The following is a 144,179-nucleotide window of genomic DNA, read 5'->3' on the forward strand; positions in this document are numbered from 1 at the left end:
GCCTAGCGCGTGTATGTAAGCGCGGGGTTGTGACATAGAGAGATGACGCTATCTCTCTCTCTCTCTCTCTCTCTCTCTCTCTCGCACCGTGCCACGGCAATAGGGACTAGACACGCACCACGTGGTGGATACACTGGGTGCGACCTTGTTGTTGTCGAATAACAGTGCTTTTGAATGGTGGCGGTGTTATGAAAACATTTCATGCCCAGCGCGTATATGTAGGCGGGGGGGGGGGGGGGGGTGTCTGACGCCATGGCCGCCATCATGGATAACGGTACTTTGGAATGGTACCGGCAATGGAATGGGACCGGCCCTGTTCCAATACTTACCACTACTACTACTACTACTGCAGTGGATGATCGCTATCTGTGGATTATGGCTCAGAGGAACCCTAACAGCAACGCCACCATGTTGAATAATGCTTTTCGTGCAGTGACAGGACGTGGTGTTACGACTCCAACTGTGCACAATAGGATGCATGATGCGCAACTTCAATTTCATCGTCCATGGCGAGGTCCATCTTTGCAACCACGACTCCATGCAGTGAGGTGCAGATGGGCCCAGCAACATGCCGAATGGACTCCTCAGGATTGGTATCACATACTCTTCATCAATGAGTGTCGCATATGCCTTCAACTTGACAATCGACAGAGACGTGTTTGGAGGCAACCTGGTCAGGCTGAACTGCTTAGACACACCGTCTAGCGAGTGCAGCAAGGTGGAGGTTCCCTGCTCTTTTGGAGTGGCATTATGTGGGGCCGACGTATGCCGCTGGTGGTCATGGAAGACGTCATAAGAGCTGTACGATATGTGAATGCCATACTCCAACCAATAGTGCAACCGTATCGGCAGCATATAGGCGAGGCATTCGATTTCATGGACGACAATTCGCACCCCCATCATGCACATTTTGTGAATTACTTCCTTCAGGATAATGACATCGCAGAGTGGCCAGCGTGTTCTCCAGACATGAACCATATCGAACATTCTTGGGATAGATTGAAAAGGGCTGTTTATGGACGACGTGACCCACCAGCCACTCTGAGGGATCTACACCGAATCGCCATTGAGTGGTGGGAAATTCTGGACAAACAGGGCCTTGATGAACTTCTGGATAGCATGCCATGACGAATACAGGCATGCATCAATGCAATAGGACGCTACTTGGTGTTAGAGGCACTGGTGTGTACAGCGATCTGGACCACCACCTCTGAAGGTCTCGCTGTATGGTGGTACAACATGCAATGTGTGGTTCTTATGATCAATAAAAAGGGCGGAAATGATGTTTATGTTGATCTCTATTCCAATTTTCTGTACAGGTTCCAGAACTCTAGGAACCAAGATGATGCAAAACTTTTTTTGATGTGTGTATTATATGACACATAGTTAAGGACATATGAGGAAAGGGAGATGTACAGTGAAGGGTGGGAGAGTAGGAGCTGGACAGAGAATAAGGAGAGCAAGTGATGGCTAGGGAGAGGGGAAGAGGAAATGGATGTAGAAACGAAAGAGGGGGGGGGGGATGGACAGAGGGTGGGGAGGGGTGGAGAAGATGGAGAGAGAGAGAAGAGGAGAAGGAGGTGGATGGAGAGGGGGCAGAGGAGAGAGACAGAAGAAGGAAAGAGAAGGAGAGGCACAGAGGGGGTTCAGAGAAGGTGGACAGAGATAGGGGGAAGGAGGAGATCGACTAATGAGCTTGAAATGAGTACATATTAGGGCAGCAGCAGGTATTCATGTAGTATTTAAGTAAATTACATTATAGTCATACTTTCAGCATTACCTAGTTTATTGTTTTTTTTTCATTGAGTTCTCGGAATCATTGTTTCCATGTTATTGTACACTAATGGTCAATTTACATTGGCCATCGCATCATGTCACAGCATGTCACGTGATGGCACCATCTTGTCAAAGAGTATTCACAGTGTCTGTCATGGCACATTAATTCACTTAGCCCAGTGCCAAACTGTGAATGCATGCCACCAGTTACCATCTGTATTCAATGTTAAAGTTTATTAATGGCCAAAGCAAACTTCATGATGTACATTCTTGATCAGTTTTGTGTGGTAAAGTGCTTTGATGTGAAACACCATTTATTTAGTAACTAAAATGTATACATACTGTATAAACACATCAAATAATATTTATAAGGTAATAAATAGGGTCTGTTACCTTATCAGTTACATTTTTTCTTACATAACTAATAATGCAATAAAGAGCTACATTCTTCTTCATTGGAGCTGACATTTTCACTCATAATGATGTTTAATGAAAATTGCTTTACCAAGTTATGTTCTTATTTACAGAGTATAGTAGAGTAGTGTTCCGTTGGTCCTGCTAGTCATATTGTACACAAATGGCACATTCTTATGTAGGACAAGTCAATGTAGAACAAAATATAATGAGAAGCAATTTACATGTACATTACCTTCATTATTTACACATTAAACAATCATTGAGTTACAATATACAGTGCAAATTTTGTACAAAAATAAAGGGAAGATATTACAAAGCAGAATGAGAATAATCTATACTGGCAAATTTATATTTGTATTACAGTAAAATTTATATGTTAAATCCTCAAGGCTCTCATAGCACTTCCTGAAGGAACTCGTGGAGGCTATAGAAATAGTGATCAGTCAGATATGACTTAGCAGCTGCCTTGAAATATGCCATGACATTTATTGTTTTAGTTTCTGGGGAAAGTTTATTATAAATAACTTCATCATAGTATAGTGGAGGTTTATTATAAATAACTTTCCCATAATACAGGGCTTCCTTTTTATTTAGGGTGGTATTGGTGGACTTTATATGAACGTTTCCTTTCTGCTTAGTGTTATGGAAGTGGATATCTTAAATTTTTTCGAAGCAAGTGGGATTTTTCCATTGAATATTTTACCACAAAAACAATTATCTTATACACATATATACATGGAAGTTAGAGGATTTCTAGCTTTTTAAAGAGTGGTCTGCAGGGTTTGTTCCATTTTACACTTTCCATTGTTATTATAATTCTTGTTTTTAGCCTAAAGAGCTTTTGGCTAAGAGAAGAATTACCACAGAAAATAATTCCTTATTTTAAGTTGTGAGTTTATATAGAAATAGTATACAGTTTTGAGACAATCTTTGTTGCAGCATCCTTCTAATATTCTCATTAAGAATTTCTTACAGATTTTTTCAATATGCAACCCTCCATCTAATATTATCTTTGAGCCCTCAACCAAGAACTTAATGTTGTCTACACTCTGAAGATCCTTGTCAAATATCTGAATCTGCACAGTTTGTTCATCCTTCTTCATATTGCAGAAATTTAGTGCCACTGTCTTACTTGCATTTATTGCCAATTTGTTGTGACTGAACAAGTTTTTAATATTGTTCAGTGTCTCTGTTGTAGACTTCTGAAACATTTTCATTTCTCTCCCACTCACTAGTACACATGTATCATCAGCAAACTGGATGGTTTTCTGGCAGAATTTGTTTAGGTCATTCACATACAACAGAAATACAAAATGTCCTAGCACTGCACCTTGTGGCACTCTATATTTAATGGCTCCATAATATGAATTGTGTTGGGTCCATTTGCTGAAACTTTGATTTAGTACTAGAACCACTTGTTTTCGATCGCTTAGGTGTGATTTTATCCAATTGTTAAATGTTCTCTTTAACACCCATGTTGTCAAGCTTAGGCAAAAGTTTTGTGTGATCTATGACAACAATACTTCTGGTCAGGTGACTACAGGGTTATAAATACAAAATCAAATAGGGGTAATGCAGTAGTTGGTTTAATAATGAATAAAAATAGGAATATGGATAATATACTATGAACAGCATAGTGAACACATTATTGTAGCCAAGATAGACACAAAGCCCTCGCCTACCACAGTAGTACAAGTTTGTATGTCAACTAGCTCCGCAGATGACGAGGAGATTGAAGAAATATATAATGAGATTAAAGAAAGTATTCAGATACTGAAAGGAGATGAAAATGTAATAGTTACAGGGGACTGGAATTCGATAGTAGGAAAAGGAAAAGTAGTAGGTGAATATGGAATGGGGGTAAGGAATGAAAGAGGAAGCTGCCTGCTAGAATTATGCACAGAACAAAACTTAATCATAGCTAACACTTGGTTCAAGAATCATGAAAGAATGTTGTACACATGGATAAGGCCTGGAGATACTGGAAGGTTTCAGACAGATTATATAATGGTAAGACAGAGATTTTGGAACTAGGTTTTAAATTGCAAGGCGTTTCCAAGGGCAGATGTTGACTCTGACCACAATCTATTGGTTATGAACTGTAGATTAAAACTGAAGAAACTGCAAAAAGTTGGGAATTTAAGGAGATGGGGCCTGGATAAACCAAAAGAATCAGAGGTTGCATAGAGTTTCATGGAGAGCTTTAGGGAAGGATTGACAAGAACAGGGGAAAGAAATACAGTAGAAGAAGAATGAGTAGCTTTGAGAGATGAAAAAGTGAAGGCTGCAGAGGATCAAGTAGGTAAAAAGGCGAGTCCTAGAAGGAATTCTTGGGTAACAGAAGAGATATTGAATTTAATTGATGAAAGGAGAAAATATAAAAATGCAGTAAATGAAGCAGGTGAAAAGGAATACAAACATCTCAAAAATGACATCGACAGGAAGTGCAAAATGTTAAAGGAGACATGGCTAGAGGACAGGTGCATGGATGAAGAGGCATATATCACTAGAAGTAAACACATACTGCCTACAGGAAAACTGAAGAGACCTTTAAGAAAAGAGAACCACCTGTATGAATATCAAGAGCTCAGATCGAAAACCAGTCCTAAGCAAAGAAGGAGAAAAAGAAAGGCGGAAGGAATATATAGAGGGTCTATACAGGGGCGATGTACATGAGGGCAATATTGTGGAAATAGAAGAGGGCGTAGATGAAGATGAAATGGGAGATATGATACTGGGTGGAGAATTTGACAGAGCACTGAAAGACCTAAGTCGAAACAAGGCCCCAAGAATAGACAACATTCCATTAGAACTTCTGACAGCCTTGGGAGAGCCAGCCATGACAAAACTCTACCATCTGGCGAGAGAGCTACATGAGACAGGTGAAATACCCTCAGACTTCAAGAAGATTGTAATAATTCCAATCCCAAAGAAAGCAGGTGTTACTGAACTATCAGCTTAATAAGCCACAGCTGCAAAATACTAACGCGAATTCTTTACAGACAAATGGAAAAATTGGTAGAAGCTGACCTTGGGGAAGATTCGATTAGATTCCATAGAAATGTTGGAACACATGAGGCAATACTGATCCTATGACTTATCTTAGAGGATAGGTTAAGGAAAGGCAAACCTAGGTTTCCAGCATTTGTAGACTTAGAAAAAGCTTTTGACAATGTTGACTGGATTACTCTCTTTGAAATTCTGAAGTTGGCAAGTTTAAAATACAGAGAGCAAAAGGCTATTTACAATTTGTACAGAAACCAGATGGCAGTTATAAGAGTTGAGGGGCATGAAGGGGAAGCAGTGGTTGGGAAGGAGGTGAGACAGGGTTGTGGCGTATCCCTGATGTTATTCAATCTGTATATTGAGCAAGCAGTAAAGGAAGCAAAAGAAAAATTCGGAGTAGAAATTAATATCCATGGAGAAGAAATAAAAACTTTGAGGTTCGCCGATGACATTGCAATTCTGTCAGAGACAGCAAAGGACTTGGAAGAGCAGTTGAATGGAATGGACAGTGTCTTGAAAGGAGGATATAAGATGAACATCAACAAGAGGAAAACGAGGATAACAAAATGTAGTCGAATTAAATCAAATGATGTTGAGGGACTTCGATTAGGAAATGAGACAATTAAAGTAGTTGATGAGTTTTGCTATTTGGTCAGCAAAATAACTGATGATGGTCGAAGTAGAGAGGATATAAAATGTAGACTGGCAATGGCAAGGAAAGAGTTTCTGAAGAAGAGAAATTTGTTAACATCGAGTGTAGATTTAAGTGTCAGGAAGTCCTTTTGAAAGTACATGAATGGAGTGTAGCAATGTATGGAAGTGTAAGGTGGACGATAAATAAGAAGAGAATAGAAGCTTTCAAAATGTGGTACTGTAGAAGAATGCTGAAGATTAGATGGGTAGATCACGTGACCGATGAGGAGGTGGTGAATAGAATTGGGGAGAAGAGGAATTTGTGGCGCAACTTGACTAGAAGAATTGATTGGTTGCAACTTGACTAGAAGAATTGATCGGTTGGTAGGACACATTCTGAGGTATCAAGGGATCACCAGTTTGTACTGGAGAGAAGCATGGAGGGTGAAAATCGTAGAGGGAGACCAAGAGATGAATATACTAAGCAAATTCAGAAGGATGTAGGCTGCAGTAGGTACTGGGAAATGAAGAAGTTTGAACAGGATAGAGTAGCATGGAGAGCTGCATCCAACCAGTCTCTCGACTGGTGACCACAACAACATCACAAAAACAACAAAGCCTTAGAGAGATCTAAAGATATTCCAATGACATTATCGCCATTGTCTAGTTTCTTAAGTACTTCACTTAATAGTTCAAAAATTGCTACATCAGTTTGTTGTTGATAGTATTTGGTGCTCTTCCAGGAAAGCTACTACTCTTCTTTGAAAATTTGTTCTATGATTTTTTAGTATACAGATAGTAGAGTGATGCACCTGTTGATAGCCACTTCATCCTTTTTACCTTTTTTGAATATTAGTTTGAGCTTAGCTCTTTTTAGGCACAATGGTAAAATTCAAGGTGAGCAAATGGTTGTGCAATGAAATCTCCACATTTTTAATAAAACTGTTGCGAATGCCATCTATACCAATGGAACAGTTCATTTTTAAACTATTGATAACTGACAGGACGTTTTTCTGAGTTCTTGCAGAAAGACTAACTGCTCACCTATATTGCTAAAATAAATATTGAACACATTTGCTGTTTCTTTAGGGTCATTAACTTCTCTGCCATTACAATTCAGTTTAATATTGGAACTTGGGGAGAAACATTAGCAGTTTGCTGTTTCACTATATCCCATACAATTTTCATTTTGTTGTTAGAGTTATTTATACAGCAGTCATCTGCCATTGCTTTAGTGTCCTTGATCACTTTTTTAAGTATCATTTTATATTTCTGACATATGTAAGGAATTCATTAGATACTTTGGAGATGTTGGGGAATCGCATATAATCTTTGCTTTTCAACTTTTTTACACATGTTATCAACAAGCAAGTTTTTGTTAATTTGTTGATTTTCTGATTTCTAACGAAATGACATGTTGAAACAATGTGTAAGGATATCTGTAAATATGTTGAACTTCTCATGTTTGTTTTTGTATCTGTACATGTCAGACCATGTTTCCTTGCTTAGTAAATTCCTAAAGTATTAAATGTTTTGATGGCTGAAGGGAATTTATAATTTAAAGCAGATTGTATGTTGCAAATATAGCCATAAGATCGTCTCTATCTTTCTGAACTTTGTTGAAGTCTATGTTAAACTCTTCTCAGATTATAACTGTTTTGTTCGGGAACTTGGTGCTGTCAAGACTACCTTAAAATTGGTTAAAGAATACTTTTAGTGTTTGGGTTTGGACATCTGTATAGCCTAATGATGATTGTTTTTATGAAGTTACTTATACAGTAGAAATTTCAAAATCACTTTCTTTTCCGAACTTTTACAGATATTTTAAGCACCAATAGCTGATACTTTCTCTGGCAAACAAACATGTTCCTCCTCTTGTAGATATTTTTCTACAGAAATGAGATGTCATAACGTAGCCCTGTATGCTTGTGATTGTTAACACCTCACCAGTTAGTCAATGTTTAATAAAACACATGACAGATACATCTTTTAATGGACCTGACAATGATACTTCTAGCTCAGTAATTTGCAATGCCTGCACATTTTTATGGACAACTATAAACGTGGTGTTTCTGCTTGGCATATTTGATTCATTACTTACCATTATTATTTTCGCTTTCATCTGAAGAGCACTTCTGGGATGAACTATGGAAGCGCTGTCTTCCAGTGTGGCTAGTTAAAATCCGCAGTGTAGGTGTCTGGTCTCTTCTGTTGTTGTAAAATCTGAATAATTTTTAGCTTTCCGATATTTGGTTCCACTTGACTAAGAACACTCAATGAAAAAAGTAACCAAGCCACCATAAAAACTTGCTATTTCTTGTAATAAAATACAAATTAATATCTAAAAACACAAAATCCAATACTATAACATTTGTGAGGGCGGCGAAAATAGGTTAAGTTCCGATGTCAGCAGACGACGTCACCGTCAAAGCTTTCTTCCCGAAAAACCTTGATGTGACGTGACGTGATATGATGGTCCGCTGATGGCTTGTGTGAATGGTAAATGGCACTATTTGAATTGCATTGTGGAATACTTTGATGTCAGTAAAAGGAGGCAATATGTAACCATTAACAAGTTACACAGGTCAGAAATTAGAAGCATTAGCTATGGTGTGCTTCAAGGATCTGTAATGGGATCTTTCCTCTTAAAATTATTTGTATATAATGAATGAATGAATGAATGAAAATGAAAATAAGATATTGTGTGCAAATGATAAGACTTTACTAAATGTTTCCAACAATTCTGAAGCACTTGTCAGTGTACAATACAGCTCAACGGACCAAGGAAAATGAGTTAATTATTTATCTGAAAATAAAACTATGTGCATTGTTTCCAACAGTAAACAAAAAGAGGAACACACAAATGTTTTTCAGAAAAAAAACGAGTGGAAGATTTAGCTTGAGTTAAATTTTTATGTATGATAATAGACAGTCAGCGAAATTGGAAGCAGCATGTAAGCGCTGTTATAATAACTTAAGTTCCGTGATGTTTGTAATGAAATAACTGGCTCATTATGTACAACAAGACCTCTTGTGGACTGTCTATGATGGACATTTTGAATCGTATATGCAAATGGAATCACAGTATGTGAGAACTCAACCATTACAATAATGGGAAGAATATTCACACTACAGGAGAAAGATGCCCGAATTACTGAAAACGAAGCAAAAAGAATCTTGTAGAAACTGTTTGAAAGATCTTAAAACTTTTGATGTTTCCATCATCATGCTGGAAATACACTCCTGGAAATTGAAATAAGAACACCGTGAATTCATTGTCCCAGGAAGGGGAAACTTTATTGACACATTCCTGGGGTCAGATACATCACATGATCACACTGACAGAACCACAGGCACATAGACACAGGCAACAGAGCATGCACAATGTCGGCACTAGTACAGTGTATATCCACCTTTCGCAGCAATGCAGGCTGCTATTCTCCCATGGAGACGATCGTAGAGATGCTGGATGTAGTCCTGTGGAACGGCTTGCCATGCCATTTCCACCTGGCGCCTCAGTTGGACCAGCGTTCGTGCTGGACGTGCAGACCGCGTGAGACGACGCTTCATCCAGTCCCAAACATGCTCAATGGGGGACAGATCCGGAGATCTTGCTGGCCAGGGTAGTTGACTTACACCTTCTAGAGCACGTTGGGTGGCACGGGATACATGCGGACGTGCATTGTCCTGTTGGAACAGCAAGTTCCCTTGCCGGTCTAGGAATGGTAGAACGATGGGTTCGATGACGGCTTGGATGTACCGTGCACTATTCAGTGTCCCCTCGACGATCACCAGTGGTGTACGGCCAGTGTAGGAGATCGCTCCCCACACCATGATGCCGGGTGTTGGCCCTGTGTGCCTCGGTCGTATGCAGTCCTGATTGTGGCGCTCACCTGCACGGCGCCAAACACGCATACGACCATCATTGGCACCAAGGCAGAAGCGACTCTCATCGCTGAAGACGACACGTCTCCATTCGTCCCTCCATTCACGCCTGTCGCGACACCACTGGAGGCGGGCTGCACGATGTTGGGGCGTGAGCGGAAGACGGCCTAACGGTGTGCGGGACCGTAGCCCAGCTTCATGGAGACGGTTGCGAATGGTCCTCGCCGATACCCCAGGAGCAACAGTGTCCCTAATTTGCTGGGAAGTGGCGGTGCGGTCCCCTACGGCACTGCGTAGGATCCTACGGTCTTGGCGTGCATCCGTGCGTCGCTGTGGTCCGGTCCCAGGTCGACGGGCACGTGCACCTTCCGCCGACCACTGGCGACAACATCGATGTACTGTGGAGACCTCACGCCCCACGTGTTGAGCAATTCGGCGGTACGTCCACCCGGCCTCCCGCATGCCCACTATACGCCCTCGCTCAAAGTCCGTCAACTGCACATACGGTTCACGTCCACGCTGTCGCGGCATGCTACCAGTGTTAAAGACTGCGATGGAGCTCCATATGCCACGGCAAACTGGCTGACACTGACGGCGGCGGTGCACAAATGCTGCGCAGCTAGCGCCATTCGACGGCCAACACTGCGGTTCCTGGTGTGTCCGCTGTGCCGTGCGTGTGATCATTGCTTGTACAGCCCTCTCGCAGTGTCCGGAGCAAGTATGGTGGGTCTGACACACCGGTGTCAATGTGTTCTTTTTTCCATTTCCAGGAGTGTATATTGGATCTAATGGCAACAAATAGACCTGACTTCTTTGAGGATGTCCACATCGGAACTGGTATCAGTGACCATGATGCGCGTATGCCAACAATGATTACTGAAGTACAAAGGACAAATAAAACAAACAGAAAGATATATATGTTCAGTACACTAGACAAAAAATCAGTAGTGTCACATCTCAATGAGGAACTTGAAAATTTCAGCACAGGGCCAGAGCATGTGGAGAAACTGTGGCTCAAGTTTAAAGGAATGGTTGGCCATGCACTGGATAGTTGTGTGCTCAGTAGAACAGTTCAGAATGGGAGGGAGCCTCCTTGGCATACGGTCACTGTAAAGGAACTTCTAAAGAAACAGAAATTACTCGATAATATGTGTAAAACAAAGCGTAGGTCTACAGATAGAGAGATACTGAATGAAACGCATTTGCCTGTCAAGACAGCAACGTGTGACGCCTTCAATGAGTAACTGGTCATATGTAAAGGCTGTTAGTGGCACCAAAGTTAGCGTCCAGTCCCTAGTGAATGAGACAGGAAATGAAACTGAGGGCTGCAAACCAAAACCTGAAATGTTCCTTTTCAAAGGAATATCCGGAAGAAGTACCCCAGTTTAATCCTTATACCGCTGAAAAGATGAATAAAATACATGTTAGTGTCAGTGGAGTTGAGCAACAACTGAAATCGTTAAAATTGAACAAACCTTCAGGCTCTGATGGAATCGCTGTCACATTCTACTGAATTTGTGGCATGTTAACTCGGATGGAGAATCTGATGTAGTAGTAACTTTGGGTGTGCTCCAGAGAAGTGTGTTGGGACTCTTGCTGTTTATGTTGTATATTAATGAGCTTCCAGACAATATTAATAGTAAAATGATGCAGTTATCTATAATAAAGTACTATCTGAGGGAATCTGAATAAACATTCAGTCAGACTTTGATAAGATTTCAAAGTGGTGCAGAGATTGGCAAGTTGCTGTAAATGTTGCGAAATGTAAAATTTTGCCCTTCACAAAACGAAAGAGTGTAGTATCCTATTACTATAATATCAGTGAGTCACTATTGGAATCAGCCCACTCAGACAGATACCTGTAGTACTTTGCAGGGATATGAAATGGAATGAACACATATGTTAAGTTGTTGGTAAAGCAGGTGATAGCCTTTGGTTTATTGGTAGAGTATTGGGAAGTGCAATCAGTCTACAAAGGAGATTGCTTAGAACAGGGCCGGCCAGAAATTCTGCACGCGTGCGGTGCTCCTGCACATGTGCAATTTCCGGGTCACAGCGTGCACGCCGCAGCCGTCAGCGTTCATGTAGTGCATGTTTCTACGCACAGATGTCGCTTTATCCACTTGCTGGGAGACTCTGTACCGACACATTCTAGTGCTCTTTCCACAGCTTGCAAGCCAACCATGGTAAGGTATTTCGCGTATTAAACATTTAAAATACTGTCACAGTCTACTCATTGAGGCGTCTACTTTTATGTTAACAGTTTAACCCAGTAAGACAAGTAATACAGTTAACAACCGTGGGTTTTTATTAAGGCAGCTTGACTGACAGCACGTAAATACGCGTAATGTTTTTGATCTAGTATTTAAGAAAGAAAGCACTTAGCGACTTCCAACGAACCTTATTATGATTTCAAATAACATTAAACTAATGCAAGGTTTACTATAACTAATTCTCGGTGCCCTCAGTTACACTCACATAATTTCTGTCTCACTGACCTCTGAACAGAATGATAACCGCAGACCTCTCGATGATTACCTGTTATTTCAATACGATTATTGCTACATCTTTCATCAGTTCCGTCTGAAATCTGCATAGTAACCGACAATTAGATGAATGTTACGTTTTATCGACTTCAGCTGAGCCTAGCCCTTCACACATAAAAAAAACCCTAAATGTAAATATACATTGGAACAATCGGTTTAATGACCAACTTTCCTGATAATAATGTAACATGGAGCAGAATGAGGCAATAATGCAGTTAGTAAACAATAATTTTTAATTATGAAAGGAATAAATCCAAAAATGTTTATCACTGGTCATGAGAAATGATAATCGAGTTGATGTGTCTCATCCATTTTCTTACGGACATTTAATTTTGCTTGCCGTTCTTCACTGTTGAGTACACTACATTCGTCTTTGTGATATGTATTGTAGTGTCTTTCAATTGAAAACTTACGCTGGCCGCCTATTATTCGGCGGCATAGCAAACACTGTGAGTTTTCACCAACGGCTACAAAAAAGAATTGCAGTTCCCAGTCATTTTTAAACGACTGAGAACATAGATCTCCCGTCCTTTGCTTTTTCACAGTATCTGCCATTTCGCAGCACTTCTCTGTTAAGGTTACGGTTACCAGGGGTAAACGAGACTGGGTATGTTGCGCTCTTGCTTGTACCACATAAACAGGGAAGTGGAGTCGCCGCCGTTCATTTAGGACACATGTCTAATAACAGATGTCGCTGTCGCACACGTGCGCACATGTGCAGCACTTCCGCACGTCTGCACACTGTGCAGCGTTTGGCCGGCCCTGGCTTAGAATCACTGGTGCACCAGTTCTAGAATATTGCTCAAGTCTATGGCACCCTTACCAGATAAGATTAGCAGGCGTTATTGAATGTATACAGAGAATCGCATCATGAATGGTCACACATTTGTTTCATCTGTGGGAGTGTGTCGCAGAGATACTGAAGGAACTGAACTGGAAGACTCGTGAAGATAGATTAAAACTATCCCGAGAAAGTCTAGTAAAAAAAATTCAAAAACTAGCTTTCAATGATAACTCTCCCACCCCCTATGTATCACTCACATAGGGATCATGAGAGTAAGATTACAATAATTACTGTATGCACAGAGGCATACAAGTAAGATTACAATAATTACTGTATGCACAGAGGCATTCAAACAATCATTCTTACCATGCTCAATAAGTGAGAGTAGCAGGGAGAAATCCTAATAAGAGCTAAAAGGGAATGTACCCTCTGCCACACACTTTGCAGTGGTTTGCAAAGTATAGATGTAGATGTAGATTGTATATATTCGAGACCATTGTGACTGCATTACAGGACCCCACAAAAATAGAGACCAATGAGGCTGTTCATCACCATAACGCAAGGAACAAATAACACTTGCGATGCATCTCTCACTGACTTCATGTTTTCGAAAAGGACCTAACTACACCTGATGAGCATGATTAGGACCATGTTAGTTTATCAGTGTGTGGGTGTTGTCCTTATTTTTTCATAGAGTTTAGGGAGTACGTTACAACGTTCTTAGTAGAGATGAGATTTGGTATTCATCGAGATAGATGATGGTACTCGCTTTATGGGCTTCAACTTCTACAATCTAGTGGTCTTACATTTTATTTTTTTCCATACCCCCGTTCCCTCTCGTGACACAAATTGCGTTGTCTTAGTATTTATATGGTTTAGCATCTATAGACAGGTCGTAGTGGGTATTGCCTTATACTCCCAGAGACACTGTATGAAGTGGTTGGCTGTGAGCTTAGAGGACTCACCTTGCTTAAGTAGGTTAGGACTTTCTTGTTTATTCGTTTCTCTGTGGTAATGCCGACATGTTGAGTGATATAAAGGAAACCAATCATATCTTTTATTCCGATTAACTGTACAACCTAGGCGACAAGACAGTTGTGAATATTCTTAGTGTTTGCTATGCAATGTTATTTTCTCTTAATATGTCGACTGTCATTGGGTTTTGCGTCAAGTTATTTTTGATGCTGTGACAACTAGTTGTCTTACCCTCCGTGATATTGCCTAGGCTGTAAATATGCATATTATCGTAATTAACACCTTACTTTGTGATATTTTACTTTATATGAAGATTGGTACTCGTATACAGTAAGCGTTTCCTCATTTAAATGATTTTTATAGGATTTTGTTATTTTAAAAAAGGGCTATGTTTCTATGGCGCTCTTGGTTGTACACTATCTAGTGCTGATCTTTTTAATGAATTTACATGTTCCCTTGTAAGTAAATCTATGATGTAAAATAGTTTTATGACTAACAAATATGTACACGTGTTTTAGTCTATTGTGCTGGATGTACAGAGAGGTTTAGTTTAATGCTGCTTAAAACTATATACACATTTTAGTCTATTGTGCCGGATGTACAATAGATTTGATTTAACACTAATACTTCTATCGTTTTTAAATTTAAGTGGAATTGTGATTACATGTCACTTGTAAACTCTATTTTTACACCCTTGTATTACTACATATATATTCCTTTATGATGCAGGGACCTGAAGATGGCAAAATGAATTGCCGAAACTGGTTGTGTTCGAAATAAAATAAATGAACCTAAAGTGTATGGCTATTGGTAAAGTTTATTGAATTGAAAAGTACATACCAACTGAGGTCCCCTGGCCATAATGGACCGACAAAGACTAAATACTGTGGACCAAATTAATACAAGCATTGCCAAGAGATTTACAAAACTTCAAAATTGAGGTGTTCCCTGCAACCCTAGAAAAGTTTCTCATAGAAGAAGGATTCTATAGAGTGGCTGAGTATATGTGCACAACCTGAGTGGCAAATTGTATGCACAACAGTTAAAGAAAAATTAGCATAGAACGTAGTGCTAGAAAGTAAACTGGAATTAGAACCACTCATGCCCAATGTAAGATAATACCATGTCACAAAATTATATATTTTTAAACTTCAGCACATGTATTTTGAATCATTCTGCATTATGTAATTTTATGTATGTAGTGTGGAAACTGTCGTATATATTTACTGTGTAACCAATTATCTGTATATATTGTCTAGATTGTAAGCATAATGACGTGTCTATGTTATAAGTTCATAGCTGTACAAAAGGTAATTTATAGGACCAATAACAATCACAATCACGTGATCTGGTGCGACGTGACTTGAAATGATTTGACGTGACAAGACGGCAAATGTGAAATGACCATAACCAGTGTTTTATTTTATTACTTAGTTCCATGTATGTTTTGTATGTGACCCTGTGAGAGCTGGTATAAGGTATTATTTACTTTGCCTCAGTTTGTCATCTACAATTTTAGTTCATTAAAGTTGCAATGAAAATCTGAACTCATTACTGTCGTCTTTCGTAGGACATCCGTTTCCTGGTTTCCATATTCGGAAGTCATTTTGTTGCTGACTGTGATTATTCCAACAGAGTATCAAATGCACTAGAAACAAAATCCGTTTCATATTGCATACCAGGTGCAAACTATTAAAATCGGAATGACGAATTTCCTATCAATGACAGTATGCATGCTGCGCTGAAACATTACTTGGGTCACAAACTGGTGTTATGAAGAAGTTTGCAGTAGCTAAGGTAAGAAAAAAAGTTGGGAAGTATTATTAATTTTTACGAGAATTTTGATTATCGTGCCTGTATCTTGGGCAAATTTGGCGATATAAGCTTTTACTATTGGCCTATGTTTCAGGACACAAATTGCAACTATATTTTTCCATTATCCAAAGGAAAGTTGTTTTACCATAAACATACAATAACTAAAGCACAAGTGCAGCACACGGGAGACTACTGTACTATTGCCACAGGAAAGCACTGCTTATGTTATAGACTGTGCTACGAACTGCAAATGCAAGGCCAGTCGAGCGCAACCGATCGGCTCACACGATCGGCTGTTCATAGGCACAAGTCCTTCTTTGACGTAACCTCCGGGGCTGTCGCTAACGTTTCCTCTTCTTTGGCGTCACATAGATAAACCTAATTGGGTGTCACTTTTTCATTTGTCATGTTTACATTGATATTTACTTTAATTGAGCAATGTTTTGAATGAATATTTTTCTATTATTGACCTTGCTTAACGTAATAAAGATCAAAATTTGTCTACAATAGATTCCAATTCACACTAATCAAGTACCCCAATTAAATAAACACGCTTTTGGGGTGACAAAATCACCTTGGTATCTTGATACCCATAAACCAAACACGAAAGCAGCGTACCCAACAGTCACGTTAATTTACGAGTTTTGAGAGTTCTGTTTAATATGACATGCCCTGGAAAACTTTCATATAAAATACGTGAATTACGACAAATGTGTCTGTTCCAACCGGATGCATGTGATGTGTGTAACAGTCAGAAGGAAAAAATTGAAGTCATGTGTTTGTGTGATTGTGATACTTCTAATTTTCAGACTGATTGCTAGATATGTCCTCTCGAAGAATATCGGAGAACTTTCAGACCTAGGAAAGTGCCCTGCATGTTACGGGGTTGATTTGTGCCCGATTTTGTTGGGAGATGGCATTAAATTAATCAATTTTGATAGTCTAGCGTCGGTGATTAATATTATAGGATATAAGAACGTATGGTTTGGAACGTATAAAAACGCAAAGATTGTGGTTAAGAAGTTGGGTAGCGATTGGGAACTAGAACAACTTGATAATAAACTTTGTGGGAACGAGGGGCGTAATTGCAACGTCACTAGTTCCGTTTCTCATGTCACAAATTTATCAGTGATTGAAAATTATATGAAGAGTCTCACAAGTCGTGAGGGTTCAGTGAATGACGTTCTGTCAGGTGATTTTTATGTATGTCCAACAACATCTGGGGTTAACAGGCTGTTACAGCATGTAAAATTAAGGAATGAAGCTATAGATACAAAGACATTTCTACAAAATGTATGGACAATTATGCATATAAACCCAGAACCTCTCATCCTTCAGGTACGGTTGGCATTGCAAGTACCTATTGTTACTAAGTAAACAGATAGTACGTTATACACTCAGTGCAAGAGGTGTTTTGCTGAATATAAACATAAATCTATGATATGAATATACTTTTTATGAGTCATTTTCCTAGAACATATGGTTTGTTGTGTTTGCATGGCAGTGCGAGTTAAGAGTTGTATGGAAAAGTTACAAGGATACATACAATCAGACTTAGCTAAGTCTGCCTCCAGCAACACTGGAGTATTAATGTAGGTACACTTATGAGATTACTATACATAATGACCTATCATAGAAAGTAACCACCGAGATCAATGACTTGCAATGTAGGGCCAATTTAGAGATAAGCTTGTACAATATTGTAATTTTTGACACATCCTGGCAACTAAGATGATTTAGTTTCTTGGCCAGAAATGTATCTTGTGAATTGAGTATACCTAGAGCTTTTGTTTTTTAAGTGATGCTGGGAATAAGCATTATAAAATTATCTTTCATGATGAAGGACACTACTCGCTAGTTGGCAGACTCCACATAGTAACAAGATTTGCCTAGTATTGATGTAAACTGAGTCTGGTAATTTATGAACAGTTATCTTCCCATCTCACAGCAAGCAGCTTATCAAAGTAGTTTGTTGCGAACTTAATGTTGTCTCCAAATCAATTCTGAAAAAAAAATTATGCATGATTAATTTTGGAGCACACACAAATCTTTGAAGCCATGTTTCTCTTTCAGCAGAATAAGTTTTTCCATGATGTCTGCTAATGATTGTCAGTTACCCAAGCTTGACTTTCTAATTGTTTTATTTTAATGTATTAGCTGAAAGCCCTAGCTATTGCTACAATTGTCAGTTACCGTAACAGAAGAAACTGCATGTCAAAATATATTTATGGATCATGTAAGTTTCTTTCTGTGTCTGTTGTTTTTTTGTATGTTATTTTCATAGGTTGAAAATGAAAACCCAGACTGTCACATGCCAGATAAATTTGGAAATCATGTACAGTCACATAAAACCACACACCGACCGAATGTTGTTAATGTGGGATCAACAGAAGCATCCGATTCCACTTGTCTGCATTGACACATGATGTAATGGTGTGGTATGTGACGTCATTATGACAGGGAGTTTTTGAGTTGGTTTTGTTTGTAGATGCTGTGTTGTATTTTATGGTGCCCTCTGATGGTGGATGTGGACATGCTGAGTAACATTTTTGATATTGGCTTCACTTGTGTTTTGGTTGTCATTGTCCTAACATGGTTTTGAGTTTAGGTAGTTGATGCGGTAACGTGGGTTGTGGAAGTGTTTTCAGTGCGTGATTAAGGTTCTTATTTGTTTATGTGTTTGCTGTTCTTGTTAGGTTTGATTAGTTTGGTGTTTGTTGTGCGGAAAGTAGTCAAATTTTTATTTTATTTTTGTTAGTTACGGATATAACAGTGAAGTTCACGAGTGTATCATTACATACGTGGTGATGGTATGATGTCTGTCATACAGTTTCTGTATATTTTCGGTCTAATAAATAAAGATGGAGGGCCTTGTCTGATTACTCTCTGTCTCCCTCTCTCTCTTTCTTTGCGTATACTGCCAGCTGGGGGGGGGGGGGGCAGACAGGTGTGTGTGGGGATAAGGGGGGGAGACAGTAAAGCTAGCTGGTTTTCTTCCTTTTTTCTGGTTGCCTATTGGTGATGTTTTGTGAGTGGTCCTTTGCTCATAAAATAGCTGTCATGTAATCTCTGATTTTGTGTAATATGTATGTTTATAATATCCCAGGGTTAGATAATTAGTCAAGGCCATCAGTCTTCATTCCTTTTTTGTAGTGCTAGTCCCATGACGGGAGAATGTCTGTATAGTTATATGTCTGATTCATTTCAGAGATGTTCCTGTAATAAGTAATGATTCTAATGTAAATATTTGATTTTGTGCTTCATAAACACACCAAGTGGAGTGGCCCAATGGTTAGCATACGCGACTCTCATGACTGTTCAAGCCTGCGTGCGGCCATCTCAATTTAGGTTTTTCCTTGACTTCCCTAAATTGCTTCAGATAAATGCTGTGATGGTTCCTTTGAAAGAGCATGGCTGATTTCCTTCCCTAATTTGAGCTTGTGCTCTGTCTCTAGTGACCTCATGGTCGACAGGATGTTAAACATCATCTCTTCCTCCCTCCTCTGCTTCATAAACATATGTGAAAACATGTAGCAGAGTAATCGGCCAAGGCCCTCTGCCTCTGTTCCATCGCAGTGGTGTTATTCCCTTGGTCCCAGATCCTCAGAATACAGATCTTCAGTATATACAAGGGCTATTCAGAAAGTAGGGAACGTTTTGATATTTTAAAAAAATGAAGTACTAGAAATACATTTGTTATATGCATCTGAAAGAGTGACTGACATACTACTTTTCCACATAGTCACCAAACACATTGAGGCACTTATCACAGCGGCGGACAAGATTTGAAATACCTTCGTCGTAAAATTCTGCCGCCTGAGACTTCAACCAGTGAGTCATGCCCGCCTGGAGTTGTGCGTCGTCATCAAAGCGCTGCGTTGCAAGCCAGTTCTTCATCTTGGGTAACAAGTGGAAGTCACTTGGTGCAAGATCGGGGCTGTAGGGCGGATGAGGGAGAAATTCCCAATTTGAATGAATTAAGGAGTTCTTTAGTGCAGTTTTCCATATGAGGTTGGGCGTTGTTGCACGAAAACAAAATTTTGGACATCAGCTTTCCTCGGCGTTTGTTTCAAACTGCTCTTCTAAGGCTGTGCAAAGTTTGACAGTGGTTGCTTCACGTTCGAGAAAATCAATAAGAAGCACACCTTGCCTATCCCAAAACACTATCGCCATCAGCTTCCTTGCTGAAAAGGTTTGCAAACATTTTCTTGGTTTTTGGGGGGACCTTGTGTGCCCCCATTCCTTGGGCTGTAATTTTGTCTTGCAAGTGATGTGTTTCACCCAAGTCTCGTCACTGGTTACGATTCGATCCAGTAAACCCAAGTCTCATCACCGGTTACGATTCGATCCAGTAATGAATCACCGTGTTTGTGGTAGGCCTCGATAAATGTCAATGTTGCCTCCATTTGCTGTTCTTTATGGTGCTCTATAAGCATTTTGGGCTCCCATCGTGCACGAAATTTGTGGTAGCCTAGCTTTTGAAGGACAGTTTCAAACAACAAATTCCATGAAACTTGTGGAAAAGAAAGCAAAAGCTCCGTTATTGTGAAGCGATGGTTTTAATGAATCGTTTCATCAACTTTAGAGACAAGATTGTCAGTAACAATGCTTGGGTTTCCACTCTTCTCTTCATCATGAATGTTGGTTCGGCCATTTTTAAACCGAATGCACCATTTCTGGACGAAACAATCCCTCATTACGTTGTTTCCATACACTTCACACAGTTCATGATAAATTTCTATAGGTTTTAGGTTCTTTGCCAACAAAAGCTGTATCACAGACCGCACTTCACAACTGATGGGATTTTCAATTGCAGCGCACATTTCAAATTTGAATATCGAAAAAACCAGACGTGCAGAGACTTTCCCGCTGTCACGAATGGATGCCGACTGAGCTGCCGAGCATGCACATACCAAAATACATGCGATCAGCGTGTGCCTAGTGGCGTCAGATGGTAACGTTCCCTACTTTCTGAATAGCCCTCATAGGGGGGAACAGAGTGGCACTTGAATAGTATAGTTACTTCATTAGTTACATGCTCCACAGATCATTTGAAATATTGTTTTATTGGCACAGTTTGGAATGATTCAGTTTACATAATATATGTATATGATTATTGTTAACATCAATGAACATATTGTATTATTTTTAGTCCTATTAATGCGAGTTCACTTAAAAAGGGTGAGCTGACTGTGCATGAAAACTAAGAAACCCACTTTCAGTTTAGAGCGAATGAGAACAAATTAACTGTACAGAGTGAATTGAGAACAAACAAACCACACAATAAAAGATATAAGTGTGAAATACACTGCTGGCCAAAAAATCCAATGCAATGTACAAATGCCAGTGTACTACATGCTTTAGATGTGTAAGGGCAGTATTTCAGTGCAACTGCATGAAGTAGGGAGGAGTAACATTGTGTACAAGGCATAGTGCCCTGCTCTTCTCATTCACAAATCACATTTGAATATTTGTTGCTTTTGAGAAGATCATGTGATTCTCATGCAAGAAGGAGAAATGCTTATTATCAAGTGTCCGAATTTGGAGTGAGGCAGCATTGTAGCCTATTTATACTGTGGTTTATCGTTACACAGTATTACTGCTCATATTGGCTAGGATCTCTTGACTATCATGCAAATATGGAATCAGTGGGTTCAGCATCAAGCAGGACCTCAGTGGCTCTGTGTGCCTAGCACCTGGGAGGACAGGCAGTTTGGATTGCAGTATCATACTTGAGTTTGCAACTGAGGTTCTTTTTAGCATGACAGATATACACACAGACCATGCGATGACATCTGAAGCACCATTAAATCTCAGTGTGGCGATCATTGTTGTGGTTTCCCTTGTCATGGTAGGAGAGAGACATGCCAACAATGCTGTGCTCACTGATAATGCTGGATACAGAAGTGGCACCATGTCATCTTTCCAGCCAAGTCACATTTCTGCATACAGTATCACAATTGTTGCATCTATGTACGGAGACTCTGAAGAGAATGAATGTTGATGGATTGCATTCATCATTGTCGTAAGGGCCCTGCATATGGTGTGATGGTACGGGCTGTCATTGGATACACAACGTGATCAGTTCTGGTCCACACAGCCATTGATTTGGGCAGTAGACATTACATTTATGATATGTTAAGGCCAGGTGCTGTACCCTATTTCAATATCTCCATGATGTTATCTTTCAAAAAGGTAACGCAAGACTGCTTGTTGCCCTTGCCGTCTGTCCCACATTTATACAGAGAGAGTCTCCAAATTTTTCACCCAGTGAAAACATCTGGTCATGGTTTACCAAGATATTGGCTTGCCACCACTTGGCAGACACTGTGATTGATAAACTGTGGCACAGAGTGGAATCAGCATGGAATGACAGTTCAACTCATGATCCACCATATTAGAACCACTGTTGATGCCAGAATTGGCAGCTCTTTGTACCAAATTTCGCATTTAAAAATGTATTCTTCGTACTATACTGTACGTGTACAATTAGGGAAGTACTGTTTTTTACTATTCTTGTGTATATAAATGAAGAGGTGTAAGGAATCTGTACAAATATGAGATAGAATTTGCAATGCAGACGAAGTACCAGCCGTGAAGTAGAGATTCAGATATAGGTGCTTACTTACAACACTATCATTTAATGTATACTCCCAAGAAGTTAATCAAGTAAGAAATAATTGTGACATTTGGGTGGAATGAAAATAATGGGAGATAGTGTATGCATACCACATATTGTGGAGACCATGGCATTTATCGCTGATAGGTAAAGAGATCTAACAAATATCTGGTGGGAAATGAGTCTATCCTTAATGTGGAGTATTGTCTTGAAGTAAATAAGGAAGATGTCAAGATATCTGTAATGACTTGAATGAGACAAGTGCTGATACAGTTGCAGATAGGGAATAGCTGCTCAATATGGATAATTCCAGATATCTTGAAAGCGATGTATGAGCAAAAGGGTACAGCCTGATACATGTGGCATGCAGAACAAATCATGTTAAGACAGCTACAAACAAAAAGTAATAGTCCTCTCGCCTCAAACATGTTCATCATGGGTATAAGGAAACAGTTTATTGAGATTTTTACATGGAGTCTGTTTTCTTTTATAAATGTGCACAACTGGAGCAGAGGGAAAGAGAAGAATCAGTGCTTTCAAGATGCAGTATTTTTGCCAGGTGCTTAGCATACAACATGGGCATGACCCGACTTATTGATGAACAGCCTTTAGAAAACCAGTAAGGCAAGCTTACCTTTTGGGTGGATAGTATCCTTCAGCATGGGAGTCTATTACTGACCATATTAGAATGTTCTCTAGATGGCCAGTATACAAGTTGAAGACTGAAAATGATGTTTGGGGTGTTTCTATAAGGACTTTGAAATGTTTAAAATTCTTACAAACTTGTTCTTATTACTTACAGGATTACTCGTGATATAATAGGAAAATAGATTCAGTTTTGGCTCTTAATAAGCTAGTAAATAAAGCACTAGTAACAGTTGAAGCAGAGATGGCTGCCTTTACTGGTCCCACACTTGCTTGCTGCATGTTTGGTTTGATGAATCATAGTTTGTAAAAACTGTGTGACATAATTTTCATATTAAGTATGGTAGAGATCTTCCCAGTAAGCCTACCATTTATGAATGGCAGAAATGTGTCATTGAGATCAGCTGCTTGGTAAGCCATAAAATTACTTATATCAATCAAATGTGTCTGATGACATTGTAGTACAAGTAAGGCAAAGCTTTATTAACAGTCCTACAAAATAGACCTAGAGTGCTGTCCGTGAGCTAGGCATTGCATGTGTGACTGTTTGGCATGAGCTACAAAGACCTTTGTATCTCATACCATACAAATTAACAATAGTGCAAGAACTAAAGACACTTATAGGATAGGTCATAAGGATTTTTTGGATAGGTCATAAGGATTTTTCTGGGGAAATGTTACATCATTTGGATAAAGACAAAAATTTCATTGGAAACATTATCCTTAGTTTTGAGTTGACATTTAACTTAAGTGGTAAGTTAATAAACAAAACTGTAGGCCTTGAGGAGTGAAAATCCACAACAAACCATGGAAAATATTTGTGACAGCCAAAAATTTAGTGTCTTTTGTGCATTGAGCAAGAGCAAAGTCTATGGCCCTTTCTTTTCCAAGGAAAAACAGTCAACAGAATAGTGTACTTAGATATGGTGGAAAACTTTTTAAGTGTGCTGACTGATGAGGCCAAGAACACCGTGTACACTTCTTGCAAGATAAGGCACTGCTGCAATATCTCAATGTCATCTGGGACTTTCTCATTAATTGCTTTCCAAATAAATTGACTGTTTGAGGTGCACTGATTCCTTGGCCTCACGTTCACCAGACCTGACACCTCTTGTTCTTTTTTTTCTTGTGGGAATTCATCAAAGATACTGTACTTGTACCACCCTTACCAGCTTGTGTAATAGATCTTGGGACAAGAATCTATGCTGCAACAAAACAAGTTATGCCTGACATGCTGCAGCAAATTTGGGAAGAAATTGACTACAGGTAGGATATGTGCCATATAATCAATGGAAGTGTCATTCAGTCTGTTTAGCAACAAGTTAAAAAAAACTTAAATCATTGAAATATTACTTTTAAACCAGGAGATGTCCTTTATTAAACAGTGGGTGTCGAATGAGATGATGATGATTGTGATACGTATATTACAAACTGGAAAATTTATGAACTTCCTAAAATAAGATAAACGATATAACTCACAATGTATATTTATAACAAATACTAACAAACAGATAGAGGGGCTGGCCAGTACTTACCTCAGCTCAGTATAGCCTATAGATACACAGAACAGAACACAAAATTTACGTTCCTAGCTTATGGAACTTTGTTCCTTCATCAGGGAGGAGAGAGGGGAAAGAAAGGGAAGAAGGGAAAGTGGCTTCAGTTACACCCCAGGTAATGAAGCAACAGGGAAAGGAAAACAGGGAGGGTAGCAAGGATGGAAGCATGGTTGTCAGAGGGAAGCGAAAGATATTCTACTGTAAGTACTGTGCCAGCTTCAAACCAAAGAGGATGCATACAGAAGTAAAGAGGTATATAGTATAAAGATAAACACAACTATGTAGGATGAAAAGATGCGTGAATGGCTAAAGAGGAAAGGGAAAGAGGAGAAGACTGAAGAGTAAATGGGAGTGAAGTTGTTTAACGTAGGTTCAGTCCAGGGGGATGGCGGGATGAAAGGATGTGTTGGAGTGCAAGTTCCCATCTCCGCAGTTCCGAGGGACTGGTGTTGGGTGGGAGAAGCCAAATGGCACATACGGTGTAGCAGGTTCCTAGGTCCCTAGAATTATGCTGGAGGGCATGCTCTGCTACTGGGTGTTGGACATCTCCTAGGCGGACAGTTTGTCTGTGTCCGTTCATGCGCTCAGCCAGTTTAGTTGTTGTCATACTGATGTAAAAGGCTGTGCAGTGCAGGGATGTCAGCTAATAAATGACATGCTTTGTTTCACATGTGGCCCTGGCTTGAATTGTGTATGTTTTACGAGTAGTGGGGCTGGAGTAGAGACATCTGTTCTATCAAAAGGCTTAACCTTTAGCCCCACGCCTAAATTCAACCACACTGCCCTGGTTAAAGATCTCCTCTCATGCACCCGGAGCCTCAACTGGAAATATCACTTCACTACCCAAACACAGCCCCCAAATACTAGAGCCAGTGTTGAACCCTGTCTAGAACAGTTCCGACCGCCTTCTCAAAGGGATCCTCCTCCCCTCCCCCAAAACCATCCCTTGCAGACATTTCAGGAATTCCTCACATCCAGTGTTGCCTCCCAGTCCTTCTAGAAGAACATCCCGACAACCCCCAACATCACCCCATCTGAATCCCGTGCCATTAAGGAGCTGAACAGACCGCTCTATTGTCATCCTCCTGGCGGATAAAGGATCCACAACTGTGGTACTTGACCGTGTGGAGTATGTGGCAGAAGGACTGCGTCAACTCTCCGACACCTCAATCTACAAAGCTGTTACCCAGGATCCCATTCCCTCCATCCAGACTGAGCTGCAGAAAATCCTAAAAATCCAAGGTCCCTCACAAGGCCTCACAATGGCTTCCATAGACCTACTCACTCCACCTGAGCCATGTACCCCTACCTTCTACCTATTACTCAAAATCCACAAAGAGAACCATCCTGGCCGTCCCATTGTAGCAGGCTTCAAAGCCCCAACAGAACGTATCTCAGCTCTGGTAGACCAACACCTCCGACCTATCACCCGCAGACTCCCATCCTATATCAAAGACACAAACCACTTCCTAGAATGCCTCAAATCCATTCCCACTCCTCTCCCACTTGAAACCTTTCTTGTCACAATAGATGCTACATCCCTTTACACAAACATCCCACATACCCATGGTCTCTCTGCCCTTGAGCACTACCTCTCCCACCGCCCACCCGAAGATCATCCAAAAACCTCTTTCCTTATCACACTTACCAACTTCATCCTCACCCATAATTACTTCACTTTTGAAGGCCAGACCTACAAGCAAATCAGGGGAACGGCCATGGGAACCAGGGTGGCTCTGTCCTATGCCAACCTCTTCATGGGCCGCATGGAGGAGGCTTTCCTGAAGACCCAACAGCTGCTTCCCCTGTCCTGGTATAGGTTTATAGATGACATCTTTGTGGTCTGGACTCATGGTGAAGAACCACTCCTTAATTTCCTCCATAACCTCAACTCCTTTTTGAATCTGAATTTCACCTGGTCCTTCTCCAAAACCCAAGCCACCTTCCTGGATGTTGACCTTCATCTTGTTGAAGCTCACATCCACACCTCTGTCCATATGAAACCCACAAACAACAGTACCTTCACTTTGATAGCTGCCATCCATTCCACATCAAACGCTCCCTTCCCTACAGCTTAGGCATTCGTGGCAAACGTATCTGCTCCAGTGACAAATCCCTCAACAATTACACCAATAACCTGACCAGTGCTTTCCTCTCCCACAACTATCCTGCAGACCTTGTCCACAAACAGATCTCCCGAGCAATACATTCCTCCCCATCCAACAACAATGTTCCTACCCACAGACCACGCAGAAGCATCCCCCTTGTCACCCAATATTATCCTGGCCTCGAATACATCAATAAATTACTCCACCAGGGATATGTCTTTCTCAAGTCACCCCTGAAATGAGATCATCCCTTGACAAGATTCTCCCCACACCACCCAGAGTTGCCTTTCGTCGCACCCCTAACCTCCGTAACATCCTTGTCAAACCCTACAATATTCCCTGACCACCTTCTCTACCCAGCGGTTCCTACCCCTGTAACCGACCCCACTGCAAAACCTGCCCCATGCATCCCCCCACAACCACCTACTCCAGCCCCGCTACTGGTAAAACAAACACAATTCAAGCCAGGGCCACAAGTGAAACAAAGCATGTCATTTATCAGCTGACATGCCTGCACTGCACAGCCTTTTACATCGGTATGACAACAACTAAACTGGCTGAGCACATGAACGGACACAGACAAACTGTCCGCCTAGGAGATGTCCAATACCCAGTAGCAGAGCATGCCCTCCAGCATACTTCTAGGGACCTAGGAACCTGCTACACCGTATGTGCCATTTGGCTTCTCCCACCCAACACCAGTCCCTCGGAACTGCGGAGATGGGAACTTGCACTCCAACACATCCTTTCATCCCACCATCCCCCTGGACTGAACCTACGTTAAACAACCCCACTCCCGTTTACTCTTCAGTCTTCTCCTCTTTCCCTTTCCTCTTTAGCCATTCACGCATCTTTTCATCCTACATAGTTGTGTTTATCTTTATACTACATACCTCTTTACTTCTGTATGCATCCTCTTTGGTTTGAAGCTGGCACAGTACTTACAGTAGGATATCTTTCGCTTCCCTCTGACAACCATGCCTCCATCCTTGCTACCCTCCCTGTTTTCCTTTCCCTGTTGCTTCATAACCTGGGGTGTGAGTAACTGAATCCACTTTCCCTTCTTCCCTTTCTTTCCCCTCTCTCCTCCCTGATGAAGGAACAAAGTTCTGAAAGCTAGGAACGTAAATTTTCTGTTCTGTTCTGTGTATCTATCGGGTGTACTGAGCTGAGGTAAGTACAGGCCAGCCCCTCTATTTCTTTGTTAGTATTTGTTTCACATCTTTATAAGAGATTTTCCATTAATCATTTTACTGTGTATTTAAACACACATTTATTAAAATTGGAACAGTGATTTTGTGTTTATTTGAGTCTCCTCAAATATTACTAACCGGAAAAATCGTTTTGGGACATTATTTTAATTTTCAGAGAGGCAAGAACTGGCATCTCTTAGCTTTTCTGCATTTGTTCATAGATCCCATGGGCTAGGGATACTTGTTTTTGTCTACAGTTTGGAACTGACCAGCTGATCTTGTTAAATACACATAAAGTAGGTTTTCAGGAAGATTCACAATGTATGCTGAATGTTGATGCCAAAAGTCTACCAATCTTGTGTAAGTATTAGAGACTTCCTGGTGATGTGAAGTATTCCCCAGAAATATGAAATGAGAAATAATCTACATCTGTTGGTTCTCTAAACTTTCTCAATAGTCTTCCCCACATGTAGCATATCCATAGTACTTGTGTGTTGTTTGAACATACTGGTAAGAAATCTAGCAGCACACCTCGGAACTGCTTCATTGTCTTCCTTTAATCTGGCCTGGTGGAGATCCCCAACATTTGAGCAGTAATCAAGAATAGGTGGCTTGAGTGTTCCGTATGTGGTCTCCTTTATAGATAAGCTACCGTTTCACAGAATTCTTCCAGTTATCTGATGTCAATCGTTTTCCCTCCAGCTGACTGTAAGTGCTCGTTCCATTTCATGTCACCTTCCTACATTATGCTTAGATAATAATCAACATGACTGTGTAGAACTACACACCACTAATACTGTATTTGGACATAGTAAGCTTGTTTTCTCCATTCAGCTGAATTTATTTTGATTTTCCAACAAGCTGTCATTCACAACACCAAATCGAAATCCTGTCAGTGTCATCCTGTATTCTCCCACAGCCATTTAAAGACAACATTATCCTGTACACTACCTCATTACCAGCAAACAGCTGCAGACTGATGTGATAATGCGAAAAGTGCTGCCAGGAGCCAATATTTATCACAGAAGAGCTGTGAGTGAGAAGAAGGGGAGGACCCAAGAGAATACCCATGTTTGAGTTAAAGGCCAGTCTTACTGCAGGGCTGATTCTCTAAAAAGCCTCTTTAAGCAGTTTTGAGAGTTGCATGGAACTCACAAAAACTGGCAGTTAATTGGGTAATCCTCCATGGTATTGGATATAGTAACATGTTTCTGTACTCTGAAGTTATTCTTCCACATTAATCAATGAAGTTATTCTTCCAGTACACACACACACACACACACACACACACACACACACACACACAAAACACCTTAGAGATTCAGAAGGGTACTCCCTGCTGGGGTTCTTGTAAAATAAATCCCTTTTTAGTAGATGAATGTTGCAGCTTATTAGTATGCATAGTGATTAGTCAATAAAATATTTGTATTAGACTGTGGAACTATCAGTTAGCTTCAGGATCTGTTACTGGGAGGGACAAACTTGGTAACACAGTTTGGGTAAGTGAACTACTATACAATGAGATGACAAAAGTCATGGGATAGCAATATGCACTTACACTATGTGATCAAAGGTATCTGGACAGTTGGCTGAAAATGACTCACAAGTTCGTGGTGCCCTCCATCAGTAATTCTGGAATTCAGTATGGTGTTGGCTCACCCTTAGCTTTGATGACAGCTTCCACTCTCATAGGGATATGTTCAATCAGGTACTGGAAGGTTTCTTGGGGAATTGTAGCCCATTCTTCACAGACTGATGCACTGTGGAGAGGTATCAATGTCAGTCGGCGAGGCCTGACATGAAGTTGGCATTCCAAAACATCCCAAAGGTGATCTATAGAATTCAGGCCAGGACTCTGTGCAGGCCAGTACATTACAGTGATGTTATTGTCATGTAACCACTCCGCCACAAGCTGTGCATTATGAACAGGTGCTCGATCATGTTGAAAGATGCAATCGCCATCCCCGAATTGCCCTTCAACAGTGGGAAGCAAGAAGGTGCTTAAAACATCAATGTAGGCCTGTGCTGCGATAGTGCCATGCAAAACAACAAGGGGTGCTAGCCCCCTCCGTGGAAAACATGATCACACCATAACACCACCGCCTCTGAATTTTTACTGTTGGCACTACACACGCTGGCAGATGATGTTCACTGGGCTTTTGCCATACCCACACCCTGCCATTGGATCTTCACATTGTGTAACGTGATTTGTCACTCCACACGAAGTTTTTCCACTGTTCAATCATCCAATGTTTACGCTCCTTACACCAAGTGAGGCATCGTTTGGCATTTACCAGCATGATGTGCGGCTTATGAGCAGCTACTCGATTACGAAATCCAAGTTTTCTCACCTCCCGCCTAACTGTCATAGTACTTGCAGTGGATCCTGATGGAGTTCGGAATTCCTGTGTGATGGTCTGGATAGATGTCTGCCTATTACAAATTACGACACTCTTCAACTGTCGGTGGTCTCTGTCAGTCAACAGATGAGGTTGGCCTGTACGCTTTTGTGCTGTACATGCCCCTCATGTTTTCACTTTACTATCACATTGGAAACAGTGGACCTAGGGATGCTCCATACAGATGTATGACACAAGTGAAACGCAATCACCTGACCACGTTCGAAGTCCGTGAGTTTCGCGGAGCACTACAATCTGCTCTCTCATGTTGTCTAATGACTACTGAGGTCGCTGACATGGTGTACGTGGCAGTAGGTGGCAGTACAATGCAGCTAATATAAAAAAAAGATATGTTTTTAGGGGTATCCAGATACTTTTGATCACATAGTGTATATAGGTGGGGGTAGTATCGTGGCACATAAGGTATAAAAGGGCAGTGCATTGGCAGAGCTGTCATTTGTACTCAGGTGATTCATATGAAAATGTTTTTGACATGATTATGGCCGCATTACAGGAATTAACAGACTTTGAATGTGGAATGGTAGATTGAGCTAGACGCATGGGACGTTCCATTTTGGAAATCATTAGGGAAATCAATATTCTGATGTGCACAGTGTCAAGAATGTGCCAAGAATACTAAATGTCAGGCATTACCTGCACCGTGGCAACACAGTGGCTGATGGCCTTCACTTAATGACCAGGAGCATCAGTGTTTGTGTAGAGTTTCCAGTGCTAACAGACAAGCAACACCGTGTGAAATAACTACATGAATCAATGTGGAACATATGACAAATGTATCAGTTAGGACTGTGCAGTGAAATTTGGTGTTAATGGGCTAGGCAGCTAACGACCGATGTGAGTACCTTTGCCAACTGTACGACATTGCCTCCAGTGCCTCTCCTGGGCTCATGACTAATATTGGTTGGACCCTTGATGACGGGAAAACCATGGCCTGGTCAGATGAGTCCTTATTTCATTTGGTAAGGGCTGATGGTAAGGCTTAAGTGTGGCAAAGACCCCACAAAGGCATGGACCCAAGCACTGTGCAAGCTGGTGGTGGCTCCATAATGGTGCGGGCTGTGTTTACCTAGAAATAACTGGGTCCTTTGGTCCAACTGAACTGATTATTGACTGGAAATGTTTAAGTTCAGCTGCTTGGAGACCATTTGTAGCCATTAAAGGACATCATGGAATTTTTATTTATGACAATGTGCCATATCACCGTGCCACAATTGCTTGTGATTGATTTGAAGAACTTTCTGAACAATTTGAGTGAATGATTTGGCCATCCAGATTGCCTGACACGAATTCCATCACATGCTTAAGGGATATAATTGAGAGTTCAGTTTGTGCACAAAATGCTGCACTGGCAACACTTGCAATTACGGATGGCTATAGAGGCAGAGTCATGCTGCCTCTAGACTCAATATTTCTGCAGAGGACTTCCAAAGACTTGTTGTGTCCATGCCACATCAAGTTGCTGCACTATGCCAGACAAAAGGAGGTCCCATTACTTTTGTCACCTTAGTTTATTACTTAGTTCTAAGTAGACTGTTTTACATCCAAGCTTTGAAAACAAACAAAATGCTCATCATTCCACTAATATTTGCTTATTACAAACCATTTTTTGTCTTATTGTGCTATCATCAACTAGTGTCTACAAAAGATACTAGTATGCAGGGAACCACATCTTGGAAACTAAAGATATCACCAAAACACAGAATATTTTTTCATGTTGTTAGCTATAAAATGTCAAATGGAGTGGTCAGTGCTCATAATGGATATTATGAAATACTGGGTGATCAAAAAGTCAGTATAAATTTGAAAACTGAATAAATCACAGAATAATGTAGATAGAGAGGTACAAATTGACACACATGCTTGGAATGACATGGGGTTTTATTAGAACCAAAAAAATACAAAAGTTCAAAAAATGTCCAACAGATGGCGCTCCATCTGATCAGAATAGCAATAATTAGCATAACAAAGTAAGACAAAGCAAAGATGATGTTCTTTACAGGATATCCTCAATATGTCCACCATCATTCCTCAACAATAGCTGTAGTCGAGGAATAATGTTGTGAACAGCACTGTAAAGCATGTCCGGAGTTATGGTGAGGCATTGGCGTCGGATGTTGTCTTTCAGCATCCCTAGAGATGTCGGTTGATCACGATACACTTGCGACTTCTGGTAACCCCAAAGCCAATAATCGAACGGACTGAGGTCTGGGGACATGGGAGGCCAAGCATGACGAAAGTGGTGGCTGAGCACACGATCATCACCAAACGACGCGCGCAAGAGATCTTTCACGCATATAGCAATATGGGATGGAGCGCCATCCTGCTTAAACATTGTACGTTCCAGCACGTGTTTATCAGCCAGGCTGGGGATGATGCAATTCTGTAACATACCGGCGTACCTCTCACCCGTCATGGTAGCAGTCACTGACGTTTTGCTGTCCAGCACCATCTGTCGGACATTTTGTGAACTTTCTTTTCTTAAGTTTTCAAATTTATACTGACTTTTTGATCACCTGGTATGTTATGATAGTTAGTGGGTTAGTGTGGTACAGCACCAATATAAATAGTTGTCAAAGTATCTGTAACACATTTCAGTACAAATATCACAAGGGCTCTAATTGCTAATATTACATACACAAGAATTATTATTGTTCTTTTATCATCATCCTGTGTAATATATACCGATCTATATCTTCCCAGTGTAAAACAACACTGGTCCAGTCTGAAAAATCAGTGTCACTGGATATTCCCTCTATATGCAGAACATTTATACACAGAGCCACCCCACCCCCTCCCCATGCAGGTCCAGGGATAAGAATAGGCCCGAGGTATTCCTGCCTGTCATAAGAGGCGACTAAAAGGAGTCTCACATGTTTCGGCCTTTATGCGATGGTCCCCTGTAGGGTTTGACCTCCATTCTTCAAAATTTTTCCGAAGAGCAAGCCAATTGGGGAAGGGTGCCTTACATGGCGTATCATGTCCATCATGCCTTGAGATCTGTAGCCCACTTTCTCGTCGTTGCATTGCAGTCCCGCTCATTCTCCATCTCTTGGGCGAGGACACCTTCCTGGGTGCGTTTTGTACCATGCACTATGCAGTGTCGCTTTCTGTGCCGACGATGACCATGGACTTGTTTGCACCTCATATCCAGCACGGTAGCCAGTCCATTGTGGTCAGGCCGCTATGTACCCTGTTGGTTGTAGCCCCCTGACAACACAGGGATTGCTCTGCTGATGACTGTGCCGTTAACTCACCATGTATGCCAAGGAATAGGTGCCTGTCACCCTGGGGCATTGGGACTCCTGGCAATGTCCATCCTGCCAGGCGGCCTTTGATGTGGTTTGGTGGTGCCCGTGGGGAGGGCCCATGGTCAGTGTGGGTGACATCAGGGAAGATGACGTGCAATAAAGCATACCATGTCATCACTTGCTGGTGATCAAACACCAGCAGTCCTAAGTGTTCTAAGTCTTAGTACAATGCAAGGAAGTACGGTCCTAAATCATTCCCCTCCCTGGCCACACCATGGGAGGAACGCCAGGCTAAGGATGACAGCAAATCTTACTCACTCCGGTACCTCGTATGTACGAGAACTGATGGGGACTCCTTTGTTTCGATGAAGCCACAGTTTTTTGTAGACCATTTAGAGGACAAGTTTGGGGAGGTGGACGGCTTGTCCAAAATGCGGTCACGGTCACTCTTGATAAAAACAATGTCCTCTGCCCAGTCACAGGCATTACTTGCTTGTGACAATCTGGGGGATGTTTCCGTAACCATCACACCCCATAAGAGCTTAAATATGGTCCAGGGTATTATATTCCGCAGGGACCTTCTTTTGCACTCTGATGACGAGCTGCACGCCAGCTTAGAGCGACGAGGCACTCATTTTGTCCGGCGCATCCATCGGGGTCTGAGGAACAATCAGGTTGCCACTGGTGTCTTCATCTTGGCCTTCGAGGCTGACACATTGCCCAAGAAGGTCAAGGTGATGGTCTACCGCTGTGATGTAAAGCCATATATCCCTCCCCCTATGCGGTGCTTTAAGTGCTGGAAGTTCGGTCACATGTCTTCCCGCTGTACTTCCAGCATTACATGTCGAGATTGTGGACATCTGTGTGAACTGCGGAGAACATCATAACCCTGCTCACCAGACTGCAGGATCTTACAGCGCGAAAGGAAAATCATGGAATACAAGACCCTGGACCGACTGACCTACACTGAGGCTAAGAGGAAATATGAGCGTCTACATCCTGTGGCTATGACCTCCTCTTACGCCGCCACTACAAGAACAGTTGTAGCCCCATCTGTTCTGTGAATTCCAGTCGGCTCTCCAAGCTGGAAGACTACACCTGCTCCCTTGATGGTGGGGGGCACTTCCCTCCCTGTTGCTCCTGCACCACCTACCTTGGGAGCACTGTCCACCCAACCATCGGGGACACCAGTCCCCACTTCTCAGCCAGAGAAGCATAAGTCTTCTTCGGCTTCTCTCGCTAGGCAGGGGTCCCTTTGGTCACTCTCTTCCCAGGTTTCTGCTGGTGGGAAAGATGACTCTTGCCAGTGGCTGAAGTGGCCAAAAGTAGCAGGTCGTAAGGCTTCACGATCATCTTTAGTCTCGCAGTCTCGGAGACTGAATCAGTTAAGCCCTCCCAGCCAGAGTAACCCAAGGAGCACCGAGAGAAATCCAAAAAGAAGACCCCAAAACCAAGGGACTTGCGGTGGCACCCACACCACCGCTACCTACAAGCTTTGCTTCTGAGGATGAGGTGCAGATTCTGGCATCTGCTGAGGATCTAGATCTTGCCGGACCCTCAGACACCATGGATACAGACTGCTCAGGACATAAATTGGTGGTAGTAGGTGACCATGAGGTGTAAACTGCCTCATTGGATGTTCCCTGCCTTCCCAGCCTCACGATCACGTCATCCTCCAGTGGAATTGCAGCGGTTTTTTCCACCACCTGGATGAGCTACAGCAACTTTGAGCTTTACACCTGCTTTCTGTATTGTCCTCCAGGAAACCTGGTTCCCGCCAATGCGGAACCCTGCTCTCCGTGGCTATAAGGCATATTACAGGAACCGTAGCGACTATAATCGAGTGCCAGGTGGAGTTTGTGTCTATGTCCTGAACTCAGTATGCAGTGAACATGTGCCACTTAAACTCCTCTTGAAGCTGTGGCTGTCAGGGGAAGGATGACACAGGAAATAACTATCTGCAACGTATATCTTCCTCCAGATGGTGCAGTACCCCTGAACGCATTGACTGCACTGTTTGACCATTCCCTAAACCTTTCCTACTTTTGGGAGATTTTAATGCCCATAACCCCTTATGGGGTGGCATCGTGCTTACTGGCCGAGGCAGAGATGTCGAAAATTTACTGTCACAACTTGACCTCTGCCTCTTAAATACAGGTGCCCCCACACATTTCAGTGTGGCACATGGCACATATTTGGCCAGTGATCTCTCAGTTTGCAGTCCTGGCCTTCTCCCATCTATCCACTGGAGAGCACATGGCGATCTGTGTGGTAGTGATCACTTCCCCTTCTTCCTGTCACTGCCCTGGCATCAGGCGCATGGACGCCTCCCCAGATGGGCTTTAACCAGGGCAGACTGGGAAACCTTCACCTCTGCTGTCACCGTTGAATCTCCCCCACACGGTAACATTGATGTGATGGTTGAGCAGGTGACTACAACTACTGTTTCTGTGGCAGAAAACGCAATCCCTCACTCGTTAGGGTGCCCGCGGTGAAAGGCAGTCCCTTGGTGGTCGCTGGAAGTCGCTGAAGCAATTACGGAGTGTCAGCAAGCACTACAGTGGCACCCTTCCCTGGAGCACCTCGTTGCCTTTAAGCGGCTCTGTGCCCGCATTTGCCATCTTGTCAAACGATGGAAGCAGGAGTGTTGGGAGAGATACGTCTTGACCATTGGGTGCCATACGTCACCTTCCCAAGTCTGGGCAAAGATCAAATGTGTTTTTGGGTACCAGATCCCAACAGGTGTCCCTGGTGTTAACATAAATGGCGTGTTACCTACCGACGAAAAAGGGATTGCTGAGCACTATGCTCGAGCCTCTGCATTGGAGAATTACTCCCCAGCCTTTCGCACTCTCAAACGGCGGCTGAAGGGAAAGTGATTTCGTTCACTACAGGCCACAGCGAATCCTATAATGCCTCATTTACAGAGTGGGAGCTCCTCAGTGCCCTGGCACATTGCCTCGACACAGCTCCTGGGCCACATCGGATCCACAGTCAGATGATTAAACATCTCGCATCTGACCACAAGTGACATCTCCTCGTCACCTTCAACGGGATCTGGTGCGACGGTGTCTTTCCATTGCAATGGTGGGAGAGCACCATCATTCTGGGGCTCAAACCTGATAAAAACACGCTTGATATGGATAGCTATTGGCCCATTAGCCTCACCAACGTTCTTTGTAAGCTGCTGGAACGTATGGTGTTTCGGCAGTTGGGTTGGCTCCTGGAGTCACTTGGCCTACTGGCTCCATGCCAGGGTGGCTTCCGCCAGGGTCGTTCTACCACTGATAATCTTGTGTCCCTCGAGTCTGCCATCCACACAGCCTTTTCCAGATGCCAACACCTGGTTGCTGTCTTTTAAGATTTAGGAAAAGCGTATGATACGACCTGGGGACATCATATCCTTGCCACATTATACAAGTGGGGTCATGAGGCCTGCTCCCAATTTTTATCCAAAATTTCCTTTTGCTTCATACTTTCTGTGTCCAAGTTGGTGCCTCCCATAGTTCCATCCATATCCAGGAGAATGGAGTCCCGCAGGGCTCCGTATTGAGTGTCTCTCTCTATTTTTACTGGCCATTAATGGTCTAGCGGCAGCTGTAGGGCCATCTGTCTCGCCTTCTCTGTATACAGATGACTTCTGCATTTCTTACTGCTCCTCCAGTACTGGTGTTGCTGAGCAGTACCTACAGGGAACCATTCGCAAGGTGGAGTCATGGGCTCTATCCCACGGCTTCCAGTTTTCAGCCGTGAAGTCGTGTGTCATGCACTTCTGTCAGCAACGTACTGTTCATTCGGAACCAGAACTTTATCTTACTGGCGATCCACTCACTGTAGTGGAGGCATATTGATTCTTAGGATTGGTTTCTGATTCCTGATTGACTTGGCTACCTCATCTTCGTCAGCTTAAGCGGAAATGCTGACAGCACCTCAATGTCCTCTGCTGCCTGAGCAACACCAACCGGGGTGCAGATCACTCTATGTTACTGCAGCTCTACAGAGCCCTTGTTCAATCCCGCCTTGGCTATGGGAGTGTGGTTTATGGTTTGGCGACACCCTCAGCATTGCGTTTACTTGACCCAGTGCACCAGTGTGGCATTCGCCTAGCAACAGGTTCTCCTAGAATGAGCCTGGTGACCAGTGTCCTGGTGTAGGCTGGAGTCCCTCCATTGAAGGTTAGGCATGCACAACTGCTTGCCAGGTCCATTGCACATGTTCATAGTTCTCTTTTCCCTAACTGCGGCAGCCCATCTCCCGCATCAGCGGCCCAGGTCAGGACTAACGATTGCGGTTCGTGTGCGATCCCTTCTGTCTGAACTGGAGTGCTTCCCTTTACCACCTATACTTGAGGTCCATTCATGTACACCTCCATGGTGTACACCTAGGTCACGACTTCACCTGGACCTTTCACATGGCCCTCAGTTAACCCTGCGACTCTCTGTTGTCACTTCCTTTCGATTCTCGACATGTACTGGGGCCATGAAGTGGTTTACACTGATGGTTCGAAGGTGTGATGCTCACATTGGCTTTGCCTATGTTCATGGAGGACATATAGAACAGCACTCCTTGCCTGATGGCTGCAGTGTTTTCACTGCAGATCTGGTGACCATATTTCATGTTCGTGAGCACATCTGCCCTTGCCCAGGCGAGTCATTTCTCCTGTGTACTGACTCTTTGAGCAGCCTACAAGCTATCGGTCAATGCTACCCTCATCATCCTTTGGTAGCAACCATCCAGGAGTTCATCTATGCCCTGGAATGGTCCAGTCATTCACTCGTGTTTGTCTGGACCCCAGGTCACGGAATCCCAGGTAACCAACTTGCCGACAGGCTGGCCAAACAGGCGACATGGAAACCGCTTCTGGAGATGGGCATCTCTGGACCTAGCCTGTGTTCCGACTTATTCTGCAGGGTTTTTCGGCTTTGGGAGACGGAATGGCATAACAGTACGCACAACAAACTGTGTGTCATGAAGGAGATTACGAATGTGTGGAAGTCTTCCATGCAGGCCTCTCGCAGGGAATTAGTTGTCCTCTGCTGGCTCCGCATTGGCCATGCTTGGGCAACCCACAGTTACCTCCTGCACCTTGAAGACCCACGTTAGTGTCAGTGTGGCGCCCGGTTGACAGTGGCCCATCTTCTGGTGCGCTGTCCCACTTTGACTGCCCAGTGATGGAATCTTGGGTTACCGGACTTGTTAAATTTATCTGACAATGCCTTATTGGCTGATTTAGTTTTACATTTTATTCATGAGGGTGCGGTTTTATCATTTGATCTAAGTTTTAGCGCATGTCCTTTATCCCCTCTGTGTCCTCCACCCTAGTGCTTTTAGGGTGGAGGTCTTAATGTGTTGCAGAGTGGCTGGCTTCTCCTTTTTTTCTCATAGTCAGCCAGCACCAGTCATCTGCTTTGTTGTTTTACTCTCTTCATCCCATTTCTTGTGTTTCTGTGGTTTTCTTGTCCCCCTTTTGTCCATTTACACGTTTGAATTTTTTTTCTTGGGTGAATTTGCATGATGCCACTCCATTGATTGCCTCTTCACCTGTGGTGAAAAGTGATGGAGTCATGTTTTATCACCTGTCACAATTCTATCAAGAAATTCATCTCCACAATTCTCATACTGTTGCAAAAGTTCGCTGCATACCATTTTTCTTGTTTCTTTGTGAGCCACTGTCAACATCCTGGGAACCCACCTGGCACAAACCTTTTGTAATGCCAACACTTAAACAGTATTCTGCAAACACTTCCTTCCCCTATCCCAATGTAGCATGACAATTCGTTCACTGTGATGCATCTGCTAGCTGTCACCAATTCGTTAACTCTCAGCACATTGTCTGGAGTGTGTGCAGTACGATGCCTGCTGCTGCGAGGACAATCCTCAATACTGCCATGCCTGCTTTCATCACGTAACGTACTGGCCCACTGACTAACTGTACTGCAATCAACAGCAGCATCTCCATACATCTTTGTCAACCTCTTGTGGATGTTTCCCACTGTCTCGTTTTCACAGCACAGGACTTCTATGACAGCACGTTGCTTCTGAGGAACATCAAGTGTAGCAGCCATCTTGAAGAGATGCTGTGATGCCGCCACTCATGGGAACAGGTTGAACTAAGTTTGAAAACAAGCGGGAAGGATGTATCTACACACTGTAAAACTTTCACACATGCAGAATGAAAACTGTATTTTTACAAAAATAGTGCGCATTTTTTTTGGAGTGACCCTTGTAGTAAGCACAAAAACAGAGTTTTGTGTGAGAACCATTGCTTACCATAGCAACTGCATCAGATGCATATAAATCTAGAGGTTAAGCAGTCATGAAGAATAATGCCTGTGATTAATCATCCAACCACATAATGTTTTTATACATATATAATTAATACCTAAACAAAGGTAACATGATAACTGCTACTTAGCACAGTTTTCTTCTCATCTAAATTTCATGTGTAGTACAGTATAAAAACATGCTGCAGTTGTTTAATCAGCCAAGACACATCACCCCTAGTTTTTGGTAGTGGTCATATTGGGAGAACTGTTACTGATAAGTTTTCAACGTGTGAGAGGGCATTGATATTTATGTAGGAGGTCAGGATGCTTATGTGGATTCCATAAGGTCAAGGCCACTGCTAAAAAAAATCAGTATATCTAAGTTTGTGTCTGTTCCTGGCAAAAATTTTCAGTTCCGATTTCAGAAGCAAAAAGATACAGTTACTGTGTTAATTAATGATAATTATGTAAATGTTTGATTCTGTGTGGTGTAAGTGGGTACTATGAGACCTCATAATTAATATTTTTTCTTTGAATATTTTGAGAGTCATTTTTGTACCCCATATACAACTTTCTGTTTCGATGCCAAACTGCTCTTCAGTTTGTGCAACTTGTTTGTTAAGGTTTTTGAAGCCAGTGCTACAAGGGAAAAATCAGAATACTGTGCTGATGAACAATAGGATATAAAGGCAATTGCAATTAAACTTTCGCTACTTGAGGGACTGCCGCCCTGTGTGGTCCCCCCCCCCCCCCTCATGAAAAACAAGCAAGTTACCTTGGGACAATGAAACTTTGTATAAACATTTTTCAAGACATGCAAAAGAGAAATAATGAAAAGATCATTAAAAGAAACTCATTTTAATATCCATATTTGTTAACGACGTACCTTGTTTACGTACCAGTCTACAAATGTTGTTCATTGTGATGACCATCTGCATGACAGCTTGGAACTTCTCTAGAGATTGCTCTACTGCTGCCGGAAACATCTCGGGTGGGATGTTGGCTACCACCTTCAACATGTTAATCTTCAACCTCCAATGTGTGTTAGTGCCATTTTGGTAAAACCTGTCCTTCAGGTAAAGCCATAACCATTAAATCACACAGGTTCAAATCAGGTGATCTTGGTGTCTACACAGTTCGGAATGATCAGCCAGTGATTCAGCTTTCTCGACCTCATGTTTTATGGAGTAATTGAGTGACCTCACGAGCAATGTGGGGTGGAGCACCATTGTGCATCAAAACAGCTGAGTTCAAAACACCTCTCTCCATATAGCAGAGATAACATGTTGGTGAAGCAAATCACAGTAACATGTACAATTCACACTGCTTGCCCTTGGTCCACGTTCCTCCTATGACACTGTACTATACTGGTGCCTAACAGCAAGTCATGATACTAACACTACTAATGATGCAAATCCTACAGCACACATTCTGAACATAATTCCAAAAAGTTGGGTACCCATACAGTAAACAGTTTTCCATCTACATTGGTTCCATTAGTGAAAGTTTAGTTATAACCACACTGTTTTTAGTTCCATTTAAGCATTCGTGTTATAGTTTCATAGCATATATACAAAATTAATTTATTTACATAAGACTGCTAGCAATACAAATTATTGATATAAAAAATGTTCTGCATCTGTTAAATATTTTGGTATCTCCCAGAAATCCATGAGCAAGAAAAGTTTGTTCAAAATTTGTGCAGAGAACTTCTGCTTTAAAGCATCATGTATACTGAGAACAACATTAATTGTTCACTTTATTTCTATCTACAGTTAGTTTCATTGCATCCTTGAAGATGTAGCTTTGCTGATTTAAAGTTACAAGTTAAAGAACATTGTATGAATTCCTTATTCCATTTACAAATGGAAGATAGAAAGAATATAAACTTTTTGATTCATGTGTAGGCCTGTAAGAGGTAGTGAATTGTTACAAGTTTAGTCTGTGGAATACTGCATCACAATCTTAACTTCTCGCTAAAAAATTAATTTTTAAAATTTTTATTTTTATAGACGGTCAGTGTCTTGCTTTGAACACGTATAAATTGAGATCTTTTGACATTTCTGTAATTCATTTTTTTGAGCCAGGCTGGCCTTTTTTGTATGATCTTCAGATTTGTTCCAATTAATGGTTTTTCATTGCCTGTCTCTCTCACACTTTCTGTTTCAGATTCTACCAAAGGAAGATGGTTGGCCAGTTCCATTTTATTATGGTGCCTGTGGCAGGCTCATAATAGAAGAATATGCTGGAGAAACATTAACAACATATTACACAAAACCGTGGTTAGAAAGGGCAAAACTTGCTGAAAAGCTTCTTGTTGCTGCCAAGAAGTTAACAAATGACCACCCAGGTTTCAGATTTTATCTGACAGATGTCTCACCTGACAACATTGCAGTAGACGCCAGTGGTAGTGTATACTTCATTGACTTGGAAGATGTAATCATTGTGGACAGGAATATTCCAGACCATGGTACGTACAGTACTGAACATTTCTTCTAGTGAATATTATGATGCCACAGGTTAAATAATGTTACAATATTATGACAAGGGTAGATTACTACTGCTGTATAGAGGAGATGTTGAGTTGCTGATGGACACAACAGAAAGACTGTTGTGCTTGTCTGTGACTCAACATCTCCTCTATATGGCATGTATAAATCTGCCCTTGTTATAATATTGTCATTAGTCCATCCGGGATTTTCCCTTGTTTAAGTAAAGTGAATAATTTAGAAGCAAGAGAGACCACCCATCCATTAGCAGAAGTGTTGAATTGTCAGCAGGTACACACAAAAGGGAAAGAAAGCTCAGTAGCTTTCTGATTAAATTCTCTGATGAATTCCACCCCCTCCCCCTCCCCCCCCCCCCCCCACACACACACAAAACACACATTTGACAAAATGATTTTTTTTAATGGCGTCTATCTGGCCAAAGATAAGCCCAAAAATTTCACTGTTAAAAGAATAATAATCTTCACTTCAAGCATTAGGCCATTTTTTTGTCATTTGCATGTTACGGTACTCATCGCTTCCTTGGTCTTCCTTGACATCTTGACAACCAGCTTAAATGTTACTATCTGGAGTGGTAATCTTTCTCCACTCATTCTATTGAGATGTTCGTTCCAATTTCTTCTACAGACATCAAAAAAAGTTTTGCATCACCTAGGTTCTGAGAGTTCCAGAACTTGTACAGAAAATTGTAATAGAGATCAACATAAACCTCATTTCCGCCCTTTTTATTGCTCATGAAAACCACACATTGCATGTTGTACCACCATGCAGTGAGACCTTCAGAGGTGGTGGTCCAGATTGCTGTACACACTGGTACTTCTAATATGCACGGCACGTCCTCTTCCATTGATGCATGCATGTATTTGTCATGGCATACTATTCACAAGTTCATCAAGGCACAGTTGGTTCAGATTTTCCCACTCCTCAATGGCAATTCAGCGTAGATCCCTCAGAGTGGTTTGTGGGTCACGTCATCCATAAACATCCCTTTTCAATCTATCCCAGGCATGATTGATAGGGTTCATGTCTGGAGAAGATGCTGGCCATTTTAGTCGAGTGATGTCATTATCCTGAAGGTAGTCATTCACAAGATATGCATGATGGAGGCGCAAGTTGTTGTCCATGAAGACGGATGCCTCGCCATTATGCTGCTGATATGGTTGCACTATCAATCGGAGGATGGCATTAGTGTATTGTACAGCCATTACAGTGACTTCCATGACCGCCAGCGGCATTCGCTGGCCCCACATAATGCCACCCCAAAACAGCAGGGAACTTCTACCTTGCTCCACTGTCTAAGGCATTCAGCCTGCCCCGGTTGCTTCCAAACATGTCTCTTCCGATTGTCTGGTTGAAGGCATATGCAACACTCATTGGTGAAGAGAATGTGATGCCAATCCTGAGCGGTCCATTCAGCATGTTGTTGGGCCCATCTGTACAGCACTGCATGGTGTCATGGTTGCAAAGATGGACGTCGGGAGTGAAGTTGCGCATCATACGTGGTGGCGTTGCTGTCAGGGTTCCTCCAAGCCATAATGCTTAGGTAGCAGTCATCCACTGCAGTAGTGGACCTTGGGCAACTTGAGCGAGGCATGTCATCGACAGTTCCTGTCTCTCTCTGTATCTCCTCCATGTACAAACAACATCGCTTTGGTGCACTCCGAGACACCTGGACACTTTCCTTGTTGAGAGCCTTTCTAGGCACAAAGTAACAATGTAGATGCAATCAAACTGCGGTACTGACCGTCTAGGCATGGTTGAACTACAGACAACACGAGCTGTGTACCTCCTTCCTGGTGGAATGACTGGAACTGATCGACTGTCGGACCCCCTCCGTCTAATAGGCGCTGCTCATGCATGGTTGTTTACATCTTTGGGTGGGGTTACTGACATCTCTGAACAGTCAAAGGGACTCTCTCTGTGATACAGTGTCCACAGTCAATGTCTGTCTTCAGGAGTTCTGGGAACCGGGATGATGCAAAACGTTTTTTGATGTGTGTATTTAGTTGGGGATCTTAAATATAGTCAGCTCTTCCATAATTTCCAAATTTCTAAAACTGTCAGCTCTTGTGCATCCCTTTACTGCTCCTAGAAACTTCATCTCTGTTGCCTGTATGCAACTTTCTTGACGTTTACTTATAATCCATGATTCACTTTCATAAAAAGCATTGGAACTGCAATTGTCTTATAAAATTTCAGTCTTCTTTCTTTCCTAATTTTATTTGTTAGAAATCTGTTTCTTGTTTCACATACATTCCCCTACTTTGCTAATTTCTTCCGTATGTCTTCATCATACTTATAAGTGATGTCACAACACAAATAATTAAAATGTTTGACCTATTCTATTGTTCTACTGTTGATCACAATTTTTATCTGTACAGGATATTTCCCTTTGAAAGCCATTTACTTTGTCTTCTGTTCTGAAAGCATCAAATGATATTCACAAACCTTACCTAATAAAAGTATTCCATTTGTGAGCCACCTTCATAATGTACCAGCAGTGTGGCATTGTTTTCTTATAAAAGACAATTCAAGTGGGAATTGCTATTAATCTTAATTCCCCTGTTAAAAATCTCCTTCCATTTCCAAATTGCATCATCTATTTAGATGTTAAAAAGTGTCAGTGAAAGGCTGCACTCTCATCTTACTACTTTGTTAGTTGCTAGAGACTGTGCTTGAGTGACATTTATATCTAAAATTACAGTCAAATGTTTGTACAGGCTTTTTAAAATGTTTATTATGTGTTGAAGATATCTTCTTTTCCACATAATTCTCCACAGTTTCTGTTTATCAACATTATTGAATGCCTTAATAAAATCAATGAACACTAAACAGGTTTTTGAGTATTCATTTTATTATAAACACTGCATCTGTTGTCGATCTGCCTCACTGAAATCCCTTCATTCTTCACCTAACAAACTCTCAGCTATAATCTTTAACCTATTGTTCACTATTCTTGCATAAACTTTGCATGCAGTGTCAAATAATCTGATTCCTCTATAGTTCTTACAGCTATTGCAGCTCCTTTTTTAAATAGTGGTATCACCTTTGCTTGTGACCAAGCTTTTGGAAAAACTCTCTTTCTCCAGCACATATTAAATAAATGTAGTAATCTCTTTTGTAGTAAGATGCCTCCATATTTTAGTAATTCAGCATTTATACCGTCCATACCAGTAGCTTTTCTGTGTGCGTTTTTTTGAGTTGAGGGCTTCTATTAATTCATTCATACATAAGTCGTTTACATGTCCTATTTCAAATTCATCTTCTATGTTCCCTGTGGAGTAATTTTCTTCATATCACAAGTTCTTGTAATATTCTATCCGTTTTGCTTGTTGGATGTTACTTATTCGAGCAACTTCTTTTTCTGTTTGATGTAGGATTTTCATTGTTTTATAACCTGTAATAGAGCTATAATAAGCTGTAATAGAACTAGATAATAACTGATTTTAAGAATCAACCACAATTTGACAATTAAAGGAAATGATATTGGTTAATAAACTAATCTTAAGCAACTGGGTTCAGGGGCCCATTGAAAATAGTGTAGAATGTGTACAACCATGACAGTACAACAAATGACTCTGCAAGTTACATAGATGGCAACAAGGTTCAATTCTGTATGGTGATTATAACATATTACATAAAACCATAACTCTGGTCATTTGAAAAATAAAAAGTATTAGGCTTCATCAAACAACAATTACAGTCACTATGAACCATGGACCTTGCCGTTGGTGGGGAGGCTTGCGTGCCTCAGCGATACAGATAGTCGTACCATAGGTGCAACCACAACGGAGGGGTATCTGTTGAGAGGCCAGACAAACGTGTGGTTCCTGAAGAGGGGCTGCAGCCTTTTCACCCAGTTGCAGGGGCAACAGTCTGGATGATTGACTGATCTGGCCTTGTAACACTAACCAAAACAGCCTTGCTGTGCTGGTACTGCGAACGGTTGAAAGCAAGGGGAAACTACAGCCGTAATTTTTCCCGAGAGCATGCAGCTTTACTGTATGGTTAATGATGATGGCGTCCTCTTCGGTAAAATATTCCGGAGGTAAAATAGTCCCCCATTCGGATCTCCGGGTGGGGACTACTCAAGAGGACATCGTTATCAGGAGAAAGAAAACTGGCGTTCTACAGATCGGAGCATGGAATGTCAGATCCCTTAATCGGGCAGGTAGGTTAGAAAATTTGAAAAGGGAAATGGATAGGTTAAAGTTAGATATAGTGGGAATTAGTGAAGTTCGGTGGCAGGAGGAACAAGACTTTTGGTCAGGCGAATACAGGGTTATAAATACAAAGTCAAATAGGGGTAATGCAGGAGTAGGTTTAATAATGAATAAAAAATAGGAATGCGGGTAAGCTACTACAAACAGCATAGTGAATGCATTATTGTGGCCAAGATAGACACGAAGCCCACGCCTACTACAGTAATACAAGTTTATATGCCAACTAGCTCTGCAGATGATGAAGAAATTGAAGAAATGTATGACAAAATAAAAGAAATTATTCAGATAGTGAAGGGAGACGAAAATTTAATAGTCATGGGTGACTGAAATTCGGTAGTATGAAAAGGGAGAGAAGGAAACATAGTAGGTGAATATGGATTGGCGGTAAGAAATGAAAGAGGAAGCCGCCTGGTAGAATTTTGCACAGAGCACAACTTAATCGTAGCTAACACTTGGTTCGAGAATCATAAAAGAAGGTTGTATACCTGGAAGAAGCCTGGAGATACTGACAGATTTCAGATAGATTATATAATGGTAAGACAGAGATTTAGGAACCAGGTTTTAAATGGTAAGACATTTCCAGGGGCAGATGTGGACTCTGACCACAATCTATTGGTTATAAAATGTAAATTAAAACTGAAGAATCTGCAAAAAGGTGGGAATTTAAGGAGATGGGACCCAGATAAACTGACTAAATCAGAGGTTGTACAGAGTTTCAGGGAGAGCGCAAGGGCACAAATGGCAGGAATGGGGGAAAGAAATACAGTAGAAGAAGAATGGATAGCTTTGAGGGAGGAAGTAGTGGAGGCAGCAAAGGATCAAGTAGGTAAAAAGACGAGGGCTAGTAGAAATCCTTGGGTAACAGAAGAAATATAGAATTTAATTGATGAAAGGAGAAAATATAAAAATGGAGTAAATGAAGCAGGCAAAAAGAAATACAAACATCTCAAAAATGAGATTGACAGGAAGTGCAAAATAGCTAAGCAGGGACGGCTAGAGGATAAATGTAAGGATGTAGAGGCTTATCTCACTAGGGGTAAGGTAGATACTGTCTACAGGAAAATTAAAGAGACCTTTGGAGAAAGGAGAACCACCTGTATGGATATTAAGAGCCCAGATGGAAACCCAGTTCTAAGCAAGGAAGGGAAAGTAGAAAGGTGGAAGGAGTATATAGAGGGTCTATACAAGGGCGATGTACTTGAGGACAATATTATGGAAATGGAAGAGGATGTAGATGAAGATGAAATAGGAGATATGATGCTGCGTGAAGAGTTTGACAGAGCACTGAAACACCTGAGTCGAAACAAGGCCCCGGGAGTAGACAACATTCCATTAGAACTACTGACAGCCTTGGGAGAGCCAGTCCTGACAAAACTCTACCATCTGGTGAGCAAGATGTATGAGACAGGCTAAATACCCTCAGACTTCAAGAAGAATATAATAATTCCAATCCCAAAGAAAGCAGGTGTTGACAGATGTGAAAATTACCGAACTATCAGTTTAATAAGTCACGGCTGCAAAATACTAACATGAATTCTTTACAGTCGAATGGAAAAACTAGTAGAAGCCGACCTCGGGGAAGATCAATTTGGATTCCATAGAAATGTTGGAACACGTGAGGCAATACTGACCCTACGACTTATCTTAGAAGCTAGATTAAGGAAAGGCAAACCTATGTTTCTGGCATTTGTAGACTTAGAGAAAGCTTTTGACAATGTTGACTGGAATACTCTCTTTCAAATTCTGAAGGTGGCAGTGGTAAAATACAGGGAGCGAAAGGCTATTTACAATTTGTATAGAAACCAAATGGCAGTTATAAGAGTTGAGGGGCATGAAAGGGAAGCAGTGGTTGGGAAGGGAGTGAGACAGGGTTGTAGCCTCTCCCCGATGTTATTCAATCTGTATATTGAGCAAGCAGTGAAGGAAACAAAAGAAAAATTTGGAGCAGGTATTAAAATCCATGGAGAAGAAATAAAAACTTTGAGGTTTGCCGATGACATTGTAATTCTGTCAGAGACAGCAAAGGACTTGGAAGAGCAGTTGAATGAAATGTATAGTGTCTTGAAAGGAGGATATAAGATGAACATCAACAAAAGCAAAATGAGGATAATGGAATGTAGTCGAATTAAGTCGGGTGATGGTGAGGGAATTAGATTAGGAAGTGAGACACTTGAAGTAGTAAAGGAGTTTTGCTATTTGGGGAGTAAAATAACTGATGATGGTCGAAGTAGAGAGGATATAAAATGTAGACTGGCAATGGGAAGGAAAGCATTTCTGAAGAAGAGAAATGAGGAGGTGTTGAAGAGGATTGGGGAGAAGAGAAGTTTGTGGCACAACTTGACTAGAAGAAGGGATTGGTTGGTAGGACATGTTCTGAGGCATCAAGGGATCACCAATTTAGTATTGGAGGGCAGCGTGGAGGGTAAAAATCGTAGAGGGAGACCAAGAGATGAATACACCAAGCAGACTCAGAAGGATGTACGTTGCAGTAGGTACTGGGAGATGAAGAAGCTTGCACAGGATAGAGTAGCATGGAGAGCTGCATCAAACCAGTCTCTGAACTGAAGACCACAACAACAACACTGTACCAATTTGGACCAGTGCCTATTACAAGAACATGCTGAAAAGTAATGTCTCTGAATTTTTTTATTCTATTCTCAATATTAGCTGAGGTATTACATGTCAAGCATATTACTTAGTAGACTTTCCCGCTTTGCTGACGCAAGTTGCAACCCTCTGCCTATAGAGGGCTCTAAATTGTAGCGTGTAATGTGGTGGTGTATAACATAACTATGTTGGTGCATGAGAGACCCTCAAGAAACTGTAATCACGAACTCAAAGAGTTCACCCACATATGGAGCACCCTCTCCTTTAGCATGAAAATGCCAGACCACACACGAGCTCTGCAACAATCCGAAAACTTGGCTTCACAGTCATTGGTCATCCTCCATAAAGTCACAACTTGGCTCAGTCCAATTTTTTGTCTGTTTCCAAAACTTAAAGAACACCTTTGAGGACTTCACTTTGATAATGATGAAGTGGTGCAACCAGCAGTGAGGTTGTGACTCTGTAAATGAAGTCAGACATCTTACAGTGATCGTATCAACAAACTGGTTTCTTTTTGGAAGAAATGTGTTTGTTTCCAAGGTAAACTATGTTGAGAAATAAATATGTAGACATGAAGAATAGAGATGTGGAATGTTGATAAAGTTTGTTTTATTTAAAAAACTTTAAAAGTTTTAACATAAAAAATTTGAAGGCCTTACTTACCAGCACACTCTTGTATATTGTGTCTGAGCATGCCACAACGCTAGCTATACTAAACTAGTGACACTTAAAAAACTTTTCAGACTGCAACAAGAAAATTTCCAATGAGTACCTCAGAATTATCATTATGTACAATAGCTGTATACCAACCCACACTGGGAAGATTAAAATTTTAGTAACCCACAGAAAGCTAAATAATTTTAAATTGTACCCCATAAAGTTAGTGATGAACAGAATTCCACTTATTTTCTAACCTATCTTGAATAGCCAATAAAAGAGAACAATATTCGAAACAGTAACAATATCAACACTCCTTAAAAAAGACCTGGTGTTTCAAAATGAATATCGAGGTTTTAAGGCTATTTAGTATTTATTGCATTCAACTTAAAATTATAAATAATACATTAATTGAAAGAGCAACTCGAACAGTTTTTTTTGTATACCTGTGTTCACGCACATGAACTGTTTCCCATGTTTTCCATGCCAACTTTGCAATAGTGATGTTGCTGCATGATAATGAGGATTATCTGGACCTTGTCAGCTTCAGTGATGAACTGACATTTTACGTAAATGGAAATGTGAATTCACATAATGTGCACGTCAGGAGTCAGCAAATTTCCATGAGAAGGTATAGTTGCAACCAGACTCCCTAAATTGAAGGTGTTTGTGCCATATCCTGGTAGGAAGTTCATGCGCCTTCCTTTTTCAGTGAAGCAACTGTAACTGGTGTTTCTTATCTTTATGTACTAGAACATGGCTATTTCCTCAGATGGAAGAAACTTAACCTCAGAACTTTATTTGCCAGCAAGGTGGTGTGCCACCTCACTGACATAACTCAGTACACTATTGATTAAACAACATTGTACCCAACCACAACAATGGTCGCAAGGGGCTGGGTGACAGCAAGTTTTGCATGGCCTCCATGTTCACCTTATCTGATGACACATGATTTTTACCTTTGTTGATTCATAAAGTACCATGTGCTTGTGCCTCCACTGCCGGCTTATCTACCCGACTTAAGTAGCAGAATTGAAGCAGTTGTTACAACAATTACTCCATACATGCTAATAAAGTTTTGGGAAGAACTCACCTTGACTTGATGTGAGTCGTGTAATGACTAGTCCTCACACTGAAAATTCGTAAGAAAAATTGTGAGTTGCTCTTTCATTTGATGTATTACTTATATTTGTAATTTGAATGTAATAAATGCTACTAAGCCTCAAAACTCTAATATTCATTTTGAAATGCCAGGTTCAATCATCAGTAAAAACATTAAATATCATAGTTAAACTTATGTAGGTTAAAGACTTATTAGGCTTGGTGACTTGCACATTAAGACCAACTACACACACTGATAAGATGTTCATAAATACAAGTCAGACTGTCTAACTAATTACATGAGTAACTATCAATGAGAAAATGAAGATGTTGCCTGTATGCTCTGTATCAATAACATTTTTAAATGAGTAATAGAATTCTCCAAGTAAATTCAAATGCAGTTACTGAAGTAATGAACTGGAGACAGTTACTGAAGTCGTGAACTGGAGAAGACAGCACTCCAGTACTGCTTAGTTAAGTCAAGCACTTTAAGTCTCAGAAGAATCATAGCAATAAATTTAATGTTTCTTGTACTGCCATAGCTTCATAAGGAAACATATCCTCTCCTGGATGTGCTGATGTAATCTACGATGGTATTGTATCCTTGTCAGTCAATGCTGGCTGGCAGTAGGGACTCATATCAGTGCTGCTGAACAACCAAGTCCTGGAACAGTATGCAGGTTGGAACACAACTAGGACACACTTCTTGTAGCCACCTCAGCTAACCCAGGATCACATTACAAGTGCTTGTAGAACCATGCTGCTCCCTGGCTCACAACATACTGCCTTCTCCCTACCTGCTGCTGACATCGCTTGTTCAGTGGCCTACAGGTGGCATCACAGCCATGAACCAAAGATCCTCATTGTAATTTGAGTGTGCCTACAGTTGGTACATACATCCCCCCCCCCTCCCCCTCCCAATCCTAGAGCTCTGGAGCAGTTGTTATGGAAGCTCCCTTTTTTCAGTCTTAAGTCTTCTGCCATGATTGCCATATGCCAACCTTTTTATCTCAGAGTAGAACTACAACCTACATCGTCAATTATCTTCTGGTTGTATTCCAGTCTTTGTCTTCCTTTACAGTTTTAATCCTCTACAGCTCCCTCTAGGAGCTAGATAGTAAAAAAAGAAACTTATACTAATTAAAAAGTCTGTCACTCACTGGTTTTCACTTGGGAAAGGTGAAATCTCACAGTACACTTCCATTCAGAATCAAATAATAGTAAGCTGACAGGGGTCAGGAAAGCTACTACCTACTGCATTAAAACAGGGTAAAAGCTTCTTAATGGTTTTGTCAACAGTTTTATTTGTGACCCCCAGTGTATCTCCAACTTGATAAGGACTGGGCTGTTGGCCCCTGTTACATCTTGTATTTCATACCTATGAGCTTTCCTAGTATTATTTTTCACTTTTTTCCCTCTGGGCAACCAATTACTGTGACAATATCAATTCAGGCAACACGTTCTTCATGGAAACCATAAGTTACGCATTGGAGTCAGAACATTAGAATCAAAGAAGAGCTCTTTTCCTGTCAACAAAGGAAAATTAAAGGGAAAATATCTTGTAGTTACAAATTTTTTCATACTGCTATGAGGGAGTATCCTTAACAACAAACTAAAACTCCTAACTGGTGGAGTGTGAGCATTGGCATAGTGGTGGTGGTGGTGGTGGTGGTGGTGAGGGGGGGGGGGGGGGGGGGGAGCGACATTCATTTGAAGAACAATTTTTTGTGCCTTTCTCAAATAACTTGAAAACCATGGCTCCTAGTGAAGATATTTTGCAAAGTACAAAATTAAACTACATTAAATTTTCTATTTCTTCTGGAAGACCAATAATTTATACATTGCAGGAGATGGAAAACTCAAAGATTATGAAAAATATTGTTTTAATGGTATAAAATTAATGTTTATCTTTAAATGAAGTGGGTTAAAAATCAATATTAACTGTGTATATCATGTAAAAATGCAGTAAAGCCATATTAAGGGATAAATTGTGTTCTGCAGGTGTAACAGGGTGAAGTGGGGGATTGTAGAGTAGAAGCACATGGTAAGGTAGGTCGTCAGATTGTATTCACACACTTCCCTCCTTCATAGGTCTGAAAACTGAAGATTGAACAGATGATTCCCCACTTTATTTACCCCTTTCTGTCACAAGAAGCAACTACAGGGTGTTTCACAGAGTTATACCAACCCTCCACTGCGTGCCATATGAAGCACTGGAAATGCAGTGTGCCTGGACATGGTTAATTCCCACAAAATGCATTAACACTACATGTAAGATACATATACAAGGTATGTCCTCAAAGTAAGTTCTGTTTGATTATATGAAACAAACGTGTACAAATACAGAAAAAATATTTATTGTACACAAATCTACAACTGTTAAACTACTTTTCTACATAGATCCCGAAATTTTGTAGGCACTTGTCATAGCATGGCACAAGTTTTTGTATGCCTTCTTCATAGAAGGTTGCCACCTGTGTATTCAACCATGTGGTAACATGTTCTTTCAGCTCGTCATTATCATTGAAGTGTTGACCATCAAGGACAGATTTTAGATGTAAGAAGAGATGAAAGTTGCTAGGAGCAAGGTCCCTGCTGTACAGAGGATGATCAAACAAGTCCCAGTGAAATTCCCATAAGAGTTGTTTGATCACATTCGTTGTGTGAGGTTAGGCATTGTCGTGGAAAAAAACAACACCTTTTGACACTAATCCTCAGCACTTCTTCTGTATTGCGTGGTACAATTTCTTAATGGTCTCGCAGTAACCATGTGTATTGATTGTTTGGCCTTGTGGTAAGAAATCAATCAGCAAAATGCCTTTTCTGTCCCAAAAAACAGTGTACATGACTTTTCAAAGTGTCAAGATTTGCTTAGGCTTAACCTTCGTTGGGGATGAAGTGTGCCTCCATTCCTTTGTTTGCCGTTTTGTTTCAGGGGTGTCGTACGATACCCAAGTTTCATCCCCTGTGACTATCCGAGAAAGAAAACCATCACCTTCTTCATTGTAGCATGTCAAAAACTGAAGTGCACTGCCCATCTGTTATTTTTTGTGTTGTTCAGTAAGAATTCTGGGTACCCAAAATGAGCAAATTTTTCAAAATTTCAGTTTTTCAGTAACAATTTCATGAATTAGTGATCGTGAGATTCTCAGAACTTCCATAGCAAGGGCACTAAGTGTAAACGTATGGTTGTGCTTAATCTTCTCTTCAGTTGTGTGAACCAGTTCATCAGTAACCACAGACGGGCGTCCACTTCGTTCTTCATCGTGCACTTGATCATGTCCTTCATTGAACAGTCTGACACATCTCCTAACTGTTGAATCACTCATAGCATTTTGTCTGTAAACCTCGCAAATTTGTTGATGAATTTCCTTTGGTTTAACTTTCTTTGCATTTAGGAAACGAATCACAGACCTGATTTCACACGCAGCGGCATTTTCAATTACGGCTGACATTATAAAGAAGCACTACAAAGCACATAGCAGCAGCGATCTGAAAATAGTGTACATGTCTTCTCTAATGCTGCCATGAACACAAATAGAAATGGAACTTACTTTGCAGACGACCCTCGTATACTAATAATGCTAATACAGGTAACGCATATGGATGGAATCTGCATAAATCTCTGCACACAATTCTACCCCACCGGAGGGGAAATTTATTCTTAGTCATTCTGTATGACAGATATAGGAAACTCAACACCATCCACTTTGAGTGCTGCTAGATTTTCAGTTTACAAGCAGACTACGCCTTCCTGGCATTTGCTTTCCAGTTCTCTTGTGTGAGTGGACAAAATAACTTCACTGTGCTTGTGTTTATATAGTGGAGTTATTTTCAGTTTATTGCATGAGTAATTTTTACAGATGTTAAGTGAGATATTATGTAAACTATGTTCCCCTAAACAATAGCTGAGGAATGTTTAGTTTGGAAGTGTGATGCTGGTAGCAAGGATGCTGCTGCCCGGGGAGGGGGGTTCCCCTAACTCTCAGACAAAGGAAAAAATAAAGTTTAGTCAGCTGTTTTTTCTCTCAAGAAAATTATTTAAAAGTTGGTGGTATATAGGTTTTTAACTGGATCATAACTGGAATTTTTTGATGGCTACTTACAAGTTGCAATTCGTCTTCCAAAATATTAAAAATACTCCATACCTCCATGTCTACATCCCCCCCCCCCCCCCCCTTACATACTATCATATGGGTGCCCTTTGTTGTCAGTGACTTATTTTGTGTTGGTGGGAAATTTACTGGAATGGTAAATGTGACATGTGACACCTTGCAGCTGTCTATCATTGACAGTGTATTGTGAAGCCATGCAATTGCACAGTAGTCACTTGGTAGTGAATTAATGAGTCATATAAAGTTACTGAACTTCTCTTGCCATTAACTGTGTCATTGATAGGTTGCATAAATCTTTTCCATTCAGGAATTGCTGGCACTTGTAGAGTGTGATGCACTGAGTGGAGCCACTCACCACACATCCTCAGTATATCTTCCAAGATGTGTGTGAACAAACCCGATGGAATGTTCAAGTCTAGAACATTAATTTGCTGCCTCACTTATGTTGAAATATCTAAAGATCTATATAAACACCTACTTGTCCTACCTCTGTTGGAGAGGCTTGCAATTTAGGCTGCTGGGTCTCTTTAGATGTTGGGAGAGTTAAGGCTGGGATAATGCTTTTGATACCCCTCATGCTGTGAAAAGTATTCCGAACAGTCATTGTGGAGACAATGAAATCGGCATTGTTAAATACATTTGACAGCTTGTTACACTTGGGACAGGCTCTTCTGTGTGGTTTACAGCTGACTCTTCCAGCTGTTGAGCTTTTTTACGTAATAGCTTACTTAATAACAGCAGATAAGTACTCACTTAATAAACTGAAAGGAACTCAACTATATGACCATAAATTCAGTGAAATTATTTTGTCTATTCACATAAGAGAAATGGACAGGAAATTCTGGGAAGTATAGTCTGTCTCCAAAACAAAAAGCAAGCAGCACTCGAGGGGGAGGAATTTTCCATTCCTGGAAGAATGCTACAGAAGCCTTACAGTGTAGAGCAGGATGCAGAGATTTATGAGATTCTGTGCACATGCATTTCTTGTGTTAGTGTTATTAATAACTCGTGCGTGTGTTCCATATAGTGCTAATGCATTTTGTGGAAAATCCCATAAGCATGTCTGCACACTGTGTCATGAGTGATTAATAAGGTGTGCCATGGGGACACCTTATAGTTGTTTCTTGTGATGTAGTGGGATAAATAAAATGGTGAATCACCTGCTTGAACTTCAGTCTGCAGACCAATGCAGGAGGTAAGTGGACGAACACAATCCGGAACTGTACTTCACATTGTGTTTCTAACTCACACATGCCCCCTTTCACCCTGTAACATCTGTGGCACACAATTTATCCATCAATATGGCTCTGCTGCACTTAGATGTGGTACACACCTTTCATATTTGCTTTTAACCCTCTTCATTTAAAGATGAAAATTAATTTTATATCATTAAAACAATATTTGTAATAATTTGCAATTTTTCTGTCCCTTGCAAGATGAAAACTATTAGTCCCAGAGAAAAAAATAAATAGGATCTTTTTTGTAGGAAATTTAATGTACTTTTAATTTTGTATTCGACAAATTCCTGTTGGGAGCAGCGGTTTTTGAGTTATTTGGAAAAAAAGAAAACAAAAATAAAAAGTGATCTTTAAACACTCCCTACCCTCTAACACTCACACCCCACAAGTCTGGATTTGTATATGTTCTTCAGGACACCCTCTCATAGTACTGTGCAAAAAATTTGCAACTACATGATCCCCCCCCATCAACATCTTTAGGTCTTCGTTGAGTGGACTATGCAGCAGACATGAATTGGTGACTTTCATGTCTTGCTGTGTTGTAGGCTAAAATTGTTATAACGTCAAGTTTAACACATATATTTCAGAACGACGCAACACATATAAGTCACAGAGTAAGTTGACAAGCAAGACATGTGTACACGTTAGCATTCGAATGAGCACTGAGTCCCAGTCTAGCGGCCGCTGCTCGGCTGGCCGCTTAGGTGGCGCAGCTGCTGCATGGCTGGCAGACAGCGCCGCACGTAGAGGACGCGTGTAATTGCGCGGCGGCGCTTTGAATGATCGGCGAGTCACAACAAAAATCAACCATGTTTACTAGACTTTTTTGCTTTGAATGGTCATTCCTTTCATATGCATGGCTATTGACTATTCCTCCTGGAACATCCTATTGAAACCCTTACTAGGTCTTAACAGCATTATTTGAGGGGAGGCTAAGTTTTATCCCTTTTGTGATACGTAAACAACCTCTAATTACAACATCCTAGTCAGGTACCATACCCACCAATCATCAAAGTCAGTTAAGTGACACAGAAATTGCTGCTTGCAAGGCTTAAGGTTATATGTGTTTCCCAACATAGTTAGAAATGTGACCCTGGTCAACTTCATATAATCTGAGTACCAACAACTAAATACAACAGGTGAGCTACTTTAACCAATGTAAGTTATATAGGGCCCTCTGCCCACTACAATTCAGAACTGTCTTAAGACCCTGAAACATGAATTACAAATAACAATGACTGACAGGCTACAAGGGAAAAACAATCACAGCAACAGTAACAATACAGCAGTTGTCATCTCCAGCTGGATACCCCAGTGGCTGCCCTATTGAACAACTTCAAAAGCCAGTGTCCCGCCAGGTAAACCGAATCTGGAGACCCACTTAAGCACAAACAATTGCTCAAAATTCGCGATAAAACAAAAAATATGAGCACCAACACCTAGCAATGTATTACAAAACATTGGTGAACCAGGCCCACTCAGTTTCAGATGTGCTGCAATATAACCAAAAGCAACTTCACCCTATTACTATCCAATACTTGATTCAAATTGTCCCAATGTTCCTCCATAGTCTCACTATACACAACCAGGTCATCAAGTCAGAGTCCTAGAATTCTTAAGTAAGGGGGTCTGATAATAATCTTGTTCAAGTCAATTACTGTTAACACCACAGCACCCTTGAGCCAAGCAAAACACAAATGGAGATCAGAAACTGGAACAGGTCCAAGAATTAACTTCCTGTAATCTACAACAGGTGTTGAGTCTGTTTCTGGCTTGTTGTTGTTGCTGTTGTTGTGGTCTTCAGTCCTGAGACTGGTTTGATGCAGCTCTCCATGCTACTCTATCCTGTGCAAGCTTCTTCATCTCCCAGTACCTACTGCAGCCTACATCCTTCTGAATCTGCTTAGTGTATTCATCTCTTGGTATCCCTCTACGATTTTTACCCTCCACGCTGCCCTCCAATACTAAGTTGGTGATCCCTCGATGTCTCGGAACATGTCCTACCAACTGATCCCTTCTTCTAGTCAAGTTGTGCCACAAGCTCCTCTTCTCCCCAATTCTATTCAATACCTCCTCATTAGTTATGTGATCTACCCATCTAATCTACAGCATTCTTCTGTAGCACCACATTTCGAAAGCTTCTGTTCTCTTCTTGTCTAAGCTATTTATCGTCCACGTTTCACTTCCATACATGGCTACGCTCCGTACAAATACTTTCAGAAACGACTTCCTGACATTTAAATCTATACTCACTGTTAACAAATTTTTATTCTTCAGAAACGCTTTCCTTGCCATTGCCAGTCTACATTTTATATCCTCTCTACTTTGACCATCATCAGTTATTTTGCTCCCCAAATAGCAAAACTCCTTTACTACTTTAAGTGTCTCATTTCCTAATCTAATTCCCTCACCATCACCCGACTTAGTTCACTACATTCCATTATCCTCATTTTGCTTTTGTTGATGTTCATCTTATACCCTCCTTTCAAGACACTATACATTCCGTTCAACTGCTCTTCCAAGTCCTTTGTTGTCTCTGACAGAATTACAATGTCATCGGTGAAACTCAAAATTTTTATTTCTTCTCTGAACTTTTCTTTTGTTTCTTTTATTGCTTCCTCAATATACAGATTGAATAACACCGGGGAGAGGCTACAACCCTGTCTCACTCCCTTCCCAACCACTGCCTCCCTTTCATACTCCTCGACTCTAATAACTGCTATCTGCTTTCCGTACAAATTGTAAATAGCCTTTTGCTCTCTGTATTTTACCCCTGCCACCTTCAGAATTTGAAAGAGAGTTTTCCAACCAACAGTGTCAAAAGCTTTCTCTAAGTCTACAAATGCTAGAAACGTAGGTTTGTCTTTCCTTAATCTAGCTTCTAAGATAAGTCGTAGGGTCAGTATTGCCTCACGTGTTCCAACATTTCTATGGAATCCAAATTGATCTTCCCCGAGGTCGGCTTCTACTAGTTTTTCCATTCGACTGTAAAGAATTCATGTTAGTATTTTGCAGCCGTGACTTATTAAACTGATAGTTCGGTAATTTTCACATCTGTTAACACCTGCTTTCTTTGGGATTGGGATTATTATATTCTTCTTGAAGTCTGAGGGTATTTAGCCTGTCTCATACATCTTGCTCACCAGATGGTAGAGTTTTGTCAGGACTGGTTCTCCCAAGGCTGTCAGTAGTTCTAATGGAATGTTGTCTACTCCGGGGGCCTTGTTTCGATTCAGGTCTTTCAGTGGTCTGTCAAACTCTTCACGCATTATCATATCTCCCATTTCATCTCCATCTACATCCTCTTCCATTTCCATAATATTGTTCTCAAGTACATCACCCTTGTATAGACCCTCTATATACTCCTTCCACCTTTCTGCTTTCCCTTCTTTGCTTAGAACTGGGTTTCCATCAAAGCTCTTGATATTCATGCAAGTGGTTCTCCTTTCTCCAAAGGTCTCTTTAATTTTCCTGTAGGCAGTATCTATCTTACCCCTAGTGAGATAAGCCTCTACATCCTTACATTTGTCCTCTAGCCATCCCTGCTTACCCATTTTGCACTTCCTGTCGATATCATTTTTTAGATGTTTGTATTTCTTTTTGCCTGCTTTATTTACTCCATTTTTATATTTTCTCCTTTCATCAATTAAATTCAATATTTATTCTGTTACCCAAGGGTTTCTACTAGCCCTCATCTTTTTACCTATTTGATCCTCTGCTGCCTTCACTATTTCATCCCTCAAAGCTACCCATTCTTCTTCTACTGTATTTCTTTCCCCCATTCCTGTCAATTGTTCCCTTATGCTCTCTCTGAAACTCTCTACAACCTCTGGTTTAGTCAGTTTATCCAGGTCCCATCTCCTTAAATTCCCACCTTTTTGCAGTTTCTTCAGTTTTAATCTACAGTTCATAACCAATAGATTGTGGTCAGAATCCACATCTACCCCTGGAAATGTCTTACAATTTAAAACCTGGTTCCTAAATCTCTGTCTTACCATTATATAATCTATCTGATACCTTTTAGTATCTCCAGGGTTCTTCCATGTATACAACCTTCTTTCATGATTCGTAAACCAAGTGTTAGCTATGATTAAGTTATGCTCTGCACAATATTCTACCAGGCAGCTTCCTCTTCTGGCTTAGGGGCTAAAAATATCGGTGCTGTTGACGTTTATTTTGACATTGTATGATATTCTGTTATAACATCTTACCACTGTGTTACAGAAGAATGCTGAAGATTACAGAAGAATGCTGAAGATAAGGTGGGTAGATCACGTAACTAATGAGGAGGTATTGATTAGGATTGGGGAGAAGAGAAGTTTGTGGCACAACTTGACTAGAAGAAGGGATCGGTTGGTAGGAGATGTTTTGAGGCATCAAGGGATCACAAATTTAGCATTGGAGGCCAGTGTGGAGGGGAAAAATCGTAGAGGGAGACCAAGAGATCAATACACTAAGCAGATTCAGAAGGATGTAGGTTGCAGTAGGTACTGGGAGATGAAGAAGCTTGCACAAGATAGAGTAGCATGGAGAGCTGCATCAAACCAGTCTCAGGACTGAAGACCACAACAACAACAACAACCACTGTGCACCTATTAAAGTCATTTACTCTGGGTGGTGATAATCAATACAAGGCAATCCTAACAGAAACTTTATCTGTAAGCTCTATTTTATATATCAAAAGCAAAGTGATTCTTATTCTGCGGTCAAGACATCACTAAAGTGTATGCACAGTTTAAGAATTTGGAGCCTCTGCTGATTACTCAGATGCTCCAAGTCCTTCAGTGACAAATCACTTATTGACGTTGGCCCCATCCACCTCTGGAATATTTCCTTTCATCGGCTTATTTTCACCACCATCGTGTTCACACAGTGGAAACCTGAGATTCTGAGCAAACCTGAAATAATTACTACTGTCTGCCCAGTAACAGCTAGCCTGATCTTCCTTATAACATCCAAACCAATAATAAAGGGAGTTGACAAATTAGTTATTACCCTACTTTAAACTTCCATGAAAAGTGTTGTATTCTCAAACAGACAAGCAACACCCATCTGATTTCAATCTGTGTGTCGTTAGGTGCTTCTTTGTACATTGATTCATGTTTGCTTTTTTTCCATTTCCAACTACTACTGTTTCTGCTAATCCACCCCTGATCCAACATCTTCACAATGCTGCCAGAATCCACCTACCCACATATTGGCTCAGTTGAAGCTATTTAAGCTGCCTCCACTTCATGGTTGTAATTGACCCAGTTCTAGGCACAAGACTCTCTCACTCTGGTTAGCTCTGTCTGTTAGAAGATAAATTGCTCTTGAAGACCTTGCTCATATCCATAATGCAAATGGATGAGCTCCTGCATGGTTGTATGTGGTATGGGCCCCTTGCATATCCTCTTATGAAGATTGTGCAGTGTTTCACCTTGGATAATGGCATTTTGCTCCTTTCCCAGCAAGCCACCATTTACCTTCGTGTTTACTTGTTGTTACAACACTTCTTGTATAATGTTTAAGGCTGCATCCTTGTCTTCCAGTTTATCCAAAAAGTATAGAAACTTAACTGCCTTTGGAATGGATCTTACTGAAAACTCACCCACTACCTGTAAAGAGGCTTGAAGCAGGTCAGATAACTTACTGAAGTGACCAGTCCCAGTACTCCAAACTGTTTTTTCTTCTGAAACCTCCTTATCTAATTTAGAAGTAGCAAACCACAAGAACTACGTAAAACACTTCTCTTGCACTTCCACCAACTGTGATCTAATAGATGTAGTAGCACTAGTCACTAACAACAAATCCTTAATTTGGTTCATACAATGTTCCAGCTTGACATGCAGATGGGGCACTATTAACCAAAAGATTCTTTCAAATATAAAACTCTTCTATCGCCTTATCTATGATAGGAAGTGCAGATTTGATCTCTTTTTCCTTCTTGGTCAAAGTTAGCAGTAGCTTTGATCTGACTTCCTTCACGTGCTCCAACTCTGAGAAAGTTCCCTGGTGGGGCTTCACCACTTTAATCCTCTAATCCTCCTGATGGAGATAACTAGGGCACCAAAGAATCTTGGTCATATATCTTGTAAATCTGACTGACTTGATGCATTATACAAAGCTATTCAATTGTAGCATCAAGGCATAACACCGATAACCTAGTAAGCACACTCTGCTTTGTAACACTTGAAACCCCTGCTTGGTCCTATGAGCAATACTTGAGTGAAAGGTTGTGATACTTAAACAACCTCTAGTTACAACATCCAAGTCAGGTACTATAGCCAACAACCATTTAAGGCATTTAAGCGACACACCAATTTCTGCTTGCAAGGCTTAATCTTATATGTGTTTCCCATCATACTCAGAAATGTAACCCTGGTCAACCTCATATAAGCTGAGGACCAACTAAATATAACGAGAGAGCTGCTTCAACCATTGTGCATTATATTGGGCCTTAGCTCCACTACAATTCAGAAATGCCTAAGGCCCCTAAACATGAACTGCAAATAACAACCACTGACAGGTTAAAAGAGAGAAACAATCACAGTAACTCTAATACTACAACAGACTTCATCTCCAGCTGGATACCCCAGTGGCTGTCATACTTAACAACTTCAAAAGCCAGTGACCCCCAGATAAACCTAATCTGGAGACACACTGAAGCACAAACATCTCTCAAACTCAGTGATAAAACAAAAAATATGAGCACCAAAGCCTAGCGATGTCTTACAAAACTTTGATGAACTAACCCCACTCAGTGTCAGATGTGCTGCAATATAACCAAAAGCAGTGTTACCCTTTTACTAATTACTAACATACAACTTGCGGAAATACTTGCAACCAAAGAGAAGCCCCTTCAGTGGACATGCTTATCTGGAAATTGAACCTGTTCCTTATGAATATTACCAACAACAATAGACTAGTATACTGTAAAATGACAAGGATATATCACCATAATACCAGACACCAAACTTAATAAATGTCAAGCTAATCAGCACAGCACTTAGAACCACATAAATATTTAAATAACAAGTAGAGCAATGCTAACCACAGGTCATCGAACAAATTCCTCTCAATGAGAAATATGCAACCACAACAACATACTGCCAAGAGTGAAAGATTTGCAGTCCCTGCTCATATTTCCTTAACAACAGCTAACACAAAAAAAAAAAAAAAAAAAAAAAAAAAAAAAAAAAAAAAAAAAAAAAAAAATCATACAACTTGCGACAATTGACAGGTGGAAGCTAATGAAGTAATCGATGATCTCTAACTATGCAATTCTTCAAAGAACATTGACCAAAAAAAGAACATAAAAAAATGAAAGCATTCATAGCAGGTCTCAAAGCTAACAATGTGTCGGTGGTCCACTACATATACTACTGCAAATTCTATGTCCAACTCACTGCCTGCTTGCTGGGCTGCTGTCGGCACTGCCCTGGCTAATACTGGAGGATACTGCTCAATTTCCTGGTATTGCACACACAGCACGTCTTTTAAATTACACTGGGTGAAGCCAAAAGAAAAACTTACGGGAAGTGCATATGGCACACTGTATGTAGGGAAATCATCATTAGAGTTGGGGGGAGGTTCAAGGAAATTCAGTATCACACCCAACTAAAACAGCCAAGCAGAGAAGCTGCCTGTGATGTAATCAAATAAGGTATAGAAAGTCTAATGCTCATCACAGGGGTGTAACAGACAATACAAGTTGCAGTCAGCTGTAAAAAGATGTGTGATACCTTAAAGTCAGATTGCCAACAAAGATTACTGCTTGGCGCACCTGAGGTGGGCAACTTAGTCAGTCATTGATAAAATCTTGTCGGGTTGACAGCCAAGTCAATGCACTATTCTCCAATAATGTTTCAGCAAATTTCTTACTTGCAATCTTCAGGCGGAGTGTCAGTTCACATCTCGTCTGGGTCTTTACAGCCACTGGATCATCTTCGGTGCTGGTCAGGCCAATCAGGTGTGAGTGGAATTGGTGAAGTAGCACATGGTGGGGGAAAGCTGCGGGTGCCAGGTCTGGGCATCTTGTCTCGGTGTGGCCTTCTTATTTCATCAGCCACCACCGTCCTGCCTCCATTGGTACATTCTTGTTGTATTCTTGCTATTGTGTCCGACGCGGTGCTGATTCGGAAGCTGCTAACCCAGTTGACCAAGTTATCATTGACTTGTATCTCCACTGCCTGTTTAATTATAGAGTCCCAGAAATCTTTTGCTCTACACAGCATCTTGGTTTGTTCAGACTGAAACATGTGTTCTTCACTGAGGCTGTGCTCCACTACCACGGATTTTTCCTTTTGCCCGAGGCAAATGCTTCTCACATGTTCAGAGATGCATTGTGTGGTGCAACGCTGCCTCTGTCTGATATATTGTTTTCCACATTCACAGAAAATGCTGTAGACACGCGATGTTCTTAGACCCAAGTTGTCCTTCATTGAGGGCAGCATATTCCTGATTTTTGCTGGAGGATGGAAGATGATTTTGATCTTGTTATTCTCCAATATCCTGGCAATCTTTGCCTTAGGCGGCCCCATGTGTGGGAGGAGCACCAGGCCCTGGTTGTCCTCTTCTTTCTGAAGGTCCTCCTCCTTCTTCTTGCTCATCTTGAGAGTGTGTCTAATCTGCCTTTCAGTATAGCCATTCTTCTGGAATGTTTTCATCAGATGCTGCATCTCATCAGGTGCTGCATCTTAGCAGGTAGACCGTTCTTGTTGCATGTGTCATGAGCTCTGTGGATAAGGGTAGTAAGGATGGATATCTGTTTTTCTGGGTGACGGAAGCTATTGGCGGTGAGGTAGAGGTCCTTGTGTGTTTACTTTCGGTAGACTGAGTGTCCCAGGGTGCCGTCTGTTTCCTTCTTAATTAGGATATTGAGGAAGGTTAGGCACCCATTTTCTTCTAATTGCATTGCAAACTTGATGTTCTCATGTATGCTGTTCAGTTGGTTGAGAAATTCTTTTAGGATGTCCTCACAGTTCGGCCAGATCTTGAAAGTATTGTCCAAGTACCAATAAAAGACCTTCAGTTTAAGGCGTGCTTTTTCCAAGACTATATCGAAGTATTCAGTGTACAGGTTGGGATACTTGGTGCCAGTGCGATTCCCATAGCGATTCCATCCATCTGTTGGTAAAACTTGCCCCCACACTGGAAATATGTGGTTGTGAGGGCACAGCAGAACAATTCCACTGTGTCTTCATCGAAATGTTTCTCAAGCAGTTTCAAGGAGCCCTCTAGCGATACCCTCGTGAAGAGAGATGTGACGCCAAAGCTTATCATAATATCATTGTTTGGGGAGAAGGACCCTACAACAGCTGTGACTAAGAAGACCAATCAGTCTTCTCAAGAACTCAGGTCTGGACCAGGACCTGGTAAAAAGGTTTTACCCCAGAGCTCGGGTTCCACCACGTTTATACAGGCTGCCAAGATACACAAGAGGAAGGTACCACTATGCCTGATAGTAGACACAATAATTCTCCTACATATGGTATAGCCAAACACCAGGGACAACTACTCAGACTTCTTGTGGGCAAATCTCCTCACCACATCAAGAATTCCATGGAGTTCGTTAAGACACTCAAGGAGTGATGTCTTTGATGTCACATCCCTTTTCATGAGGGTACCACTACAGGACTCCTTGAAACTACTTCAGAATCATTTTAACGAAGACACAGTGGAATTATTCCACCATGGACTCACAACCACGTATTTCCAGTCTTACCAACAGGTTGATGAAATCACTACGCGATCACCACTGGTGCCACTTATCACCAATGTATACATGGAATACTTCAAAGATATTGCTTTGGAAACAGTGGGCTTTAAACCCAAGGTCCTTTATAGGTATGTGGATGATACTTTCTCGGTCTGGTCGCACCGGGAGAAGCCCTAAAAAAATTTCTCAACTATCTGAACAGCATACACCAGAACATCAAGTTCACAATGTAATCAGAAGAAAATGGGTGCTTACCCCTCCTCGACATCCTAATAAAGAAGAAAATGGATGACACACAGAGACTTGTACCTCGTCGGCCGAGGTGGCCGAGCGGTTCTAGGCGCTACAGTCTGGAACCGCGCGACCGCTACGGTCGCAGGTTCGAATCCTGTCTCGGGCATGGATATGTGTGATGTCCTTAGGTTAGTTAGGTTTAAGTAGTTCTAAGTTCTAGGTGACTGATGACCTCAGAAGTTAAGTCCCATAGTGCTCAGAGCCATTTGAACCATTTGAACTTGTACCTCAACATCAATAGCTGCCATCGCCCAGCACAATGAAAATCCGTGCCCACTACCCTTGTCCACAGAGCTCATGATATATGCGACAAGGACAGTCTACCTACTGAGATGCAGCACCTGAAGAGAACCTTCCAGAAGAATGGATTCACTGAAACACATATTAGAAGCACTCTCAAGAAGAGCAAGAAGAAGGAGGACCTTCAGGAAGAAGAGGATGACAATGTCCTGGCATTCATCTCGTACGGGGGGGCCACCCGTGGCAAAGATTGTCAGGGTACTGGAGAAGAACAAAATCAAAGCCACCTTCCGTCCTCGAGCAAAAACCAGGAATATGTTGCACTCAATGAAGGGCAGCTTGGGTCTAAGAACATCAGGTGTCTACAGCATTTCCTGTGAATGTGGAAAACTATATTGGGCAGGTGCAGCGTTGCATCACACAATACGTCTCAGAACACTTGAGAAGCATTTGCCTCAGACAAAAGGAAAAATCCGCGGTAGCGGAGCACAGCGTCAGTGAAGAACACACGTTTCAATTTGAATAAACCTGCAGCTGCCCCCCTACAATGCGCCGCCATGCTGATTCTGCTCATGCCTGAGTGGCCCAATCAGTGCCAGTGATACAGAGAAGCCCATGGTCCAGCAGCTATAAAGGCCCAGATGAGATGTGAACTGGACACTTCGCCTGAAGATGGCAAGTAAGAAACTTGCAGGAACATTGCCGGAGAATGATGCATTGACTCGGCTGTCAGCCCAAGAAGATTTTATCATCAGGATTTGCTGAGAAACCCTGCATTCTCATATAATTATGTCAGTCATTAAAATATGCTGAACAAAATTTAATTTTTAACTTTCCTAGAATCCCAGGAACATATCATCAAAATGTGTTATGGTTGCCTTGATTCATTTCTGAAATACAGCTTTTCCCCTTGTTACCCAAATATCCATCCTATGTTTAATATTTCTTAATTATCTTTACATACTTAATATTTCCAGATTTTTAATTTTTTTTTTCAAGAAACATATTGTAGTTATTGTGTGTTGATGCGCACACGTTATCAACTGCAGTGCTAGTAACCACTTCACCTCCTTCCAGTGAAACATTTATGATCTAGTTAAGAGCTACCTACAAGGAGAAATGTGGTGTCACCGCCAGACACCACACTTGCTAGGTGGTAGCTTAAATCGGCCGCGGTCCATTAGTACATGTCGGACCCACGTGTCGCCACTGTCAGGATCGCAGACCGAGCGCCACCACACGGCAGGTCTCGAGAGACGGACTAGCACTCGCCCCAGTTGTACGGACGACATTGCTAGCGACTACACGTACGAAGCCTTTCTCTCATTTGCCGAGAGACAGTTAGAATAGCCTTCAGCTAAGTCCATGGCTACGACCTAGCAAGGCGCCATTAACCATATCTGGAGAGAGTCTCTCTTGTATTATCAAGAGATATGTACCACAAGGAAATTAAAGTTAAGTAAACCTAAGCTCCGTTCTTTTCTTTATAGCATTCATAACGTATCCTGTTCCAGACTTAACGCAAGACGGCTTGAGTTGACGCGTGCCCTTTCGGCTACCTCCCTTGTGTCTAGACTGTCTTGTCTAGACACAGCAAGAAAAGTATTGCTTCTCAGTCTGGGAGTAAATAATATGTTATTTTGCTAATTTCTTCATATGTGGGTACACATTCTCAATGTAATTTCTGAATAGTGGAACCATTGGGAAAAAAGCAAATGGTGCCAAGTTCTGTTATGCAAGATGACATTTATTGTGCCATGTATGTATATGACATTATTGGCAAGTTTCGACTGTGACAATCACACTACACACATCGTCAATGCAAATGCATTTGAAAATGGCCACAATAAATGTCATCTCGCATCGTAGAATTTGTCAGCCTAAGATGGTTTTTCTAAAAATGGTTATTCATCGATAAATTTTATTTTGCATTGTTTTGACTGCTACAGAAAGATGTGGCACTACTGTTGTTTTGAAATGGTTGGTCTGGTAATCTCATTGGACGTACTGATAGATCAGTCAACATGATTATATGTATGTCGGGAATTATGCTTTCATTCGTTGAGGTCACTAGGTGTGGTGAGGATGGATAGGTCTGCAGCCAGCAGGTCACACAGCAAAACACTGGGCTGCCATGGACTGCCATGGCTCTCACTTGTCACCATCAGCCAGTGTTTACAGCAAACTCTCTGGTGTGTCTATTCATGATGCTGCTCCACATGGTTTCCTCCTTGACTGTGATTTGGTCTTGTTACCTACTGTCTACATTTTGACTAGCATACAGACTTGCTTGTCAGACTAATGCAGTACTGTCTTCACTCACTGCTCAATTGAAGCTGCACTTTCAGTGAATGAACCTGAGAGTCTGGTTCATCTTTGAGTGCTTTCCAGTCTAATCTACAAACAGCGTTCTCCTGCACTGACATGTGAATCATTCAATAAGCTTCTAAAGTACTGTATCAGTCAGGAGTAGAAAATCCAAGATTATGTTTTGTTGCGGAAAATCTTATGCAGAAACAGTAGTCTGTGAAATGGTGATTAGAGTACCACTCAACAGGGAAGTATGTGTTCAAGCATTACAGCAATCAGATCCTTCTTTAACTGGAGTTTTGCATGTTACTAGGGTGTTCAAGAGTTCTAAAGCAGCTCAGGCTTCCATTTTCACAGACTGAGAGATATCAGAACTATTATCTTGATTGGCAGCTACGGCTCCCTCTCAATTGACCAAGACTCAAACCCAGTGTTTAATGGCTTTTCCAGCTTGCCTCAGTAGAAATGTTGGAAATTGCTCAGTTGCCCAGACTGTTTTTTCTTACATGCTGTCTGGTCCCTTTAACCCCCACAAACCAACCAACCTTACATGCTGGATGTAATTGCCCCCATTATAATGATGTCTGTCAACAACGTTTTCACCATTGTTGAATAGCAGATGTTTGTCAGAGCTGGCCATGTAGTTGAGGGTGCCAATGCAAATAACCAACACCCAACAGTCAAGGGAGGATCTCACCATCTTATACTAACAGCATCAGCTTGATTATTAAAAGGAGGGTGTCTCTATCCTTAAAACGAGGTAGTTCTGGAATCAATCTCTAACTAAGTGACTAAAACCATTCCTTTCATTGTAGTAGCAGAACCCCTAATGGAAAATAGATACATGTACAACCTTTGGATTTTCTGTCCAGTACTTGATCCAGGGAATTCAGAATGCTATTCCAAAGTGGAGTCCTTTGTCTTCAGGATGCTCCCTTTTTTACTCCAGAACAGACAATAAGTTTTAATTTTTTCACCCACCTTACATTAGAAGAGTCAGCAGTACTGAAATTTTTCAAAGCCTGTACTTTTATAGATGGATGGCCTTAAGCCAATGTCAAATAATGTGGCAACTATTTTCCATATTTCTGCACCAATGGATGTCAAGAACAAGCAGGTTTTTATGGACAAGGTTATATATTATTCTGAATTTAACTGCCAAATTGCAACGATAGCCCACCCACTGAATCAGTCACGGAGAAAAGGAGAATTCTCTATTGAAGGAGCCGTATGAACTCTTCTCACTGATAATGAACCACATTTTGCATCCACTGGTTTTCAGTGATTTTGCACCTGGAATGGAAGTTTCACCTCCCTTTAGTCAAACATTTTATGTGAACATTTAAAGCACAGACAGAAAAACTATTGACATTCATGTTTCCTCTTATCAGGTGGCACTAATCCATGATTGAAGCCCAGGGGAAGTTTTGTATGGACGCTCTCATCATTTCTTGTTATATCTGCTGCAGCCACCATCAGTGCAAGAAGAAGAAGAAGAAGAAGAAGCTAAATCTCTTACGTTTGGTATCCCCATCTGGGCGTGCACATTCGGACATATGAGGCATCCTTCACTGGCACTGGAAGCAATACAGTTTGCTCCATTCAGGGCAAATCCTGCCTCCAGATCTGTCATACCAGTACAAGCAGTCTTCTTCAACCACCCCAAGGACTAAAAGCAGTAGACATGGAGCTCAGAATGATGTCCCAGGCAGTGAGCACCAGGCTTTCCTAGTTCTCCAACTGTGCCCATCGCTCCAATAGGTCTGGATCTGTATCAGTTTGCACTGAGTCTGATGTCCGACCCACCAGGCATTGGAGTGGCCTCTCTACAGTCGCCAGCACCCAAAGCCACACCCTAGCCTTCACAGCAGGCCACTCTGTGGACATCTCATCATCCCCAGCTCTGATCAGGATAGTTCTGGGGGAGGGATATTGTAAAGCCACCATAAATATTGAGGGATCAATTATTGGTATACTTATGGCAATGGCAAACCACCTCCACTAGGACCTTGCCTAGTTGGTGGTGTGTGTTTCCTGCATCATCCCCTACGCTCCTCGGAGTATGGGACCTCATCATCATCATCATCATACATACATCTGACGAGAATGCTAGGCATGCCATGGAAGGATACATCCACCACCACCAGAGCAATGCCAGAATACCCATAGTAGGTTTAAGGGCTCTGATGGATTGTCATGGCTCTTACTTGTCACATACAGCTGATATTTACCACAAGCTCTCTGGTTTAGCTATTGATGATTACCATATGCAATGTGGTTTTTTCCTGGACTTATTGTTACATACCATCAATGTTTTGGTTAGTTGACAAACTTGCCTATCCACCTAATGTGGTACTCCTTCACTAATTGCTCGGCAGAAAGTTGTGTTTTCAGTGAAGAGAGCAATGTAACTTGAGTACACTGATTACTTGGTTTATATCCAAGTGCTTCCTAGTGTTCTCCTGGACTAACATGTGAGTCATTGAACAAACAGCCAGAGTACTGTATTGATCAAAAGGTATCCACCTCTAAAAGTCTTTGGTTGGTTGGTTGGTTGATTGATTGGAGGAGGGGACCAAATAGGAAGGTCATCGGTCCCATGATCTAAGGTGTCAGAAACCAAGGTAGCAACAACACAAATAGCACAATTCAGTCAAGGAGAAGGAAAAATGTTCAAATAAAGAAGTAAAAGGAACTTTGGAGCAGCAGGAAGAGGAAAGAACAGGAGGGGGGGGGAGGGGGAGGGACAGTGAGAATAAGGGTGCCCCAGAAACACTACACATGTTGGGGCACCAGTACCAGCACACCATAGCATGATCATGACACAACAGGGACAACACCAGGGGAAGAAAACATAAGAAAAGGGTAAACAAAATGGCACAAAAGACCAGACAAAATGTAGGGTAAAAGGGGGGGGGGGGAGTACCCAGCCAGTGAGGAGGCAGGGGTAAGGCCTCCATAACCAATGTCAACACTAACTCAGGGATTTCAATTCCAGAGGGAAATTTAAGGACTTAAACCCGGGAGACCAAACCACTTTCACAAAGAAAACCAAGAACAGACGTAACCATGCACAGATCATCTGCTAACATCCGGGACAAGGAAGATGGGAGTGCATATTTAGTAAGAAGGGCCAAAAGGTGGGGGCAGTCCCGCAAAATATGAATCACCGTGAGAGGGGCCTGCAACTACAAAGGGGTGCAGCTCATTGCAGAGTGAAAAATGATAGGTCAACCTAGTATGGCTGATACAAATATGGCAGAGGATGGTATTCACACTGGGAGAGACGGAAGGAAGAACGTCACATGGTGGGAGACTCCTTCACTGTGTGAAGTTTATTAGATGGGGGCAGCTTCCCAAGAGTTGACCCATGATTGAGCAAACAGGGATTTGGTATAAAGCTGCAAATCTGCCCCTGCAGGGGTCATGGAGAACCTTGGGTAGGTAGTAGCCCCCCAGCCCCAGCCAGATGATCAGCAAGTTCATGAGATGCCTACATGGCCGGGAATCTATAGGAAATCAACCAAATAAGCAGCATTGCCAAGACTGGTGAGTAGGTCATGGATAGCAGAGACAAAGGGATAGCAGAAAAAAACACCAAGTGATAGCCTGAAGACCACTCATAGAGTCTGTACATAACAAAACTCTGTAAAGCAGAGCACAAGTGGCAGGCAAGAGGTGGTGTTCTGTGTCAGCATAAGACATGAAAGTATATCCCTCATGATCATCAGATTTAGAGTCCTTGCTGTAAAAAGACAATTGCATCCTGAAACTCCTGTAAGAGTGAGCAGAACAAACAAGGGAACACCATTGGAGCAATAGAGCCTTTCAGACCATGGAAGAGATCTGGGGTCAGGGAATTAACCTACTGGGGGTGGTTGGGAGAGAACATGTGGAAGAGGTGGAAATCATGGTGGAGAGACACGAGGTGGAGCCCAACCAATAAATTCACCCGAGGATGGGCAGCATGTGGGCAACATCCTGAAGCTATGAAAAGATTAGAATGAGAGGGGTGAGCAGGGAAAGAGTGGATAGTGAAGGCATAGGAAACCATGAGCTAGGACTGCCAAACTGAGAGGAGAGGGATCCCACTGTCAACCAGAAGACTATCAAAAAGGCTAGTGCAAAAGCTACCAGTGGCTGAATGGATACCTTGACGGTGAACCGGATCCAAAGGAGCAGCGTGAAATTTGACAACCATAGTCTATATGGGACAGAACTAATGCCTGATAAAGGCAGAGAAGCGTTGAATGATCTATGCCCCAGGGTGTGGACAAGGAAGCAGACACTGAGTTTATGAAAACAACCAACCTTCAGATGATGGATATGGGGCAACCAAGTAAGCTTATAGTCAAAAAGAAGATCTGAGAAATGGAACTGGGGGACCATGGTCAGTTATTGGGCATAGAGGTAAATCTGCAGATCAGGATGCACCGTAGTAATTGAAAACCGTGTGAGAGTTTCCACATGGAAGTTCGCTGGATGACCCCCTGCAGCTGTTGTTCCACAGAGGCCACCAAGTGGGAGCTAGCCCATATACAGAAATCATCTACATGCAGAGGAGGCCTGACCAACGGTCCAGCAGAGGCCACAAGTCTGTTAATAGGGATGAGAAAAAGTACAACTTAATACAGAGCCCTGTGGAATGTCATTCTCTTGGGTCTGTGGGGGGCTGACAACAGTGCCAACCTGAACTCTGAACGACCAGTGGGACAGGAGCTGACTAATAAAAATGGGGAGGGGGGAAATGGTACATCCAGGGGCACTGGAGGGGGGGGGGGGCTTTTCCTGGGACTTGTGTTTCTTCTTCTTCTCTTTCATAGGTCAAGGAGGGCAGGGCACAGAGGGAGAGCAGGCTTTTGCAAGACCTGGAAGTGAAAGAGAGTGGGTGACCTTGGGGCACATGGACTGTGGGTCTCATGGCCAAGTTGTGGTAGCAGACTTCCAGCATGGGAGACACCTTGGGGAGGGGTCCAAGGAGGGAGCCCCATTACTGGTGGTTGTTGAGATGGACACTACTCTGGAAGCACCCCCCGGCAGCACTTGAAAGGCAAGGGCATGGGAACCACAGTGGAGGGGAAGAGGAGAGGGGAATGAGACTGGGGTAAGGAGGAGGGAGGAGGGGGGGGGCGGAGGATGTAACAGAGGAAGAGTTAGATGTCATCGACACAGGGTGAAGTCTGTCATATCTCAGATGAGCCTCGTTGTAGAATAAACAATCAAGGGTCTTATACTGCTGTGTATTCTTTCCTTTCTTTTAAAGCAGGCAATCTGTCGAGCATGGAGAGTGACAGTCATGACAATTAACACACACAGAAAACAGGGACTCCCCTCATGGAGGGGATGTACACATTCACCAGACATAGAGTCCACCGCACAATGGGAAGACATAAACCCAAAACGCAAGCACCGAAAACATCTATTTGGTGGTGGAACATGCAGCTTCACGTCACACTGATAACTCATAACCTTGACCTTCTCCAGGAGTGTAACTCCCTCAGATGCCAATCTAAAGATGATGGTGTCGGTGCAACTGTCCTTACAACTTTTCTGGACATTCCGAACAAAATGCTGCTTCGTTCCAGATTGACCTGGAGTTCCTCATCAGCTTGAAGGATGAGACCCCTATGAAAAATGACTCTGAACCATATTCAAAGACTGATGAGGAGTAATGGTCACTGGGACATCACCAAGAGGTCACAAGCACAAAGGACTGCAGATTGGGTAGCAGAAGTAGTTTTGATCATCAGTGAATCCTATGGCATCTTACTGAGAGACTCTACTCTGCCAAACTTGTCTTCAATATTTTCCACAAAAAATAATGGCTTGATAGCAGTGAAAGTGTCCCTGTGAGTCTTGTGAAGACCAGGTAGCAGGGAAAGCGTTTCATCTGAAGCTGGCGAGTCTGGTCCTCCCCCCAGAATGTAGCCAGGGAAGGGAAGGCTGCAGCATTATAAAAAGCAGCATTAAATGATCCATTACCAGCTGAAGAGATGGCTGTAGAAGAATGGCCAGTTTTTTGGAGATTAATATGTTTCATAGGCTTAGCATCCACCTTATTATACCATACATTTTGATCAGGGGCTCTCCTCATGGGTGCCTCTAAGCCATAGCAAGGGCTGTTTGGCACGGCAGCCATTGCCAGGATTTCCAATGTCCCCGAATGACAAGCAATCACTCCTAGGCATACATGAAGAGGCAAAAGGTGTGATCTCATATGTTGTCAGGGGGTTCAGCCAGATGGGTGCACATCGGCTCCACTACACAGACTGGTTACATGTGCTGGTGACCTAGCAGGGTGGAAGGGGCCCACGATGGCTAAGAAAGAGGAGAAGAAGTGGGGGTGGGGGCAGGAATTCACACTGTAGATGCCAGGGAGGTCTTCTTCAAATGGATGACACTAAGGGGAGAAAATTTAGAAGTGGAATTCAAACCCTAATGGAGGAACAAAACGCCAAAAAGGAAGGATGAAAAGTAAAAGGCTAGGGGAATGAAACTGGAAGAAATACAAGAAACCAGGTGGATAGCCAGGTCGACATATCTACATCTACATCTACATGGGTACTCTGCAAAACACATTTAAGTGCCTGGCAGAGGGTTCATTGAACCACCTTCACAATTCTCTATTATCCAATCTCGTATCGGGCGCGAAAAGAACAAATACCTATATCTTATGGTGATCATTTCTCCCTATGTAGGTCAGTGTCAACAAAATATTTTTGCATTTGGAGGAGAAAGTTGGTGATTGGAATTTCTTGAGAAGATTTTGTTGCAACGACAAATGCCTTTCTTTTAATGATGTCCAGCCCAAATCCTGTATCATTTCAGTGACACTCTTTCCATATTCCGTGATAATACAAAACATGCTGCCATTCTTTCAACTTTTCCAATGTACTCCATCAGTCCTATGTAGTAAGCGTCCCGCACTGTGCAGCAATTTTCTAAAACAGGACGGACAAACGTAGTGTAGGCAGTCTCCTCAGTAGATCTGTTACATTTTCTAAGTGTTCTGCCAATAAAAAGAAACCTTTGGTTAGCCTTCCCCACAACATTTTCTTTGTGTTCCTTCCAATTTGAGTTGTTCATAATTGTAATTCGTAGGTATTTAGTTGAATTTACGGCCTTTAGATTTGACTGATTTATCGACATAAGTAAGAACACAGAGAGAGGGGATGGAGGGGGCATAGGGAAAGGAAAAAGGACAGGAAGGAAGGGGCATGGGGAAGGAAATGCAGCGCGAGAAGGAAGAACTGGTGGGCTGCAGTAGCTTGGGGCCCTGTGAGTGCCCTGCATGAATTCACAAAAAAAAAACTGTGACACCCCTGGGGGGAGAAGTCTCTTGTTTTGCGTATTTTCACAAGAGTCAGGAACTATTACTGTCTGTGATTTATTTTTTTATAATTTGTGTTTAATAAAATGTGTATTGTTAAAGAAGCAAACTTACAGGAGGTGGATTATTACAAGATCAGCTGTAAAATCGAATGTTTGTGTATGGAAACATTTTTTGCAGAAAGGGTCTTACCAGTAACGTGAAATGTACATGTACATTAGAATATCTCTTAGGTCACTAAATAGTGTGCCTCTGTAGAGTGTAATCCTGCCTGCTGTGATACTTGTAATAGAATATTAAAATGTTGTACGTGGTTGAAAGGAGCTTCCCCTCCCTTGAGCTAACTTGTAAACAGCCATTTACTTGACATATTTCCTGGCAGACTTGAATGTGTAGTAGCATCACCCATCTATTCACAAACCCATCTGTACACCAAGTTAAAGTAAGCATATCACTTATAACTGAAAAACCATTTCATACCTTTCAGTGACTTGTTAACAATGACTAAACAAAGGCAGACAAAATGCAACAGAAGATGTACAGCCACACACTAAGCTGACAGTTTCACTAGCTTTTGGTGTCAGGTGTTCCTTTGTCCACTGAAAGAGAGAAGAAATGTGCTTCTTTGTCCATCAAAAGAGAGAGAAAAGGGTTAAGAGGAATTGGAGCATCACTGTGAAAGTTTTGAGAATTTCTAAGGTTGTCGCTTGTGGTCGCAGTTCCAAGAAACATATACAGTAGCAGCATCCAGAATAACCATTGATGCAGTTTCCACAATTTTGTCATTTTTTGAATTAGTTGGTAAACACATTTATTGGAAAAATTAAATACAAGTTTAACATATAGTAATTGAAGCAGTCTCTCTTCTTTTACAGAAAAACCAGTTTCTTGGACGTCTCAACATGTGAGTGAACTGTATGAATGCGCAAGTTGTTTCACTTTTTCACGGATTGAAATTTGCAACCATCATATCAGTGATCATAATTTGTATGCTGTTTGCCAGGTAGGGTATATTAAATAATATGTTCTTTCGATTCATTTCTGATATGTGCAAAGTGATTTTACTGTGTTTCATTAATTATGGAAATAATAATATTTTATATATGAATGAGTTTATCTGTTGAGTATACTGTGCTTTGGAATAGAAGTCACAGTGGATTTAAGCCTCCTGTAATCCACATTTATCTGTACTGACACTAGTGCATTCTATTTTCAAATAGAAGTGACATTAGATTTAAGCATAATGTTTCTATTATAGTGTAGCTATAATATGGAACATTAGAAGCCAGAATTCACAACGTGATTCAACCTTGGAAAACACAAGTTGTTAACAGTGTTTCACTGAGCTGGTGTTACAAATATGCATAAAGACAAGATGGCTTACATGTTAAGCTGGAGTATAAAGAACCTGTATGATTTATGATCTAAATCAAGCATTGAATATATTGCAATAAAATATATGGCACTGGAAAGAAGAAAAGCCACAGTGATATCGAAGTCATTAGAGACAGACCACTGCTTCAGTTGGATAAGTATGAGGAAGATGTAGTATCTATAGTCCTGTTGCAAATAACAAAGTACACATAACAGTGACTGAGCACTGGAGAGTATGCTCACACATGGAGAGAAACAATGGGGGAAAACATTTCAGACCAAGTTCAGTAACAAGCAATTTCATCATGACAAATCACTGAACAGTCCTAATTGTCATCTACAGTCTTCATGGAATGCAAATGATGTGAGAAAGAGTGACTGCTGCTGATGTGTAGCCAATTTGACCAGTGGTGTCACTAGCAGCAAACAATGTAGGCACTATTGTTTCATTCTTTTGCTTGTGGCACGAAATGGGAACTCTGCTTATGTGATGGATTGGCGTAAGTGGACATGCTGCCACATCTTGCCCCCACCCCCTACGGGTAGTTGACACTGCAGGCGTCAATAGTAAAAGCCAGAAGCCCAAGTGAGTGGGCCTCTTACTGGACAGGGATTGGTATGGCCAATGAGGCAATGAGATCCACCCAGGCGGCTCCACAGCAGAGGCAGCAGTGTAGCTGCATATTGATGACATTCTTCTCCATTGGCTTGTTGGTGTTCAATGAGGCATTGCTGTCTCCAGCCCAGAGGGGTGCATGGCAGGAAGTGACTTGGACAGTGTCGAGTCAGGCACAGGAATGGCGCCACACATAGCAGCGATGTGAAAACTGCAGCCCATGCAGGAGGGCAGCTTCCAGGTGATCTTCAGCAAACAGTGGCAAAGGACTCAGTGCGGCTGCTGGCTGCACACCCAAGTTGTCAAAGCCCAACAGCTCCTCAAGCAAAAGCACCCCTACAGCACTCAGCCCGTAGAATGGAGCGGCCTTTGCAGGCAGGCTCCCTGCCAACATCTGCTGTTATTGTGGGTGCAGTGGATTTGCATCTCACAGAGGACACAGCTAGTTTTGTTGGCAAGGGAGTGACATACCACCAATGCCCATGGTGAACATTTGCTGACCGTGTGTTGCTCACACTATTGCCAGTGCCAATTCAGGTCAACCAAAAATATATGCATTTCGCAAAAGGCGGAAGCATACCTCAAGCCATGGGACAGGGCAGAGCAAGTGCAGCAGAGCACAGGGCTGTCAGCCATGGAAGATCTCCACTGGGCTTCTGCCATGTAGTGGTGTGGTCTTGTAGGTGCTGAGAAACAGGACAATGCTAGGTCTGCTAAGCACTTTTTTAACTGCATCTTACAGATGCATAACATACGCTGCAGCTCCCCATTACGATACCAGTGAAATGGGGTGGACATGAATTGGGCAGTACCATAGCAGGCTCAGAAATATTGAAATTACATTGATGTGAACTGCAGGCTATTATCGAAGACAATCATCCAGGGCAATCCTTCGGGCACACAGACCTGGGTAAGAGACCACACTGTAGCCTTTGTAGTTGTGGAGCATATGCATGGGACATGTGGGGAAATGGACAGTGTGTTAACTGCTGCCAACCACAGAAATGACAGAAGGGGATGCAAAGTCAATGTGAATGCAGTTCCATTGCTGATGTGATGTTGGCTGTGGAGTGAAAGTTCTTGGTAGTATCACCTGCTATTCGGCTTGCTATTTGCATTTATGGACAGTCCTCTCAATCTCCAAGTTGATGCCAAACCAGTAGAGAAAACACAGTGCAAGGACCTTCATATGCAACATACCCCAGTGGCCATGGTGTAAGTGAGCAAGAATGGGACCGGAGATACAAGAAGCCCAGAGTTGTCTGATTTGGTACTAAGGAGAAGAGTGCTGTTGACTACCACCAGCAGATGACAGAGGAGGAAAGAGCTACTGAGCAAACTAGACTCCATGGTGGGCACTTGCATAGGCCAACCATTGCACACAAAATCAACCACTTGTTGGAGCCTGGGATCTTGACGGATGGCCTACATGACATGATGAGTTGTCACAGGAAGCTTATCCACAGTGTACTGCAAGTGAGGATTGATCTGGAAATGACAACTTTAGCTTCTTCAAAGGCTGGGTTGGATCGTACAGCTGACAATGGTAAAGATGGATGGATGGATGGATGGTGTACATGATGACTAAAGGCTTGTTTTTATCCGAGACTAAGTGAGTTGAGTGGCTGTCAACATTTTGGAGTCATAGGGAGAGGCTGTTCAGTGTTTCTGTGAGCTAAGACAACTCAAAGCCCATATTAAGAAGCATCAATTGCCAGAACAAGATGTTTGCTTGGTGTGAAGATATTGAGGTACTGCAATGACTTTAGCGACACCTTTATGTGGGCAGACACTCTGTTGCAGGGTGCTCATCAAACATAAGAAACATCCTTTTTTTTCACAACTCATTCAACATATGAGTTATGTCCACTGTGTTAGGAAGAAATTTTGAATAAAACTGACTTTGTCCAGAAATGATTGGAGTTCCTTCAGGTTATGCAGTTTAGGGAGGTTATTGATTGTTGCTATATGGTTCTTCATAGGATTGATGCCATCCTTCAAAAGAAGGTGGCCAAAATATTTAGTTTCTGTCTGAAGAACTTTTAGTTTTGCAGACTGCATATAAGGCCTGGCAATTGCAATAATATGAAGGTTAGTAATATGTTGTTGCCATGAGGAATCCTTGACAATGATGTTATCAAGATGGTTTGCTCAGTATTAACTGTTCCAAAAATCTCTAGAAAGCGGTGCGTGCACTTGCAGTGCCAAACAACAGGTGTGTATAATGGTACAACCCAAAGGGCGTGTTGATGATTGAGGATTGAGAGCGGAAGTTGCAGGTGTGCCTCTGCCAAGTCAGTTTTTGACAAACACTTACCATCTGCCAGATGCTTGAGTATTTCTTCTGGGTAGGAAATGTGGTAGATATCCACCACTGACTGGATGTTAATGGTAGACTTAAAATTCTTGCACAATCAAAGTTCCCCCATAGGCTTTCAGATAACAACCAGAGAAAGAGCCCACTGTTTCTAAGGAACAGCTTCAACAATACCCAGGCCAACCACCTACCGAGCGAGGTGGCGCAGTGGTTAGCACACTGGACTCGCATTCGGGAGGACGACGGTTCAATCCCGTCTCCGGCCGTCCTGATTTAGGTTTTCCGTGATTTCCCTAAATCGTTTCAGGCAAATGCCGGGATGGTTCCTTTGGAAGGGCACGGCCGATTTCCGTCCCCATCCTTCCCTCACCCGAGCTTGCGCTCCGTCTCTAATGACCTCGTTGTCGACGGGACGTTAAACACTAATCTCCTCCCCCTCCTCCTCCAACCACCTACCCAATTGTTCCTAACCACTGGCCCCCAGAACAAACAGAATAGGCTGAGCTTGACAAATTTGGGGACAGCTGTTGGTTTAAGGGTGATGAGTGCCTCGTAGTCCTTCATGTGGGCCTTGTAGCCCTTTACAGCACCCAGTACAGGTGTAAACAAGACCCGGTCTCATGGCAGATGTCATCTAACGCCTAGAATGGTATGGAGTCAGAAATAAGATGCAGAGCATTCTGAATTTGACATCTGAAAACAGTGAGTCCATCAAGACCAAAATATGTTTTCAGATATCACACTTATGGTGGCCAGAATATGCGACTGCCCACACAACATGCTCATACTCAACATTGATTGTGAACTGGCCTTGAACAAGAATCAGCTGATTGCTGTAACTGATCAAATGATGAACAGTGGAGGGGAGAGAATGGTGACCCCAGTACTGATCAGAAAATGGAATGGCTGTTTCCAAATTTGCAGTGTAATATAAATCTTGCTGGGAACTCTGGGCTCCTAGATGAGCACCAGTATTGCACTATGAACCTCCAAGTACTCCATGACCAAGGACTCGCCATGTGGGAAGACATGACAGACAAACACCACATGGCTTTGTTTATGGCAAGTGGCACACCACACACACCAATGTGGGTATCGACAATGGATGTTTGTTTGGAAACAATCAGGATATCAGAGAAAACTATGTTGGGAAGAGCCACAATCCCACAGTGAATGGTGCAAACAGAAGGAAACAGCAAGGGTGTTTGATGAATTATACTGTTGCTGTGGTACCTAACACATCGCTGCTGCTCCCACTATGTCCACAACCTGTTTAGTTGCAGTCTGTGACACTTTGAACACCTGAGTGAGAGTTAGGATCTTCTTGCTGTGGGGTCATGCAAACATAATGCCTCCCAATGCATCTCTTTGTCTGGAGCAGAACAGGCAATGATGTTGCATATCAGAGAGTCAGCATAGTACTTAACAATGAGCACACCTAAATCTGCACTTCTGACTTAACCTTGGACATCGGCTTCCCATGCCAGATATAAAAGCCCAGTTTCTGTTGTCATAGTGAATGTCCATTTGGGTTCAAAATGGTTCAAATGGCTCTGAGCACTATGGGACTTAACATCTGAGGTCATCAGTCCCCTAGAACTTGGAACTACTTAAACCTAACTAACCTAAGGACATCACATACATCCATGCCCGAGGCAGGATTCGACCCTGCGACCGTAGCAGTCACGCGGTTCTGGACTGAAGCGCCTAGATCCGCTCAGCCACCGCGGCTGGCCTGTCCATTTGGGAAGTCACATTGTGGATTTGCTTATGGTAATAATCATTGAGCAACTCACACATTTCAGAAAATGACAATACCTCAAGGTCTGTTGGTAGAGTGAGTTTGTGAAGCAAATGAAGTGTTTCATACTCAGTGCAAGACAAGAAAGTTGTATCCTCTACCTGAAATGGCACATAATCTGCTGCAAATGCCACTTGTACAGGTCTCCTTCTTCCTTCACCTCTTGGAATGATGAAGAAGGTGGGGCATTGGTGATTGTCCCAAGGGTAGATGCAGAAGGACTGTGGCACTCTGCAAAGACGCAAGCAACTGACAGAGCATGCTATTGTCACCATTCAAGTTGCTGCTGTTGTAACAACTGAACCAATGCCAGATCCAGTGTACTTATGTAACATGCCCGAAACAAAATGACCTTATCACCAGAAACTGTAGTACATACAGTCTTATTGCATATTAAAAAAGTACACAGTGAATATAACTGCAGTGATTGAGCACCAGAGACTACACACACATGGACAGAAACAGTGGGAAAAACAGTCCGAGCCAAGTCTGGTAACAAGCAAGCTCATTATAACATATCACTGAACAATCCTAACTGGCACGTAGAACCTTTACAGAGTGTGAAAAATGTCAGAGAGGGCAGGCCATATTACTGGTGTGCGGCCATCCCTGCTCAGCCAGTGTTTGTGCTCGTAGCAAGTGATGCAGACAGACCTTTTGTTTTGTTCTCTCACTAGTGGCACTACATGTGAACTCTGTGGGTGTGATGGCTGCAGCATAAGTGGGTGCACCACAGAAGAAAACCAGTATTGCCTTTACTGAAGGGACTATCTCAGCACTTTTCAGAAGTCATTCAGGATAGCAGGGCAAATCTGTATCAAGTTATTTGGCTGGCGATTGGAAAGCCAATCCTCTCATATATAAGTTAAGTGTATTAACTATTGTTTTGTGTTCAATATGTCTTGCAGCCTTTGTGTAGTTGATAAATGACATTATGAAGAAGAACAGGCCTGTCGGAGTGGCCGAGCGGCTCTAGGCGCTTCAGTCTGGAACCGTGCGACTGCTATGGTCGTAGGTTCAAATCCTGCCTTGGGCATGGATGTGTGTGATGTCCTTAGGTTAATTAGGTTTAAGTAGTTTTAAGTTCTAGGGGACTTTTGAAGAAGGACATGGCTGCTTGCTTCTTATATTTGTATTTCTCTGGACTATTATTGAGGTACACACTCATTGTAAGTAATCATACATTTTATTTTTATGCCTTAATAGAATTTTTATGGAAAGTTCTGATAATTTAATCTGCTTTCCAGCAGGTCTTCGTATTGGTGTGAATGAGGCTAATTGTGTTTTATAATACAGCATGAATAGCCTCATTCATAGCAAAATGATGATGTACATAGCACAATTAACCTCATTCATACCAATATGAGGACATTCTGGAAAACAGATAAAATTAAAAGACCGTCTCCATAAACATATGCAAAAATCTATGTAAGCATAGAACTGAAAGACAAGACCACCAACGACGAGTAGTAGCCTTATACCAGTCTGGACAAATAAAAATATAGAAAGCGAGCAGCATTATCATTGTCTATGTATAAAAATAAGGCCATTTATTAACTGTTGTGCCACTTCACTTTGAATGGCTTTGGGAAATCTGAAGAAGTCTTTGACCTCCTGGTGAGGATGATCTATTGATGAAAGTTGGTGGTTGTATGGATATAACTCAACAACTCATCTCAAATGACCAAGACTGTTTGTGAGGTTACTGCTCTCTCTCTCTCTCTCTCTCAGCTGCCCAACACACAGTATGGTGGCATGTGCAGCATTGCTGTCAAGCATTGTATACAGAGGAGGATGGGCAGGAGCACACATCTATGCATTATGCTATTCAAGTAGCTATACATTGTACAACATGTACATTATCCAAAAAATTTTTTTAACATGGTTTATGTTGACAGATGTAAAAAAAATAAATAAATAAATAAAAATAAAAAATAAAAAAATAAAAAAAAGATGTTCCATTCCCTACTTAACCTCTTAGATGTTGAGTCATTTTTACTTTCTAAAGTAACTTGTGTTTTTTCTCATTATCTCCATAACAAAATCATTGAAATTGCTTCAGCAGTTTAGTCATGAAAATGGAACAGACAGAGTTACTTTCGCATTTATAATATTAGTATTGATGATAAAACTTTAAATTACAATATGTTTTTTGGTGATCCAATTTTCATGAAATAAAGCCTATATGTTGCCCCCCTAAGATATGTTCAATTTACTCATTAAAACCCCATGAAAATTCTTCTAGTGGTTTCTGAGATTAGTGAGTTCAGATGGTTGTGATGGTGTTAGATTAACCTGTAAATCATATCTTTATGTCTGTGATCTGATTTTGATGAAGTAAAGCCTGAAATTGCCATAAGCTACACCAGAGTTGCCTGTGAATACCCTATGAAAATTTGTCTAGTAGTTTTGGAGATAAGCATTTTCAGACAGACAGACATGACGGTTCTACATAAAATTTAAGTCTTTATATACTGTTTTTCCATAATTTAATTTTAATGAAATAAAACCTATACAGTGCCTCAAGCTATGCTCAAGTTAACTGTGAAGCCAGTGAAAATTTGCCGTGTAGTTTTAGAGATTAGCGTGATCAGACAGAAGACATGAGGATTTTACAGTTTTATTGTTAGTATAGGTACAGGGTGACAATTATTGAACTATATGGGAAAAAATGTAAATTAGTTACAAATTACAGTGTAAACACACTTGATTCAACATGTAAACATCACTGCAGATATTCAGATTTAGGTTATGATATGTTCGATATGCCTGCCATCCTTGGGGATTATGTGGCATAGACAAATAGTGAAATTCTTCATGACCCACTGAAGTGTCAGAACATCAGTGCTGTCAATGACATACTGTGTTGCTGTTTTCAGCTCAGCAGTGGTTTTGGCATTATTGCTGTACATCTTGTTGTTAATATAACCCCACAAAAAGGAGTCTCATGTATTCAGATCTGGAGAATATGGCAGCCAATAAAGGCCCATGTCAGTGGCCTCTGGGTACCCCAGAGCCAGAATGTGGTCCCAAAAGTGTTCCTCCAGGACATCAAACACTCTCCTGCTTCAGTGGGATGAAGCGCTGTCTTGCATGAACCACATCTTGTGGGAATCAGGGCCATATTGGATAATGGGGATGAAATCATCTTCCAAAACCTTCACATACCTTTCAGTTGTCAACGTGCCATCAAGGTATATTGCACAGATTATTCTGTGACTGGACATTGCACACTACACAGTCACCTGTTGAGGGTGAAGAGACTTCTTTATCATGAAATGTGGATTCTCAGATCCCCAAATGAGCCAGTTTTGCATACTGACAAACCCTTCCAAATGAAAGTGGGTTTTGTTGCTAAACCAAACCATATTCAAATCAAAGTACTGTTCGTCAGTTCTGTGAACAGTAGTGTTGGTGAAACACAACCTCTGTTCCATGGCCATGGGACTGAATGGCTGATGGGTTTGAATTTTGTATGGGTAGAGATGCGGATCTTCAATGGCAATTTGTTGCAGTGTCTCCCAGTTGATTCACACCAGTTGTGCAGCTCATCTTATCAATTTCTTGGGGCCAGTTTGAAACACAGCATGTGTCTTCTTGATGTTTCCAGGCATTTTCACCATCTTTGGATGACCAACACATTCATCACAAACACTACCCATTCTGTCAAACTTGCAAATGAAATTCTTGATTGTTAGCACATTTGTACCAATTGTCTTCAGCTTGAACTCACTCACAAAATTCCTCTGAGCCACAGTTGGGCTGTTATTGCTCACATAGTAGGTCTTCATAAGACATACATACTCAGTTGAGCTGTGCCATGACATTATCACGTGCAAATGACTGACAACAAGGTCCATGTGCATGTGCAGACTAATTCTGAGCATGCCCCATGGCCAACCATGCAGTTTGAACATCCTAACACAAACTGTTCAGAAGTTATGACGCTTTTATTTCAAATAGTTCAATAATTGCCATGCTTTATCAAAGTGGATCAGATATTTCAGTGGTGGTTAGAATGAAGTGAAGGCTGGAAATAATATTAAACAGCAATATATTCTCCAATCAGATTGTGATACACGTGCATGGTGCTGCTAACAAGCATTTACAGTTTAGGGAAAGAATTCATTGCAGAGTTCTTGCCATACATATAAAGCAAATCAATTATACCACAAAGTAAATGATGTACAGCATTTTCAAACAGCAGCTTTCCTAAGGCTTCAGAATAACAAAATTGATCTGGAACCAGGCACCTGCTTCACTTATCCCTCCAGCCATAAGAAGGAATAAACAGCGGCATTCACAAGATACTGGGTAAAGTTACTAGAAAGCTATTGACAATTTGATAGATTACAACTATATACCAGACAATGACTCAGGTTTATATATTTACCTTTGATAGCAGCCACTCCCCATTCTTTGAAAGTATCTATTTCTAGAGCAGAAGTTGGAAACTGTAGGAATGAATGCTAGCAGATTGATATCACAAAGTTGTGAGGAATGCTTAGATGACTCAGTTGATGAGGCATTACCTGTGAATGCAAAGATTCTCGTGAAATCTCTGCCTGATACACAAATTGATCTGTAAGAGGTCTTAATATCAGCAAACATTATATTATGAGAGAAGTTTTAATCCAACGTTATTGTGATTTCATACTTTTTGAACTGATTGTATTGTTGTGATTCTTCAGTTTCTCCTGGCGTATTTGTCTCTCAAACAGTCCACGGGTATACTGCCGGTTCATAGTGTCCAACGGACACAATATTTCGGCAATCAGACATGTCGCCATCATCAGGTGCACTGATCAACTGAGCTCCTGAGGGTGGGCAGGCGATTTAAATCCCCTCCCCCGGCGGGCCGCTCTCTCTGCTGTCCGCGCCCGCGCCTGTGCGCCAGCGGTCATGAAGACGCAGGCGTCAAAATCTGTCATAGCATCGATGTGCTTGCTACGTCTGCCCTGGTCGCCAGTTCGTACTTCTTGCTGAGAGTCTTCTTAATTACATTCAATGCCGGGTCCCTAGCATTGCTGAGATTGTAGCAGCAATCTCGGTTGTATTGTTGTTGCAATGCAGATACACATTACGTGCCACCCAAATAATGACACACTGTATAATTTTTTAACAAAAATTTTAATTGCAAAATTGAAAAAAGCGTTTTTCCATCACTAGTTCACTTCTTTAATCCTTGTATTTAACCTCATTTGACTTGAATCAGTGTTCAACAATATTATAGGCTTACTGAGAAATTCATTGAGCAGTTGCTGGTTATATTGGGTGATACACCAGACAACAAAGCTCTCTGTATGCAGGAATATAGTTTTCTTTTGGAATCACGGCAATGAAACAGCTGTGATCAGAGTACATATGTAACGGATGCATCACTTTACTTTGTTTCCATTTGTTATGTTTCATAATCTTATTCTACACATAAATGGTAACTTTATGGTCTACAGTGTGTATTTAATACTTCCCCAATATTGCTATTCATTCATTCTTTAATTCATACCTGCATTATACTATTTCATAGCTTTTTTGTTAAAGCAGTGCCACAATTATCACTTCCGCACCATTTAACTGGAATTACCCATTCTTAACAACATTGTATCATAGAATAAAATGTTACCGCCCCAAGATTCTGCATTCTTACACAACTTGTATCATAGATTATAAGGGAAGGAAGAAAGGAAGATTAGAGTTTGAAAACCCATTGATGATGAAGTCATTAGAGATGAGCATAGACATCGTTAATGACTACACACCACTGGTTCCCAACCTGAGAGTAATTATCCACTGTAGGGTAAAATTAAATGTTCTGAGGGATTAAAAAAAGGGTGTTTAGTTGTGTTTTGATCATGAAAGTGTACTTCTTTTTAAAGATTTTTGCAATCACTGTTTCATAATGCCGTAATAGTGATTATATAAGTTGTAATAACCAAACAATAGAAATGGAATAATGACACTGTTATGAAAAAGATAGAGTGCTACTTACCATATGGTGGAGATGTTGCGTCACAGACAGGCACAACAAAAAGAAGCTAAACAAGTAAGCTTTCAGCCAAAAGTCCATATTCTGAATTAATCAAAACACACACACACACACACACACACACACACACACACACACACATGTACAGGGTGTTTCAAAAATGACCGGTATATTTGAAACGGCAATACAAACTAAACGAGCAGCGATAGAAATACACCGTTTGTTGCAATGTGCTTAGGACAACAGTACATTTTCAGGCAGACAAACTTTCGAAATTACAGTAGTTACAATTGTCAACAACAGATGGCGCTGCAGTCTGGGAAACTCTATAGTACGATATTTTCCACATATCCACCATGCGTAGCAATAATATGGCGTAGTCTCTGAATGAAATTACCCGAAACCTTTGACAACGTGTCTGGCGGAATGGCTTCACATGCAGATGAGATGTACTGCTTCAGCTGTTCAATTGTTTCTGGATTCTGGTGGTACACCTGGTCTTTCAAGTGTCCCCACAGAAAGAAGTCACAGGGGTTCATGTCTGGCGAATAGGGAGGCCAATCCACGCCGCCTCCTGTATGTTTCGGATAGCCCAAAGCAATCACACGATCATCGAAATATTCATTCAGGAAATTAAAGACGTCGGCCATGCGATGTGGCCGGGCACCATCTTGCATAAACGACGAGGTGTTCGCAGTGTCATCTAAGGCAGTTTGTACCGCCACAAATTCACGAAGAATGTCCAGATAGTGTGATGCAGTAATCGTTTTGGATCTGAAAAATGGGCCAATGATTCCTTTGGAAGAAATGGCAGCCCAGACCAGTACTTTTTGAGGATGCAGGGATGATGGGACTGCAACGTGGGGCTTTTCGGTTCCCCATATGCGCCAGTTCTGTTTATTGACGAAGCCGTCCAGGTAAAAATAAGCTTCATCAGTAAACCAAATGCTGCCCACATGCATATTGCCGTCATCAATCCTGTGCACTATATCGTTAGCGAATGTCTCTCGTGCAGCAATGGTAGCAGCGCTGAGGGGTTGCCGCGTTTGAATTTTGTATGGATAGAGGTGTAAACTCTGGCGCATGAGACGATACGTGGACGTTGGCGTCATTTGGACCGCAGCTGCAACACGGCGAATGGAAACCCGAGGCCGCTGTTGGGTCACCTGCTGCACTAGCTGCGCATTGCCCTCTGTGGTTGCTGTACGCGGTCGCCCTACCTTTCCAGCACATTCATCCGTCACGTTCCCAGTCCGTTGAAATTTTTCAAGCAGATCCTTTATTGTATCGCTTTTCGGACCTTTGGTTACATTAAACCTCCGTTGAAAACTTCGTCTTGTTGCAACAACACTGTGTTCTAGGCGGTGGACACCAGAAAAATCCTCTGTTCTAAGGAATAAACCATGTTGTCCACAGCACACTTGCACGTTGTGAACAGCACACGCTTACAGCAGAAAGACGACGTACAGAATGGCGCACCCACAGACTGCGTTGTCGTCTATATCTTTCACATCACTTGCAGCGCCATCTGTTGTTGAAAATTGTAACTACTGTAATTTCAAAAGTTTGTCCGCCTGAAAATGTACTGTTGTCCCAAGCATATTGCAACAAACGGTGTATTTCTATCGCTGCTCGTTTAGTTTTTATTGCCGTTTCAAATATACCGGTCATTTTTGAAACACCCTGTATATATTTGCAACTCACACATAACCACTGTCTCTGGCAGCCGAGGCCAGACCTGCGCAGGATGAGAGAAGCAGTTTGGGTGATGGGGATAAGGAGGATGCTGGGTTGGGGAGAGGGAGGGATAGCAGGGTAGGGAAGGAGAACAGTAAAGTGCTGCTTGTGGGAGCATACAGAGACGAGGTGTACAGGAGTTAGGGCCGCTAGGTGCAGTCATGAGGTTAGACAGAGGGTAGGGGAAAGGGGGGGGGGGGTGGAAAAGGAGAGAAGTAAAAAGACTGTGCATTAGTGGAATAGAAGGCTGTGTAGACCTGGAATGGGATCAGGGAATGGGATAGGTGGGTGAAGGACAATGACAATGGAGGTTGAGACCAGGAGGTTTACTGGAATGTAGGATATGTTGCAGGGAGAGTTCCCACCTGCACAATTCAGAAAAGCTGGTGTTGGTAGGAAGGATCCAGAAATGAAGAATGTTACGTTGAGCTGTGTGCTCAGCTGCTGGGAGGTCCAGCTATTTCTTGGCTACAGTTTGTCAGTGATCATTCATGTGGGCAGACAGTTTGTTGGTTGTCATGCCCACATAGAATGCAGCACAATGGTTGCAGCTTAGCTTGTAGATCACATGACTGGTTTCACAAATAGCCCTGCCTTTGATGGGATAGGTGATGCTTGTGACAAGAGGGGCAGGATATTCTGTAGTTTAGTGGGTGGCGGAATACCCCTTTGTAGGGGGAAGAAGTATAATGGGTAGGCCATTCTTCATTTCAGGGCCCAACAAAAGATAGTCGAAACCCTGGCAGAGAATGTGGTTCATTTACTCCAGTCCTGCGTTACTGAGTCATGAGCAGAATGCTATTTTGTGGCTGGACAGTGTCACTTTGGAAGGCGGTGGGTGACTGGAGAGTTATGGCACAGGAGGTTTGCTTCTGTACAAGCCTCAGTGAGAACCTTGGTATATTTCAAGAGGGACTGCATATCGCAATAGATGTGATGGCCACAGGTGGCTAGGCTATATGGAAAGGACTTCTTGGTATGGGATGAGTGGTACAGTAGCTGTCGAAGAGGAGGTATTGCTGTTGGTTGGTGGGTTTGCTATGAAGGGAGGTAATGATGTAGCCAACTTTGAAGTGGAGATCAGTGTGGAGCGAGGTGGCTTGTTTTGTTGAGGAGGACTGGGTGAAGTGAACGGGGAGAAGGTGTTGAAGTTCTGGAGGAATGTGGATAGGGTGTCCTCACCCTTGATCCAGGTCGCAAAGATGTCATCACTGAATCTGAATCAGTTGAGGGGTTTAGGATTCTGGATGTATAGGAAGGATTCCTGTCGATGGCCCATGAATACGTTGGCATAGGATGGTGCCATTCAGGTGTGCATAGCCTTACTTTGAATTTGTTTGTAGGCACTGCCTTCAAAGGAGAAGTAATTGTGGGTGAGGATATAGTTGGTCATGGTGACCAGGAAGGAGGTTGTAGGTTTGGAAGCTGTCTGGCATTGGGAAAGGTGGTGTTCAAGAGTGGCAAGACCGTGGGCATTAGGGATGCTAGTGGAAATGGAAATGGCATCAGTGGTGGTGAGCAGGGCACCATGTGGTAAAGGAACACAAACTGCTGAGAGTCAGTGGAAGAAATGATGGGTAGGTTGCGAGTGACAGATTGAAGGTGTTCTTCTACAAGAGCAGAGATTCTCTCAATGGGAACACATAACCAGCCACAATGAGGCATCCTGGGTGGTTGGGTTATGGACTTAGGAAGCATGTAGAGGGTAGGAGTGTGGGGAGTGGTAGGGGTGAGGAGAGAAAGAGACTCCAGGAGAGTTTCTGGGATGGGCCTAAGGGTTTGAGGAGAGACTGTAGATCCTGCTGGATTTCTGGAATGGGATCACTGTGGCAGTGTTTGTAGGTGGACGAATCTGACAGCTGGTGTAGTCCTTGCACCAGATACTCTTTGCATTTCAAAACCACAATGATGGAGTCTTTGTGAGCAGGTAGAATAATAAGATTGGGATCAGTTTGTAGTTAGTGGATTGTGGTTCTTCCCACAGATGTAAGGTCAGATTGCATATTGAGGGATTTAGGGAATGAGCATAATGCAGGGTGTGAGGTTAAGAAATTCTGGAAAATTAAGGTGGGGTGATTTGTAGACAGTGGATGTAGATCATGGAAGATGAAGGAGTGAACTTAGTCAAGCAGGATTCAACATTTATCTTTGGTTGAGTCTCATTGATGGGGTTGGTGGAGAAGAAGTTTTTCCATTCTATGGGTTAGGAGAAGTCCAGTATGATTGAATTTGGGAGTGGGGCAAAAGTTAAGTCCATGGGAAAGGAGTGATACGTCTGTGGGACAAATGCTTTGGGAGGAAATGTTCATGACTGTGTTGTGTTTAAGTTCTGGATTCTGTATGGCGATGGAAGGAAGTTTTTGAAGTTAGGGGAAATGTAGTAGGTCTGCGAGGCAGGAGTTGTCAGCTATGATGGGATGTGGGGGAGGTTTGGAAGCTGTTGTAGAGGTGATGGATTGTGGTAGTCTAGTGTGGGAGGAGGTGAAGAGCTTGGAGAGTTTTTTTGAGGTAGCATTTCCATGCTGCTCTAGTTCCTGGAAGGCAAGAGTTTGTTTGTGAGATGGGATACAGAAATTTAGGATTGCACAGCAGGAGAATTTTACAATGGAGAGGAGGTATTGCAAGGAGGTTTGGGTGTGATTTACATGATTTTGCAGGACTAGGTTGGTGAGAGTTAAGGACTGGCAGCATCTGAACAGTTGGAGGTCATTGTGGAAGGAGTGGTTGCAGCCGGAGATGGGTAATTTGATGGTAAGGCCATTAGGAGGGATTCCACGAGCCAGGCAAAAAAAGCAGGAACATTATGTGGTACTGGGTTATGGCTAGGGATAAGAAACTTTTGTGTATTGGCGCAGATGGAAGGAGCAAGGATCCATGGTGGAGGATAAAAAGTATTAAAAGGCAGAAATTCTTGTGAGACAATTCACAAAAGTACACCAAAATATGTGGAAAAAAATCACAAAATGGACTGAATAGGTGAAGTATGGGGAAACAGTATGAAACCTGAGGGAGTAGGGCACTTACTTCACCCCTACTCCTGGCTTGGAATACCAGTGTCCATGACCTCTACAACAGCCACAAAACCTCCATCACATCTGTTCATAGCCGACAAACCCTGCCTACAGAAGTACTGCATTTGCCTGAACCTCAAAAACTTCTTCCTACTACTGTACAGAATCCAGAACATAAACAGACCTGAAACACAATCATGGACCTATCCTCAAAATGCCTTAGACCAATAGAAGTATCAGTCCTTTCTGAAGGTCTTAACTTTTGCCCCACTCCAAGATTCAGTCATGCTGGGCTTGTTAAAGACCTTCTTTCCTTCTCCCGGTTTTTACAGTCAAAATGATTTTGTTAATGCATCAGGATTGGCCAGAAGGGGAAAGCAGTAGGCACATGTTGAGGTGAAAAATCAAACATATTTTTAACTGTGTGAATGTTTAATTCCATAAAAAGGAAAGGCAGGCCTAGAGAAGTTGCCAAGACTGAATGGGCTGTCGCCCAAGAGAGGAGAGGAGAATGTTTGGTCGGGTCGGAAGCTGCCAGCAGAAGAGACCGGACGGCGTGTCCGCTCCCAGTGGCTGGCTGCGGTCCTACCCCCACTTGACCACCTCCAAGCCTCCCTATTGGTCAGCCAAATCGAAGATGCACAGTTCGGTAGTGTTACCTAGTCAGCAACACCTGAATTTAGCTGCTGATGTTTCAACACGTGAATTTCAAAGTGGTTATGCCCGATTCTGGGCAATGTGACTGAGACGCTGGAACTAGTTGCCAGACAGGAGACACTGACAAACATCATGTGAAAAATAAAAATCAAATTTTTATGCTAATAAATCCATTCAGTAATGGCCCCCACTGTACACCCTTCTCCACTCTGTAGGAGTGAACCATGGGGGGGGGGGGGGGGGGAGTGGTAAATTGACAGTTATTATGGGGCCTTACATAATTTTGACAATACACTTTGGTTTCTTTTTTTAAATTTGCATTTGTTTAAGACAGTGTGACAATGTTTGCTTTGGGTGATGAAGACTTGCGTGACAGAATTTGGTTGATGGCAGATGGTGCGGCAGTGGTGTGAGACGTGGCCCAAGGTGTTGCCACTGGCAGTGGCAGAGGTTGCTGGCTGTGGCGGGCAGCGGCATGCTGTGACGCACTGCTACTTCCGCCTGAGCAGGGGGGGCGGGGGGGAGTTCCGAAAGGGGTGATGCACAGATCACAAGGGGGGGAGGGGAGAGGGTTGACACTTTTGAATCACTTCACACGCATACGTTGTTGCTTACACCTAAAGGAGGGCCATGCCTTTTCTTTTGGGTGTATTTTTCTTATTTACAATTCCTTTCTACTCACTACTATTTCCTACCAGACTACTACAGTATGGGGGCAACAAGGAACACTCTTGCTCCCATTTCATAACTTACGCCTGGTATTCCCGGGGTGGGGGGGGGTTGCTGTTCAGGGACAGCGGGAGGGGGCAAACAAAGTCACACAAAACGTCCTTTTCTAGACACTACCCATAGCAATAAACCAATAAAGATAATAACAAAAGGGGTACACACAGAACTAGGAATAACTATACGACTGAGATAGTGGTGGTTGGTGCCAATCCGTGATGTATGCAGTGGCACGGTCTAGCGTAATCTGCCCTAACTCTTTGTTTACCAGGTCAGTTAAAGACTGGACCAGCTGGAAATGTGAGTGAGTGGGGAGAGATGGCCAATTGTCAGGTGATGGTAGTACCATCAGTAGCACTGGTAAATACCACATTAGAGGAGGGAGTTGCAAATTTTGGGCATAAGATAAGTGTGCAAACACCTCCTCGGTGGAGTTAGTGATATCTCAGTGAGAGCTATTAAATAGTAAACCACTACCGTTCAGTAGTACACGGTAGAGCTGGGTTCCTTGAAAGAATTCATAACATACGACAGTGGCTGTTACTGGGTGGGGTATGGTGTCTAAAATACTGTTGTCTATAGCAACGAACTAATCTTGTTAGCTCCAGCTGGTAGTTATGTTATGACTCGTGTGCAATATGTCACTGGGCAGTTTAAACTGATGATTCCAAAGTACGGCAGGGGTATAAGTTAGTAGCAATGGGGTAGTGAGGGAAGGAGGGGGGTATGGTCGTGCTGAAAAGAGGCTTACTCGTCATCCTGATCGGCATGAATGCAAAAATGTGGGGTTGCATTAATCAATACCTGCAATTGATACGTAGGTGGAATTCACGGTATTTAGTGTTTTCATAAGTGATTTAGTAACGGATGTTGGAGCTTAGGAAGAAAAGGGATTTGACCAATGGGAAAAAATCATATTGCATTTAATGCAGGGTTTTTCCTGGGTATATTTGTGAACAGCCATCTGTGATCGCAAGGCCAGGGTAGCTTGACATATTGGCCATTTATGCTGAGTGGCCCACCTGCTGCGAACTGGAAGGGTGTTCACATTGAAGAGTAAGAAATTGGGTACAATCGGGAATGAGTTCAGGTAACAGGTTTCAGAGTAAAATTGATTCAGCGGTGATAAATTCACTAGTCACAGGGTACAGAGACATGAGGTTAGACACACAAGTCTACTGGGTGATTGGACACTTGCTTGAGTGACTAGCCAAGACACAGGTTTTACCCAACTGTAATACCTCAGAAAGTAGCTAATGGGCCACTGTAATCAAGGGTGGAGAAAAGCTACCATTCCCTGACAGAAGAGAAGAAAAGATAGAATAGAGACATTGACCCGCAGGAGGGTAAGAGAAAAAGGGGAGGGCAAAAAAATATCTGCAGCAACTGATACAGCAGTAGGGTGCACCGTCCACAGGGACTTCCACAGCAGAATTGGTTGCCTACTGCCAGCCTAGCAGGAGAGTAAGGAACAGAGTCAACGAAAATTGGCCTCTACTAAACTCAGTTTACCTAGGGTCAAAACATATCTGGTCATAGTTATCTGCCAGTGAATCAACTACATAGCGTCTTGGGGGTGTGTGATGTCCTTAAAGAACAAGATAAATGGGAAGTCTATGTGGCACAAGTGTGAGCCAGTTGTGATGTAACCATCATGTAGCAAATTTGCTCATGAGTGCAGGTAATTACTAATACTATACAAAGATGGGTGGTGGAATTTCGAGATAACTTCTCGAGTGGCTTGTGAGCCATACAGTGAAATCACTCACAAACCACATATTAGTTGGTTTGGAGGTGGGGCATCTCATTGCCCGGGACTACGAAAGTCGCATAGCCTTGACAGTAGGAAGTGTTCGTGTGGGAGGACAGTGTCAAATATCCGGGGCTGCTAGTGTGTGAGTGTATGTTTGTGTTGTTGGTTGAAGAACAGCTCTGCTTAACTCCTATGCCAGGGAAAAGTAGAGGGAAGCAGTGCTGTAAAGCAGTTCTGCTTAACCCTAGGGAGGGAGCCGTGTTGCTGCAGTTGTATCATGATACTGATTCGACCTTGGATTGGAATAGGTGGATAGCTTAAGGGCAGGCAGGGTGCGGGATGAGTGCTGCTAGAGGAGCCCAGCCACAGGCTGAATGTGATGATAACGGAGAGTTTCTGACTGTAGTAGCCGTATTGGAATATAAAAGGTATCCTTCCCCCTCCCTCTGGGGGGAGGCAATGATGCATAGATGAAAGAGAAAGTGAAAACTGAAAGAATAAACCAATCAGCTGGGCACTCTGTGGATGCTAACCACAACGTGTAAGGCACACGGCCCTGGAGGATGGTGGTACAAAGTAATGGTCGCAGTTGGAACAAATAGATGAGCGACTGAGAGCAATGGCAGTGACCCAGTGCAATGCATAGGCGAGGAAGACATAGGGTGATTACGTCTCGTGGGGGTTAAGTACTACATAATTCCCAAAATCCCTGAAGTAACAGGGTGAACTACCAAAAAAAAGGGGTGTGAACTAATGCAACATTGTACCATAAAACATTTATTCATTAGGGTGGAAATCTCTTGCTAACTATATTTATAACAAGATAGCGCGTTACTGCGTGTGGGAGATGACGTCACATCATGGGTGCTAATCATCAACAATCTACTGCTTAGTGCAGCGGGTGCTTCAATCTTGTTACATCATAGGTGTGTTTGAATAAACAAATGGGTGTCTCTCACTTCCTAAATGCACGGTGGGGCACTGTACCCAAATGGTAGCAGTGTCAATTTCCTTGCTCACTCGTAACATCTTTACTTTGACAATAAATTACTTCATAAGAAGTCAGGTGAACAGCAACAAAACCTGTATTCGTCTGGGTGAACTCATGAATGTGCAACACACACTTGGGGTGCTAACTACTATTCTTCATTTACTTGGGTGAAACTTAATTACTTCTATCCTACCACAAAATCTATCTCGTTTACCACTCTACAGTGAGAGGGTAGCGCACTTTTTCTCAACTTCAGGGGCTCATTCAACTCTTCTCTAATGGGTATTTTATATAACTCGGGTGCTGCAGACTCCTCTAAACATACCAGTCCGGCTCTGGGCATGAATATGGCACCTAATAGGATTCCAGAATCGCTAACTCATAAAGTCGTGTATCACGACTGAAGGGGAATCTTAGGTAATGGGAGTGTTGCTGTAATGCAACATATCTAAAATCCAGGGCTGTTTTGGGTCTTTACCTACTGGAGTCATAAATATAAAATACAAGTGCATATTATACAACACCAATGGCTTAAATTATAAAAATTCATGAATGAAATAACACATATGATATAGCAAGGGTGTTGCTGCACAGCCAAATGATTATGAAATGCTTAAACCTAACATAAAACCATAAGGGGAGAAAAATACTAGGTACTGGTACCAATTATTAATTAGCTATCAACTGGTCATGCATAGTGGGCCAGACATTGCTCAACACATCTAATCATACAAAAGGCACCCAACACTGAGTGGTAAAACACTTTATCAAACTCGGTACTTGTGCGACGCGTGTAACACTGAGATAGCTGGGCAGCGGTGCATGTCCTCAGTGAGTGATGCCTTGGGGTGTTGGAACGAACCATTTACAAAATGCACTCCATGTAAATTAGTAACATTAGAAGGGATTTAGTGATTATAGTGAAGAGTATTCCAACTCCTTTCGCGAATGAATCGATAAATATGAGTTGAATGGGCCGTGATGGGCACATAATGCTGAAGCCATTTACGAATTTGGGAAAGGAACAGGTAGTCGGTTATTAAGGTGTGTTAACTAGACGGGAGGTGGTAGGGTGGTACTATACTTCGGGGGAGGCTTGGAAATGCAAAACGCCACCAAACTAAATGGTGGTGCACGGAAAAACACCCCATAATGGCGCACTTCGTTATTGCAATGCTTTTCCATTTCGCATTCCATCAGCTGGAGGTCGCTTGCTTCTAAACTCCCCTCAGAGCTATAGTCTTATCAGTGGACATGTTAAGAGCTTAGGTGTGCAAATAAATTTACGGGTGGGTTTTCAAGTGGTTGAAGTCACCCGGGCATTGAGACGGAAGAATGTAAGAAATCACAGTTAAAATAGGTATTGCGTAAAAAATATGGGCCTTTCTGTGTTAAGTTGCTGTGCATGGATTGATAGCAAAGATAGTTCTAATAGAAATATGAGCCCTTTAACAGCAGCAGGCAGCAGCAAGTATGGTGCGGGAGAGAGGGGAAGGAAGGAGGGAGGGGACTCAGGTGGTGACAGCTGGTGCGGCTGGTGGGACGGCGTGGGTTGGGGAGGGACGGAAGGGATATGGGGTAACCACAGTGTCAGGTGACTGAAATGACTCCGCCTCGCGCGAAATGGCCGCCATACACGTGACTCCCACTTGACAGCTGACTCTGACAGGCGGATTGCACATGTTTACAACTTTGCTGTATCAGGGTTCAAACGGGAAAATTACTTAATGCAATCACTTCTTCATACAGTATTCTTATTTGGTACTGAACATAGGACTGCTGTCCAACCACTAGGCGTGTCATAACACATAAGTAACATAAATAAAAATAACATAAGTAAAATACTGGTTAGAACTAGGAATTAAGGAGCCTAGACCAGCATTGCAGAATAGGCTCTCCTTCAGAGAGGGAGGCTAGGGTGACATCTTAGTTATAACAGCATGGGAGCATAAAATACATATTGTATGTGTAGGGCGTTCATCTGCAAAGGAAAATAATAAGGTGGTTACTTGAGTCTTGTTACTTTTTCTTTTGGCTGATATAACTGGGAGGTAAGAAGAAGTACCTGGGTGTTTAGTCTCGGTATCTAAGGGCATAAGAGTGTTTAGATATCAGAGCATATCTAGGGCGAGCTGGGGGTGGTGGAACTTTCCTTTTCTCCGCTTCACAGGGGGAACAGAACCTGCTGTAGGTCCAGAGCTTGTCTTAGAAGGTGGGGGGAGAGGCGTAGTTCCTGAATACGGTTTTAGCCTATCAATATGGACGATCACTTTGTGGTCAGGCAGTTGTAATTCTGCATTAACAGGAGAGGTGAGCTGAATAATTGAATGTGGTCTGTCATACAGGGGGGGGTAAGCTTTTTTCTATCTGCTTCCTGGTTGCCTTGTGGTTGTTCCCTTGCACCTTCTTCCAAATGGCCTTAAGGTGGCGGGCTAGCCCCTTAACAGTTGTGTGATCAATTCCCGGAGGTAATTTATCGATCTTAAAGGGGGATTCCACAGGGTGGCCAAAGACTATCTCGTAAGGGGTATGTTCAGTGGCTTTGTGGAAATGGCTATTGTACGCACTTACCACGTGTGAAATGTATCTTCACCAGCCACTGTGGGCCGAGTTGACGTAATAGGAAAGCATTCGTTTCACAGTGCGATGGACACGTTCAATGCGGCCATTTGCCTGGGGCTGAAATGGGGTGGTTCTCCATTTTTTAATTCTCAGAAATTTGCAAACTTGGACAAATAAGGCGGACATAAAATTGATTCCTTGATTGGTTACAATAGCTACAGGGCTCCCGAGAGCAGGGACAAGATGATCTACAAAAGCTCATACTATGGTTTCAGCCGACATGTCAGTGATGGGTATCAAAATAAGATATTGGGAAAAGTAATCTATAAGAGGTAGAATACAAGTTTATATGCCAACTAGCTCTGCAGATGATGAAGAAATTGATGAAATGTATGACAAGATAAAAGAAATTATACAGGTAGTGAAGGGAGACGAAAATTTAATAGTGATGGGTGACTGGAATTCGTCAGTAGGAAAAGGGAGAGAAGGAAACATAGTAGGTGAATATGGATTGGGGGGAAGAAATGAAAGAGGAAGCCGCCTAGTAGAATTTTGCACAGAGCACAACTTAATCATAGCTAACACTTGGTTCAAGAATCATAAAAGAAGGTTGTATACCTGGAAGAATCCTGGAGATACTAATAGGTATCAGATAGATTATATAATGGTAAGACAGAGATTTAGGAACCAGGTTTTAAATTGTAAGACATTTCCAGGGGCAGATGTGGATTCTGACCACAATCTATTGGTTATGAACTGCAGATTGAAACTGAAGAAACTGCAAAAAGGTGGGAATTTAAGGAGATGGGACCTGGATAAACTGAAAGAACCAGAGGTTGTAGAGAGTTTCAGGGAGAGCATAAGGGAACAATTGACAGGAATGGGAGAAAGAAATACAGTAGAAGAAGAATGGGTAGCTCTGAGGGATGAAGTAGTGAAGGCAGCAGAGGATCAAGTAGGTAAAAAGACGAAGGCTAATAGAAATCCTTGGGTAACAGAAGAAATATTGAATTTAATTGATGAAAGGAGAAAATATAAAAATGCAGTAAATGAAGCAGGCAAAAAGGAATACAAATGTCTCAAAAATGAGATCGACAGAAAGTGCAAAATGGCTAAGCAGGGATGGCTAGACGACAAATGTAAGGATGTAGAGGCTTGTCTCACTAGGGGTAAGATAGATACTGCCTACAGGAAAATTAAAGAGACCTTTGGAGAGAAGAGAACCACTTGTATGAATATCAAGAGCGCAGATGGCAACCCAGTTCTAAGCAAAGAAGGGAAGGCAGAAAGGTGGAAGGAGTATATAGAGGGTTTATACAAGGACGATGTACTTGAGGACAATATTATGGAAATGGAAGAGGATGTAGATGAAGATGAAATGGGAGATAAGATACTGCGTGAAGAGTTTGACAGAGCACTGAAAGACCTGAGGCGAAACAAGGCCCCGGGAGTAGACAACATTCCATTAGAACTACTGATGGCCTTGGGAGAGCCAGTCATGACAAAACTCTACCATCTGGTGAGCAAGATGTATGAGACAGGCGAAACACCCACAGACTTCAAGAAGAATATAATAATTCCAATACCAAAGAAAGCAGGTGTTGACAGATGTGAAAATTACCGAACTATCAGTTTAATAAGTCACAGCTGCAAAATACTAACGCGAATTCTTTACAGACGAATGGAAAAACTGGTAGAAGCGGACCTCGGGGAAGATCAGTTTGGATTCCGTAGAAATGTTGGAACACGTGAGGCAATACTAACCTTACGACTTATCTTAGAAGAAAGATTAAGAAAAGGCAAACCTACGTTTCTAGCATTTGTAGACTTAGAGAAAGCTTTTGACAACGTTAACTGGAATACTCTCTTTCAAATTCTGAAGGTGGCAGGGGTAAAATACAGGGAGCGAAAGGCTATTTACAATTTGTACAGAAACCAGATGGCAGTTATAAGAGTCGAGGGGCATGAAAGGGAAGCAGTGGTTGGGAAAGGAGTGAGACAGGGCTGTAGCCTCTCGCCGATGTTATTCAATCTGTATATTGAGCAAGCAGTAAAGGAAACAAAAGAAAAATTCGGAGTAGGTATTAAAATTCATGGAGAAGAAGTAAAAACTTTGAGGTTCGCCGATGACATTGTAATTCTGTCAGAGACAGCAAAGGACTTGGAAGAGCAGTTGAACGGAATGGACAGTGTCTTGAAAGGGGGATATAAGATGAACATCAACAAAAGCAAAACGAGGATAATGGAATGTAGTCAAATTAAATCTGGTGATGCTGAGGGGATTAAACTAGGAAATGAGACACTTAAAGTAGTAAAGGCGTTTTGCTATTTAGGGAGTAAAATAACTAATGATGGTCGAAGTAGAGAGGATATAAAATGTAGACTGGCAATGGCAAGGAAAGCGTTTCTCAAGAAGAGAAATTTGTTAACATCAAGTATAGATTTAAGTGTCAGGAAGTCATTTCTGAAAGTATTTGTATGGAGTGTAGCCATGTATGGAAGTGAAACATGGACGATAACTAGTTTGGACAAGAAGAGAATAGAAGCTTTCGAAATGGGGTGCTACAGAAGAATGCTGAAGATAAGATGGGTAGATCACGTAACTAATGAGGCGGTATTGAATAGGATTGGGGAGAAGAGAAGTTTGTGGCACAACTTGACTAGAAGAAGGGATCGGTTGGTAGGACATGTTTTGAGGCATCAAGGGATCACAAATTTAGCATTGGAGGGCAGCGTGGAGGGTAAAAATCGTAGAGGGAGACCAAGAGATGAATACACTAAGCAGATTCAGAAGGATGTTGGTTGCAGTAGGTACTGGGAGATGAAGAAGCTTGCACAGGATAGAGTAGCATGGAGAGCTGCATCAAACCAGTCTCAGGACTGAAGACCACAACAACAACAACATATTTACTTCCTTGTGTACTTACGGGAAGTGGCCCAACAACGTCTAAAGCCACAAACTGAAAGGGTTTTGATGCTCGGGAAGAGGTTGTAAGGGAATTTTGGTTGGTGGGGGTGGTGCTCTTTGGGCACATGGTAGGCAGTTTTTTATATACTTGGACAACATCTCACCATCTGTTGTCCCACCAATACTTCATGGAAATGCGGGCATTTGTGCTCTTCATCCACTATGGCAAGCTTGGATGCTCTTGTGGCACTGGGCAATAATTCTTGATTGCAAGTCTTTAGATATTACTATACGCTTACCCGGGGGGGGGGGGGGGGGGTCCTTGAGGTATAGAATTCCATCCTCTGTAACAAAATCTGGATGGGAGCATTTTGCATCATTTTTCAGGGAGTTTTTTAATTTGTCAATTAGAACATCGTCTGTTTGAACTACTCTCACTTTTCTATTAAGGGCATCAGCGTCCTGGTGCAACCTTACAGCTTTTTGTTGCACTTGGTAGTCATACTCACTCAGTTTCAGGGCAGGGCCCAGCGGGTGAGACGGCTGCTAGGGTCTTTTAAACTTAACAGCCACTGAAGTGCTGCATGATCTATTACTATTGTAAATTTTCTCCTATAAAGATAGCATCTAAAGTAGTTAACTCCAAACATTAACAACAGTAATTCTTTCTTCGTAGTGCTGTAATTAATTTCTGCCTGGTTCAGCTGATGGGATGTGTAACCAATTGGTCTTTCCTCACCGTCTAATAATATGGCCTAGTTACTGTACTTGACTCTCAGCAAAGGAACATTTCTCTGTCTTCAAACTTAGATTAGCACTTCTTAGTCTAAACAAAACAGTTCTTAACCTGGTAACATGATCATCTATGGTCCTGGAAAAAACAATGATATCATGTAGGACATTGTAGGTTTAAATCCTCTTAACAGTATTTGGCAAATTGTTGGAAAGTGGCTGGTGCGTTGTGCAGCCCACATGGCATTCTCAGAAATAGACCAGAGGGAACTACAAATGCTGTTTTTTGCCTGTCTGGTGGTGCAATCGGTATTTGGTGGTACCCACTCTTCATATCAAAGGTAGTGAAGTATTTGTAATTTCCTAACCTGTCCAGCGTTTCGTCAAATCGGGGGAGAGGGTAAGTATCAGGAGTGGTTTCCTTATTTACTGCTCTCATATTGACGCAGAGACGGTAGGTCTTCCCTCCATTGACTGATTTATTGGGGACCACAACGATTGGGGATGACCAGGGACTGACGGAGGGTTGTATTATTATCCCTGCCTCTAGCTACTGTTGGATAGTTTCCTCCACAACAGGCTGGAGTTGATAAGGTATTCTATATGGTTTCTGCGCATTGGGCCTTGCATCTCTGGTAGGAATTTCATGCTAAACAAGGTTGATAGACAGCAAATAACACCTTTCCTCAAATAACCAGGAGTGTTCTTCCAAGACAGAGTGCAATTTGTTTTGGTCAGCCACAGGCAGATGAGCTAACTTCTCCTTAAATTTGTCTATAAGCATGGGAGAAATATGACATATGTTACATTCCAGAAGTCGGTATTTTTGGTTAGATTTTGGCTTCTCTTGTACGGGGTGGTTTTCTTCAATCTCGTGGTTGCTAGCTCTAATGGTACCACTAGGAATTTCTACCTCCTTCGTTCCAAAATTATCCAGTTAGACGGGAATATAAAATTTCTTCCCCTGCACTTCTGCTGTTGTTAAACCGCATTTAACATGGACCTGTAATCTGTCAAGGACATCATTTTGACGGAGAGGATCCACCAATATGATTGAGGAGGATACTCGCCGCCTCATTTACGACACTGTGGCAGATTCGATGCGTAAATTTTACAGGGGGCATGGTCTGGCAGCATGACTTGCCCCTCGACTGTTTCCCAGCTGTCTTTGGGGTCTGGGTGCATTGTTGGTGAATTTTTCCCGCTGCTGGTTGTATGAGGGGCCCCCGTTTCCCGGGTTCTGCGGGCAGTTTTTACTCATATGCCCTATGATTCCACACCGAGAACAATAAGGTGCGCAGCACTGCGCGGGCGGATGGCCTGCCTTTTGACAATGTTGGCATGCTTGTTCGTATTTGAAACTTGGATGCGGCTGTTCGTCTGGGCACACATAATTGGCTATAAAATGTGCTACCTCCTCCAGCAACATCGCGAGTCAAGTGGCATCATGCAATGAGGTGGGTGAGGCTATTTTGACCTCCTCCCAACATACGGATTGATTCCACGTATAAATATGTCAATCGAGTGGGTTTCCGCTTGCTCGATTAACACCTCATTACGGGTGGAATCCGAACCTAGCGTGTAAGTGTGACAAGCCACAGCGCGGATTCAGTCAGCAAATGCCTCTACATCCTCCCCTTGCTTCTGGCGGAGGGTGGATAACTTGTCCCTGTAATAGCTGGTGTCACGACTGTCAGAATATCTCTCTTTCAACTCAGCTTCTAACGTCACAAAGGAGGTAGTGTCCCTAAGGGCGTGAACTGATTCAATGTATGTACGGGCATCACCTGACAGTTTAAGTTGGAGACCGCTTAACTGGAAATCATCTGGCCAAGCACAAGCATGGCCTACATCTTGGACAGTTTGTAGGAAGAAATTTATTTGCTCATTGGTTTTTCCGGAAAATGTCTGGATAAAGTTGACTGCAGGGAAACTGTTAGCCAAAGTTGCGATGTATGGCTGGGGTACTGTGCTACTGGAGGTGCTTGCAGCTGTCATTAGTGGCCAGCGCAGCAGGTCATGTTTCTGGGGTACTTGGATTGGCAGACTGGGTTTGAGCCAATTTTTGGCATTCTTCTGTCAGTTCTATTTTTCATAATAATAACTTATCTATTTCTGCTTGAAGAGTGGCTACTGGGTCTGGTGTTTCTGTAGGTGGGGAGTTCCCCTCGTCAGTGGCGGTATTATGGGTGTGAGGCATGGTTACAATGTTAGGACACCTAGTGCTCGCTAACAAATTTACAATTAGAGCACGAGAAGGAAAAAAAAGGGCCTATACTTGACAAGATGACAGCATAGCTGGCAGCAAGGATGCGACAGTGAGGAGGAATGAAGCACCAAACTTACAAAAGTTGTGGCGGTGGTGCATTGGATGCTGGCGGCAGGAAACGGTGGTGAAGGTGATTTCGGCAGTGTTGATGGCTGGGGCCGTGCCTCAGCTAGTCGGCCGGAACATGCAACCATGCTGCAGAGTGGCGTGGAAGGCGGCTTCTCATAGCGTGGCATAGCATCGGACTGCCTGGAGGTGGCAGCAGCGTGGCAGCTGCCTGTGTGGTGCGGTGAGGTGCCTGGCCACGCGGCCTGGTGTTCGCTGCGGCATCTGTTTGGAAGAAACGCTGAAATGCCGGAACACTGCATGGCGAAATACGAATGCAAGCACTTGTTACTGCGCGTTGCATCAAATGTGAAACATTACTGGCAGCTTCATTAGGTATGGCTGGTTAAACTTCAAATAAGAGCACCTAACAGGGAGCAATCCCACTTCCGACACCAGATGTTAATGCGTCAGGATTGGCCAAGAGGGCAAAGCAGTAGGTAACCATTGAGGTGTAAAATCAGACATATTTTTAACTGCATGAATGTTTAATGCCATAAAAAGGAAAAGCAGGCTTAGAGGAGCCGCTGAGACTGAACGCTGCCCAAAAGAGCATGAGAGGAGAATATCTGGTTGGGTCAGAAGCTGCCAGCAGAAGAGACCAGACGGCGTGTCCGCTCCCAGCGGCTGACCGCAGAGCCAACCCCACTTGACCACCTCGAAGCCTCCCTATTGGTTGGCCAAATTGAAGACACACAGTTCGGTAGCATTACATTAGCAAAACGTGAATTTAGCTACTGATGGTTCAGCAGGTGAGTTTCAAAGTGATCATGTCCGGTTCTGGGCAACGTGACTGAGATGCTGCAACAAGCTGCCAGGCAGAAGGCACTGATGAACATCAAGTGAAAAATAAAAATCAAATTTTAATACTAATAAATCCATTCAGTAATGGCCTCCACTGTACAATTTTCACCACCAACCCCATCAATGAGACTCAACCAAAGGCCAACAATGAATGCTGCCTGACTCTGTTCACTCTTCCATTTGATCGTGATCCACACCCATTGCCCACAAATCACCCCATCTTAACTTTCCAAAATTCCTTAAACTTAGTAGCAACCTATCCTTTTTCATAATATTGTAGTTATAATAATTACATTCTTCCCCAAATCCCTCAACATGCAACCTAACATTACATCTAAAGTGAGAACCACAATCCACCACCTAAAAACTGATCCCTCCCTACCTTCTGACAAAGGCTCCATCACTTTGGTTTTGAATCACAAGGATTAATTGGTGGATGGACTACACCAGTTGTCAGGTTCGTCCACCCACAAACCCTGCCACAATAATTCCATTCCAGAAATCTTGCAGGATCTCCAATCTTTCTTCGACTCCTTAGGCCCGTCCCAGAACCTCTCGCTGTAGTCTATCTCTTTCCTCAGCCCTGCCACTCCTTGCACTCCTATCTTCTACATGCTTCATAAAGTCCATAAACCCAACCACCCAAGATGCCCCATTGTAGCTGGCTACTGTGCCCCACTGAGAGAATCTCTGCTCTCATAGACCAAAACCTTCAACTTACTACCTGCAACCTGTCCACCTGTATAAAAGACACAAACCATTTTCTCCAGTGACTCTCCACAGTTCCTATTACTTTACAACATGGTGCCATGCTAGTCGTTATTGATGCCACTTCCTGTTACACTAATTTCCCAATGCAAACATACAATCTCCTTCCTGGTCACCATACCAACTGTATCCTCACCAACAATTAATTCTCCTTTGAAGGCATAAACTAAAAAAAAATTCGCTGTAAGGCAATGGGCACTCACGTGGCACCATTGTATGTCAACCTACCTGTGGGTCATCTAGAGGAATCCTTTCTAAACACCTAGAATCTCAAATCCCACTCCTGATTCATATTCACTGATGACATCATTGTTATTTGGATTGAGAGTGAGGACACGCTATCCACATTTCTCCAGAACCTCAACACTTTCTCCCCCATTTGCTTCACCTGGTCCTCCTCAAAACAACACGTGACCTTCCTCGAGGTTGACCTCCACCTCAAAAATGGCTACATCAATACCTCTGTCCATATCAGACCTACCAACTACCAGCAATACCTCCACTTCAGCAGCTGTCATCCATTCCATACCGAGAAATCCCTTCCGCACAGCTTAGCCACCCATGGCCATCACATATGTAGTGACAAACAATCCCTCTTGAAATATACCAAGGGTCTCACTGAGGCTTTCACAAACTGTAATTACCTTCCCAACCTTGTACAGAAACAGATCTCCCATGCCTTACCTCTACAGTCACCCAGCATCTCCCAAAGACCAATTTCCAGCCCCAGAGGAGCATTCCCCTCATGACTCAGTTCCACCCTGGACTGGAGTAACTGAATCACATTCTCCGCCAGGATTTTGACTACCTCTCATTGTGCCCTGAAATGAGAGGTGTACTATCCAATATCCTTCCCACCCTTGTATTCTGCCTCCCACTAAATCCTTGTTCACCCCTACTCAACCCCTCCTCCCAACCCCTTGCCACAGGGCTCATATGCCTGTGATAGACCTGCCCCATACATCCTCCCACCACCACCTACTCTAGTCAGGTCACAAGCATCATCTATCCCATCAAAGGCTAAGCTATTTGAGAAACCAGTAATGTGTCACTGTCCTTGACCCACCTATCCCATTCCCTGTTCCCACTCTAGCACCACACAGCCTTCTATTCCGCTAATGCACACTTTCTACTTCTCTCCTTTTTCACTCTCTCCCTCGCCCCCATATACTCCACCTAACCTCCTGACTGCACCTAGCTGTCCAGCCTTTTCCCCATTTTGTCCCTGTATGCTCCCATAAGCAGCACTTCAACGCCCCACTCCTACCCTGCCATCTCTCCCCCTCCCCACCCTAGCTTCCTCCTGATTCCTCACCAGCCACATTGCTTTTCCCATCATGCACAGCTGCTTGCAGTGAGGCCTTGGCAGCCAGAGACAGTTGTCATATATGTGAGAACTGCGTTTGCATGAATGTGTGCGAGTGTGTTGTCTAATTCAGAAGAAAGCCTTTTGGCTGAGAACTTACTTGTTTTGCATCTTTCTGTTGTTCTTGTCTGCGACTCAACATCTCCCACATATGGTTAGTAGCAATCTGTCCTTTTTCATAATATTGCAGTTATAATAATTACATTTTTTGAATACAAGTACAACTTGTGGCACAATGTGGTGAAGGTTACTGCTTGTGAAATGAATGTAAGAACATCATGTTCCTCACAAAGTCCACCCACTACACACGTACTTTGTACGAAGCATCTATGGCAGTAAAATAGAAACAGATATGTCACATCTCCTGAAAATACCTTCTCTAAACTGTAGGTAGTTCCTCCAGTAAACCAGAAATTACTTCATTATTCACTTCACAACAAATAAACAAACTAATTGACTGTACAGGACATGATTACTACATTGCTGTAGCATCTATATTGTATTGTTATTACGATGAGCATTGGCAATGCTTGGGCACAGTTCAGAAGTAAGGAGTCCAGCAAAAAGTGCTCTATAAACAATAAGTATAGTATGCACATTTTAACTTGGTTGATTTTAAATGGAGGTGCAGAGTGTGGGTGAAGTAAGTGTCACTAAGGAGATTAGTGGTGCAAAGGACACATGTTTTGTAACAAGTGTCTGTCCTCATTGTAGATAGTTATCTCTCTTTTCTGAGATGGATAGGTAGCACTTGTTATGTCCTGAGTATTTCTTCATAATTCTACAAAAAATGGTTGTTAGAAATGAGTGGTTTCAATTGTTACATTGGTTCAGTAGACTGTGGTTTAATAAAATACTACAAAAATTAAGTATTATTTACCTTTTGTTATTTTAAAAATAATAATGTGCAAAGAAAATTCTTTTTTATCCTAAAGATTAATTGGGTAATGATGCTGATGATGATAGGGGAGTGGGGGTTAGTATCTAATATCTGATTGAAATATCTAATATCTAATATCTGATTGATCTCAGAAAGTTTGGGAACCACTGCTGTGTATAAACAGTAGACAGCTGCTAGGAAAGGTAATGCTGTATTCATGTTGCAGTTTATATGTTCACTTACAGTGTAGCTGTCTTATGTCACCTAACAAATAAGGAATGCACATTCTTTTGTAGTTGTGTTACTGTAGCTTTCTATATTACGCAGGGTACTGACAGGATTTAAGAATGGAAATGACAGCTTGGAATTCGGATGTGTATCTGTTAACTATAATGCTTACTTCTTGTCACTGTCAGTCAGATGGGACACAAGTTACTATGGGTCATCATAACAAAATCAATCAATGGAAAATTCAGGATGGAATTCAACAATTTATGAAAAGGATAGTTGCTATTTACCATATAGTGGAGGTGCCTGAGTCACAGATAGATACAACAAAAGGACTTTCAGAAGTTTTGGAAGTGAGCTTTTGGCCAACAAGGCCTTTGTTGAAACACACACACACACACACACACACACACACACACACACAAAGGCAACTCACACGCACATGACCACAGTCTTGGCAGCTGAAGCCAGGCTGCACAGTCTCGCTTCAGCTGCCAGAGGCTGTGGTCACGTGTATGTGAGTTGCGCACGTGTGTGTGTGTGTGTGTGTGTGTGTGTATTTTCAACAAATGCCTTTTTGGACAAAAGCTCACTTTACAAGTCTTTTTGTTGTCTACCTGTGACTCAGGCATCTCTGCTATATGGACCATCTTAGTAGCTTATGAGCTTTTTTAGAGAGAAATGTGTGAAACATCTCCCTCCTTATATTGGTAAGCAGTGGGTCCATTAAGTGTAGATCACTACATATTCTCTGTTGAACTGGGTCTTGTGGGACCTGCCTTTGAATATCCCAGGAACAGAAAGTATTTTGAAATTCTGAGGTGAGAGTAAGTATTCAGTGATTTCACAGAATGTTAAACTGAAGACACACAACAGTGGAAGCAGTGTTGTGGAATGTAATAATGTAAGCTGTGATTGTGGGGTAGTATTTCACAACAGGAATAGGTCCAGAATTGGGAGATGGAAGTAATTTAGAGATTCAGATTATCTGATTATGCATAGTTTTGTTGGTGTTGCATCTCATTACCATACCTTTAAAAAATTCTGAGGTTATCTACAATAGGTAAGGTATGTGAACAGGTGTTAGACTGATTTTTCCATGTTTCCCTAAATGTCCTTCTGATGTTGGCTCTTTAAAAGTTGTGTCTGTGGAACTAGAATATACTGTACTTTGTTTTCTATATTTTGGTTTTTGCCTCTCTGTGGTTGTAATATTTTCAGGTAATTTCATTAATTGAATATTTTTTATTAATCACATTTTAATTGCAAGTTGACTCCTTACCTTAGAATATAGTGTTTATAATAACTTAACTGAAGCCTCCCAGTTTTGTTCACAAGAGTCAGAACCAAAGCATCACCGTTCTGTCTGGACAACTTTGTTATTCACAATTAACAGCTTTGTATGTCTTTCCACTGCACCATGTCCAGGTAAGTCTCATTCATCTTCCCTTTACGGAACAGAGAGTTTTAAAATGCACATCCCAAACTAACAGAACATTAAATTATTTAGTTTTGACTGTATTATTAAAAAAAACACAGAGCATTAAATTATTCAGTTTTGACTGTACTATTTCGAGTATTTTGGATGTGATGAACTCACTGGCCAACAGAGCTGACTGGATTTCTCTCTTACGTGTGACTGTGGAAAAATTCCAACAATGAAAAACACAGATCTGAGAATATTCTGGTTGTGGTAATACCAGTGGCTAGAGAGACTAAAGGGAAGCATTCTTAAAGAGAAAAGATTTATTTAGATATTAGACATCAGCATTAAGGAAATTTACTATGGTGCTGAAACAGATTATTGGAGCATTATCTTAATTATACCACTCAGAGTAGCAACATTTCCAATAACTCTCAACTGCTACTTTTTGGAAACCTAAGTAACAACTTCACTCCTACAACTGAACATGTATCACATTTAATAATGTGTTCCTAAGATGTGTATGCTGGTAGAGGTGTGATGACCACATGCATTTCCAATACTGCTGTCTAAAGATGCAGAGGTTGAATCTGCAATTAGTTAGCTGACCTCTGTTCTAAATGATGATTGTATTGTGGTTTAGTTCTGTTTTAGATACAATTTGTAATAACCTAGATGACTATTGAAGTTGAAGTTCTGCAGGAGCCAAATGAAGATACTAATGTTCTTCAGCTAACTTGGGGCATATATTACACCTATTGTTTCAAAGTATATATACATGAAATTTTGTCATATTTTGCTGCTTTTTCTCTTTGCTTTCATTGCCATTACCGCAAATTTTGCAAGAACTGATAAAGTTTTCATTCTACATAAATGAGTATGATGATGTCAGTGTCTGTCATTAGTAATCAGGCATTCCACAGCAGCCTTACTGAATAAATATTTGTGATTAAGATGTGTTACGTTCTTATGGAAGTCATTAAAAGGAAATGTCAAGAGAAACCACCAACATAATACAGAGTTTCTTTTGTATTAATGCATGTACTGCTTGTATATTTATTGTTCATAACTCTCATTGTTTATACCTATCAAGTTGATGTTTGTTTTCAGCTACAGCTCTGTCAGCAGATTCTGTGTATAGTGCACAGGGGATTTGTAACTTGAAATAAAAATATTTCCTTGTTAATTTTAAATTGGGTGCAACTTATTTATATATTAATCATAAATTAATGACATGTATATTTCTATTTCTTTGAACTATTTCACATATGTTTGCTCACCTTTTCTTTTTCCATTTTTCATTTTTTACATTATGAAATGTACGATATGACTCTTTTCATTGACACACATTTGAAATGGTTGGAATGTTATGTCTGTACAGCATATTGTTGGCATAAGAAATGCAAACTGTTGACTTTAATTTTAAACTGAGTTATTATGTTCTTAATTTCCATGCCTATTACTTACTTTGTTTGTTCACAGCATTTGCTATCACCAAAAGCAGTGCCTGGTATTATGCCAGGAGGACTTCTCCACAGCACTCCACATCTTGTGTTAGAGAATTATCCAGACCTCCCATTGATTCTGACTCAGTGTGGAGAATCAGCAGCACCATTTGGGAGATTTAAAGCAGCAAATCAACTGTTGCATCTACTTGCTAACATTACAGAAACTCACAAAACTATAAATTAGAATCTACATTGATTTATACACTGTCAGTTTTTTGTTTGCTGATTGGATCTGTGATACATTATGACTAAATGGTACTGTTAATGAATTAGTTACATTGTGCACAGTGGTTTTGTAGATGAATGGATAAAATAATGAATAATTTATTAAAGCATTGTTTCATTGGAGAGAAATGCAGATGCAGAAAGTTACTATTACTTGCTGTCAGAAATCATATCTAAAAATTATTCTAATCATCTATAGAGTTAAATAATGACAGCAACTTCGACATTTACGGTCTTAAAAAAAAAAAAAAAAAAAAAAAAAAAAAAAGAGCTCAATTTATTGTAGTGATGTTATAATCTGATTAGATCGAAGGAAACATTTTGGAAGAACTATATTGTGAAAAAGACCTAGTAATCCTTGTGGTGTTTGGAAGAATGTGTACTGGTGCAGTGAAGCAGTAACTGAATCCTCACATGATGATCAAAACCAATGCTTGATTTGTGATGGTATGCATCAATACTCCATACTGGTGCCTCTGATGAAAGAAAATCAGAAATGCAGGTTTTGAGATGTGGCACAATAGAACTTTTGCTGTGGTTGAAGTGATGTGTAACAAATGTTGTATTTACAATTTAAAATGCTCAGAAAGGCATTAAAATACTGTTTTAAGAAATCTAAGTTTCAAAAAACACCCATGGCATGTTGCAATACTGGAACTACTTCATTTTACAAATCAAGCACAGATTGGTAACATAAACTTTCAAAATATGACAGTTAAATCAAAACCTTTTATTTACTTACTTTGTTTGTTCACAGCATTTGCTATCACCAAAAGCAGTGCCTGGTATTATGCCAGGAGGACTTCTCCACAGTACTCCATATCTTGTGTTAGAGAATTATCCAGACCTACTTTTTATTTACTTATTTCTGACCACAAATGATGAATACACACATATGCCAATCCCTTTCTCATCTACTTATCACTCTGGTTACTTTTATAACTTCAAGCACTCACCCTACTTCACTTGATTCACTAGCTTCCACTCAACCCTCAACACAACCGTAAGAGCTCCAAAAGACTAGATATCTTACTATTGTAACTATATAATTAACACCACAGATGACCAGGATTAGCAATGTTTGAATAAAAATAGTGTTTGCACCTAAACGCAGTTACACCAAAATAATTCCTTTAAGGAATGAATATTTACAAAGTAAACCAGCTTAAGTACATCAAAGTCCTGGTGGTGGACAATATTTTGTTTATAAAGGAGCTGCATTCAACCTCTTACAGAGGTAATGAACAGGTGTTTCACTTCTGAAAAATTCAGGTATTTCAGAGGAAACGATGTCACTCCTAGAAGAGTTGTTTGTGGATGCATTGCATCCTACTGCAGATTAAATTAAGCATACCAGCTGTGGACAAATTACTGCTTTGTTTCTATTCGTTATTTATTTTATTGTCAAGTTCTTGACCTTTTCTATGCTATATGGTCTTTAGCTGATTGAATCCATGTTGTTCTTGCATTTTTTCTTACACCACCTACCCACCTTCCTTTAGATGATTGTCGTGGCTGTTTTTTAATCTCTTGGAGTACATTAAGAATTTGCTTGCTCCTTCTCTCATCCATTGACATGGCTACATATCTCTCACACTCAATTTAATTTTTAAAACAGTTTTTTTTTTTTTTTTTGCGCCGCTCTCCTTGTAAATCCTAACGTGCATCTCCACATTGTTTATTGAGCATCTCTCAGTTTTAGAATAGTTTACACATTTACAATTGCTGTTGCATTGCCATAAGTCAAAACTTATTGTAAACTTTCCTTTTCAGATGTACCAGAAACTTAATTTTGGAAACTCAAGTAATTTTTACCCGTATTTTTATTTCTGTTGGAGTTCATACATCTGATTTCTTCAACTGCCCAGAATATAAAATCTAAACATTTGATTCAGTGATTTAGTTGTTCACTACTGTATGCGATTGTTGTATGTTTTTTGGTTATAATTAATTTTCAGACTTAAATGAAAATTGATCAAATATATTATTTCACTGTTGTGCAATGGAGGCCAACAGTACAGTGTCATCAGCAAACAGAGAAATTTGGATATGCTTCACTAATAAATACTTCTTCATTTGAACAGTTGAAAAATTTCCTCTGGGATTTCTGAGAATGGTTTTGATGATGAGGAATCTCATTACTTGACTCTTTTTTTTTCAATTCTGATTTTCTCATGATCCTGATCAAGTCCAATTGAGCACCTTTTTTGGAACAAAGGGGTCAAACTTGCCTACAGGACACCAGTTAAGGTGTTATAAAATGGAAGAAACCAGATAGACTATTCATGAGGAGAATGAGTTGGCAATAGGTGTCTATTTTGTTATGTATGAGGGGCATTCGAAATGAAACAAGCTGGAGGCATAATTACAGAAACCAGTACCTGTATGTTAGAAGTATTGACCCTGGCTGTTGAAACAATTGTCCCACTGTGACACAAGGTAGTGAATGGCTGTCCCATAAAATTGCTGGGGCCGTGATGTTAACCAGTTTCGTACGTACAGCTGGACATTGTCATCTGAGGTGAATTGTTTGCCCCTCAGAGCCTTTTTAAGGGGACCAAAAATGGCCCTTTCTGATTCACTTCCTGCAGCACGGGACAACAGTGAATGCTCAGCATTACTCACAAACCTTGACCACCTTTCGTCAAGTGATCAAATCAAAACAACCAGGCAATCTCACCCGTGGGGTCATTCTGCTCCATGACAATGCAAAGCATCATACGGCCAACACAGTCGCGGCACTACTTCAGAAATTCAAATGAGAGGTTCTCCATTTGGCGTCGTTGGGCCCCATATTGGCGCCAAATAATGTGGCATCAGGGTCTCCTTAGAGTTTACATGACTCGGGGGTGATGGTTGTCCCAGTTGGTATGACGTGGAATGGCGTCTGTCGCTCACGACAACGGCACCCTGTAACTAGTAGAAAAACACAAACTCCTCACGTGGTTTGGTCATATTTCAGATATTGTCTTTTGTGATTAATGTCATTATTTCGATAGAGCAGTGCATCAGAATGTGACAGCCGCTGTTGTTTCTTCACTGATAAACGTGGCAATTGCACCACTCGATAATGTGATGACTCCTTTTACCTAATGATGACCACCACTTCTCTTTTGTTGTGAGTCTGCGACAGACTTTTCAGCTTATTTGAACTGGCTAACTGTAGTTCTTCTTTTTATTATGCCCGGTTAGATAATGGATGTTGAATACTAATAATATAAAGTCGTGAATCTTCAATCCATCACCCAAGTCATGGCCACATTATGGAATTGCGAGGACGTTAAGTTGATAAATTGTTATTCCATTGTCAAGATGTCGCTACGTCACGTGTTCAATAATCTTGGGACAAATCGATGACCGTTCACTGTTAAATAACCATGAATTCACTTTTCACTTCATAATAGGCTAATATTCAATTAATTTTCACTAAAAAAATAATAATGTCTCTTCAATTATGTAGGTGACTCGAAGAATTAGTTTGAATCCAGTTTTATTGTTCCTTGTAATTAATTGTCCCTACACTGAGCTCGCACACCGATTTCTCACTCAGGGAATTGCTTCCGTTTGCATCAGTAATCCTAAGGTTGACGTCAACTTCTGACAACTCGGTGCATTTGTACATTCTTCGCGTTTGTGTTTGTTTGTTACCTACTCGATACTAATTTTTTTTCTTTTTTTTTTTTTTTTTTTCTTCAGCGATCTTTCTTTTTCAATGTCCTTGAATGTTTGTGCATATTCAGTATCACAAAGGCTAAGTCCCATCACAAATCTCACACAATTTAACTTCATCATGAATCTCCATATCCTGTTATCTTGCTAACGGTAAGGATGACTTTGCGTTAGTATGACTTCTGAATAATACTTCAGTCTAAATTGCAGAACTTTCAAACTTCCGATTAGCTTAAAACAATCTAGTAGCGCTTATATGCGTGCTACTGTCGCAATAGTACTATAGAGTGACTAGACAGTAACTGAAGGTTACATTTCCATTTCCGAGTTACATTGTAGTCACATCGAACTTCCTTTTTGATGCAGCTACAACTCTCTTCTGTGGTAAATGTTATCTTTGGCCAGTTTACCGTCTGGGCTTTAACCTTTGTTATTAATTATTTTGCAATTCTTTCTCTAATGATTTTGTTGTGTATCCTATCATATTATTTCATTCAGTCTCTATTTCATGATAAATATTATTATTCACATGACATTCCTGTAGATCAAATTACCACAAGTGTAAATTTTGTCATCGGTAGCTGCCGTCACTGTCAGGATGACTAATTTTCCTACTTCCTTTACAACAAAGGGTTGTTTATTAGCGTTTCTGTAATTGGGGTGTTACAAAATGTACTTACATTATTGAAGCTTGCATTGAGTTCTACCATTGTCAAAAGTGGCCACAACAGTCATAGAGAGCTTGGGCAGTGAAACTTCACGGGCGTAGCCATCATTGCCAGTTTGTTACTGAAGCCCACCCAGACTCAAACTGATTCACTGTTTCATGATGCTACAAAACGCATGACCCCTGATAAAGAAATTTGTGAACCTGCTTTAAAGTATGAAAATCCCTCTCTCACAGAGAGAAATAAGCAGGAAATCAGATAGAAGCTTGGTGTGAAGTAGCTGCCCTTGCATCTCTTCCTCAGCTGTTGTTGATTAGCTCATGGGGGCAAGATGTTCTCGTGGTAGATGTTCTAGGGTAGAAGATGCCAATGCTGAAAACTTATTTGGATGAGACACTTTCAAAATTTTTGGATTCTCTATTTCTAATGAAGTGCATCTGGTATCAGATCAAGTTCCATACAAAATTGTTGGGCTGCAGCCCTGTGTCTTGACTGGGTGTTGACAATGAAATCATGCATGTTGTGTCAGACTGCCCACAGTGTGTCATCCAGCAGTGGACCCATGAGTCTCTCTCCCCCTGTAGCCCACCACTCTGCACCCCTGGGAGCATATTCATGCTGATTTTGCTGATCCCTTCCTTAACACCTTTGGCTTGTAGTTTATGCTTTCTCAAAATTTCAATATATCGTTCATTGCATGTCCACATCCTTGGAAGGATTAACATACACACTTGTGACGGACAATCACCCACAATGTGTCTCAGGATTTTGAAGAATTTTTGAATAATTTGTGCAGTTTTACCATTTCACCCCAATCAAATGGCCTGTACTTTGAAAATTCAGATGAAAAAAAAAAATGTCACACAGTCTTCTCCCAAGGAGAAGACATCATGACATTTTTTTCATCTGAGCCCTTGATAGGTTCTCAAGCTCTTATAGGTTCACTTCGATGGGTGATCATAGCCCAACAGAGCTGCTTCAACATCTGCCAACCCTGAATATTGCTTCAGCTGCTCTGGCCATCTCCCGGTCATCCACCAGCGGCCACCTCACAGTGGTTCCATCCAGGCTCTGTCATCTGGGCCCATGGGTTTGGACGGAGCCCTAAAAGGACACTGGTGGTCATCAGTCACTGCAGAGGCCGCTGCCTCTGTGTTATGCACGCCTCCGATACTACGACCAGCTCTGCCCACATGTGACTGACCATTTGCTGGAGACCCCACCACTCTTGCAGCTGCTGTGGCTGCCACACTGTAGTCGATACCCATCTTCATCTCCTGCGTGACCTTCATTTTGGGTGCCCCTGGCACTGGGTAGTGTAGTTAGTGCCGGGTGCCTCCATTTCTGTGGACCATTTTGCTGCTGCTGCCGCCACTGCTGCTTTTGTCTTCTCCCCTGCCACTGTCACCGAATGCCTGCACAGATGTGGGCATGGATATAATACCTCCATCACCACTGCTCCCTTACAGTCTCTCATTGGGGAGTGGGTGCCACACATCCTCATGCCTATCTTATTTCAGATTGTATTTTCCTGTGATGGCATGACACCTATTCCAGCAGTCGTCTCCTTCCAATTAAGACATGAACATCTCCATGGTGATCAGTTTTCCCAAAATGGGGAAGGAGTGTTGTAACCATATACAGTTAGTGCACATAATTAAACAGTGCATGCTCCTACGGCCGGCATAAAGAGGCTACCTCACTAGGCACAGATGGCTAAGCAAGTGCTATGCTGAGTGCAAACAGGTGTATATAAGCCAGTACGCTAGGCTCTTGGCTGCTCTAATGTTTTGTGACTAGGAACACTTCACTGTTAGACTGTGCATGAATGTAACCCATGATTTTGTGTGCTTGTTCTTATTGCAACACCCTCTCCGAACTGTATTTTCCTGTACATGGAAATGAATTAAAAGTTGGTTGTGGCAATTCTAATATTGTACTTGTGTAACATTACAGTAGTATCTATTTGAAATAAGTGTCAAGTTTTCCTTGACTGTTCAGCAACTGTATCGTCTGTCGCACCTCACAAATGGAGTTGGAGCACCATCAGTCACTGGCAATATGTTTGAATATTCAGGGAAATTTTTGGGGCAGTGAAATTAATAAGTGTTGTGAATTGAAAATCTTTGCCAGAATAGGAATGGAACCCAGATGCTCTGCCTCTCTAGAATGGTTGCCTTAACTGCCTCAGTTAACTGCCTCAGCCATCTGGACACTCTCTGGCCACCTCAAAGTTGCAATTCGTCATGCAACAATGAAGACATGAGCATCCCCACTGTGATCAGTTTTCCCACAATGGGAAAGGAGTGTTGTAACCCTATACAGTGAGTGCACATGTACCTCTCTGTCGCAGCATGTGACACCACATACATACATATGTAACATGTTTGAGTAATTGGTTTCTTTTTACTTTCTTTTTATGAGGAACAGAGCCTTTACTCTGTTTTAAATGATTTAATGGCATGTACTCTGTACTGACATGTAACTTATTTCATAGTTGTTTGATACTAAGAATTGCAGTAAACAAAACTTGTAAAGTATTTGAATGAATGAATGGGTATAAATGTAATGCTATTGCAGTCAAATCTAAGGAAAGTTGTTTTCTTAATATATATTTTACATTTAAAGATTTGCTGTCTTCTACTTTGATATAGAGTACATGCACGTCTAGTATGAAGAGTAAAGAAAGTGAGGCACCACCTAGTTATGCCTGTATAATTACATGTTATTTTCCTTACACATAATATGACAATGTACCAGGTGTACAGGTATGACATGAGCATTAAGATACAAATGTGTCGATAGGGAACATTTGTTGTGAATGAGCCTTAATTTTTTGTTTGTTTGATAGGTATGATATCTGTCAAAGATATTTAGTATACATCAAGTCATGTAACAAACAACATCGTGTTAACAATGTTGAATTTTGTACCAGAAAGTGATGATTTGCAGAAAGCATTAATTTTTTGTTTTCATTTGAAAAAAAGTGCTGCAGAGTCGCATCGAATGCTTGTCGAGGCATATGGTGATCATGCTCTATCAGAAGCAACATGCAAAAGATGGTTTCAATGGTTCAGAAATAATGATTTTGATTTAAGAAATGAAGAATGTGGAAGACCACCAAAAAAGTTTGAAGATGCCGAATTGCAAGCAATATTGGATGAAGATGATATTTTGAGTTAGAAGCAAATGGCAGCAATGCTAAATGTTGCACAACAAACAATTTCTGACCGTTTGAAAGCAATGGGAATGATCCAAAAGTGTGGAAAATGAGTGCCACATGAGTTGAATGAAAGACAGGTGGAAAACCGAAAAACCATTTGTCAAATTTTGCTTCAAAGACATGAAAGAAAATCAATTTTGCATCGAATTGTTACTGGTGATGAAAAATGGATTTATTTTAAGAATCCTAAATGGGAAAAATCATGAGTTAATCCAGGACAACCATCAACATCGAAAGCAAAACTAGATCAATTTGGCAAGAAGACAGTGCTCTGTGTTTGGTGTGGGATCAGAAAGGTGTCGTGTATCATGAGCTTCTAAAACCCAGTGAAACTGTGAATACTAATCGCTACAGACAACAAATGATCAATTTGAACTATGCATTGAAAAAAAGACCAGAATGGGTCAGAAGAAATGGCAAAGTAATTTTTTTACATGACAATGCACCTGCACACAAAGCAAAACTGGTTCAGGATACAATCAAAACACTTGGCTGGGAGCTGCTACCCCACCTGCCGTATTCACCAGACTTGGCCCCTTCCGACTACCATTTGTTTTCATCAATGGGACACGCATTGGCTGAGGAACACTTCTATTCCTACGAAGAAGTTGAAAATTGGGTGTCTGATTGGTTTGCTTCAATAGACGAACATTTCTATTGGCATGGTGTCCACAAATTGCCACAAAGGTGGTCAAAATGCGTAGAAAGCAATGGACAGTACTTTGAATAAAATGTTTTTACTTTTTGATTCAAAATTAGTGTTTCATTTTCACAAAAAAACACTCATTTCATACCGGTACACCTGGTATGTTGCATATGCTTTGTTTTCCAAATGCCGCTTTTGATGTGTAGGTATGAAATACATATATTTTGATTTGTACTTCACATCATATATAAATAGAACTGGTGAACTTTTTATGCATAGTAAAACAGAGTTTTTCTACTTTTGCTACTTTCTCATCTGAAATTGGCCAATGTGTGGTCGAAACCAATTGTGACAGTGTCTTATCAGTCACTCTTCTCCAAGGTCAAAGTCTTGTTTTTTTTTTTTTTTTTTTTTTTTTCCAAAAACTAATGGTGTTACAAAACACAGGACTACATAGTATGTTGGAGAAACATAAATTCCTTCAACATTGTGTGGATAATGTGGGACACAATTTGGATAAAGATGAAATCTTATCTGTTTCACACCATGTGGAAGCAGCAGATAAGCTAAACATCAATGCATTTAAAAGAGTTTTTCTTTTCCTTTGAAAGCTAAATTACACTCGCTGATGAAATCAAATAAGCTTCACATGTTGAGATGCCATGTTGTTTTACTTCAGTGTTTATGAAATCAAGTTAAATGAACAACAAAATTAACAATATGGATGTGCTCAGCTGTGTGTTGCACTCCCTAGATCCTAGCTACACACACAGATTCAGTTGGGTAAGATGTTATGCAGCCTATTCTGAGATAAGTTGTATCTGTGACACCTGATGGTATCTGACACCATGATGCCAGGAGTAACACAGGTGTGATTCTCCAAACATTGGCATAATGTGTTCTCTCCCCTCGACATTGCCGAACTTGCAGATGACACTCATCCAAAGTAGCGCAGAATTGAGATTCATCACTGAAAATGATTCAGCTCCACTTGTCAGCAGTCCATGATCCTCAGCTACAACACTGCTTTGAAGACTCCCATCTGTGCTGTAGTGTTAAATGGCAAACCACTGGTCAGATTGCAGAGCAGTAGCCCAGCTTCTACCAGAGATCAGGATCACACAGGATGTTGTACTGAGTCCATTACTTGTACCATCATGGGAGACAGATGTGAAGGTTACATTGTGCTTGGTGTGCAATATGACAGTCATCCCTTGGTGTGGTCATATTTTGTCAACAATATTTTGCCAATCTTGTTTTATTCTAATTCCATTCAGTCTGACATACAGCCACTGACAAATCCTAATGCCTATAATACCGTATTGCATGATTTGACCAGATGGCCACTGTAGACCAATGATGTGCTTCTAAAACTATCTCACATAAGTGTGCAGCATTGTCAGAGTTTCTTCACAGTGCTCACAAATTATCCGATGCAACTCACACCAATTATATACCCTGTCAAGCTTGGTGACATGTTGTGGCAGTACTGATGCACTCTGGTGGCCATTCTAACCATTTTCAAAGACCATTGCAACCCTAGTCATTTACATACCATGAGATAGTATGTCTGTATGTAAAACTCTGTATCCTTTGGACCATTCTTTCCAGGTGCTTTTTTTCAGTCACAGGACATGCCAAGTTCATTCCTAGACACCCTCCCATTATGCATCTTTACTAGAAGGAAATTCTGTTTCCTCATTCCTAGGTATGTGAGCTAGCTTTCTCTAAGCCATAAAAAAAGTCTCTGTATTTGGCTACATTCTCTTTTGACAAACATTTGGTGTTCACCATCGATGCCTCACAGTAAATAGTTGGCTCATTTCTTGTACATAAAAATGCAAGTGACACAAAACTACCAGCCATGTTCTCATAAAAAGTGTTAGTGAACTTTTGTTGTAAAGATACGCAATACTTTATTTTTTCTGTGTGCCAGAAATGCAAGCCTCAATGAATTGAAATAGAAAGTAACACTGCTAAGCTTGCCATACAGTTATAGGTTTCTACACAGATCCATTAATGCTATAGTGAGATACGCTGACAGTTATTACCAGAGTGAAAATGAAATTGGAGAAACGGAACAGACTCCACTGTTTGAACTTGTGTTCATATAGTTCATTTCACCTTGGTATGACTGGCACATTTTGTGGAAATTTGTACTTAACGTGGGGTAAGGGTATTATCAAGATGTGTATGACTGTTGGAGGTGAAGTGATATATCAGAGCATTGACTTGTGATGTGTATCATCAGCTGGCCTTGCTCATATGGTTTTCCTCTGACATCCAAGAGATTAACATCTTGGTCCATATTCTGCCTACCTCCAATACACAATGCTATTGGAGCTGAGATCTCTGTAAGATTACTCCTTCCCACTTTCATCTAAATTACAGAATATCCTTAACTGTAATAATATTAAGTCTATTGCTGTGCCTCTCGGAAGAAAGTTTTGACAGTGGCTTCTAGTTAAACATGTGTCACATGTAATATTCTTTATTCTGAAATGAAAGTTAACCTTTCCCTTTTTTTTATTTTATCCATCACTTTGCAATACAAACATCTTTCAGGAGGACCTAATCTATCGATCCAACTGCATCTACTATTTGCAAAATTTGAAGTGTGAAAAAAGCGAATTGTGAGCTATTTCCTGAATTCTTGTTCCTTTCGGGTAACAATACTCCAGGAACATACAACAGAAAGAGTTACAGAAAGTTCTGCATTTCTGTACATCCATTCATTATTCTTTTTAATATACAGGAGTTTTCTGTTATCAATTCCAGTTACACAGGACTGTTCATTGCAGGAGTGATTATTGATAAATCTGAGCTAGTTTAAGGGGCTAATTTGTTGTCATATTCAGTGTAAAATGTATAAGGGATTCTGTTTAATTTGAGTAGTCTTGATTTTTGGTTCTGGTACTGGCAGTGTTTAAGTCAATACAACCATTGTGAGTTTGTACTGTGGTCAGTTTACCATATAGCAGCAGAGTCCTCATATGTGAATACATTTTAGATGCAAAATTTTATATTTTAGTGTTCTGTCTGCTGCCTTCAGTTCCAACACTAGATAGATAGAAGAGAGACAGGATGAAATATTTTGAACCTATGTCTTAACATAAAGCAGAACTCCTTTAGATTTTCTGATAGATATTCAAGGAAATTGCCGTAAGATGCTGTTATTGTACTAGAACTGGCTTAAAAATTATATAAACACTCAAGTTGAGTGCTTCCCCATACTCATCCTAGCTAGTTGCACAAGGCCTTACACAACCTACATGATCTGTCCCATACACACTGCACTGTCATAGAAAGTAGATGAATTTAAACATGTTTTGTCTATCAACTAGGTAAGACCTCACCTTCACAGATGAATTGGTTCTCACAATATTACAACATTGAACCTCTGTGTCCTTACCGATGAGATGTGAGAAACCTTTGGATTGTCATCCCCATGTTGGCCACGCCATCGCAGAAACATCTTTATTTTGCTGCGTACCTGTGTAATCCAAACAGTGGCTGATTCACTTCCCACTTGTCCTGCATTTAGGTTCTCCAACTACTCAGCTTTGGAACTTGGGTTTTTGTCAGCATATACCTGTGCCTATGCCTACACAGCTTTCAGCAATATTTAGTCAGTGTTGTTTTCAAAGTTGGTAATTCATTCTGAAATGCAGCTGCGGCGTCAATAGGTCATATCAACTTTAGACAACATTAATCTTTGGGACTCAGGTCGCTCATCCGAGCCGCCATGTTAATTCAGTCTGTTCTTATACCTTGAACTGTGTGCACATGTATGATAATTGTCAAAATATATGTATGTGCAGATATTAGTGGGGACAGTTTATTCCGTATACTGCTATTGTATCCTGTTCCCATACTGGTGACCCCAAAGTTTCTACGTCTTCCGTGACTTCCACGCCGGGTGTTGTAAATCAACAGGTTATGCGCACGCCGCCATGGCCACCTCACCCAACTCTTTGTTCGAAGATTTGGAAGCCCAACTAAGACCGCCGGGCCCCTTCAAGCCTTCGTTGAAGGCCGGCTCTCCATTACTCCATAGTGATTCATGATCTCCAAACATGTTAACCTCAAACTCTGTTGTTCTACAATGGTCAAGTGCTACACCGTTAACTGAAACAATCGACTTTGGTTTTGTATTGCCGGGTTGTGCTCGCCAACTTGGGAAGTGTGAAGTGGATAATATTCAGAACTGTGTACCTACTGAATGATCGTATAATGTTCAAAGTGATCTACATTCGCACACATACTTTGACTCTCAACGGAAGGCAACAACAGTTACTGTCATGCCATGTGCAACGCCGCCATTTGTACAAAACGCACCCGGCCACTATCAATTGTTTATTTTATTTTATTTTATTTTATTTATTTCTTACACCATGGATCCAACTGTGACAATTTCACATGGATGTAGTGTGTGTCAATTTTTACATTGTCAATGACAAGTACTTGTACACTATGTTTACAGGTAAAGAATATAAAGTTACTTAACCACTACAATGATCCATAACACAATATAATGGAATGAGAATCCTTGGACCTACAGATTACAGGTATAAAACAAAGTAAATTAAACCTGAAAAGGTCATATAACCCAGACTGTTAAATATAAGCAGTTAACACTAAAAGAGTTACATATGTGACAAGAATGTTCAGCTTAATGTTCAATTTATATGATAATACATCTTATTTTAAGGCCGTTTCTCACTGTGTTTCATAAACTCTTCCAAACTGTAAAATGACATGGCTAAAAGAAATTGCCTCAGAAGCTCTTTAAATGTAGATTTGTTGGCAATTTCACATTTGATTTCTGGAGGAAGAGCATTAAATATCTTTATACCAGAGGACTGTACACCCTTCTGCACAATCTTCAAATTTTTACCTTCAGTGTGGAAATCATGTTTCCTCCTTGTGTTATACTGATGGTATTCACTGTTACATTTGTATAAATCAGTGTTTTTACTTATGAAACACATAAGTGAGTATATATATTGAGAAGTAGTTGTAAGAATTCCCAGATTCCGGAATAGGCTTCTGCAGCTGCATCTAGGATCTACACCAGACATCACTCTTACAACACGCTTCTGAGCAATGAATATTTTCTTTGCAAGAGGTTGATTTCCCCAGAAAATAATCCCATATGCCATCAAAGAATGGAAGTAACCATAGTATGCAGCTTTTTTAATGCTTAAGTTTGCACTGACAGAGATGATTCGCATTGCAAAAACTGAAGAGCTGAGTCTCTTGTAAAGATCTAAAATGTGATGGGACCAGTTTACTCTACAGTCAATCTTCACGCCTAGAAACTTTGTTACTTCCACTCTTTCTATGACCTGTGTGGCATATTTAACAGTCATTTCTTCCTCAGTTTTGGCAGTTGGGGTGAACTGAATATAATTAGTCTTACTCAGGTTAAGTGAAAGACCATTTGCAGTAAACTATTTCATTAAATCTATAAGAATAGTATTAACAGACTCTTGAACATTTTCACATTTAAGACCATTAACCATTATGTTAGTATCATCTGCAAAGATGGTAAAATTGCACTGAATCATTGAAGAATAAGGTAAATCATTTATAAATAACAGGAACAGTAAAGGACCAAGAATAGAGCCCTGTGGAACTCCACAATTTATGTCTCTCCATTCCGATGAAATCATTCCACCACACAAATTGTCTGACTTATCTAAGACTACTTTCTGTTTCCTCTCTGTCAGGTATGACTGAAGCCAGTTATTTGCTACACCACTTATTCCTAGATGGTCTGCCTTCAGTAACAGTATTTGGTGGTTCACAGTGTCAAAGGCTTTACATAAATCACAAAATAACCCTGTTGTCACCGTTTTCTCATTTAGAGATTCCAAAACCTTATCTATAAAAGCATATATTGCTTGTTCAGTTGACAGACCTTTCCGGAAACCAAACTGATGTTTGCTGAGAATATTGAATTTATGTAGGTGTTCTAAAATTCTAGAATACATGAGCTTTTCTAGTACCTTTGAAAACACAGACAGGAGAGATATTGGTCTGAAATTTTTAACATCAGTTTTCTCCCCTTTCTTAAAGAGAGGCTTCACGATAGCATACTTTAGTCTATCAGGAACAATTCCTTGCTGCAAAGAGGCATTGAAAATATGACACAGTATATTGCTTACAGAAGTACAACACTGCTTTAACAATTTGCTAGAAATATTGTCTACTCCACAGGAGTTCTTGGTTTTCATGGAGGCAATTGTTCTTTCAATTTCTGATACTGTAACAGGTCTAATATGCATTTGGATGATTTTGTTAGGGAAAGCATTTCGCAAAAAGGTCAGGGCATCATTCACAGAACCCTTGCAGCCTATTTGCTCAGACACTGACAGGAAGTGTTTATTAAAGATTTCAGCTATGATCTCAGGATTTTGCACAAGATTCCCTTCATGTTTGATTATGAAGTTTTCTACAGCTCTTTTTTTATTGTTCCCTGTCTCCTTGTTAACTATTTGCCAGACAGTCTTCATTTTATTATTGGAGTTATCAATTTCTTTTACATAATACAGTGCTTTTGATGTCTGAATAACTTTCTTTAGGATTTTACAATACATGTTATAATGGCTGATTAATTCTCTGTCCCTTGACCCTCTGGTTGCAACATAAAGTTCTCTCTTATATTTACATGACACTCGAATACCCTTTGTGATCCATGGCTTCTTTAAGGACGAGGAAATATTGTTCCTAACAAACTTTTTAGGAAAAGCTTCTTCAAAGTGGGATAGGAATTCATTTATGAATATGTTGAACTTTGTATCAACATCATCTACTCTGCGAACTGAATTCCAATCTTCATGCTGCAGCTTATGGTTAAAAAATTCCAGGGTCTCTTTGTTCATAAGTCTGATTGCCTTCCAGGATGGGACTGCTTTCTTGACAGGTCTGTAGTCATGTAGAGTGAGGAGCTGTCCATCATGGTCTGATATGCCATTTACTATTGCAGTGACAGTGAAGTTCTGGTATAAATTTACATCTAAAAATATATTGTCTATCAGAGATTGACAGTCAGGTGTGATCCTAGTAGGAAAGTCAACCACTGATGTAGGATTGTAGGAACTCAGCAAATTCTGGAGCTCTACTTTGTTGTTGCATTCCATTGCGAAGTTGACATTAAAGTCCCCAAGTAAGATAATGTCATTATTTTTAGAAAATAAGGTTGATAGTAACAATTCTAACTGAACCATAAAGACTGTGAAATTGGTTCCTGGTGCCCTGTACACTGTAACTACTATTAATTTGGAACTGTTTAATGTCACTTCTATTGCACACACTTCAAACTGTTGGTCACTGCAATATTTCCTTACATCTACAGATCTAAAAGTTAAATTATTCTTAATGAAAATTACTACTCCACCTTTTCTCATGCTATCTCTACAGTAGTAGGTGGCAAGGCTATAACTGTCTATATGTAACATTTCAATTCCTTCTGTAATATGGTGTTCTGAGAAACATAAGATCTGAGCATTGTTCATAAAGTTTTTGTTATTTATGTTAACTTCTAATTGATCTAGTTTGCTTCTTATTCCCCTTATGTTTTGATGAAAAATGGAGAAGTTGTTTGGATTATTACCTATTTTGGTGGTTTCTTCTTTCTCGTGCCTGTGGTTAAAAAATCCTTCAGATGAGGAGGACACACAACTTTACGTTTACCTCCTGTTCTCTGTGATGATGTCGATTTTTCTTCAGTAGATGCTTCCTTCTTTACTGAAGATGATGAAACTGATGACTTGCTTGTTGATTTACCTTGAGCTGATGCTGTCAATTCCCTTGGAGATGATGAAGCTATTGACTTGCTTGCAGGTGGGGATAAGATTGCTGTTGCTGTAGGCTCCAGGGGTTGTACTGCTGTTGCAGCTGGTGTTTCTGCTGGCAGTGATATTTTTGACGAACTGCATGTAGGCAGGTGCACAAGTGGTGTTGCTGTAGGTTCACAGAGTGGAAATGCTGCCTTTTCTTCTTCTGCAGTACATGTAACCATTGAGTTATCTCTGTTTGGTGAAGAAACAGAATCATCTGAGCATCTAGGTACTGAAACTTCTGATCCATTCATTTTCTTCGTTTTTGTTATTAAGCATACTGGCAGAGGGATTACAGCACGACCTTCCACTGTGTTGCAGTTAATAGAATTTAACAATTGTTTGCACATAGCTTCCTTTCCCTGTGTGTTCCTGTGCATACCATGCTTTGTAAAGTGAGCTCTCTCCATGCTGTTTGCGTCAATAAAGGTAGCCTGTGGGAAACTGCAGCAGAGTTTTCTTATTTTCCTGTTGACTTTGTTAATTTCTAGGTTAACACACGAGCTACTTATTAAGTCATGCCTATGTGGAACACTAAGCACGAAAACTTTTATATGTGAGAGTTTTTCCAAAGTTTCTTTGAGTGCTCTTGTTGCATGATGGCTTTCATTACGATAAACATCGTTTGCACCACCTATTATGACACAGACAGAGGAATTTTTTGTTAGCTTTTCACAGTTTTTCACAATCTCGCCAAGAGGTGCACCTGATTTCACAACACTAGTAATTTTGTAGCGAGATTGCATAGCTATCATTATACTGGCTACTCCTTTGGCATGGCTATCTCCTAATATACATATTTCACTTTTATTTGGCACTGGATTGACATTAAGTTTCTTCCCTGTAGATTTACAAGTTAAACTCACTTTTTTGAGGTTGCTGTTTTCATCATTGGCAGACTTAAACATCACACTCGCAGCATTTAATTGTTCAGTAGGCCTGTATAATAACAGCTTGCTGCACTTGTTAGTATTTGCCGAGAATAATGTTAACATAGGTTCATGATGTTTTGAATGGATCGTTTCTATAGGATTAGGGAAACGATTACAAATAACACTTTCTTCCGAATTTCTTCTTTTTTCAAAAGAACTTACCACTTTTTCAATGTCGAGGACGTATTTTCTTGCATTCTGTAAATCCTGTTTCAAACAATCTTCAACGGATTCATTGTGACCATTTAAAAATTTCGTGAGAGCAGTTACTTGTGGATCACACTGCGCCTGGCCACAACAACATGAGTGATCTGTCGTATTTATTTTACACAAACACGATGAGTGAATCCACTTATTAATCACTGGACACAATCTGATACCTTCTATAACCTCTTCATTGCACAATACGCAATTTATATCAATAATACTACTAAATTTCGCGGAGCAGTTTACTATAACGTCTATACTCGCCGCCATCTTAGCTACAACCTGTTCCGGTTTTGCCTCGTTTGCAGACTAACGATGGACATTTTCATGCACAAAATTGACCTTGCTCCCCCCCTCCCCCCCTCCAGACCTGTTCCTCAACTTTTTGACCACGTGGGTTTGAGTACATTTTTCAGCATTTCGCTTTCCAGGGGTGTCTTACCACACCACAATAATCATCCGCAAGTTCCACCAGTAATTTATAGTATGACCCCACAGGGCGCGTTTTCAACATGTGCGGAAAACTCACATTTTTGTCACACGAGTTACCAACCCCCACCCTCACCCCAACCCCCTTTCCCCACACTCGCAGGGGGCCCCGGTTCCGACCGCTCAGCTGCTTGTCTCTGCCACAGCTCTACCTGTGTCTGCCGTGCCAGCCTTCTGCATTATTTCTGAGGTGGGAAGATTCAAGTCAGTACCTGTAATCTACAGTTCAGTTTACAGGCCCCTACGTGTATCGTGCATCTGCTCGTTCCCAGGGTACCGACTGTGCCAGCCGCATCATGTTTTAGGGACATGTCAAGGACAATGCAACCCACCATTGCTATGGATGTTCTTGCCAGTAACACACCCACGCCTACTGTGCTGGCCTGCTGTATGGCCTCTCCTGCCATGGACCAGCCAGTTTCCCAAGGGACACCAAAGCTGCCTTTGTCCCCTCCCCCAGAACGTCTGCCGAAGCTGCCACCTTTATATGAAGACAACCCTGCATCATGGTTTGCGCTTGTCTAGCATCTTTTCGAGTTGCATCACATGTCCGATGACAACTCTAAATTCCTGTGTCTCATCACGCACCTCCTCACTCAGACTTAATTTGTGATTTACTCCTCTTGCCACCGCCTCCACCAAGGTACGAATTTGCAAAGAAAACTGTCATAGAACGACTTGCCTGTTCACCACAAGAATTAATCATCAACATCTTGTACAAGGTACACCTGGGGGACTGAACTCCATCACAACTCTGGCGCCGCCTTCGGTTACTTGTGAGTGAGCATACCATGGCGGTATGGTCTGCCAGATTGCCTACCAACCTACAGATCCACCTGCCGCTGCACTCCTTTGAATCAATTGACTTTCGTCTCCGCATTGCAGACTAACTGTATTCATTGCTATGACAACACCAATCAGCTCACCACACTCACTGCTTCTGCTTACTGGCTGTCTGCTGGCAGAGGCAGGGCTCGCTCCGCCTCTGCGCCTTCTACATCACCTGGCAGTATCCGCTTGCTCTCTCCACCGTCTGAGCATGCTCTCTCCACCGTCCGAGCACTCCAGGATCACCCACGCACCATATGTGCTAATATACACACTGGATCAAATAAATGAGGACAAGCCTCCTCTGCTGCCACAGTCACCACCACAAATGCATCCAGCTCATCTATACTGCTGGTACCACAAGATTTTCGGCGTTAATGCCAAGAAGTGCCGATTCCCTTGCCAGCACCCAAGCCCCACCCGCAGGACCTAAAAGACGCCGAGTTCTATGGGGAACCTCACAAGCGTCCCCATACATTGCACTCCGTCCACTCGTCCACCCAGCCGAGTGTACATGACTGACATTTCGTCATGGCTCGTTTTCCTAGTCAACACGGGTGCTGACGTGTCTATCATACCTACATCGATGGCTCCCTCTGTCTTTTCACTGACGAAGTCACTTCTATGAGATGTCAACTCATCAGCCTTACAAACCTCAGGCTATGTCGAAGTTACAGTGCACTTATCTCCTTCTCTGTGTTTTCCATGGACTTTCTACATTGCTGACATCGATGAACCAATTCTCGGTATGGATTTTTTGTCCCATTACAAACTCTCTCCGAACGTAGTTCAGGGCTCAGTGCTACACCATCCCACTAACACTCAGATATTGTGCTCCTGCACATGTTCCACGTTATTTCTCTTGCGACATGTGAGTTGGTATATGAGTGCTCCACCCTTGTGTGTGACATCGTGACCTGCGTAACTAACCTACTGTCAGAATATGTCTCGGCAGCACAACTCTGCTGGGAAAACGACGAGCTGAAACAATGAATAGCACATACTTACAACAAGCTCATCGCAGCTCGTACCTCGCTGCTGAAACTGCAGTCCACAGTCCCGCTACCTAATCGTGTTTCTTTGGCAGACACTAGCTCAGACACTCATCAGCTTAGTCCAAAAACATTAATTGCATGTGACGATTCGCATCCGGTAGATTCCGCATCCCCGACGTGCTTGCCACGTTCACTGCCATGTGTGTGTCAAGACAGTGCTTTTAATAACAGTCACGCATGCGATACGACCATGCACCATGTGGGTGGCCACCCTGCATGTTGATAAACATTCCCTCCTCTCTCGTGCACCAGCCACATGACTCGGAGGCCATTGCTGTTCCACGCACGATGGCAACGCCACTGTCGCTTGCGCCGGGTACCAAGTGCAAGGTTGACAGCAGACAGTTGCCGTGCATTCTGACCCACTCCTTGCTGCGCGCGCAACCGCCCTCTCCAAACAAGCGCATGCCGCGTTCACATACTAGACATGTGACTTTCATGCTGCCTTTTCCCACTCGCACTAACGGCTATGCCTCATCGCACCCTAACCATCCAAAAATTTCACGTCTGGACATTGATCAGTCTCGTGCGCAGTTCTCAGTTTCTGCCATCACTGACGGAACGATACACAAGATAGTTACCACTACCAGCCCTCCTATTAGGCACAAGTGTAGATGCCTCAACCCTATTACATTGTACGCAGCCCAGCAAAAAATTAACGAACTTTTGGAGGCAGGTATCCTGCAACCATCAGACAGTAATTGGTCTTCACCGGTTCACCTCATCCTCAAACATAATGGTTCTTTTCAAATATGTGGTGACTACAGACGTTTAAACGCTTGTACTGTCATGGACAATTACCCTGTGCCTAACATAAATGATTTCACTCACATGTTATCGGGCACTACAATCTTCAGTTTTATTGACTGTAAACGTGCCTACCACCAGATTCCTGTAGCGCCAGACGACATCCCTAAAACAGCTATTATCACGCCACTTGTTTTCTTCCAATACAACTTCATGACATTCGGCCTAAAAAACACGGTGCAAACGTGGCAGCGTTTCATTGACTCCATCTTTTGTCAGTTCGAGTCTTGCTTTGCATATCTGGACGACATACTGATTTTCAGCAAGTCAGCTGAGGGACATGAAAATCATTTATCCATGGTCCTCCAGACCGTAAACTCCAACGGCGTCGAAATCAACAAAGAAAAATTCCAGTTGTGTCAGCCTTCTGTCACTTTCTAGGGTTACACCGTCTCCACTGACCGAATACAGCCTCCTAAACCTCATGTACACGCCATCACTTCACTACCGCCCCAGCTACGTACAAAGAACTCTGATGTTTCCTGGGCGCGATAAGTTCTACTGTCATCAGCTGCCTCCTGCCGCCGCTGTGCAGGCCCCGCTGACAGACTGACTGTCAGATAAACAGACTTCAGGACTGCCCCTGTGCTGGAGGCTTTCAATGCATTAAAGACTTCTTTAGCTCATGCTGTGACACTTGCCCATGCTACAGTCGCAGGTTCGAATCATGCCTTGGGCATGGATGTGTGTGATGTCCTTAGGTTAGTTAGGTTTAATTAGTTCTAAGTTCTACGCAACTGATGACCTCAGAAGTTAAGTCGCATAGTGTTCAGAGCCATTTGAACCATTTGAACCACTCGCCCACCCTGACGCCTTGGCCAAGTTGTTCATCACTATGGACACCAGTGACATCACAGTGGGAGTGGTACTACAGCAATGCAAGGCAAACACGGTTTCCCCTCTTCATTTCTTCTCTAAAAATATATCAACAGCTCAGAAGAAATACTCCGCTTTCAATAGAAAACTCCTTGTGGTCTTTGAGGTCGTCAAACATTTCCACCCCAACGTGGGGGGTCGCTCATTCTTCATGCTCATGGATCACAAACCAATCGCAGACACTTTCTGCAACACCCCCCCCCCCCCCCCCCCCCCCACGAGGACCCACCCCCTCAGCATTTTCGTCACAACCAATTCACAACCAATGTTCGCTACATCAAAGGCATGGACATCATCACCACAGATTTTTTTTCACAGATCAACACTATTTCATGCATCATTGACTTATCCAACCTGGCCACCCTACGAGCCTCCCATGAGGAATCTCAAGCTATCCTTATGGATCCTCAAACATCCCTTGTGTTTACTAAAGCTAAATTCCCCAGCATTGTGGACTCTTCTACCGGTACCTTACGCCCATTACTGCCACGCCCCCTGCACCGGCAGGCCTTCGACGCTCTGCATAACCTCGCTCACCCTGGTGCCCATGCCACTACATGGCTCGTCTATTAGCGTTTCATTTGGAAAAATATAAAACAGGACTGTGAGACCTGGGCATGCAGCTGCGTCCTCTGCCAACGCAACAAAATCGGCCGCCACACCACTCCACCACTGAGCAAGTTTGACATCCCTCCAGGACGATTTCATCATGTACATATCGATCTTATCGGTCCTCTTCCACCGTCGGAGGGCCACAGATACATTCGATCCACAATTGACTGCACGTCCCGCTGGGTAGAGGCAGTCCCCTTACCTAACACCACTTCCGAGACTGTGGCCAAGGGTTTTATCTCCTCATGGATAGCTAGGTTCGGTTGTCCGACCACTACCACTACCGACCAGGGTCGGCAGTTTGAGTCTTCCCTGCCTGTATGTAACGTTTGTGGCATAAATAAAATTCACACCACAGCCTACCACCCACAAAACAACGGGTTAGTGGAACAGTGGCACTGCACTCTAAAAACGGTGCTCAGGTGCTACAGCTGCCTCTGGTTCAAAGCACTTCCATGGGTACTGCTCAGCCTCCATTCAACTTTCAAGCCTGACTTACAGGGAACTATCTCAGAATTCGTTTTTGGGGAGAACCCCATCCTACCAAGGGAACTCATTCAGCCTCATCTGAAGATGTGTGTGCGCTTTTGGCTATGATCAGCTGCCTTCAGGGTGCTGCCTCAGGGTGTAGCAGTGATGGAGAATCTGGCACATTGCATGGGACACCTCAAGTATTGCTTGTTTTGCCTGTGGGATCTGCTACCGAGGCACCTCCCAGCGTATCTGATGCATTGGATCTGCCCCCACTGTAGGGTGAGTGGTGGATGGTAACATGTCCTTGTCACTTGAGGTGGAGTGCCAATGTGGGGGCTGGCCATCTGGCCTCACTTACACACCCTGTGAATGAACAGGTGGCTGTTTCTCAAGCAGGGTCCGAGCAGGCACACATGGGCACGGGTTTGCTAATTATTGGGAGGTCCAATGTTAGGTGCATTTTGGAGTCCCTTAGGAAGATAGTTTCAGAGCTGTAAAGAAAGCCAATGGGCACTCAGTATGTCTGCTGGGTGGCTTTATCAAAGATGTGGAGGTAGCCTTGCCTGTGGCTGTTGGGTGTGCAGGGTGCAGTTGTGTTTGCGTTGGTACCAGTGACACCTGTCTCTGGGGTTCTGAGGCCATCTTTGGTTCATACAGATGACTGGCAGAGGTGGTGAAGGCTGCTGGTCTCGTGCACAGATTGCAAGCAGTGCTTGCAATTTGCTACATTGTTCCAAGAGCTAATTGGGGTCCTTTGGCCTGGAGCTAAGTGGAAGGTTTCAGTAGAAGACTTCATCAACTCTGCATTTGTCTTGGCTTCATTTGAGGGACCTGTGTTATCAGGTGTGGAATTGTGTGCCTCCTCTTGGTAGATAAGTGGTTCAGGGTTACAATACACAAAGGAAGCAGTTATTCTGGCATCAGAGTACTTGTGGAGTGCACACTTTTTTTTACTAGGCTGCAGTTTGAAGTACTCCAATGAACACTCACCAGTCGATATGGAGATAGTGAAATCAGACTGCCTTCAGAGTAAAAGCACTTTGACTGTCAAAATTTCGCCACTAAATTGTCAAAGTATTTGTAACAAAGTTCCCAAATTTACCGCCCTCCAGGAAAGTTCTTGCACTCAAATATTCTTGGGACCAAGAGCTGGCAGAAATCAAAGTAGTAAGGTCTGAGGTGTTTTGCAAGTCATGTAACATATATCAGAGAGACTGTTTAGATACCATAGGAGGGGGAGTGTTCATTGTAGTTGACAGAAATAATGTCTCTATTGAGGTCAAAATTGAGTGTGACTGTAACGTTATCTGGTCACATATAACAGGTCTAGGTGGATTCAAGTTAATTGTTGGATGATTTTACCAGCCATGCAATTCCACTATGGCATTTCTAGAATCATTAAAAAAAGTCTACAGTCATTAGCGCAAAAATACCCATATTATACGAGGGCGATTGAAAAGTTTTTGGTACAGAATAGAAAAACAAGTACTTTCATCACTGAAACTTTTTTATTTTTCAATGTAGTCTCCTTGTAGATTAATGCACTTGGTCCAACGATGTTCCAGTGCCTTGAACGCATCTTGAAAATGAATTTCCTCCAGGCCTGCAAAATAGTTGTCGAACTTGGGCTATCAGTTCTTCGTTTAAAGTGAATCTTCATCCACCAAGAAAAATTTTCAGTTTTGGGAAGAGACAGAAGTCTGACAGAGCCATATCAGGTGAATAAGGTGGGTGTGGCCACAATTCATACATTAGTTCATGCAATCTTGCCTGGTGACAGCACATGTGTGTGGGTGCGCATTGTATTGATGGAAGATGACTTTCTTCCTCACTAAACCTGGCCTTTTTTCATGTATTTTTTGTTGCAATTTGTCCAGTTGGTTAGCAAAGCATTCCAGTAATTGTTTGCCCAGTGGGGAGATAACCTACAAACAGAATCCCCTTCGCATCCCAGAACAATGATGTCATGACCTGTTGTTGCTTTCTTTGGTGGTGGGAAATCAGCATTTTTCCACTGCTTTAACTGTTGTGTTGTCTCTAGAATATAGTAGTGCACCCAAGTTTCATCTGTGGTCACAAATTGGTGCAAAAAATGTTGTTTGTTTCTCCTAAAACAAGCCAAACATTGTTCTGCTATGTCTATTCTCATTCGTTTCTGATGCAGCGTCTGCTTTCATACCTTTCTTTATGAAGTACTTAATCTCAATTTTTTCCATCTTTGCAAATCACTATGTGGGAACAACAACAACAGTGCCTCGTCACCCACACAGGTATCTTCCAAGAGCACTGATGTGGCACGTGTTTACAGGCAACAATCCAATGAATATCATGTGAACAACTCGTTGCGCTAGCACTGACCTCTCGTGATGAGTTTGAGAACTTTTCAAACCAGCCTCATACAATATTAGTTGGGGGTGACTTTAATCAACCACGTATAAACGAGGATGTCTTTGAATTCATTTGCGGGGGTGCAGTCAGTCAGTCTTGCGAAATACTTTTAAACACATTTGCCGAAAACTGCCTACACAATTCATAGTTAATGTGATGAATGGCAGCTAGCTCTGAATGTAGAAAATGTAGGTTAATGCAGATGAGTAGGAAAAACAAACCTGTAATGTTGAGATACATTATTAGTAGTCTCCTGTGTGACAAAGTCACGTTGTTTAAATATTTGGGCATAATGTTGCAAAGCGATATGGAATGGAAAGAGCATGTCCAGATTGTGGTAGGGAAGGTGAATGATCAACTTCGGTTTATTGGGAGAATTTTGGGAAAGTATGATTTGTCTGTGAACGAGATTGCATATAGGATGCTAGTGCTACCTGTTCTTGAATATTGCTCTACTTCTGGGGATCTGGATCAGGTTGATTAAAGGAAGACAGCAATGAGAGCAGAGGCGAGCTGTAGATTTGATCGCAAATTTTCTTTGTACAGATTTTCTTAAGAGAGACTGCTTCATGAAACATGGGATGCATCTGAACAAAAAGGGCAAGAAACTTTTGTGTGGGAAAATCAGTGAAATGTTAGAGAAACTGAACAAACATAGTGACAGCATGTCATTACCATTAGCTCCAACAGTCCATTCTTCCAAGCATAAATTTTCAGCAAATACTCCTTCCATTAAAGACACAAAAGAAGCAGAGCCAGAAATCCTGTGTGAAGAAGGGCAAATTGTGATGAGCACCCTACCTCCTTCAGTTTTAAAGCAAGCACCAGCAGAAGTATTTCCACAAAAAATGCTAAAAGCATTAGAAACAATCACAGCAACAACAACAAAAAAAGCAGCAGCAGCAGCTACACCAACAGCAGAGCCACCTCTGGTACCAGCAGTGGCAACAGAATCAATGGTGGCAGGACCAACTCCACCAAAAGTAGTAAAAACATCAAGAACAGTTACACTAACAACAACAAATGCAGTAAAGCTTCATCAACTGCAGAGACAGCCCTAATACCAGCAGGAACATCAACAGCAAAAGCAACGGAACCCTCATTAGCAACAACAGAACCATCCACAATAGCAGCAGAATCAACTCCAACATTAACAGAAAAGGTACTGTCAAGTAAAAAAACTTCAGAGAGCAGACAGAAGCCAGTGCCTCCATCCCATCTAAATGATTTTTTAGTGGAAACCAGAAAGAGGAGGAAGCCCACAAGAGAAACAGAGATATGACCTTATTTTAGTTGGTAAAGCAGAGAAATCTACAACAAGGTATTTACAACGTTAAAATAATCCACTATAATGTACTGGGGTTGAGCAAGAAATATGAACAATTAGATGTGTTTGTAAATGAAACTATACCTGATGTGCTTGGTATTAGTGAACACTGGCAATCTGATGCCAAATTAGAACTTTTTAAACTTCTAAACATGGTACTAGCTAATAAGTTTTGCAGATCTACTGTCAGAGGTGGGGATGTGTCAATGTACGTAAAAAGCACATTTGATTTTAATTCTGTAAATGTAAGTAAATATTCATTAGAAGGAACAATTCAATTATGTGCAGCACGTTTAAAGGTACCAAATGATGACATTTATGTTATATGTTTATATAGACCGCCAAGTGGAAACTTCGAAGTTTTCTTAACAAAGTTTTGTGACATGATAGAGAATGTTTTTATATCACACCTGAACAAGTTAGTAATTATAGGAGATTTCAATATAAATGTATTAGCAGATAAGTTACACACTAGACTATTCAAGAATACTCTGCTTGAATATAGTGTTGTTGTTGTTGTGGTCCTCAGTCCTGAGACTGGTTTGATGCAGTTCTCCATGCTACTCTATCCTGTGCAAGCTTCTTCATCTCCCAGTACCTACTGCAACCTACATCCTTCTGAATCTGCTTAGTGTATGCATCTCTTGGTCTCCCCCTACGATTTTTACCCTCCACGCTGCCCTCCAATACTAAATTGGTGATCCCTTGATGCCTCATAACATGTCCTACCAACCGATCCCTTCTTCTGGTCAAGTTGTGCCACAAACTCCTCTTCTCCCCAATCCTGTTCAGTACCTCCTCATTAGTTATGTGATCTACCCATCTAATCTTCAGCATTCTTCTGTAGCACCACATTTCGAAAGCTTCTATTCTCTTCTTGTCCAAACTATTTATCGTCCATGTTTCACTTCCATACATGGCTACACTCCATACAAATACTTTCAGAAAAGACTTCCTGACACTTAAATCTATACTCGATGTTAACAAATTTCTCTTCTTCAGAAACGCTTTCCTTGCCATTGCCAGTCTACATTTTATATCCTCTCTACTTCGACCATCATCAGTTATTTTGCTCACCAAATAGCAAAACTCCTTTACTACTTTAAGTGTCTCATTTTCTAATCTAATACCCTCAACATCACCCGACTTAATTCGACTACATTCCATTATCCTCGTTTTGCTTTTGTTGATGTTCATCTTATATCCACCCTTCAAGACACCATCCATTCCATTCAACTGCTCTTCCAAGTCCTTTGCTGTCTCTGACAGAATTACAATGTCATCGGTGAACCTCAAAGTTTTTATTTCTTCTCCATGGATTTTAATACCTACTCCGAATTTATCTTTTGTTTCCTTTACTGCTTGCTCAATATACAGATTGAATAACATCGGGGAGAGGCTACAACCCTGTCTTACTCCCTTCCCAACCACTGCTTCCCTTTCATGTCCCTCGACTCTTATAACTGCCATCTGGTTTCTGTACAAATTGTAAATAGCCTTTCGCTCCCTGTATTTTACCCCCGCCACCTTTAGAATTTGAAAGAGAGTATTCCAGTCAACATTGTCAAAAGCTTTCTCTAAGTCTACAAATGCTAGAAACGTAGGTTTGCCTTTCCTTAATCTTTCTTCTAAGATAAGTCGTAAGGTCAGTATTGCCTCACGTGTCCCAGTATTTCTACGGAATCCAAACTGATCTTCCCCGAGGTCGGCTTCTACTAGTTTTTCCATTCGTCTGTAAAGAATTCGTGTTAGTATTTTGCAGCTGTGGCTTATTAAACTTATTGTTCGGTAATTCTCACATCTGTCAACACCTGCTTTCTTTGGGATTGGAATTATTATATTCTTCTTGAAGTCTGAGGGTATTTCGCCTGTTTCATACATCTTGCTCACCAGATGGTAGAGTTTTGTCAGGACTGGCTCTCCCAAGGCCGTCAGTAGTTCCAATGGAATGTTGTCTACTCCGGGGGCCTTGTTTCGACTCAGGTCTTTCAGTGCTCTGTCAAACTCTTCACGCAGTATCGTATCTCCCATTTCATCTTCATCTACATCCTCTTCCATTTCCATAATATTGTCCTCAAGTACATCGCCCTTGTATAGACCCTCTATATACTCCTTCCACCTTTCTGCTTTCCCTTCTTTGCTTAGAACTGGGTTTCCATCTGAGCTCTTGATGTTCATACAAGTGGTTCTCTTATCTCCAAAGGTCTCTTTAATTTTCCTGTAGGCAGTATCTATCTTACCCCTAGTAAGATAAGCCTCTACATCCTTACATTTGTCCTCTAGCCATCCCTGCTTAGCCATTTTGCACTTCCTGTCGATCTCATTTTTGAGACGTTTGTATTCCTTTTTGCCTGCTTCATTTACTGCATTTTTATATTTTCTCCTTTCATCAATTAAATTCAATATTTCTTCTGTTACCCAAGGATTTCTACTAGCCCTCGTCTTTTTACCTACTTGATCCTCTGCTGCCTTCACTACTTCATCCCTCAAAGCTACCCATTCTTCTTCTACTGTATTTCTTTCCCCCATTCCTGTCAATTGTTCCCTTATGCTCTCCCTGAAACTCTGTACAACCTCTGGTTCTTTCAGTTTATCCAGGTCCCATCTCCTTAAATTCCCACCTTTTTGCAGTTTCTTCAGTTTTAATCTACAGGTCATAACCAATAGATTGTGGTCAGAGTCCACATCTGCCCCTGGAAATGTCTTACAATTTAAAACCTGGTTCCTAAATCTCTGTCTTACCATTATATAATCAATCTGATACCTTTTAGTATCTCCAGGGTTCTTCCATGTATGCAAACTTCTATCATGATTCTTAAACCAAGTGTTAGCTATGATTAAATTGTGCTCTGTGCAAAATTCTACCAGGCGGCTTCCTCTTTCATTTCTTAGCCCCAATCCATATTCACCTACTACGTTTCCTTCTCTCCCTTTTCCTACACTCGAATTCCAGTCACCCATAACTATTAAATTTTCGTCTCCCTTCACAATCTGAACAATTTCTTTTATTTCATCATACATTTCTTCAATTTCTTCGTCATCTGCAGAGCTAGTTGGCATATAAACTTGTACTACTGTAGTAGGTGTGGGCTTCGTATCTATCTTGGCCACAATAAAGCGTTCACTAAGCTGTTTGTAGTAGCTTACCCGCATTCCTATTTTCCTATTCATTATTAAACCTACTCCTGCATTACCCCTATTTGACTTTGTGTTTATAACCCTGTAGTCACCTGACCAGAAGTCTTGTTCCTCCTGCCACCGAACTTCACTAATTCCCACTATATCTAACTTTAACCTATCCATTTCCCTTTTCAAATTTTCTAACCTACCTGCCCGATTAAGGGACCTGACATTCCACGCTCCGATCCATAGAATGCCAGTTTTCTTTCTCCTGATAACGACATCCTCTTGAGTAGTCCCCGCCCGGAGATCCGAATGGGGGACTATTTTACCTCCGGAATATTTTACCCAAGAGGACGCCATCATCATTTAATCATACAGTAAAGCTGCATGCCCTCGGGAAAAATTACGGCCGTAGTTTCCCCTTGCTTTCAGCCGTTCGCAGTACCAGCACAGCAAGGCCGTTTTGGTTATTGTTACAAGGCCAGATCAGTCAATCATCCAGACTGTTGCCCTTGCAACTACTGAAAAGGCTGCTGCCCCTCTTCAGGAACCACACGTTTGTCTGGCCTCTCAACAGATACCCCTCCGTTGTGGTTGTACCTACGGTACGGCTATCTGTATCGATGAGGCACGCAAGCCTCCCCACCAACGGCAAGGTCCATGGTTCATGGGGGGGGGAATATAGTGTATGATACCTGATAAACACTGCAACCAGGGAGACTGAATCATGCCAGTCTGCAATAGATAACATAATCACTGGTATTCATCTTTATGATCTTACATCTTCTGTTATTACACTACTGGCCATTAAAATTGCTACACCAAGAATAAATGAACTTGAGAAACAGGTATTCATTGGACAAATATATTATACTAGAACTGACATGTGATTACATTTTCACGCAATTTGGGTGCATAGATCCTGAGAAATCAGTACCCAGAACAACCACCTCTGGCCGTAATAACGGCCTTGATACACCTGGGCATTGAGTGAAACAGAGCTTGGATGGCGTGTAAAGGTACAGCTGACATGATACCACAGTTCATCAAGAGTAGTGACTGGCGTATTGTGATGAACGAGTTGCTCGGCCACCATTGACCAGACGTTTTCAATTGGTGAGAGATCTGGAGAATGTGCTGGCCAGGGCAGCAGTCGAACATTTTCTGTATCCAGAAAGGCCCGTACAGGACCTGCAACATGCGGTCATGCATTATCCTGCTGAAATGTAGGGTTTCGCAGGGATCAAGTGAAGGGTAGAGCCATGGGTCATAACACATATAAAATGTAACGTCAACTGTTCAAAATGCCATCTGTGTGAACAAGAGGTGAACGAGATGTGTAACCAATGGCACCCCATACCATCATGCCGGGTGATACGCCAGTGTGGCGATGACGAATACACGCTTCCAATGCGTGTTCACTGCGATGTCACAAACATGGATGCGATCCAGTAAACAGAAGCTGGATTCATCCGAAAAAATGACGTTTTGTCATTCGTGCATCGAGGTTAGTTGTTGAGTACACCATCGCAGGCAATCCTGTCTGTGATGCAGCGTCAAGGGTAACTGCAGCCATGGTCTCCGAGCTGATAGTCCATGCTGCTGCAAACGTCATCGAATTGTTCGTGCAGAGGGTTGTTGTCTTGCAAACATCCCCATCTGTTGACTCAGGGATCAAGACGTGGCTGCATGATCCATTACAGCCATGCGGATAAGATGCCTGTCATCTCGACTGCTAGTGATATGAGGCCGTTGGGATCCAGCACGGCGTTCCGTATTACCCTCATGAACCCACCGATTCCATATTCTGCTAGCAGTCATTGGATCTCGACCAAAACGAGCAGCAATGTTGTGATACAATGAACCGCAATCACGATAGGCTACAATCCAACCTTTATCAAAGTCGGAAATGTGATGGTACGCATTTCTCCTCCTTACACGAGGCATCACAACAACGTTTCACCAGGCAACACCGGTCAACTGCTATTTGTATATGAGAAATCGGTTGGAAACTTTCCTCATGTCAGCACGTTGTAGGTGTCACCAT

The 144,179-nt window shown here is 41.8% G+C and overlaps 1 protein-coding gene across 3 annotated transcripts; it reads left to right on the forward strand.

Moving 5' to 3' along the window:
• The first annotated feature begins 15,384 nt into the window (after positions 1–15,384).
• Positions 15,385–114,480, forward strand: LOC126259175 (divergent protein kinase domain 2A). 3 transcript variants are annotated; one of them, XM_049955763.1, is made up of 5 exons: positions 15,385–15,500; positions 15,593–15,819; positions 42,065–42,365; positions 77,093–77,220; positions 113,722–114,480. In XM_049955763.1, the coding sequence occupies exons 2-5, from the start codon at positions 15,796–15,798 to the stop codon at positions 113,932–113,934; spliced, it is 666 nt and encodes a 221-aa protein (XP_049811720.1). In that variant the 5' UTR covers positions 15,385–15,500; positions 15,593–15,795; the 3' UTR covers positions 113,935–114,480. The 3 variants fall into 3 exon arrangements, with proteins under 3 accessions (XP_049811720.1, XP_049811703.1, XP_049811712.1); XM_049955746.1 differs by lacking the exons at positions 15,385–15,500; positions 15,593–15,819 and adding an exon at positions 16,405–17,175 and having other exon boundaries at positions 113,722–114,476; XM_049955755.1 differs by lacking the exons at positions 15,385–15,500; positions 15,593–15,819; positions 113,722–114,480 and adding exons at positions 16,414–17,175; positions 112,714–113,170.
• The last annotated feature ends 29,699 nt before the right edge of the window (positions 114,481–144,179 follow it).

Source organism: Schistocerca nitens, chromosome 1, assembly GCF_023898315.1.
Source record: "Schistocerca nitens isolate TAMUIC-IGC-003100 chromosome 1, iqSchNite1.1, whole genome shotgun sequence".
Lineage (NCBI taxonomy): Eukaryota > Metazoa > Arthropoda > Insecta > Orthoptera > Acrididae > Schistocerca > Schistocerca nitens.

Excerpts from the sequence above, each read along its gene's own strand:
- LOC126259175 (XM_049955746.1), top strand. The coding sequence starts at position 16,567 with ATGCATGTGATGTGTGTAACAGTCAGAAGGAAAAAATTGAAGTCATGT. Across the intron at positions 17,176-42,064 it reads CAGAACCTCTCATCCTTCAG|ATTCTACCAAAGGAAGATGG; the intron begins GTACGGTTGGCA and ends TTTCTGTTTCAG. Across the intron at positions 42,366-77,092 it reads CAGGAATATTCCAGACCATG|AAAAACCAGTTTCTTGGACG; the intron begins GTACGTACAGTA and ends CTTCTTTTACAG.